This window comes from Adiantum capillus-veneris, chromosome 12 (genome assembly GCF_014529385.1).
Source record: "Adiantum capillus-veneris isolate H3 chromosome 12, ASM1452938v2, whole genome shotgun sequence".
Taxonomy (NCBI): domain Eukaryota; kingdom Viridiplantae; phylum Streptophyta; class Polypodiopsida; order Polypodiales; family Pteridaceae; genus Adiantum; species Adiantum capillus-veneris.
In genome coordinates, this window is record NC_140942.1 from 21,689,643 (window position 1) to 21,833,821 (window position 144,179).

Here is a 144,179-nt window from a genome sequence, read left to right on the forward strand (position 1 = left end):
TTGAAAAGGAGTTTATTTTGCTGTTGTGTATTGTTTTATTAATAAGGTATTGAAAGATACTTTGTCTTTTCTATTCATAAGGTGTTTTCTCTGTGATAAGGTGTTAGAATTAAGGTAGTAGATCCATAATGTTAGTTCTGTGTAAAGTACAATAAGTAGTTATGTTAGCTAATGAGTTACTGTAGTAGTGTATTAGTGTGTAACGATAGCTGTATTAGTTGTAAGTAGGTAGGTTAGGTATGTGTGTGCTCGCACGCACAGCATGGCCCACGACGACCTTATCCCAAAAAAAATAAAAAATAAAGATAGGATTGGGGTCGGGAATATCTCCCAGACCCAAGCCCAAGCTCACGCTCAGGCTCAGGCCTTAGTCCCCCTTTAAAATTACGTATTTTACTCTCACGTGTAGGTAAAAATTGACCTTTTCTAAAGCCAACGGAGCTTCGGGTAATCGAACGCTGTGTTGTAAAGCACACCACAACCCCCTGAGTGATACGCTTGTTTTGAGCTATCACACGCTCTAATCCAAAAATCGATCATTAAAAAACATCAGAAAACGAGTGAAAACGGATGCCTAAAAATCTAAGCGGTTAACCTTCGAGGTTATTCGCCGACGCTTGTAGGGTGCCAAAGACACATGCATCTGCGCTCTAGTCATGTGATAGAGGCTGAGCAACTATCAAGCATTTTGACTTACACGAGTTCTCAATATCCACCTACTTTAGGTTCCGGGCCCTCGGCGGGAACCCAAGGTAGTACCACTCAGGACCCTCATATAGCGTTTAGTGACTCTTCCTATGACTACAACTTCATGGAGGGTTACCCAATGCATAATCTAGATAGCTCAAGCCAAGACATGCATGCCATGAGTCCATGCTCCGGGCCGAGCATGCTTACCCGCTTGAAGGAAATCTTTAGTAGAGCCACTCGCTCCAAACATGGAGCTAATGATATAAATGAGGGGGGTGGGGAAGTAAGTTCCCAATTCATGACCAACATAGACCCCATGCTCTTAGAAAGTGTGCACGTGAATACTCCATTCACCGCACCCCCTGACTCTCTAGAGCCATTCCCCTCCGAGGTCATATTACCTGATGGTAGAAGCCTTGCCAAAGTGCAAGAGGTTGAGCAATATATCATTGCGGCTAGGGAAAAGGAAATTGAGAGATTACACAAGGCAGACCAACGAAGAGAGTTAAAAGCGAAAGCTCCTATGTCAATATCATTGCTAGTAGAGCAATCGAGTGCTCCTAAATTAGCGACCACTAAGGGTCAACCCATAGAGAGCAACATTCCATCTAGCTCAAAGGACACCCCTAGCACCTCAAGCCTAGATGGAGCGTTCTTAAATGAGAACTGGGAGTACGAACTACAAATAGAAACTCTAAACAACCTATACACAGGTCACACCTATCATGTGGGTTGGTTAGATGTCCTGCAATCCACAACGGGTGCTACTAGTGTGGAGGATCAACAACAAAGAGTTTGTGAGGTCATCCATAGGGTTATTGAGCTAGAGGATAGAACAAGGGTACCCATATGCCTTCAACGGGTCTCATGAGATTCTTGGATACAGGGAAGGCTATACAACCAACCTTATCACAAATGGAGATTCCCTCGGTAAGTCCGATGGATCCTCTATATGTTGTTTCGCCAGGGGTCTTAGTGCAATGTGAGCTCACAAGTGATAGCTTTACTTTTCCAAGTCTATCTCATCTTTCCCTTGATGATACCACGGCTACCATGCCTACCCCAATGATGGGCATTCCAAGAAACACGCCATGGACCTCATTTGTTAGTAAAGCACAGCTACATGGTAGCTCAATGCCTGCAACAGTACCTACAAGTGTGTACCAATCGTATACACCCATGGGTCTTTGTACTCGTGTAGTTCCTACCTATCCCATTTTTTGAACAACCTATGCTCCACAACCGTAACACCCAAGTTCTTATTTCCATGGGACCATACCGGCGCCTGCTATGCCTAGGGCCATAGATGGCCTATGGGAGACCATGTATATTTGCGTCCATTGACATTTTGGAAGCACAAGTGATGTTTGGAGGCCGTAAACATAGATGATGGAGAAGATGCATATGTGAAGTTAAAAATCGTAAAAATGTACTTTTGAATATGCTTTCTTGCTTGATCATGAGCTGCATCAATTTTACAACATGGATATGTTCAAGGTGCTTTTCTAGATGTCGCTCGATTTTGTATTAGCTCGGAAACACTTGCTTGGAGTTTGGGATTCTTCTTTGGCAACATATTGTCTACAAACATGCCTCACACATCTTCAATTGAAAGAATGCATCGTTTTAGTGTGATTACAACATATAATAAAGAGACTATTGTTGGTGTTTCTTCTGTTGATCATTCTTTGCTAGACCATACAACTCTAGTTATAACTTTGATCCTTAAGTGCTCGTAGAGTGGTATCGGTGGACCTCTTAAGGGTCTCTCAACAAGAAGAAATACCAAACATAAAATGCACGTATGTGTGAAATGTTATGTCTGTGGCTAAGAGAAGCCAAAAGGGAGAACATTACTATGAATTTTTATTTTTGTTGTTTGAAGAATTTTTATGTTGATGGCAGAAGTGCAAATGCCACATCTAAGCTTCCATTCTTTGTCCTTATGGAGTACATTTCTCCCCCTTGATGTGGAGGTTTAGGTCTGTATGGTGAAGTAGTAAGGGGCCATTGAAACTTGACAAGAAAAAGAATGAATTAAACTCATATTGGAATCACAATAGAACACTCGTTGGGTATTGAGACATGTCACCTCAGAGGTTACAAAAGTTATTGCTTGCTTGATTCTTGCAATGCATCTGCAATGTAGGTATCCACACAAAGAGCTTATAGAAACAAACACAATGGTGCCCTTGAGATTTTGATGCAAGAACCATGTGGTGTAGTGCAAAGAGAGTAAGTTCAAAATATGAGCAGACACATGAGAAGAACAACTTATTTTCTGGCATTATTCATAATAATGTCAATACCCAAAAACTTCACAAAGTTGCCTTTTATACCTAGCTCCGGGTTTTATGTTACAAGCCTGGATTTGCGGCAATATTATTGGGAATTACGTCTCATGCTCGTAACATTGATGTCTTTAGAATTACAAAATGATAGTGAGTATGGGTTTGGAAAAAAATATTACAATTAATTGGGATTACAAAGATAAAAATTATATTGGTACAAACTTGGCCCTCATTGTCAGTGGAATCTTCCAGCAATCCCCCCCTCCTATTTCATGTTGTCCTTGACATGAGTCAAAATTGAGGTAGTCATCAGATGAATGGTTGCCTTTCATGTAGCAATTTGCTTGCTCTTGTAATCCTTCTTGATATGCTCTTGCTAGCTCTTTGTCTTTAGGGGCAAAGGGTTTGATGGTGTCTGTTTGGTGAAGTTCCATTGCATGGTAACTCACAAACCTTGCCCGATTGTCATTAAATTCTGGTCCAAAGAGAGTGGTATTCATTGTAAAAAATCATGTTTATAATCCTTCATCAAAGGTGTTCATGAAGTAGGATGGCATGAACATTAGGCATGCAAAGAAGCCATGTAGAATCTGCTTGTCTAGCTACTTATTGAGGTCATATAATAGACCCCTATTTCCTCTAAAAAACAATAACCATGTAGTTTTTGAATTCCAAGTTTTATGGTATATTGTGATACATGCCACCATCATTCCACACATTCTCCTTAGCATCTGACAAGATAGCTCATGAAGTCTTTCATGCTGCTTGACTATTGCTGTAAGAGTATTGAGCATGTACCATGTAGTTTTTGAACTCCAGGTTTTGTGGTACATTGTGATACATGCCTCCATCATTCTGCACATTTTCCTTAGCATCTAACAAGATAGCTCATGAAGTCTTTCATACTACTTGACTACTGCTGTGAGAGTATTGAGCATGTACTTCTCATCTAGTCTCTAGTCTCTAGTCTCTAGTCTCTAGTCTCTAGTCTCTAGTCTCTAGTCTCTAGTCTCTAGTCTCTAGTCTCTAGTCCCTAGTCTCTAATCTCATCTAGTCTCTAGTCTCTAGTCTCTAGTCTCTAGTCCCTAGCAGAGCTGGGTAGTTTAGCCAGTTGCGGTGTCATCTTTGTAGTGTTTAATGTTGAATCCATGTCTAGACACGGAGCACTAGGCAAAAAGTGACATCTTTTTTAAGAGGAGTTGGTGGCAGCCCTCATCATGCGAATTCTCCACTCTAGATGCTTTTCAATCCATGCCATTCTCCATTTTGGTTGCCGCTGGCATGGTTGAGCTTCGGAAATTTCTTGTTCAATGGTGGATTTCCTGCAAAGACATTCATATCTTACCACAGGAAGTGGGAGTGAGCGACTGTACCATTCTTCATTGATTGTTGTTGGCTTCATGAATTGAAAATTAGCTAAATGGAGGATTCTAGTGTTGCTATGGTGGCATCTTAGTGCATCCATTCTTAAGTTCTGATGGCTCTGTCTAGCTCTAAAATTTGGCACTTGTATCAAAAGGTGTAGCTCCGGTGTATGCCAATTGGGTCAGCCGAGGATTGGCCTTGATCTTGTCGACTATGCATCGTTGGGCCATCAATTTCTCTTCTACACTCACTAATTGAATTTCAAGTATTTCCAAATGGTTCTCTAGAGTGTCTACTTGTTTGAAAACACCTATGAAGATTGATTGTAGATCCTCTATTACTCCTTTTTGTGTGTCTATGGCTCTTTGAACTACTAATAACTCTTCATAAGCATTGGCCAATTTCTATTGTTGTGGTAACAGTTGGGCCTTTGATTCCCGTGCTTCTTGTCTTGCTATCTGAGACTCTATAATGATTTATTCCTAATCATTTTAATTCTTTGAGTGTTGGCATAGGATTCAATTAACTCACCTTATAGAGCAAGGATATGATGTGGGTATGCTCTTGCACTGCAGCAGTGTACATATCCACATCTACTCTTTGCAAGGATTGATAGTATGGATCTATCATGCTCCATTATCAAGCTGGCGTGCTTGGTATGGGGATAGGTCGCCTTAGTTCTTATTGCATTGTAGGAGATTCTAAGGCTTTGGGAAACTATCATGGTCCTTTGGTTCTTCTTGAGCCTCTTGAGCTTGAGATACTTTAGGCTGAGATTCCTCTGCTTGTGTGGTTTCATGTGAGCTTTCATTGGGTAATTTTGCCTCTCAGCCAGCGTGACTAGGAATGTGAGCTTTTAGTGTAGCTATTTGCCTTTGGTCTCTCCTCAATATTTTTGGCCTGTTTTGCCACCTTGGTTTCTTCTGCCTATTTTTTTCGCTCCACCTGAGCCCATATCTCTTCCAATTTTTAATTAGTAATTCGCGCGGCTATCGAATTCTTTGTGCATATATTTTGTGGAATCCACTTTTTGGCAAAGTCTCCTTTATCCACTCTTTTCTTTTTGAATTCTTTGGCCAATCTATCTATTGTGGCTTGTTTCTAAGCCTTCTCCTCTTTACTAGGTTTGTTGGTTGTCATTGGTTGTTTGCCTTTCCTATCCGCAAGCTCTTCTTTTGTAGACTGAAATTCTTGCAATTTCCTCTTTGATCTGGTGTGAGCTTTAGTCTGAGTGGGGCCCACCTTTGTTGTTCTCTCATCAGTTTCCTCTTCTTGATACTTGACCTTGCTGTTCTGAGAGAGAGCCTTTGGAAAATCTTGGGTAGCACCAAGTGCCTAATAAGCTATCCTTGTTAGTACCTCTGGAGATGATAAGTAGGTTAGCTTTGCATGATTTTTCTTTTCGGTGATCAACTCAAGGATGTATTGGGCGTGGTTGATTGTCACTTGTGTGCTCTATTGGTAAGCCTAGGTGTAATCTATAGTGACTATGTGGTTTGGTGTTGTGTAGCGGCCTGGTCTATTGTCATCTATATGGAGAAATTTCATGAACATGCAAGTGGGTAGTTATGCTTCTCAACATGTCAAGTCGGTGAATTTCACCACTGCTCCCTTCTTTGTGAATACTTCCATCTCTAGTTCTTTCTTTCCCTTCATTCTTGCACCTTTCTCATATAGAAATGATGCTTTAGAGATCAACTCTAAGGTGATTTTACTTGAATAATTCCATTCTCCAATGTTGAAATTTCAGTCGTGCCATCCTTTGTAATGCTGGTATAGAACTCATGAGATCTCTGAATGTCAATTCTACAAGGTGGCAGTTGGAATTAGTTTAAGAGGTCCATCTCTTCTAGACATTATTCAATGGGCATCTTCCTTTCTAGATTGTAAGCTTCACAAGCTATCATGGGTAGCATTATCATATTGCTCTTGGCGTCTCTATAGATTGCATGCATCATAAATAGTGGCACCTTCTAGCTCCAATATTTCCTTACCTATGTATGTTAATGCTTCCTTGATTCCTTGAGGATAGTGAACTCCAAGATTTGTTCCAGACTCTTTTTGTGACACCACCTCTTCTCATTTCCGTTGGCACCAATATTCATAGCTCTGTGAACAATTGTCGCATTTCAAAGAATGGTTAGAGTCAAGAGTGGTGTTTTCTCATTTCTAGGCATGTGAGGAGCTTGTTAGTTAGGAACCCTATTTAAAACACTTGTATGAACCATGTAGAACTTCAACATATTCAAAAAAATTATGTCTCATGCAAAATTAAGAAAAAAATGCTTTTTTTTGTTGTGATCCAGGTTTCTAGCATTTGCTTCGAGCTTTTTGGGTCCTATGTGACATAGATGTGATATCTTTTTAAAACTTTGACTAGATAGGGGTGATCAAAGGACTCATACCAACAATTGACTGGGGTACGGTCAAATTCATTTTGGGGTTACTCGTTGCATTTTGTGTTCCATAATTGGATTTTGATTCCATAAAACTTGGTAGGCTCCTTTCCCTTGGTGTTTAGAGCTACTTACCCATTTGTAGTCTGAAGTTGAACTATTGGGCAAGAGGTAAGCCAATTTTTAGTCTCCTCACCAAGTGGAAAGTTGAAAAGGGTGAGATGTCTACCTCAAATGGATGTCAAACATTTCGGGTAGGGTTTAATGACTTAGATTGTCATATGGGTATCTTCAAAGCTCAAGTTGATGTCAAACTAGCACTTCAAAAGAGAAAATTGTGATTTTCTCCTTGACTTCCACATCTAAACTCTGATTGAAGTGAAACTTGATCAGTCCATTTTACTTGATGATTTGAGGTTGCCGATTCCATTACACTTTAGTTTGGACTACCCACACTAACTTAGGACTAGTTTTTGACTCTGACACTGTGAAAATTCCATTTTTGTGGAATGTGTGGACTCCTTTTTCATGGGGGATATTTTTACATATGGTATTTATTCTAGATTGGACATTGGTGACACTTTCATAGCCTATGTTACTCAGAGTTGCAGAGTGAGAAGAAAAAACATAATTTTTCTTTACTTCGTAAAAGAAAAACTTTTCTCAAACATTCAAAGATTCAAACATGGTACTGCATCCCTTTGAAGCATTTCTATGGTGCTACTTCATCAATTAGGTAGTCGCATTGACTATGGGACCATTTTTCCATCTAAAAGAAATCTCTGACTCTAAGATTTAGTCACCAGCTATTGGGGGGCACAATATACATTGTTGGCTTGGGGGGGTCACTAGAAGATTTGTGTGAGATCTCTCTCCCAATCTGACATTCCCTTACTAATTTATGTAGAAACGATAATTTCTTGAGTACAAAATTTTTTTGCTGACAAAACCCATTAAGACAACGGAATCATCATTATTATTGTCCAAAGGAGCTAGCTTGGTTGTTTGAGCATTCATCCTTGGGGACCAGGTCATCGGTTCTAATGCGGCCAAGTGACCCGCTTGCACTCACGGATGTACTTTGTCACCTCGCATGGGAGTTGTGCGATTTGCCAAAAAAAGATAGTACCATTATTGAATCTCCTTCACAAAAGTGTGTTGCCCTAATGGTTTGAAGCCATTGGTCAACTTTGGCATCATTCTGGCCACGTGGAAAAAATGCTTTTATTTTTCACTACAGAGGACTTTCAGGGTTGCCAAAATGAAATTCAAGGCTAGGGGCATGTTAAAAGACTCAAGGGAAATATACCCATAGAGTTTTGTCATTATTAGGTGCTTCAACCAACTGTAAACATTGTTTTTGCATGTTGGCCGACCTAGATCTATCCGAGTTTCCTATCTATTGATTTTGGCATGCATCAATGCCAAACCTTAGTATACCCCACATACCTTTGATACCTGGTGTTAAATCTCAAAGTGTGTAGAGCGTAGGGCTCCCAAAAACATTTCTCCAACATCTCTCTCTCTCTCTCTCTCTCTCTCTCTCTCTCTCTCTCTCTCTCTCTCTCTCTCTTATCTGTGTGTGTGTGTGTGTGTGTGTGTGTGTGTGTGTGTGTGAGAGAGAGAGAGAGAGAGAGAGAGAGAAATGAGACTTCTAATTGGGTCAAACTATACAACCATGGGCTCCCAAGTCAATTAGTTATCCTACCCTCATGTGTACGATCACTAGAGAGTCAAATGTTTTTGAAATTGTACAACGTATGATGCAAATCCATCTATTTTGTCAAATCAAGCCTTTTCAGCGTAAAAAGCAATTTTCGGAACTCATGCGAGTTGTATCATAACTTGGTCATTCTTGCCCCAAATTGACTTTTAAAAGTTCTTATCTCTTCCTAGAGTCTATGTACCCGTATTTGGTTTTTCTTGTAATTTTATTGCTTTATTGGATATTTATTGAGTTTTTGACCTTTTAATTTTTTTGAAGCCATTAGAAATATCTTTTAATTCAAAAGACCTAGGTTTAGTGTAATCCCACTTACAAATGGCGCAAGAAAACTCTACCTATATAGTGCAAGGAAATTCTAAAGAGAAGGAAATGCTAAAAGAAAAAGGTAATGGAGAAGGAATACACTCCACCACTTCTTTTATACGAAGATGAAATGTCTTTTGAATTTCCATTTTAATGGGCGTTTCATTTCCTATGACTTTTCACTTTCATGGGGCTTTCCATTTCCTATACTTACATGCGTTTGAAATGTTTTGAAAGAATTTTTAATTTTCTAAGATTGGGGAGACCCAATTCCTTCAAAAATCAATAAAAAACAATAGAAAATAGATAAAAATAGCAAAATTGACTAAAAAAGTCTAGAACATAGCTAGATAGTTAAAAAAAGTTGACTTCTAAAGAAAAGTCTTTATTTGCAAGTTTTTGACGGATTGCTCTACTTTTTATCATTATTTTTAGACAAAAGCATTATTATATACATATTTACACACACATAAGGGCTCATATTTGGCATTTTTCCCTTACTCTTAAATCTCCTCATCTCTCGGGGTAGCAAAATCAAAAATTGTGTCAAATTTGAGAAATCAAATGCGAATTATCACAAACGTCGATAGAACAATGCCCTTTTGTCTTTGACTATTAGGTCCGCATATAGCATGCCTCCCCCCTCCTAATGAGAGTACTCCTAGATGATGGTGTGTCATTAGCATTGTGTTGTGCATGGTCATCAAAGCAGTGCCTTATGCAAGGCCGTGTAAGGGGCCCTAGTATGCATACTCGATCAATGCGTGAAAAAAAGCAATGATGTGTGAAAGGTGGGTCTGAAGCAATTTGCTTAAGAACATTCGATGGTGAGGTTTAATTGCTCTTGCATAAGATGTTATACACCATGTATTAAGCATTGTAGTGCAATAGAACATTGACAAATTTCAAAGGGTTGTGTCCTTTATCTGTTTGTATTTGTTTTTGAGGTTTAGGCCGTGATACCATTGTAATGGGTGTTGACTTTGAAGAGTATTGTGGTGGATTTGAAACATCATTGTGGGTTTTGGCTTGGACTGAATCTCTTTCCTTTGGAATGCACTTTTGTTTTTTTTAATTGTGGCATTGTAATGGTCTTAGGTATCTACACTAGTGGGTATCTAAGTGTTCTTGGTTGTGAAATACAAGTAAGTCACATGACACTCAAATGTTCTCTTTTAGCTATGGGAAAAAAAGTTGTTGTATTTTTGGAGATAAGCCTTGTTGTCAAACTTTGGTAATCCACATGAAGTTTCCTTCGATTTGGGTAGTTCAATTAGGTTATCAAGGGAATCTAGGGTTTTTAGTACAAAGAAGTTATGGGGACATAGGAATCGTTTGATGTGTATTATGAGCTCCACATAACTAGTCCCATTGAATCCTGCATATGTTCTTTTCAACGATTGTAGGACCAACTCTCGCCTTTTTTGGTACAGATCCCAACTAATTGTATCAAAATGCACTATGAAATTGACTAGCATATAAATAGGTAACATGTTGGCTCCTAGTTTTGTAGAATTATATGGTCCAAACTTCTTCATCTTCCTTAATGCTTGTAATCTGATGAGTCCACATAATATTATGCATCTTGAATTTTCTTTTCTCTACTTCCTCTTTGTTGTCCACTCTTTGGCTTCTTCTTGTGCTAGTTGAATCTCAAGATAGTGCTTTTCTTTTTTCTTTTTGGCTGCATGTGCCCTTTCTAGTATCTCTCGAGTCAATGGAAAGTGATATTTCTTTAATCTGCATTCACTGATCCAATTGGGCAAAGTCTATCCATTTAATGTAGCAGGTTTAATGGATCCACTTGATGATACAGAATGAATCATGAATGGTCCCCTTCCTTGCTTTTTAAATTTATTTGTTTTTTGCTTAAGAGTGTAAACAAGCACATAATCCCTTGGAACAAAGTCTTTTGTGTTCACATGCTTGTCATGAAACTCTTTTGTGCAACGTTTTTGGGCTTATATCACGACGATTTTCTTTAGCCTAATTTCATCCAACTTCTCTAGGTCATCCAAATGGTCAGACAATTCATGCCCAATACATTCAAGTTTATTTGCTATACGCTAGGTTGGAATTCAAAACTCTATCGATAAAATTGCATTAAGTCCAAACACCATGTTATAAGGTGTAGCTCCTAGAAAATTCTTGTATGCAACTCTATAGGCCCAAATAAAAGAGTGAAAATTTTGATCCCAATCCGACCTATTGTCATTCACAATCACAATTTTGATAGAACCATGCACAAGGCTTTGTTGGTACCCTCAGCTTGACCATTATCCTGTGGGTGATACATAGCTAATTTTTTTGTGTATGACCGTGAAATCATTAAGTAAATCTCAATGACTTCATTAACAAAATGTGTCCCCTGATCACTAGCAATCTTGGTAGGCAAACCATACTATGTGAAAACATTCTCATACAAGAATTGTGCCATAGTGCATGCATCATTTTTGTGTGGCCTTGATACATTTGGTTAGGTAATCCATGGCTACTATAATATACTCTGCACGAGTCCTATAATTTGGCAGTGCTATGGGACCCAAAAAATATAGACCTCACTTGGCAAACATGCATGCTTCTATCATTGGTCTCATAGGCAACTCGTCCTTTTTGAGTTGAATTATCGTTCTGTGGCATTCATCCCACCACGTCACGTATGTGTCAACATCTAAAAAGAATGTTGACCGGAAAATTTTGTCATACATTATAACCTTAGCCGTTCTTTGGGTAGAAAAATGACCTCTCCCTTGTCTTGAATGTGATTCTTGCAAGATCGCCAAGCATTTGTTTTATGATGCACAAAGTCTGAGTTGATTATCTTTACACCACTTGTACAATTGGTTGAGAATCAATTCATATGATTGTGCTTCAGTTTTGATAGCTTGTATTCTAGTTATGGACATGTTCATAGGAAAAGGAACCTAGTTCAAACAATCCACAATGTACTTACTCCAATGAGGTGCCATGTTTACCTAAAACGATCTAGCATACTCCGTAGGGGATCTACCTATACATGATTTGTAATTCTTAACATACATGTGAGCATCAAATTTCATACTAGGCCAAAAAACTCCCATCATCATCAAACTTTGGTAGGTTTTGATTTTCCCATGATGAAAAAGCCCATTGTGAAATGTGCTTCCTTTAGGGTATAAAAGAATATCAGAGGCTTTGATACCAATCGTAAGATTCCATCCAAACCTCTATGATATAGTCGTCTGCCGTTGAGTAGTTGAAGAGGACTTCTTTGCTTGATCAATCTCTGGTCAGCTATCCTCTCTTGGTCTATCTCACTCCACATAGGTATCATTTCAATGTTAAAGAGATATGCATCTGGAAAATCATTTTCAACTCCTTTTGAGTTCTCTTTGTTCACTAGACGAGAAAGGTGATCAGCCCTTCGATAGGTTGTCTCATTCTTTACCACAACTGTGAAATCCAATTCAAGCAAGATGATAAACCATCTCACTATTTTTCTTGTGTGGCATGGCTTGTTAGCAAGATACAACAATGCTTAATGATCCACAAAGAAAATGAACCGATTGGCTAGGAGATAATGGATGGATTTTTTTACAGCACAAACCATTTCCAATCCTTCCCTTTTAGTGATTGTATAATTTTATTCAACATTGTTCAATTTTTGGCTAGCATAGCTTATAGGAAAGTCCATAGTTCCTTCTCTAGCTTGTGCTAGGATACATCCAATGGCAAAAGCAGAGGCATGAACATGTACATGAAATATCTTACTCCAATCTAGTGCTTTAAGGATTGGTGTTGATACCAATGCTTGCTTCAATTTTTGAAATGATTCCTCCAATCTTTTATCCAATCAAAGGTCACAATCAATCCATAAAGAGGTTTAGCACAATGACTGTGTACATGTAGATAAACTTCATGTAGTATCCACAATGTTCCATGAATGATTGAACCACTCTCATTGTCTTTGGGCATGGCATGTCCACAATCACCTTGATTTTATCCATATTTGTGGATATTCCATTGGAGGATATAATATGTCCTAAGATTTTATCGATATTTGTGGATATTCCATTGGAGGATGTAATATGTTCTAAGATTTTTCCCCGTCTAACCATGAAAGCATTTTTTTTTTAATTAAGACAAATTCAATAGGTGCAGCATTTCCCATACACTTTTTTTAGATGCTGTATATGGTCTTCCCTACTCGAGAAGTTCATCATTTAGTACCCTCCTATAAAACGTACATTCGCGGGGTATTAAAAAAATCCCTCTTTTAACATGTCTTAATGCATAAATGACCCCTTATTTTAGGATTTTTTTCCCAAAATTGAATATAAAACCCCCTTATTTCAATGCATCTTTGTTAAATTGCCTAAAATTCTTGTATTTTAAAACCCCTCCTTTTGAACTCGTAGTATATATTAACATGATTACATAGCGCACCCCCTAAGTTCCCGTAACATAGATCATCCATATAGATTTTTAAAAATATACGCAAGTATTCTCTAAAAGCACGAGCCATGAGCATTTGGAAGGTGATAGGTGCATTTGTTTACCCACAAGGAATTGTGCGATATGCAAAAATGTCCCACTCAGTAGTAAAGGCGATTTTGTGTTGATCCTTGGGTTTAATAGCCAATTGAGTATAACCTAAATATCCATCCAAAAAGCTATATGTGCACTTTTTGGCTACTCTTTCCAAGACATGGTCAGTAGTAGGAAGAGGGTAATTGTTGTGGATGGTAGTTGCGTTGACTTTTGTGAGATTGTACACTCTTAGCTTTCCATTCTTCTTAGGTACCACCACAATTGGGGACACCCAATTGTGTGTTCAATTTCGTATGAACTCAGTTTCCTTCAGGTTATCGATCTCTTTCTTGATTTCCTTGGCAAAATTTTCATCATAAGTATAAGGGCATCTTTTGCTTGTCTTAGCATCAAGCTTTAAAGGAATTGTATGCTAAAAAATGGCAGGATAAACTCCCTTCAAGTCCTTATAAGACTAGGCAAACACATCCTTGTACTCCTTGAGCGTCTAAATCAATAATTCCTCTTCATCTAGAGATAGATCCATAGAAATATAAGCAGGTTTGGGCTCTTCTTGCAACTTTGCTATTATTTTAGCATCCTCAGGTCCATCATAAAATTTCCTTGGTTCAGCCTTCTTCCTGATTGACTGCTCAACAATGATTTTATGATCCTAAAATGTGTACTTTTTATCATGGGATGGTACATTTATTCCATCCTTTTCTGACTCTTCCCCATTTTTGTTTTCACTTTCCATTTTTTTCAAGCACACCTCTTTCAACTTTTTTTTAGTTCACTATATTTCTTTTTTTTCTCATTTTCTATCCATTGAGGCTCGCTAGCAACATCCACCTTCTTCAGCATGACTTTGGAAGGTTTTGTCGTTTGTTTGTTTTTTTTTGTTTCAATTCACTTGGCAGAGGAGGTGTTGAGTGTTTTTCGATTACTTTGTCCTTTATGTAATTGAGAGCTCCCACCAATCGCAAGTAGGATTGTTTCGCATCGTTGCATGGCATCGGGTTGTTCCTTACCCCCTTTTTCTGCACTTGTTCTTGTAACGTTGTTTTCTTGGGGTTTTTGATTTGGGAAATCAAAGAACTTTTCAAATTTTGTTTTGGATCACTTTCGTAACCCTCCAATTTTTCATCATTTTCACTAAGGTCTAAACATTTTTTAGTATTAAAGGTGTCATAATAACATTTATTACTTATGTTAGCAGTGCATAGTGGACAACCTTCAATGATGCTATTTTAGCATATAGTGCTTATTTTTTGATAGACATATCAATTGTATATGCAATTTTGATGTATTTGCGGGCTCTACATGAGTTCTAGATTTTATATTTGATGCTATCATATGCCTAGGAACTGTAGAGATACACACAATTTTGTGCGTCTCATGGGTGGTTGGATATATTTTTTATGCCCTAGGTATAAAAGTGAAAACTAGTCATTTTTCACTTATCCTTTTGAGAGTAGAGCTTCAATGGAAAGCTTGTGAGGAAGGTGGAGATGGTGATGTGTGTAGTGGAGCTTCCTCTTATGCTTTCACTCCTTCGATGGCATGCAATTGAAAGTTGAGTACTCTTCTTCTTTTATCTCCATGTCAATTTCATTAATGGAAGCTTGTGAGGAAGGTGGAGATGGTGATGCGTGTAGTGGAGCTTCCTCTTATGCTGCCACTCCTTCAATGGCATACAATTGAAAGTTGAGTACCCTTCTTATTTTATCTCCATGTCAATTGCATTAATGGTGTGTGGTTAAGTGTTACTTAGTCTCTAATTATTGCTTCTCGCTCTCATTTCTCTTCTCCTTCTCTAGATCGGTGAGCTCCTTGAGCTTTTGATCTACGTGTGTGAGTGATTAATGAGTGTGTGCATCGTTGTCCTCTTGGTTTGTGAGATTAGAGTAGATTAGAGGGTAGACATTGAGTAGCACTCTATTAGCATTGCTTTCCCTTCTTCTTATCTCTCCATTAGGATCTTCTTCTTGCACATTCATTGACTCCACACCTCCATGCACTAGCCGGGTTTTGATCCATCAGCTTGACAATTATGTCGGCCGAATGAGCTATACTACGACCCGCCAATATTGGCACCATTGTCGAGGATTGATTGCCTAAGCTAGAGGAATCATTTGTGAGTAGAAGTGTCATTAACCATCAATTAAAGTAGTTTGGGTTTTAAGCTAGGTGTTGCTGATGGTGAATGGTTGAATGGTGACAAGATATTGGCTAAGATTTTGAGTGTATTTGTGTGTGCCTATGTGTAAGCAAAGTACACAAAGTTGAGTGAAATTGTATGGAAATTTTGATGCCAATTGATTGACTTGAAGTAATTGAATGTGTATGGCTAAGAAATTGATTATGGTGAATGGTTTTGAGTATGAACATTGCGATGCTACGCTGTCGAAATTGCTCTCTAAAATTACGTGTGTAAGTCTGTAAGTGTGTTAATTGTGCATAGTTACACACTTTGAAGTCAATTTGAATTATTGCAAATGAGATTTTGAAACCACTAATTTGATTGTGAGTGCTGGTCCATTATGCAAAATATTTTAATTAGACCACTAATAAGATGAATTTTTCGATCAAATTTGAGTAAAAAATGATCCAAAAAACGGTTTAAATTTGATATGCAAATTGAAATATTATTTACTGAATGGTATGATTACATTGATAGGTGCTAGAAATTGAGTATAATTGGTTGCATATTCATTAGATTTTTTGGGTAATTTTTTTGGCCATTTTCTTGTAACCTGTTTTAGGTTTTGTGCTAATTTATTGACTAAAATTGCTAGTTTTTATCCAAAAATGATGAGAAGGAAAAAAATTGATGTAAACTATTAATCCAGAGTGTGCATTGCAAATCTGTGAATTTTCTCTAATTTTTTTGCTATTTTTGGGCATTTTTTCATAAATTTTGAGTCTCTTTTACACTATTTTCTATTATATATATATATATATATATATATAATATTTTAAAAAACACGTCCTACAACACTCCCATCTATTTCCTTTCCTTTTTCTTTTTTTGGTAATTTTCTAATCCTTTTTCTAAAATTTTGCATATTTTTTGACTTATTTTTACGATGGCAGCCTATAGGTAAGTACTCTAGAAAGTCTATTTTTTATTACTTTCAATTGATCCATAACCAACATTTTACATTATTAATGTTTTTTTAAGTTGCCGACGTGCTCTGATTTACCTGCATTTGAGTGTGCTTGTAGTTGTTGATGGAATGTCAATAGATGAGAGGGAGACGATTGGAGAGGACATGCATGTATTGGAAGGCAAGAGGTGAGATGGATGGGCGTGGAAGGAAGGCCATGGCTCTTCTCAGTCTTCATCTTTCTACATGGGCATAGGTCCCTTTCCTTAGCACTCGGCCGATGCTCCACCAACCTCTATGTTACATGGGCAAGGAGGGCGAGAGAGAGGTCACATAGAGATTTTTGGAATGTATCTCCAATAAGAGAAATCATTCTTGAACAATTCTAGTGCTCATTTTCAGTGAAATTTGGTTTTCTTTTGAAAGCATGAGTTCCTAAACAATATCGTATCGAAGGTGCGATATCTTGATATTTAAAAGTGCAAGATATTCCCAATAGTGGCATTGCCTACTACAACATCTCAATTGTTTTCACAAATATGGAGCATGGGATCTTCTCTAGATGTAGTCTCTTCTTGGACCCCATCTACAGGAGGATGTGCACAACAATGGGATGTTCAAAGAAATTAGTTGCAAAGACTAAGTTTCACTCCATATAGGATCGCCTATGTTTGTATCTTGTCGGCTTGAACTTTGTGCCATCACGCTGGATGTTGACAAGGAGCTCTAGGTTATTTTTCTTGGATGCAAACACAGCATTTCTCTCTAGATGTAATCTGCTTTGCTTGTCCAAGCCTATTAAAGGACATGTTGTGCTTGGCAATGAGAAATGACTGCTAAATATACACACTCCATTCTTTCACTTTTCAAAGGTTGTTCCATAATTAGAATTTCCCTTACCTATTCCACGTTTTACAATCACATGTGGAAGAGGTCCTTTGTCTTCTAGCTACTGAAAGACCTTTCCAAGCCTTGCATAGAATTCCAAACCTTTTTGACAATCACATGCTCTAACAATGTCCAACAAAATATTCTTAAACCTTTTGTCCATGATATCAGGATATTCTCAAATCAAGAAAGGCCAATAAACACTTGACTGCTCTGACCAAATGTAATTCAAGATGAGCCTCCCCAATGAACCTACAAAGGTTTGTATCCTCAAGATTGTGCCTATGATTGGATCCATTAATGCCAAAGTATATATGTATTCTATGTATATATCACAAATGTCTATTGTTGTTATGAGGTAAAATGCATTCTACAACATATTATTTCAAGAAAAAAATCAAACACACAATTGAAATGCTTGTCTCTTGGAGAGACTCCAAAGTCTTTTGCCATCATTTGGAAATAAATGCAAAAGTTCCTCTATAGGCCTATTTTGCACTGCAAGCAGTAAGACTATTGGTAAAATAGCATTTGTTGGCATCAACTGGTGCTTTTGTATGTCTCTTAGGAATACACGGACTTGTACAAAGTCTCCCATTAGGACATAACTTGCAGCCAAGGCATTCCACGATGTTGTATATCACACAACCAAGAAGACACATCCCAAAGATGATCTTGTGAAAGACTTTGTTAGGTTTTGAAAGTATACCACTCTTAGCATACATGTCCACCAAAGCATTGCCAAATACATCTCTTTTAAGGTTTGAATCACAATCTCATCTTGAATTTGATTACCTATGTCAGCATCTTGTATAATGCCAGATGCTAGAGAAATGCAAGCGTACTTGACCTCATGTGGTGTGGAGTCACAATAGAGACCAACCCCTTGTGCTGTGAGGTAGCCTTCCAAGTCAGCAAGGCTGGAGACTGTTTTTTCTTTTCTATTCTATCTTTTTTGTTCATTGCAAGATGAAAAATGAATAGGGGCTAGAATCACTTATGTTTTCATCTCAAAGCTTTGTGGAAATATTGTCAAGAGAAAGTTGTGGTCTATTCCTATCAGATATACAAAGTGATATCTCCTTGCCAGGTCCTTCAATTACAATTATAGGAAGAGGTGTCCAACAAAGCCAGGCTCTAGATTGTTTTGGTTGCATGCATTGAAAATGCATCTTCCCCAAGTGCAATCAATTTTGCCAATATACTCAATGCATATTCTTGATGAGCCTTTTGTACACATGCTGGGGGCCCTTGGAGGAGCATGTTGTGTTTGGCTTTGCATTAAGTGATATGTATACCAAATCGGAAGCTGTTATGAAAGCATGAAAACTTCTTGATGAGCTTTTTACTTGAAATATTGTCTCTTGACATATGTTGATTATCTTGACATGGACATGGCATGGAATGTTTATGATGTTTTCACCAAATGTGAATTCAAGGCCTTTCTCTAGATGCCATCACATATGCTTGCAACTTGAAAGCCTGTGACCTTATGTAGGACCTTTACATGGGTGAGAGAATCATGATGCAATTTTAAATAACATGCTATTAGAGAAACATGCTATGCTTTGTAATAGGCTGATCAATATGTATGTCAAATCTAGTGTCTCAATAACACAAAATATAATTATAAGCTTTTTGTTCACATGTGGGGCTGTTAGAGAAACATGTTGATGAGCTTGGCAGCATCATGATCAATATGCATAGCAAATCTGGTGCAATTAAAAAATCCCATAAACTTCTTGATTAGCTTTCTCTTTGAATTTTGTCTCTTGGAACACATTGATTGCAAAATATGCCCAACATCGTTGTGCCAAGGAAGCTCTGATTTGTTTTTACAAGAGACAAAGAAAGGCCTTTCTCAATATGCAATCATGTAGGCTTGAAACTTGAAAGGTTTGTAGCCTTACATAAGACTTTGAAATAGGTGAAAGAATTTACAATGAGATTGCTCGTTACGGTCTACTTGAATATATATGGTTCCTAGATTGGTAAGCTCTAATATTAGGGAAGGGGTGTTGGTGAAACTATCGGAATAGGAAGTTGAAGATGCACTGAAGACATGAACTAGCCTCCAATCTAAGGGACACTTAAAATTTGATATGTCTTGACTCCGATAAAGTCCTCTGACATGCCACATGCATATACAAGGCCTATGGCCTTATATAAGACCTTTGTATGGGTCAAAGAATACATGCATGATGTGATTTTTAATCAGGTGTTTTTAAAGAAACATGCTATGCTTAGCAATGGGTTGGTCAATATGTATGGTGCCTCAAGAATACAAAAAGTTATCGATGAGATTTTTGTTGGTATGTGGTGTTGTTAAGAAACATGTTGCATTTAGCAATGTCTTGGATGATATGTACACCAAATTTGGTGCCATTTACATGATTTTTAGACTATTTTCTTGTTTAATTTACCTGATTTTCCATATGTACCCAAACTTGGTGCTGGGAAAGAAATTTAGCAGAGTTGAGTAGCTGCCAGTCTTTATGAGTTCCTCATGAAGATGAAAGCTATAATAGCCAAAACAGGTGCAAAAGGAGCAACCTTATCGGACTACAAAACAAAATTTGACTTCTTCAAGAAATTCATGCAAATAGGCCCGTTGTTCTCCATATTTATGAGCTATTACATCCTCCTTGGGTCTCTTCACATGCAGTTTTGAGTTCAAAACTCCATTTTTTTCTCCTTTACTTTCCATCCATACATTATCACAATGTTCTTTACGTGCATCAAATCTTTTGCAGTCACTTCAGGTTTTTTTGTATTTGGTTGTTATGAGCTATACGCTTCTCATATGCCATACACAATCCACCATAAGAGACACACATGAAATTGGTACCATCTCAAAATAGCTCACAACCAATAAAGGATCTCCTCAAAGGCATATCAACTCACTCGACTTGCTCCAAATAAAGAACTCTAGTGCATGTATAACGGACAAGCAACTCGCGGGGTCTTGAATCCAACGCAAACACACAGCTGAACTCAAAACATTGTCAACGCTTGAACTTAAGAGAGACACACGGAGTGGCAGAGTTCCATTGTTAGAAATTTAGATGGTCTGGCTCGTAAGACAAGTGCTCCTTTTGGCACAAGCGCATAAGAAAATCAGTGACACCAGTTCACTAAAGTGCACACAACCTGCATCCATCACCCCAACCCATGTTTCCCATCAGATCCAAATTATGTATTCTCAATCCTACAACTTATTGCCTCAATGTTTTGGTATACATAACACATACATACTTGGAAATTCTTGCATCAAATGTTATGACTTTCTGACGCGTTGGTGCAAGCAAAGTTGGTTCGAGCTAGAAGCGGTGTTATAGGAGGCTATGAATGCCTATAGGTTCATGGCCAAATGTTAGAGCTGGTATGTAAGACCTGGGCAAGCAAAGGCCAATGGAAATGCATGTTTAATGTGGCTTTCTGGGCCAAGAAGGCTCGAAGGAAGGTCCAAATGGGGTGACAAGTCCAAGTGCCCAAAGTGCTAGAATAGTGCCCGAGAATGTAGTGCTTGAGACGTTCTAGATGCCGGTCTAGTCAATCACAACTATAGGGAGAAAGTTATGGAGTTTCAAAGTTGGAAGGTGTTGCAGATCCCTGTCGGATCGGGCGAGTGCGGATAAGTGGTCAGAGCTGATCTGGACGGGTGGACATGAAGAGCGTAAGTTTTGATGCATACTAGTCTTTCTGGATTGTCGATCGCAATTTGGATGTGCAAGTTATGGGCCGATGACCATTTGTCGGGGCCAGTTTTGACATGGTTTGACCTTCTCAATGGGCGTGCCATTTGAAGATTTCTTATACTCGCCAGGGTTTTGGAAAAGCATGCAACATGGAAATTAGCCGATATTTGCGGCCCACTGATCAGAGTCGTGGACACTGGGATACGTCCAAGCCAAGCTGACAGACGGGAGGCGAATCAGGTTTTTTCCAGCATTATGGATCTATGTTTGAGGATGTGAGACGACTGAAATGTGGTAAGGTTCTTGAGATATGGAGTCAGCAAGCTGAAAATCAATATGGCAAGGCCGAAGAGGAACCTGATAAATACGTGTGGTTATGAGCATGGACGACGTGCAAAACGGATGCTTGAAAAGCCCTTTGTTGTGAATTCAAAAGGACTTAAGGGGGAAAGAAAAAAGTAAACTTCAAAGGTAAGGGGAAAAAAGGGGAGTTTAGTGAGAATTCAAAAAGAACAGTAGCGCTGCTAGGAAGGGTTTTTTTAGAAAGTTGGTGGGGAGAAGGAAAAAGAGGGGAGGCCAGCGGTTTTGAAAAAAGGGCCTTCTTCATGGTGGTGAAGAAAAGAGGGAAAAAAAGGAAAGGGAGGAGCTTCGTGTGCGTGGTGGTCAAAGCCGCGCAAGAGGCAAATTGCCAATCGTGAAGCAACCCAGAAGAGAGCAAAGCTGGGGAGAATTGCCAAGGTGCCTCTTTGCGTGGGCGAATAGAGGAGGCCAATAGCAGGCCTGTGGATTGAAACAATGTTTTTTCTTTGGGGGATAGCCATGACTATGCTATCTCGAAGGTTGTTATGCTCTTTGGATCAAGATTGCATCGTTTATTGTCCCACATGGTGTCAATTTCCCTTGCCCTTTTCTCTTTCTTTGCTCTCATTCGTGTCGCGCGGTATCGGTACTGTGGAAGTGTGTCCCAACCCGAACCGGCGGTGTCTCTGTGTGTGCAGAGAGAGAGAAAGAGTAAAAGGTGTCGTGTGTGTTGAGAGGATCGAAGTCATCCATAGTGGTGCGTACATGCAGGTGGGTGATCTTGTCAGCGATAGGTGCATTGTGAAATGTGCAAGCGAGGCCCTGCTAGGGTGAATGGTCATTTTCAAGGTGTTTTTGAGAGGACAAGGGTGTTGTGAATACCCTGAGCTATCTAAGGGCAGCTATTTGTATGTTGGGTGTGTTCCTCATTCCCCTTCTCCATCTTCTAGTGCCCCCACGGAGGAGCACACTGATTGTTCCTAGTTAGGTGAAGAGAAGCAGTTTTTGGTGTTGGTCGGCATGGCGTCTCAAAGCTATGGGACAATTTTTACTGGTGAAAAGAGTCCTGATGAGTGGATTGCAAACTTTGAGTTGTATATGCTATTATTGTGTATGCTGAACGAGGATAGACATTCCCGTTGGTGATGTACGACGAAGCGAAGGTATGGTACGAAGCTTTGGAAGGTGAGTCGAGACATGCTTGGCCGGCTCTACGGACGCGTTTCCTACATGATTTTTGCAAAAGAGGCGTCCCCAATCGAGATGGATTCCAAATTGAAGGTGCTCAAGCAAGAAGTAAGTGAAGAATTCAGTTTGTTTTTGGATCATTTTGAAGCGTGTTGGGCAGAGTTAGTAGCAGCCATGCAATTGGCTAAGGATGGGTGACTTCAAGCTGGATAAATTCAAGGCGTGCCTACATCCTAAAGTGAGGGAGAAAGTGGATTTTGAAAGCCCAAAAAACTACAACGGTGCAGTGGCCATTGCAAAAGCGAAGAGTAGGAAGATAAAAAAGAAGATTGAACAGGGCGTGTTGGGCTATGAAGCAGTGATCCCTACCCAAACCCAAGGTTTGAGAGATGTTGTTCATGAGGAGAACCATGCGAACCGAGGTGTAGCCATTGCGTTGTAGAATTGGGTGCAAACCGTGCAGGATTTGTTCGAGAAAATGCAGGAATTGCGGCTAAGTGTGATGTATAGAGAACAACCAAGAGGAGTAAGGGCCAAGGCATTGCCATTGCCGACAGGTGTTACAATCCCAGTGAAGAAGGACACTATGCACTAGATTTCCCTCATTTGCCGAGAGAAAGAGGTGGTATTTATTCGATGTTTGGCAGAGGTAGAGACCAAGCACAATTCATTGGCCCGAGAGAGAAGGTAGTCGAGAACCAGGTGCAGCCGGCTCCTTTGGATGGTGGTGAAGTCCCTAGGGTGAACATTATTGGAGTGGAATCCCAAGCGGCAAAGATAATGGTCTACAAGCGTCATCAGGAGGCTGCCAAAGGCTAAGGGAAATGTACATGCAGTGCAAAACATGGCATTGAGAGTGGGTAGCCCAGCAAATGTCCTTCCTCTAGTGGATGTGCTCATTGAAAAAAGGATGCGCGTTAAGGCCTATATAGATGGTGGAGCACAGGTTTGTGTCATGACAGAGGCTGCTATGAAGGAAATAGCTGTCAAAGCAGTAGCTAAATCAAATGTATGCGTGGGAATGTCTAACCTAACCATGCCAAATCCAGGTGTTTGTGTGTGGCTCAACATGTAAGAGTGAAGGTGGTGGGCATTGAGTTCCTAATCGATTTCTTCGTGATGAAAGCATGTGATAATGCTTATCCGATTATGTTGGGTAGGCCATGGCTACTTGTAATAGGGGCCAAGTAGGATTGGAGAGCAAGGTGTTCACCTTGCCTGACAATAAGAAAGGGAGACAAGTGGTGCTTGATTTGAAACCAAAGAGAGCCATTTTCACCCTATGGCAATGAAGGACGACGGAGATGAAACAACAAGCTACGAATACAAAACCAAAACTACTTATGATGAAGGCTACACTGATACTGAAGGAAGAGGGCAGCGAGGATGACATGTTAAAGATAGATGACGATTTGTTTGGAATCACTGTTGAAGGCTCTCATGCAGAGGGAGAGGTGCAACCACAGGTTCATGGCATAGGTGTGGAGGAGGTAATCGCTATTCTAAGCAGAGATTTGACCAAGCAAGAGAGAGAAGGCTATGTCAAGGTGTGTGCCTCTTTTTTGAATCTATTTGCAACGAAGTATGAGGATCTAGAAGGAGCAAAGGGTGCAGAGCACAAGATAGTCCTCAAAGAAGGGTGCAGACAAAAGGCGCAGAAGCAAGGAGATTAGGAGGATTCAAAAGGAGGCTCTTTGGCAGGAGATTAACCAACTATTAGATGCAGGTATCTGTTGAGATTGATGGTGCAATTAGCTCATGGGGGTTTGAAGAGAAAAATACACACACAGTAGAGAGAGAGAGAGAGAGAGAGAGAGAGAGAGAGAGAGAGAGAGAGAGAGACATTCAATACTCAATAACCTATATGTACAATACAATATCTTTACAGCATAGCATAGAACATATTATACATATGAGCCTTTTTATATAGGACCAAAAAGGCTATTCGGGTTGTGAGTCCTTGACTTTCATAGAGGTGTTGAGAATATCTAAGATGCTACAAAGGCTTATCTTCCACATAGGCATTGATAAACTAAGGGTGATTTCTCACACCAATTGTCACGTCATACGCCAAAGGCCACAAACCCAACAATCCTCCCCTTGGACTTTGGACTAGGACAATACATTGAAGATTGCACCTTAAACCTAAGCTCTGATACCAATTTTTGAGATTGATGGTGCAATTAGCTCATGGGGGTTTGAAGAGAAAAATCACCATAGCTACACACACACACACACACACTCAGATTCAATACTAAATAACCTATAATGTACAATACAATATCTTTACAACATAGCATAGAACATATCACACATAGAAGCCTTTTCATATAGAACCCAAAAGGCTATCCGGGTTGTGAGTCCTTGACTTTCGTAAAGGTGTTGATAATATCCAAGATACTACAAAGGCTTATCTTCCACATTGGCATTGATCAACTAAGGGTGGTTTCTCACACCAATTGTCAGTGCGTAGGCCAAAGGCCACAAACCCAACAATATCATAAACCCCGTGAAGGAGTCTGAGTTGGTTTCTCTGGTGATTATCACCCCTTTAAAAAATTGAAAAATGGAGGGTGTGCATCGATTACAAGCCATTGAATTCAGTGACCAAGAGAAACCACTACCCATTGTCGTTCCAAGATGAAATCTTAAATCAAGTGTCTGGTCATGAGAGGTACTCTATCATGGATAAATTTTGAGGGTTATTTCAAATAGGGATTGCTATAGAAGACCAGCTGAAGATGACGCTTATCTATCCATTGGGATGCTTTGCCTATCGCAGGATTTTGTTTGGTTTATTGAATGCCTGTGCCACCTCCAAGACTGGATGAATATGGTGTTTGGTCCCTACTTGGACAGGTTCGTTAGGGTTTTCATGGATAAAATTGGGTGCTATAGTTCAAGGATAGATCATCTGTCAAAGTTGCAGCTATGTTTTCGGAGACTTGAAAAAGAAGCGGAGTTCAGTTGAACCCTAAGAAGTGCAAGTTAGCACAACCTCAAGCGCAATTGCTAGGCCATGTGGTGTCACAAAATGGAATTGAGGCAGATCCAGAGAAGGTCAAGGTGCGAGTCTTGATGGAGCCTCCCTGTATTGTGCAAGGCTTGGCCTCCTTTGTACATAAGTTAAAGTATTTGTTGCACTTTTTCATGTTGTCGCAGTATGTGTATCCTCTCCAAAAGAGGGCTCAGCAAGTGCATGGCTTTGAGTGGAACGAAGAAGCTCAAGAAGCTTTTGATAGGGTGAAAAACATTCGTGTCAGCTGCTAACAGTGTGCCCTCCAAGCCAAGAGAATGATTTCTATGTGGCAATGATGATAGATATCGTGGCTATTGGAGCGGTGTTACTGCAAAATTTGGAAGGAGCTATAAGCCTATCTACTTTGAAAGCAAGGTGATACGTCCTGGAGAGGTGAGTTACAGTGGTGGATCATGGCATTGGTTTTTGCTTGCGGGAAGTTCAAAGTGCACCTCATTGTGTGTAGATTTTATGTGTTGACGGCTAACAATCTATTGCGTAAAGTGGTGTTACACTTGAAGCCAGGGAAGCAAATCATGAAGTGGGTGATAGAGTTGCAAGAACTCGAGTTCCAGTTCAAGATCGACCATGCAAGTCGATCCCATATGGTAGATATTTTGGTCAATAAGGTCGTTGATTTACCGATTTATCCAAGAGTGGTACGAGATGAAGCCAAAGAGGAGCCAGACTTGGTGGGAGCTTTTATCATGTGGTTTGATGGTGCGTATAGGAGGGTGATGCAAAAGGTAGGCAGAGGTGTGGTGATACACGATCCACACTGCAAGGTAATCTTCTCAAGAGCCTATGATTTGGAGGATGTCCATACTCACAATGAAGTGGAATATCTTGCTCTCCATCTAGGTTTGAAACAATGCATCACGTTCGGCATTTCCCGAATGGTGGTCAAAGGTGATGCATTACTGGTCATCAAGCAATTGTTAGGCCAATGGCAGGTAAAGCGTGATTCCTTAAATCATTGGTTCTTTGCCATCAAAAGGCATACTAGCTAGCAAGAAGCAAGGTGCATGTACATATCGCAGGCATATATGTGGCCATGTGGCCCCAACCACATACACATGTAGGGAGCCATTGAAGGAGGTGAAAGATTTTTTGAGTATAGGGCAGTGTCCTCAAGGTTTGTCCAAATTATAGAGGAGGAGGATAGTTCAAAAAGCTCGCAAATTTACATTAGTAGGTGAAGACCTAATGACCTACGGCAGATATGGGGTGTTTAGGAGAGTGCTCTATAAAGAAGAGATTAGCTTGGTGTTGGAGCAATGTCATGAGGAGAGCGGACACCAAGGGAAAGATCAAGTATTGTTTCAAGTGTTGAGAGAGGGTTTTTGGTGGCCTTCAGTAGTGAAGGATGTGCACTATTGGTGCAAGACTTGCCATGAATGTGAGACTATGGGAGAGAGGCGTTTGGTAGTTGAGTCGCAAGGGGCGCTTACAGACCACACATGGAAACCCAAATTATCTCGACTAACCAGTAACACCACTTTTGCTTCTTCATCATCATGTTGCTCATCCTCCTCATCCTCATATGCTCCCAGCTTGTCCACAAATTTCTAGCTTCGTTACTCTTGAACACTTGGTTTACCTTCACTTGAAACCACATGAGCATAATTCTTCATGTTTTTGCGCTCATTACCTGGGTCCTCACAATCTGAGTCTCATTTCCCAAATGATTCGTCATCTGACTCACTTGCATCACTCTCATAATATCTACTTTGAACCAAACCAACAAAATGCATTAGCATGTCATTCATCTTTTTTATCTCCTTCTTCAAAACCACTTGCTTTTATACCAAGCTTGATACCCAATGTTCCATAAGGTTACTATCCTTCAAGGTGCAAACATAGGTGACTATACCTAAAGACAAGCTAGCCTTCCCTTTGCAATCGATGATGAAAACATCATAGAGCTTGCTTTCCACAACCATGTTGGGAACATGATGCAATGAATGCATTCCAACACAGTCCGGATAGAAAGCTCATGAAAAATAATTTGTGCATTCATAAAAGCACCATAGTTACGTATATATTGACCAATGCATTGTACGTTCCTTGGCACAGCCATGTTGGGCATCTCTTGCAATCAACGCATTGTGAGAGATGACACTTTGAACAAAAAGCTCATCAATAGGTTTTTGTGCTCTTGCAGGGCCACAACATTTGGCGTACATATCAAATAACATGTTGCCAAGAACAAAATGTTTTTCCAACAACGGCTTACTAGCAATCTCATCATGAATTCTCTCGCGTCTCGAGTAAGGCCACATGCGTTCACGGTGCAAGCGTAGGAGAAAGGCCTTACCTTTGCATGAAAACAGCTAAGAGCATGCTTGTCATAGCCATGTTTGGCATATCCTATAAGATGAATGCACTTCAAAATGGCATTTTTGGCATAAGTCTCATTGAGAACTTTTTGTGGTGTTTTCATACGTAGGCATATCATGCAATCGATGCATTTCAAGCGGCACAAAATGCTGATAAGGAAGTCTTTTTACTTGTATACAACCATCACATTTCACATAGATATCGATCAATGCATTTCTAAGCATCACATGTTTCTTCACTAGCAATATCATCACCTGTGAAGGTATTGCATAAGGTCCAAGAATAGTTTATTGTATGTGGAGAAAGGTCTTACCTTTGCATCCACTAAAAACAATTAAGAGCTTGCTTGGCACAGCCATATTGGACACATGCTGCAATGAACGCGTTCCAAACATGCTTCTTTGGACAAAAAACTCATCAAGAAATTTTTGTGGTGTTTTCATACCTAGACATATCCTGCAATCAATGCATTCCAAGAGACAATATTTCAATAGATAGCTCATATACATATCGATCAACGTACTGCCACGCACAATGTGTTTTTTGGATAGACACTGACTAGCAATCTCATTGTGAATTCTCTCGCACATGTGAAGGTCTTGCATATTTAGGCAATGAATGGTCTTTAAGGTGCAGGCATAAGTGATTGCAAGTGGAGAAATGCCTTAGCCGCGGCCTTTGCATCCGATGGAAATGGTTAAATATTTGCTGGCCTATTTTGAAAAACGAAAATTTTTATATCTTCGTAAGGGCTTGACATAGCACAAGAAATTTTTGATGAGCTCTCTATTTTGAAATGTGAAACACAAAACCAAAAAAAGAAAGAAAAACAAAGCAATTAAAAAAAATACACACACACACACAAAGTTTCAATCACACCCACCCACCCACCGCATGTGTGTTTTTCACACTCACACACACACACCGCACGTGCATATGCAACACACCCTTACACACAAACACATTAAAAAAAGGATTCGTTCTCCCTCTTGTCTTTGCAACACGCCAAAAGGCTCCTTTCTTCCCGCGCTCCTCACTACTAGCATACGACATCACATCTCCTTCTCCTCCTGTATCAGTTGCACGCCATCGCCAGATCCTCACATTTTGCTATGTCACGCAGATCCAACTGACTTTTTTTATGTTTTATTTTCACATGATGTCAATTCAATTTAAATTTCATTTGATGTCATATCATTTTCATTTCCATTTGCATTTTATTTTAGTTGGTTTGAATTTCATGTTGTTTTAGTTTCATTTAATTTAGTGCAATCTTCATTTCATTTATTTTTCTTCAAAATAACCAAGGAGAAAAAATTATTTAAATATCAAATAAAAAATCCAAAAAAAAGAGATGAGGATTTAAAGACCATAAAGTGTTTGCTTGGTTGCCTGAAAATAAAAAGATTTTTTACTCTATCCTTGTCCATTTTGCATTGGGGGGTACAAATCTAAGAGACAAAATGAACAAAATAACTTTGCAAAGGACGGTTCAATTCTTCCATGGCAAGAGGATGGAGACGAAGCATTGGACAGTTTTGATGTCGAAGATGAAGGCACGGAATGGGAAGCATCTGTTTTGAGATGCCCCATGCTCAATGCCCCAAATCGTGCAATGAAAGAAAAGACTAGGAATCGAATCTTTCAATTTTCTCTATCTAATGTACATTTTTGTACATTATACGTATTCATGCGCATTTTCAATAGGCTATTGAAGCTCCACATTGACTATGCTTTCACAATGAAGCCATTGCCAAAGTCCCAGAAGGCGATCAAAAGGGTGAAGGCACTTCTCGATTCCCTTGGCTGTCACGGTGAAGATGTGTCAATTTTTACTGCAAAGAACACATGGGAGGCCCATGAGATAGCCCCTAACAAGTGCCAATGAGTGGACAACAAGCTAGACACTTCTTGAAGAAAGAAACACAAGAAAACCCATGCCGACATGACGATCAAAATAGATCCAACCACACAGCAGGTAACCTTTGGGAACGCTGGAAGAATATATGCAAAGCTACTATTGACAATGACTCGAATGGCGAGCTTGTAAACAAGCACAAGCTTGGGCAACTTTTGATAAAATGGTCAAGCTTATGGGCCTTGCCAACACAGTAGAGGAGCAACGCCAATCATTTCAAGAAGCATTGGCAGACTTCACCAAGGTCTTTACCCTTGATTGGGGTGAAAATAACATCATAAAATTGTAAGGGAAGTGCACAAATTGAGTCATCAAGAGCACAACAACAAGTGGAAAATGTCACAAGGCCCCGCCAAGCATGAAGCATGGTGCCAACGTAGGGTCCAACAAGGGTCGAGGTGGATTTAGTGCCAATAACTACACGCCAACACACGGTACAACAAGTGTCGGGGTGGATTCAACGCTAATAACTACTCTTCATTTTTTATTAAAGTTTGGGGGCACCCATTTAAAAAATAATAGCTTTTAAAAGAAACTTATAGTGTGAAAGGGTCTTTCTAAAGTGGACCGTTTCAAAATGGGCCCCTATAAATATTAGATCCACTCAATTGTCACTTTGGTTTTTCTCCACAAGTTAGCTGCGAAGTGTACAAATAAACCACCAAAGATCATCCCCTGCTAAAAAAAACTCTCGAAGGTTGCAAGAAGCTATCATGGCTTAAAAACACAAGAAAATGCCAGTGAGCATTTGCCGTCCTTTGCACTCATCAAGCTTTGGGCAAGGTAGTCAGGGAGAGGGCTCATTGCAGGCTCATGAGAGCGGCAGAAACAAGAGTGACAATCACAGCAAAAACAAGCACAAGGAACCATCTCAACCACTTAGATCTCCTTTGTGGATGTAGCATAGGAGATCGCAAGGCACCTAGATCCGTGCATGTGGGGGGATAGTCACTGCATATTTGATGATGTGCTCCTCCATAAATGCTAAAATCTCTGCAAATGCATCCATGTTGTGGCGTGAAGGTCAGGGAGACAAGTGAAAAAGGTGTGAAGATCCAACATTCCCTTGTAGTCAGTGTCCTCAAGGAAGAGAGTGAAGCATGATAAAGGGGTGGATGTGGGCATAGAAGCAGAGGCTATGGATGCATCCATATCTGGTTCAAAGTATCGATAGGAAGTGGAAGAGCTCAAGGGTTGCAAAAGTGCAAAGTGAGAATGAGTTAGGAAGCCCCTAAGTTTTATAATTGCAGTAATTTTTTAAAAAAGGCACTTTTTTCAAATATAGCTATTAAAAAAACATTTTTTTTAAATGTGGCAGTCAAATCACACTATAAAAATGGACTTTCGCCTCATTGTGATACGTAGATTCAAATAATACGTAAAAATGCTACTGAAACAAATTGTACCCAAGAGTGCTATTGTTAAATGAAAAATTATGTTCAAAGTCCAAAATTTACGAAAGCTAAGTAAATTGATCATAGAAGGGCTTTTTCCAAAAATGTAAGAGATCCAAAGTTATAATAGCGATAGCATAGTTCTATCCATGCCGCAATAATCCTGGACCTTCATTTTGATTCAAAGTTATAATAGCGATAGCATAGTTCTATCCATGCCGCAATCATCCTGGACCTTCATTTTGTCTTCCTTCTCTTTCCAATTTGCAAACATTCAGCAAAAAATGAAGCAATGAACGTCAAACATTGATGGACTAAAACTTTGGTAAAAGAATCCCCACCACCTTGTGACCTTGGAGATGAACTTGAGTTTATTGAAGATCCTCAAAGCCCATTATGGCTAGACTAAGTTGCATTATACGTAAAGATTAAACGTATTATACACATGTAATGGCCGTATAATATGTTTGACCCAAAAAAATGTCGTATGACACATCACTGAAATCGGCCTCCCGTATTATCTTTGCACTTCGATCGAAGTAAACTTTGATCAAAGGATTCCTAGTATATAAAACGCCACTGCGTGCTCTCCTAGCACCATTTGACACAAACAAATATTATTACACGGGATATAAATTAATGTTTACGGTTTTAATTTGCTCAAATTCAGACTATAGGATTATACGGCCGATTATATGTCTCATTCAGTATTATTCGTGAATACAATGTATAATATCATATATCACATATAATTTTCATTATATGATCATATTAATGCAACCCAGTGGCTAAATGTTCTCGCACATTGTTGAGAGTCCAATGCTTGCTCACTTGGAAAACTTCCAAAGCATCATTGGGCATCCTCACTATAATGTCAAAGCTTGCAATAGCTCTGCCTACACACTGTAAGGGAGTCCACACTCCAAGCTTACATATCAAACGATCATAGTGAAATCGTATATAGAAGGAGATGCGGGATTTTGAATAGCACATCCCAATACCTGATGCTTCAACCTTACAATGGTACCTATCTTCGAGGTAGGTCTTCAGTGAGCTCAACGAAGCGAGCTTTTAAAAAAAAAACAGTCGTTCCTACTTCCCCTTCCTCCTCTCGCCGCCACCTCCTCTCTCCATCTACTCCTGTAACTACCTTCCCTTCCTCCATCTTGTCCTCCAGCAAGCCCCCCTCCCTTCCTCAAGGTCATCCACTCACTTCTTCCTCTTTGTATTCCTATCACTCTATACCCTTGTCCCCCCCGCCACCCCCCCCTTCTCTCTCTCTCTCTCTCTCTCTCTCTCTCTCTCCTTGGCCACCCCTATCTCCTCCCCCCCCCCCATCTCTCTTTCTCCGCTCCCACCTCCCCTCACCTTGTGTGTGTGTGTGTGTGTGTGTGTGTGTGTGTGTGTGTGTGTGTGTCCACCCCCTATCACCCCACTCCCCTTGTCTTCCCCCCCTCTCTCTCCCTGCCCCCACCTCTTCCCTCTCTCTCTCTCTCTCTCTCTCTCTCTCTCTCTCTCTCTCTCTCTCCATCCATACCCCCCCTTGACATGGATAGATTACCCCCTTTCCAAGTATTTACTAGACGCACCCTCCTTGTGTGTCACACACACCAAGATCACTCAGTTCATCAGACAGGACTTGATTTAGCTAGACACTAGGAGGACATGGATACAACGTATACATGTGTTTGGCACAAAGATGGCTTTCTACAAAGAGCATCTCCTTGAGCTTACAGAGGATGGGTTTGTGACCAGACCAGCCTACATGAGCACTCATCTATCCCATGGATTACAATATGTTATTAAACATATGCGCACATTATCACATCAATTAGAGATTGTGACTGGAAGATTTAGAGGAGTACCATCAGAGGCTATAGGGTTGAGAGAGACTAAGATGTGTGTGTGTGTGTGTGAGAGAGAGAGAGAGAGAGGGAAGATATAGAGGGAGGGAAATAGAGAGAGAGAGAGATAATGGGGGGAGCGCCTACATGAACACTCATCTATCCCGTGGATTAGGATTTGTTATTGGACAAATGCGCACATCATCACATCAATTAGAGATTGAGGCTAACAAATTTAAAGGAGTACCAACAGAGGCTAGGGTTGAGAGAGAGCGAGGTGTGTGTGTGCGTGTGTGTGTGTGTGTGTGTGTGTGTGTGTGTGTGTGTGTGTGTGTGTGTGTGTGTGTGTGTGTGTGTGAGAGAGAGAGAGAGAGAGAGAAAGAGAGGGAAGATATGGAGGGAGGACAAGAGAGAGAAAGAGAGAGAGAGAGGGGCGTCCGGGGGGGGGGGGTTGCCTTCTTCTTTTTTTGACTTTCTAAAAGAAACCCTTAGTGTTGTGTTGGGTTAGGGAGACTTTCGTTGTTTTCAGTGCATGATGGAGATTTACCTTTCATTTCAGATCCTAACATGTCTTTACTTTTCTTGCATTCTATTGTTTTAGAATCATAAAGTGAAACTTTACCTTGCATAATTTTAGTAAATTTCACACACACACACACACACACGTATGTTGTTTTTTTTGCATTCTATTGTTTTAGAATGCTAAAGTGAAGCTTCACCTTGCATAATTCTAATAGATTCTATACACACACACACACATGTTCTTTTTATTTCATCTTTCATTTCATAACTTCACATATCTTTACATTTCTTGCATTTTATAGCTTGATTCCAGTCAGTGTTAACGTTCGAGAAAGTCTCTTTTATTAAGCGGTTGTTGTTGATTGAGTTTTCTCCTCACAAAGAAGAAAACCGGAAATACTAACAAAAATTTTGAGATTTGCAAAATTTTTGGACAACTTTCTCACATATTTCATCGGTTTTTCTTCCGTTTACCATCATTAGGAGAAATATGGACCTTGCATGGGCCTTGTAAGGAATCCTAATTTTTAGGGATTAAGGCTAATGTTGTGTAAGGTTAAGGGGACAAGGGCATTCAAGAAGCTAATTTTGAGTAGGCTTTTCTAGCTTTTTTTTAGACACATGTAGGAGATGGACCTAGGAGGTCACCTTCTCTCTCTAGCTTTTTGAAAGTGAAGGGAGTAAAGAGGTGTGGCCACATCAGCCTCAGTGAGGCATATTGTGAGGAGTAAAGAGGTGTACGCAGTAAAAAATAATACTGTAAAATTGAATACAACTACTGACTCCTGTGATAGTCTACATGTGAGTGCAGCAATAGTTCTTGGCACGCATTTGCAGTGCCTTTTGGGGAGAGATTCGAGAAGGTTTTGGTGGCGGGCAAAGGTGCCAGCACATTCAATATTCCCATAGCCTGTCCAATATCCTCCACTGTAAGTGTAATTCCATTTAGCTTTGGAAAAGTAAGAAAGAGGGCACTTAGCTTGGCACTGGAGATTGTGCAGGACAAATCGGCCTGAGCCAAGTTTTGGAGACCCAAGAGTATCATTTGCTACTGAGAGAACACATCTTTGAGTGCCGGGTTTGGCGCCTCTAAATGATAGATCATTAGTAAGGGTACCTTCGAGATGACACCAGAAGGGCAAGGCACCTGGAGAGTGGTGACCTTGCCAGTTGTGACTGATTGGAGTGAATCTTCCTCAGAAGATTCTCCTGAAAGTTGCTCTGAACTAGGAGTATAGTCTGATTTATTGTCAGAGCTATCCCCAGAGGAGGCAGAGGATCTTCCTGGACTGTAGGTGCTAGTCTCAATTCCTAGTACGAACCATCTTGATAAAATATACCCTAGGATCTGCAGCTGATGAATTCTTCAAAACTTGTAGTCTTAAGTCCTCACTGTAGCAAGAGCAAGGTCGAGATCAAGCTGCCGTCATCAAGGAGCACGGAGAGATAGGAACGCCGGAGAGAGAGACGAACGCCTGGAGATGGAGGAGGAACGCCTGGCGATGGCCAGAGATGTTGGCGATGAAAGCTGACCGAAGAGAGAACCAGCGCTTGATTTTATCTAAGTTATTTGGTTTTTTCTTTTTGCTTTCCGTTGGGCAATGCTTTTCGCAAGGAAAAATTAAAGCATTTTAAGTATGCTTTAACGTGTTATTTGGCTTACATATAGGCGGTGGAAGCCACGGGCGAGGGCAGCGGGGAAAGGCGAGGGCTTGATGGCCCGGCCCGGAGGGCGAGGGCGAGGGCGATGGGAGGGGAAGAGGGAGAGGGCGAGGAGAGATGGCAAGGCCGAGGGTGAGGGGAGGGGCGAGGGCGAGGAGAGAGGGGGAGGGGAGGCGGAGAGGCGACGGCGAGGGGAGGGGCGAAGCCGAGGGCGAGCAGAGAGGGGGAGGGGAGGCCGAGAGGCGAGGGCGAGGGAGAGGAGATAGGGGGGGGCGAGAGGTGAGGGCGAGGAAAGGGGCAAGGGCGAGGGGCGAGGGGAGAGGGCGAGAGGAGAGGGTAAGGGCGAGGGGTGAGGGGAGGGGCAAGGGCGAGGGCCGAGGGCAAGGGCGAAGGGATGTTTCAAGGCGAGGTCACATGGATTTTTTTAAGGCAATTAGAAGCGAAGTGAGTGAGTGAGAGGACATCAGAAGCACCAAACAGGCAAAGGGACTAGCAAAGCAAGAGCAGGGAAGATTCACGGAATGCCGAAATCATCTAACCCCTCTGAAAGAATCCGTAATAGATAAAAACGCGAAGTAAAATTGCTAATGAGCATGGTACCTTCATAAATACCCAATTCAAGAACACTAAGGCTTATATGCATAGCAAAAGGAAGTTAGTGTCACTTAAGACGCTATAGATCAACAGAATTTTGTGGTTTGTAAAAAGGCATCAGTCAGGTTGAGGTAGTGAGTAGGTTAAGCCCAAGACTAGAATCATTCTTACCGAGCAGAAGAGGGGTTACATAAGATACAGACAGAGAGTGAAGGAGAGGTTTTCCCTATTCTAGAATCAAGCCCATTGAACGTAACAGAGTCAAGAGAAGGAGAGCTATATAAGGAGAGGGTATATGAGATAGGATGAAAAAGAAACAGCAGAAAGAGAGAAATGTCGAAGATAGTGATCCAGAAAGATATTTAAGGGTTCAAGAGTCGACGAAGATCAACACTTGATTTTAGACCGTTGATCGTCAGCTTAAGCATGATAGCATTTGATCCTCGATCCATTGACTAAAGGCAACGGAACTCCTTCAAGGGTGGCTAATTGTACAGCCCCTTGGGGTAGAAGCTCCATCACCTTATATGGTCCTTGCCATGCTTGGACCAACTTCTTTGCTTTTTTCAGATACTTAGCTTGATAAAGTAGCACCAGTGCTCCTTGCGTTATTTACAGCTTTCTAAGATGAAGATCATGCCAGGCTTTGCGACGAAGCTACTCTGCTTTCAAAGCCAGAGAAGCCAAACTTCGGCTTTCATCCAGAAGGAAAAGACGAGAGACAGATGCCGACCCCAAATCTCCATTGGCACGCAGACTGCCGACTCGCGGAGATCATGAGTTGAATTCGAAGGGTGCTATCGCTTCCGGACCGAAAGCTAATTGAAATGGGGTGTGATTGGTTGTGGCTTTGAAAGAATTTCGGTATGCCCAAAGGGTGCCGTGGATAGCTTGAGCCCAAGTCAAAGGATGAAGATGACATGCTTTCCACAGAAGTGCTATCAGAACCTTCTTAGTGCTCTCGGCCTACCCGTTTGCTCTAGGGTAATAGGAACAAGATTTTCGGTAAAAAATCTTGTAGTTAGCAAGCAAGGTTGAAATCGTTTCATTCACAAAGTGACTACCCCTATCACTGGTGATTTCCAAGGGACATCCAAACCTGCACAAAATATTTTCGTAGAGAAACTTGGCTACCGTAGTGCCAGTGCAATCCGTTGTTGCTAGTACTTCTGCCAACTTTGTTGCATAATCTGTAGCGACTAGGAGATACTTCCGATTTCCTAGTTGGGTAGAGGGAGTAATTGGACCTACAAAATCAATGCCCCATCTCTCAAAGGGCTGCCATGCCATAGAGACCTGCAAAGGACGGTTTGACTGCTTGCTTGGTTTAGGGCCACAGCGCTGACACACATCACATACTTTTACATAGGCAATTGTATCCCGAAAAACATAGGGCCACCATAAGCCACACTGGAGAATCTTCTGGGCTGTAATATGACCAAGGTAATGGCCACCAGTGGGACCACTGTGGGCATACTTCAAAATATACTCGACTTCATGAGGAGAGACACACCGCCTCAGAACACCATCCTATCCTGACTTGTATAACTGGTTCCCAATCAGAGTGAATGGCCTAGACTTCAACAAAAATCGTCTCTTCTGCAGTGGAGAAGCGTTCTCTAGGTACACGCCAGTAGAAAGCAGATGCAAAACATCGCCGTACCATTCCGAAATGGTATCCACCTTAAAGAGACTGCTATCTGGAAAGTCGTCAGCAACCCCCGTTGCTTCTTCACCCGTGTGAATGCGAGAGAGGTGGTCGGCAAGGACATGATGTTTTCCGGGCCTGAGTACCACTTTGAAATCAAACTCTTGAAATAAGAGTAGCCATCGCCATACACGACCTGAAACTTGCGGCTTGTTGAGCAGATAGCGCAGGGCATGGTGATCAGTAATAACTGTGAAGTGGACCCCTAATAAATAATGCCCAAATTTTTGCAGAGCATACTCAATAGCCAAACCTTCCCTTTCTGTGGTGCTATAGTTGCGCTCTGCCTTGGTGAGTAGACGAATTGCATAGTGAACAGGGTGATCCAAGTTGTACTCCTTACTAGGCTGAGTCAGCACATTCCCCCACAGCCAATTGACTGGCATCAGTATGCACATGAAAAGGAAGAGACCAATTTGGAGCCACTAGGATAGGCGCTTTAGTGAGGCATTTTTTGAGGTATGCAAAAGCTTCAACCTCTGCATTCGACCATTAAAAGGGAACACTAGCACTGGTTAGGCGGGTTAGGGGTTGAGCCACCTTGTCATACATGCCTATAAACCGGCGATGATAGCATGTATAGCCTACAAAGCTCTGCACCCCTTTTGGGCTGATGGGAGGTGGTAACTTTAAGATTGCCACAATTTTCTCTGGGTAAAGCGCTAAACCTTTAGTAGACACCACATGGCCTAAAAGTGTGCCCTCAGTGACCAAAAAATGCATTTGTTAGGATTTAGCTTTAGGCGTGCTTCTCTGCACCTGAGGAAGACAGCAAAGAGCTGAGCGAGGTGTTCCTCTAGATTTTCCACTAGGATTGAACATTGAGCACCTGAGAAGGTCGAAAAATCGTCCATGAAGATACGAAGATGATCCGTAAACAAAGAAAAAAAGATGAGATATAACGTCCGATTGAAAGAAGGTGGAGCGTTTGTCAACCCAAAAGACATTTTAGTGTATATAAAAATACCCCAGGGAGTCACAAAGGCCGTTTTCAGCTGATCACCTGGATGGATGCCCAACTGATTGTATCCACTAAAGCCATCCATGAAACTGTACAATACATGCCCTGCTACATCTTCAAGCACACGCTCAGTGAAAGGTGTGGGGAAACCATCTGGGATAGTTACCTTATTCAGACCGCGGTAATCTACACACACATGGATTTTATTGGACTGTTTCTTATTAGCTATCACCATGGGTGATAACAACTCAGAGTGCTCCACAGGTACAATGATCCTTGCCTCTTGCATTTTCTCTAGCTTTGACTAGACCGCCTCAGCATACTTCGGGTTGAGCTTTTCAGCTCGGCCTCTTACAGGCTTAGCCCCTTCAACCAGAGGTATAGTGTGGACACCCAATTCTGGTGGGATCCCCTCCAAATCCTTGTAGGACCAGGCAAAAACATCTTTAAAGAGTATATAAAAGAGACTACCCGATTGAGTAACGCAGGATGCTCCCATAACCAAGATGTTAAGAGTACATGCTGAGGGTTGTCAGGATCTCTCAGGTTGACTTCTTTGACCAGGTCAGGGGGTGTAGCTGGAGAGGGTGCTTCACAAGATGAGAAGTGAGCTGCCTCTTGGAGCTTCGAGACATCATGCGCTGGTGTTTGATCGATTGGAAACTCCGCATACTCTTCTTGTAACCATCCTAGTGGAAGCTCCTCGAAGGGTAAATCTTCAGACATAGACATAACAGAGTGCTTTTGAAGAGGCAGGGCGTCCGACCTGGGAGATGTTAGAGGAAGGGGGGCATCTTTGGCGAGTTCATGCAGAGGAGATTTCTTCCCCCTTCGGTGATGTGCTATAGGTTCCCCGAGGTCGATGGCTTCCATCAGAGGTTCATTTGAATCATGAGAATCAGAGGCTAACACACTTACTTCTTCGACTGGTCCACTGTCTGCTATAGGACTATTGTCTACTGTAGGACTTGGGACATTGGTGTCCGCCTGAGGAGCTGGGAGAGAGTGTTATCGGCACAGGTGAGTTTTGAATAGAGACCACACAGCATGGCATCGCGGTGGTAGCTTCCAACCACTGCAGCAGGTCTTCGTCAAACCCGTCAGGTGGGATGGGCTGCTCAGGGTCGGGGTTGAACTGTACTGACAATGAGCTGTGATGTGCCACTGGATCCATCCCTCCTTCGAGCCGAATTGGTTGCATGGGGGCGCCAGGAGTATGTATCTACATGGCGTCGTTTCCCCAATCATGAAGTGCCTTAGTATGCCGCAACCATAGTCTACCAATCAGCAAAGGAAATCCTCCCTCCACCTGAGGAAGATTGACCACCACAAAATCCAAGCTAAATGTGAAGTCTTGTACCCTCACAGGGACCTTCTCTACTATGCCCACAGGGTAGACTGTCCTCTGGTCTCCCAATGTAACAGTGAATGGAGCAGGGCGGGTAGGTTGCAGACCTAAGGTCGACATAGTAAATTCTGGCATTAGATTGATCCCAGATCCACCATCCACTATGACGCCTGAGAATTGATGCCCAAGAATAGATACAATGAGACGAGGACTTTTGTAGTCGGTGAGGGGAGCAACTGGATATGAAATCATGTAGGACTCCAAGGGCTGTACAGGTAGGTGCCCGCCACTAGGCCCTGTACCAGGGTACAGAGACTGAATTACTGAGACGGTGTCACTTCTAAGGGTTGCATCTAGCCGGAGCATCTCGTAAAGGGACACTTGTTGAAAGGTGTTCTTCAAGATTGCTTCCGCTGTGGGCTTAGCTCCTACAGTCAGGACCTCCTCGGAAACTTTGACTTGTTGCAAGTCAACCACTGCTGCCAGGAAGGCTCCATCAATGTCCGAAACAATAGAGATTGGCCTATTCTTTTCACCACTTAAAGGCTCGACAGTTTGATCAGGTTGCCGAAGTGATGGACGACATGGTCCTATTGGCAAGCTTAAACCCAGGGCTGCTCTTTGTGTTCGAGTGAGTACGCGAGCGGGCTCTGCCACTTGTTGCGGTCGAACTGTATGAGTAGCAGGTGCTGGCTGAGAGGTGGTGTTCACTGTGATTAGATTGATCTTTGGGAATGTGAACTCTTGTTGGTTTTGAGTCGGGCCTGAAGATGAGGATTCCCTTCGCTTGGGACAATCCTTACTGTAGTGGTCCTTAGACTCTGGACAACGTCTGTAAGGAGGAGACCCTTCAGGTAAAGGACATTTACTTTGGTAATGCCCATATTCACCGCATCTGTAGCATAGGATTGGCCGATTAGACGGACAAAACAGGGAACGAGGTGGTTGCTGCTCTTGTTGTTGCATGGAGTTGGAGGCTGAGGTGTAGAAGCTTTGGGGAACTGAAGGAGTACTAGCATGATAAAAGCTGGGGGGATGCGAATTTGTTGTGCATACCTTGCTGCATAGGAGGTGTTGTCAACAGAGGTGGCAACAGGTTTTAATGGCCATAGGGTGAGACCATGTTGGATGCAAGCGCTAGCCCTTGTTGGAGAGAAGGACCTAGACTTTGTTGTATTTGCCGCAATCCCTTGATATAGTAACAATCCTTGTCTTCGTGCCTAGATTTTTCGCAGAAGTGGCAATAAGTCTGAAGGGGACAGTCCTGTGGAGGATGTCCTGGAGAGTGACAAGAGTTGCACCATACCATAGCTTTAGTCTCCTGCTGAGACCAAAGCTCTTCTAGCTCTCTCTTGATTTGATTCAAAGCCTCAAGATGCGGTGGTTTCTCCCGTCTAAGAGAGATTGATTTCTCTTCTTGGAGAGTGCGTTGTAGTTTGAGGACTTCAAGTTCTCTACGCAAAGAAGTCAATGGATCAGCAAGACTACTTTCCGGGAACACAGAGGGAGTCTCTATGTGAGGGGAGTTGTTGAACAGCTTCCTAGCCCCCTCTATCCTAGTAGTAGCAGCGATGAATTCCTCTAGAGTGGCATCGGGTCGGAGGCTCTCTCGAAGTTTTTGCTGAGAGGTTTTGGGGAGCGCCTTCTCCACCCACTTCTTAACCATGAATTCATCGGGTTGCTGGGGAAGCTTGGCAACCAGAGACTTGCGTTTAGTCATAAGCTCTACAAAAGTCTCCTCTAGCTGGAGCACCATGTTGGCCAACTCATCCAACACTTTCTCTTGGTAGTCACCTGGCTTGAAAGCTGCACAGAACTGTTGTCTTAAGGCTGCCCAAGTTGCAAAATGGTTCTCTGCAAACAGGCTGTACCATTTGTCTGCTAAGCCGTCCAAGGTGGATGGAAAGAGTACCAAATAAGCATCTTCTCTGTTAAGACCACGACCCCTACAGAGAGATACGAACCTCCTTGCATGGTCGTCAGCATCTTCTGAAGAGAGTCCTTTGAAGGTGGGGAACTTGATGATTACCTTGGCCAACACACTAGCCAACGCCTCCATGGCCCCTTGCTGAGCCTATTGCTCAATAGCCAGCTATAGCATAATAGGAGAGAGCTTTACTGGAGAAGGTGATCTGGAAGATGTGGAACCGGATGAAGGAATGGGGGATGTCGTATGTGGAGGTATGGGTGATGAGGTTAATGAACTTCTACTAGGTACCAAAGGTCGTCTTCTGTTATAGTACTTCAGAGGGCTCAGTAGTGCGCTTTGACGCTCGATTGACCGCCTTGTATGTGTCATGCAGTGACCACCAATCCAACCAAGCTTTGGGCAAGAAGACCCTTAATTGTGGGCTGAACAACACAAGTCTAGACCAGGACAAGTGAGGATAGTGACTAGACCATCTGCAAGTAAGGATAGTGACTAGACCACCTGGTCCAGGACCAGTGACTAGACCACCTAGCTGGACCAGGATGAGGAGGACTCGACCAGGACTAGCACGGACTAGACCATGACCCAGGACGAGGACGAGGACGAGGACTGTGTAGCACGGATAATGTGTCGTGCTCTCTACAGTGGGTGGTCCTCGGTGCAATCTGCGTGACAATCTCACTCAAACAAACTGAACAGAAAGGACACAATAGCCATCAACAGAGCTCACAAAGACACAACAGCAGACAAGAACATATGACTCGACTATCTCAAAGACTGATACAGACTCTGGCGTGGCAGCACACTCAGCTCCAGCCCAGGACTCACAAGCACAATGGGGGTGTCGAGGCTCAGATGTTCGGGGATGGTGAAGCAGTGCTCTGTGCATAAACTCACTCTAGACGACTACGTACAAGATAATCCAACTGGCCCAAAACGACTACTCATATGTACAACCATAAAGAGCCACCAACGGCTCATAAATGTCCAGTCAACTAAGTCTATCTCCAAACTGAGTGGTGGTGGTGACCTGGCCACGATGTCCACTAGACCATCGTCGGTACCCTGCCACGTGTCACTCCCAGCCCAGAGGGTCCATCCAGTGTGAACCAGACCAACTGTAACTAACTGTTCAACTGTCTGTCTGTCCTGTGAAGTGACACTGTAGCCCTACTACAGGTTGTCCACCACAAGACCGCTCACCGACTCGGTGAGAGGAAGACTGAAATTGTGAAAGAAAACTACTAGTATATACAATGGTGAGCCCTTGAATCTGTCATCCAAGAGATAGAGTGGTGGCCACTGTTGCATCCAAAGTATCAGCTTTTGGAGGTGGAGCCATCAAATCGATTGTGGGGCCCTGCTGTATGTGAGCTCTCCTGTCAGTAAGTGTGCTTCCTAGGAAATGACCAGCCACCTGCTGCTGGGCAGATGGTAGCATATGTCCTGTGGTGTACTGAGGACGTCGAGTAACATAGCCATGGCGATGCGCTCCAACAACTCCGTCACAACAAGTCATATTTTGCATCTGAGGCAATGGTGACGATTGAAACCCCTGAGGAGGATACTGTTGTTGTTGATTGTAGTACTGAACGGGAACTGGAGTTTGTGAGTAAAGTCCCATAAACTGTTGAGAAGGACCCGTTGTTGCATGTTGTGTACCTGCTCCAATCGACCCATATCCCATACCCATCATCGTAGGTTGTGTTGTCCTATTTTCATGTAAGAGCAATTCTCTAAATCCTTGTACTTGATTTTGAAGGTCACTAATCACTTGAGACTTTAACTTCAGGGCGTGTTGGAGTGCGAAAATAGTGGCATCCCTATCGACGATGGCGCTCTCAGCAATCTTCAGAGCTTCCTCCATAGCTGCGTAAGTAGCTGCATGACGCTGCTAAACGCTCTGCTCCAAGCTCAATGGTGGCAATGGCTTGCCTAGACTCCTGCAATATATCCTCAGATAGCCGAAAAAATGATGTAGAGTCCAACCCTGTGGAAGGTCATGTAACAGTGTCAGGGTGAAGAGAGCTGGCAAGTGGTACAGCTGGTGGGACTCATTAGGACAAATATGAACCCTCTAGGGGCCCTTTGGGATTAAGGTTAATTAGAGGCCAGCCAATGAGAAGAGGGTAGTGGACACACTCTATGCCCTCAAAAATGTAGGGGACAAAGTAGTCTTACACTTTTTAAATGGGCTCTTACCTAGTGAGAAGGTGGGGTGCGGGGGGGGGTACGGGGGGGGGTGGGCCATATGGAACCTCCAACTTCCCTCTTTTTTGATCCGGTTTTGAAAAAATCCCAAAAATTTGAAATTTTTCAAAAATTTCAAAACTCAAATTTCATCTTCTAAAAACCCTCCTAAAACTATTTTATGGTCAAAAAAGCATTTTTTTATCTCAAAAAGTCAAAACGTGCATCCAAAAACCCTAAAATTCAAAATTTTAAAAAAACTTTTAAAAAATATTTTTTTGCTATCCAGAGCTCCCCCAAAATTAGTTATTAGACAAAAAGGGATTTTCTCTCTCTAGAACCCCTTTTCCAACCCCTCCTTGGTTGCAACCATCACACTCATCCTCTACTCCAACACTCTCTCTCTTTACACCATCTCCATTGCTACAGCAAGGAAGCTCCTCTCTCCTCCCCTACCACCTTCCATTGCCACACCAAGCAAGGCTTATCCACCTTCTCCTCCCAGTGCCACACCAAGCAAAGCTTATCCACCTTCTCCTCCCAGTGCCACACTAAGCAAGGGTTGTCCACCTTCTCCTCCCATTGCCACAAGGGTTGACCATTTTCTCATATCACTTTATCACACCTACATTGTAGCAACAAGCAAGGTTCTTCTCCTCCTCCTAGTTTGCTTTGCTCAACCATGGCCAACTCTACTTCGCAAAGGCGACCAAAGGATGAGGTCACAGCACTTGCATGCCACAACACTAGAGGTGTACATGATGAGTGGGTGCCACAAGAGTTCACCAAAGGTGCTTGGGTATACATGCAACCATCTGCTGTTGGCCCTCATCGTGTGCGGAATCGTGCAAACTTGGATCTTCATTGGAAAGGAAAGCTCCTTGGCTTCAAGAACCGCAAAGACAAGGGGACCATAGCCATTGTGCAACATGTTTTCTCAATGTCAACCATGCACTTGCAACAACCACCTCGATTTCCAACACATTGTAAGTACATGTTTTGAGAATACAAAGCTAGGTGTGAAATCACAGTGTAATGTTATTATGGATTCATACTTAACATTTGTCATGCATTTATAGTCATATTTCCATCCACGTTGGTGGAGGAGCAGCCACTACATAGTCTCTCCGGCACATTCAATGCTATACATGCGGATATTGGAGCAATAATGTTCCCGCATCTTTGCCCAACCAAACTAGTTCAAAGAAGGATTTTCTTCTATTCTCACTCCTATATTGTCCCTACTTCTACACAAGCATTTGGAACGCTTGAACCCATCAAAGTAACTTCCTTATTAAGTATGGAGTGGCCGGTCCCAGATTTGTGGTCGGTAGCATCTTTCAAGCAAAAGATGATAATGGATGTTCAAAACTCTTTGAAATACTCTAAAGCTTCTAGGTCTGTGGGCTTGAGCTGGTGTTTGCCTATTCATTGTTTTGTGCACATTTTTAAAGAGTTTGGATTTGTGGAGACTACCACAATGCTTGTATGTAAAGATGCGCAATACGAGGAATTAGGAAGGCTTTTAGAAGAGGACTGGGGTTTTGTGGAGGGCATGCACAACGGGGACCGGTACCATTGTAAGGTTGGAGCTTCAGGTATTGGAATGCGCTATTTGAAATCTCGCACCTCCTTGTACATACGATTTCACTATGATCGTTGGATGTGCAAGCTTGGAGTGTGGACTCCCTTACAGAGTGTAGACGGCGCTATTGCAAGCTTTGACATTGCAGTGAAGATGCCCAACGATGCTTTGGAGGCAGTCCAAGCGAACAAGCATTGGACTCTCAGTAATGTTCGAGAACATTTGGTTATTATGGGTTTTGAGGCCCTTCAACAAGCACAATTTCGTTTACAAGGTCACAAGGTGAGAATCCTTCCACCACATTTTCAATACATCATGGTTTGTCGATCATTAGATGCTTATTGTTATGAATGTCCGCAGATTGGGAAGAGAATGGAAGACAAATTGAAGGTCGAGGAGGACTGGGGGATAGATGGAACTATGCTATCGATCTTATAACTTTGTAACTCTTGCAATTTTCATATTGATCCCCGCTGTAATCAACATGATTTGCTTCGGCAAATCATGCCTTTGAATATAATTTTTTGCATTGGGATGACAAATCATTTTTTGGTGAAAGTGCCTTTTTTTTTTAATGTCTTAAAAAAAGGGTACATTATAAAAGGGGGGCCACCTAACTCATTCACTATTTTCACTTTTGCAACTCCTGAGCTCCTCCACTCTCTATCCACACCCCAGGCTAAACATGGATGCTGCCACAGCCTCTACATCTGTACCCACATCCACCCCTTTGTCACGCTTCATCCTCTTCCTCGAGGACACCAAATACAAAGGGAAGTTGGACCTCCACACCTTTTTTACTCGTCTCCCCGACCTTGACGCCACAGTTGCCCTTCACATGGATGCATTTGAGGAGATTTATGTGTTCATGGAGGAGCACATCATAAAATATTCTGTATCTATCCCCCCACATACAGGGATCTGGGTGCCTTGCGATCTTTTGCGCTATATACACAAAGGTGATCGTCCATTCGCCAAGCGGTTGCAACGATTCCAAGAAATTGCAACCAATGCAGGCCATTACTTGGACGAGCAAGCCCCTGGGGTGTCAGCGCTCAAGAAGCGCAAGTTGGGGGTGGAGTACCTTTCTCGGCTCGCAACATTTATCTTCTTGGTGAGCGAGGAACCTGATTTGGAGGAGCTCCGCTTACCACACCTTCAAGTTGGGTCCTTTATCAAGGACACCAAGGAGCAGCAGGTTATCCCCATGAACCCTGCAGCGGAAGGAAAAGCACACCAGCTGGAGTACCCTAGGGGTCTTGAGGAAGTGGTTGAGAAATCCATAGTTGCGGCTGGCCCTAGTGACACTCCAGTGTCACTACCACTGACGGATGTGGCTATCCCAGAGGTAGAAATTAGCCGCTTCTCCTCAGTGTTAGTGGATAGGAAGGAGTTTGTGTTCCTGCATGATTTGGAAAAAGCATTTGGCCTGCGCATGGATGAATGCTTGAGCGTGCTATGCAACAGCAGCAAATGTCCCTTAGACAATACGCCAGATGCCCTAGAAAGCAAGCTCTTGCCAGATGGGGACTCTGTTGCTGACACTATTGCAGTTGTATGTGCGGAGGTCCTGGCAGCAGAGCAGTTGCACGTGGCTAATGAAGATTTCCAAGCCATGCAAGCCAAGGTTGAGGCTGCTAGGATGCCTATGCCATTATGCAACCTCCCATCTGATGATCCAAAGCTTGTATCTGTGGTGCATGGGACCATTGACTTGGATGCAAAGGGCAACAGGGAGGAGGATGACAAGGAGCAGGAGGTAAACTGTACCTAATTTTCATGTTACTATTTTATCCTTCGTTGTCTTTTTTCTCAACCTTCATCGGTTTATGACAGGATGTTGTGGAGGTTGATGATTTTGCAGCAAGGACGGGTGGCAAGCGGACGGGCTTTGGACCTCAAGCTTCCCTTGCGCATTACCTCGGACAACTCCCCCTGGCGATGTGGCCATTATCCATAATGAATTTACTCCCCAAGCCCATTTTATGACTTGGTCTTTAAAAGCTTTGAGCAAGTTTTTGTGTTTGAGTACCATTGCTCAAACTGCGCATCAAGTGTTCCTAGTGCGTAGATCCCTTGTATGCATAGCGTTTGGCACTGGCTTTCGTGGTAAAGTACTTGCCCAGATAGGGATACATGCTTCCATTGGCTCAACTGACCCAAATGACATAGCGTAGTCCCTCTTGACTGGGGAGTTGCCTTACGCGCAAAATAGGCGCCAGGAAATGGTCAAAAAAATTCTGAACTCCTCAGATACATGATGTAAAATCACCGTGCTAGAAGGAATAAAAAATATTTGAAATTGTCTCTCTATAATGCAAATTCTTTTCAATCTGATTTGTCAATCTTGAAAATTGTTTCAATTGGTGATATGAATTGTTTTTTGACTTTGTTCTTTCAAGGTATGTAATTGAAGTCAAATTGAGTATAATTGTGATTTTTAAGTACCCTAGGGGGTTAGATAAGCCTATAAGCTGCAAAAAATGCCTGGCCACAAGGGCGCGCAAATGGCCCATCCATCAGTTTTGGATGGGCCATTTGCGCGCCCTTGTGGCCAGGCATTTTTTGTAGCTTACAGGCTAATCTAACCCCCTAGGGTACTTAAAAAGCACAAATTTATTACAATGGATTGGTTTTGCAGCATTCATTTAAATGCAACCTTTTTATGGCAATTCCAGTATATGTTCACACTCAAGGACACTAGAAAAGCTCAAATCAATTATGAAATGAAGTTTCCAGCAAACTATCACTTGCTTTAGTTCTACCTACTACACCCTTGCACCAAAAAGTCAAATTACATTGGACACTTGGTTTCCCAATATGTTATTTGTTTTGATATCTTATAAGGAATTCAAAGCTTGAAATGACCAAAAAAAAGGTGTCCATAAGGATCCATATAAAATATTGATGCAAAACCAATCCATTGCAATAAATTTGTGCTTTTTAAGTACCCTAGGGGGTAGATTGGCCTATAAGGGGCTAAAAAAGGCCTGGCCACAAGGGCGCGCAAATGGCCTATCCATCAGTTTTGGATGGGCCATTTGCGCGCCCTTGTGGCCAGGCATTTTTTTGCCCCTTATAGGCCAATCTACCCCCTACGGTACTTAAAAAGCACAAATTTATTGCAATGGATTGGTTTTGCATCATTCATTTAAATGCAACCTTTTTATGGCAATTCCAATATATGTTCACACTCAAGGACACTTGAAAAGCTCAAATCAATTATAAATTGAAGTTTCCAGCAAACTATCACTTGCTCTACCTACTACACCCTTGCACCAAAAAGTCAAATTACATTGGCCACTTGGTTTCACAATATGTTATTAGTTTTGATATCCTATAAGGAATTCAAAGCTTGAAATGACCAAAAAAAGGTGTCCATAAGGATCCATATAAAATATTGATGCAAAACCAATAGGTTTTAGTAAATTTGGTTATTTTAAGTACCCTTGGGGGTAGATAAGGCTACAAGGGGCAAAAAAAGGCCTGGCCACAAGGGCGCGCAAATGGCCCATCCATCAGTTTTGGATGGGCCATTTGCGCGCCCTTGTGGCCAGGCCTTTTTTTGCCCCTTGTAGGCTTATCTACCCCTAAGGTTACTTAAAATGCACAAATTTACTGAAATTGACTACAATTACATACAGAACTTGAAATTACAAAGATAATAGACAGAGTAGACACAACTGTTGATCATATTGTCATTGGAAAGTCAAATCATTACAAAGATAAGGGTGTGCAATACAAAAAGAGGGGTAACTTCGGCTAATGCTCGAAGTCTCGTCGCAATCGTCGTGCAAGCTGCATATCTTTTGGCTGTATTGTCACTCGCTTTGCATGAATGGCACAAAGGTTGGTATCTTCCAACACTGAAATGATGTGGGCCTCTGCAGCTTCTTGAATAGCCTCTAGCGCTATTGCTTGCATTCTATACTGATTTCCATAGCTTTGAAGCACTTCCTTCACAGTGCGAGCAAAGGGGACGCGTCGAATCAAGAGCTCCGTCGTCTTCTGGTAGTGGCGGATTTCTGCAAATGCCCTTGCTATTTTTCGGCGTCGTTGCGGTTGTCTTGGGGGCACTTGCACATTTGCTGGCGGGCGGCGTGAAGGCTTCTTGAAAAACTTAGACTTGCGTCTATTTACATGCTTAGGGGCTGGTTCTGCAGCCTGTTCTGATTCTTCCTCTTCCCTTGGTTGCCGATCTTGTCGTGTGGGGAGAGCTCCCTTCCCTTGAGGCAATGTCTTCCCCCCAACGGCCACCCGGTGTGTGCGCGGTATGTTTTCTCGCAGCCATGGGGGCTCACTCTCTGATTCGGTGTCTGTATTGACCACCCGAGTCCTGGATGGTCTTGCTTGTGATTGGGGACGCGACGGCTGCTCCCTATCGGACTCTGATGTTTGCTGGCCCTCTGCTTCTCTCTAGCGCTGGGCACGTTGCTTCATTCTCTTTCTAGGTGTTATATCTTGAGGAGGTGGAGATTCAACAGTCCTTGATGACTCTCGTGCCCTACCACCATGCCCACTACCAGAAGAGTTCCTGGAACGGCCAGGTGTTCGTGGCCGTTTTCTTGTGCCTTTAAGCCATGACGGCTTCTCACATCCTTGGAGGGTGTTTTTGTTGGCAGGCGGATGCTCTTTCGCGGTTTGTTTGGTGTGCGCCATTTCGTTGGTAAGAGCTCACCTGTTCTTAAGAAATGAGTGATTTATGAGAGCATGCAATATTTATAAGGGCCCATTTAAAAAGGGCCCTGTTCACACTAATTTTTTTAAAAGAAGTATTATTTTTTAAATAAACATGTCGCTAAGAGTTGGACCCTGCGTTCACGTTTAGTGACTCGCGCAGTATCCACTTTGATCCTTGTCGCACTTTGCATCGCCGCCATGCAGCATGCTTGGTGGGACCTTGCGACATTTTCCACTTGTTGCTATGCTCTTGACGACTCCATTTGCGCACTTCAATAGCAATCTTGGATTGTCGCGCACGCTCCATTGTGAGCTTACGAGCAAATGTTGTGCGAAAAAACCAGTTGAACATCTCCTCCAAATAATTAGATTGCACCATTCCACCACCATGTCGAGTATTTTTGAAGTACACTCCCCTTGCTCGATAATGGGACTTCTCCATGCCTTGAGTGCTAAAAATTTCAAGCGATCCATACTTGTGCATAAAAAATGCACCATGCGCAAACAAAATATGCTGTTCACATGAGCAAACGATCCACATTAGTAAATAAAAACAATCCCTTGTAATGAATACACCATGAATGACTTACCATGTAATGTGTGATGTTATTTTCACCCCAAGAAAGGGTGAAGACCTTGGTAAAATCCGCCAAAGCTTCTTGAAATGATTGCCGTTGTTCTTCTGTTGTGCTGTTAAGGCTCATAAGCTTGACCATTTTATCAAAATGGGCCCAAACTTGCTTGCGCTTGTTTGCAAGCTCGCCATTTGAATCATTGTCAGTAGTAGCTTTGCATAACTCCTTCCAAAGCTCCCAAAGGTTACCTGCCTGCTGGTTGAAGCTGCTTTGAGCATCATATCGACTTGGCTTTCCTTGGGAAACTTTCTTCAAAAAGTGTGTAGCTTTTTGTCCACTCATTGATACTTGTTGAGCAATTTCATGGGCCTCCCCTGTGTTCTTTGTAGCAACTATAGACACATTTCCACCATGACAGTCAATGGAATTCAAGAGTACCTCCACTCTTTCGATCGCTTCCTGGGACTTTTCCAACGGTTTCATTGTGAAAGCATAGTCAATGTGGAGCTTCAATAGCCTATCAAAAATACGCATGAATGCGTGTAATGTACAAAAATGTACATTCGATAGAGAAAATCAAAAGATTGGATTCCAAGTGTGGTCCTTTTGATCACGGTCTGGGGCATTGAGCATGGGACATCTCAAAATAGACGCTTCCCATTCTCTACCTTCATCTCCGACATCATGACAATCTAACCCTTGTTCTCCATGCCCTTGCCATGGAAGCATGTAACTGGCCTTTGCAGTGCTCTTATGTGATTTTTGTCCATTAGGTTTGTACCCTCGAGTGCAAAATGGACAAGGCATGAGAGAAGAAGCCCCTTGTTTGCATCCAAGCAAACACTTTATGGTCTTCAAATCCCCACCTAAGTGCCACTCCACATCATAACTACCAAAGCCCTCAATCTCCAACTTCTGACCTGCAATTTGGGAGTGTATTACTTCTGTGATCCATGGAGTTCTCTCAAAAATCCACGAAAGTACTCCATTGGTCTCTTTGGACACCTCAATAGCACCCAACCACCAAATGTCTTTCTCTGATTGCACGCTAAAAGATAGGGTGGGATATGGCTCGACTGAATCCCTTCGCTTGGTTTGCAGAAGGGCCTCGTTCATTAGAGTGACACTTAGCCTCTCTAACCTTCGGCCTTTCACTATTTGACACTCATCGAGTTTCAGCACAAAAGCGACTTTTGTGCCAAGCACTACAAAATAAATAGTGCTAAGACCTTAAACTTCAGCTTCTATGAAAAGAGTAATACCAAAGAAAAAAGTAAAGTGTGTCACCTTCTTCAGGTAACTCGTAAAATCTAAGCATGGCTTCTTGAAGCCTTCTAAGATCCACGAAAATATAGTTCCACATTGTGTAAGGAAAGCCCTTATTCGAAGGTCTTATGGATTGTTTCTTACCTTTTCCCCTTGTCTTTGTTGCGCACGAAGCATAAAGGGAAGTTGGCATTGTGTCCTCAATGTGTAGGTATGTCCCAATGCGGGAGAACACATCTTCGTTTGTGGCCTTCTTTACGAACTTGACCTTGTGAGGAACGGGAAATAGGTTTTCCACAATGCCATGTTCTTTGAGGGCATCCTTTAGGAGTTGAAAAATAGCATGATAGGCTTTGGTGCTGATTCCAGCCTCATCACAAGCTTGTTGAACGTCATCATCATTAACCACATTTCTTAATTTACGCATAAGGTCCTTTGTGACTGCATCCTTAATGTGCTTACCTCCAGGTGATTGTAAGATAGAAATAACGTCCTCGGTATTGAGACAACTAGTGAGAAGGTTGACTCGATTATCTTGGCTTGTTCCACCGCATGCCTCCTGGATGAAGTTTCTAGCAACAAATAAACATAAATGTTAGAAAATAGTGTGAAGTAAGAATGCAGCATGCAAGTAAAGACCAAATCACCTTGTGGCTGTAACTCGTCGTTTGCGTGCTCCTCCGGAATGTGCAAGAGTTTCAATGGATGAATACGGGCGTTTGCGTTCCCTTGCACCAAGGGGTGTTTCTTTCAAGTATGTGATGGTGTTGGTAAGCTTCTGGATGTGGGACTCTTTTTCTTGCATTTGTTGTTCAAGACTTTTAACTACCCTCTCCGAAGAGGCAACACTCTCTTGTAATGCCGTCGTCTTGAGGTGAGGAGCTTGACATTCGTGCATCCACATATGCAAAGAAGCACTTGCACCCATACACAGCCGCTTGCAATAGCCTAACAAGCCTGCTTCTCCCCTCCCAAGAAATTGAAGAAATGTGGAAAGGCTATTAAACGGTGGATGGAAGCGGCTTATAGGATCGTAAGGGTACAAATGGCCATCCACCCAAATGTCAACATTGGTCTCACAAGCGGTGCGACGTTCCTGTGATGACCTTTGATCACCTTCACTAGTGGTCTTCGATGCAAATGCCGTGGGTAAGCGAATATGTATGCTTTTGGTGTGCGGAGTACGTGGTGGTGGAAGCAAACCATTTATGATGTCCGTGAGCACCATGGAAGCTGTTGCGTGAGGAAGCAAATGATGAAAAGATAGAGGGGGAAGGGTAGAGAGGCCGAGCAGGATGGGAGGAGAGAAGGAGGGAGGGAGGGGAGGGAGAGATTGGGGAGGAGAAGGAAGGTAGGGGCAGAGAGGGAGAGAGGAGGGAGGAGGATGAGAGAACAAAATGTTTATTACTTTTTGGGAGAAAAGATTTTTGAAAAAATGGACTTTCTAAGCTTGTGGGTTAAAAAATGGGTCAAAAAATGATTTTTGGATATGTATATATGTTGGGAGGGAGTTTTAAGTAAAAAACAAATAAAAATGAAAATTTTTTTAAAAAGTCAAATTTTGACTCTTTTTGACCCACGGAATTGCTGATGTGGACACACCCCTATGCTTCCTTCACTTTAAAAAAGACTAGAGAGAGAAAGCAACCTTTTAGGTCCACATCCTACATTTGTCTTAAAAAAAGGCTAGAAAAGCCTACTCAAAACTACCTTCTTCAATGCCTTTGCCCCCTAAACCCCACACAACATTAGCCTTAATCCCTAAAAATTAGGATTCCTTACAAGGCCCATGCAAGGTTCATATTTCTCCTAATGTGCTCGTGGTGGACTGGGCGCATGCCTCTCTATAGGAGTAGAGATGGTGGGAGTGGATGCAGCAGGACTAGGCATAGGAGAAGAAGAAACTGCCACTGGGACGTGGGAGCTAGTCACTGTGGTAGGGGTAAAAATAGCAACAGTAGAGACAGAAACACACACTGTAGAAGCCACAGTTGTGACATACATAGTGTGATCTGCACCACCTGAACTTACCATCGAATCAGTAGCGATCGTATGCGAGGAACGTCGAACAGGTTGCTTCACTCGAAGCTGTTGGCTTTCCGAAACTAGCAGGGAGAGTAAAGACTGCATTGTATCCTTCGCCACTTTTGCCTTTATTTTCTTCCTCTTGGTAACTGTAGGGTCAGCCTGAATGCTTACAGATTTTCTTTTTCCTTTTGAGCGTTCTTGTGGATCTTCAATATTTATGACCCATGCCAAAAGAGGTGCTGCAAAACATTTGAAACTTAACTGCACAGATTGCACTTGGGCCCGAAATCTTTGAGCCCTAGATTGCAATGAGGTGAAGAATCTGGTGGAATCCACAAGGTATGGTGTGGATTAAACAGTAGAGGCCGTCGCAGTGGGAGAAGATAGTGGGAAGATCACTTTTTTCTTTTTCTTCTTTGGCTTCTCTAGCGAGAAAGTAATACCTGAAGATTGCCAGAATCCGTTTGTTCCTTTCATAGTTTGGGTGATCCGAACTGAGCAGTTCTTGACATGCTTGAATTGTGGCATCCTTGGACAACTTAGAAAGAGTGTGTGTAGCCAGCTTCACAGATGGAAAGCTAGTCATTCCCATGGCATGGCCAAGCCTCTCAGCTGTCAACTTGTGGCCCCTTACTTTGGGAAAATCCTTTAACATTTGATGTATCATTTCCACAAGAACAGTGTTAGGTAGATTGGCATCAGCCAATGCTGTGAGACCTAGAGTGTGCAGCTGAGCATTGGAAAATACCTCGCTCAGAGATGGTCTAGGCTGTTGTAAATAAAAATCCAAAGAGAATGCGGTGCGATTTTTGGATGTTGCCGGCCTCTTGATTATATGACTCATGATTGGCGGACAGTCTACCTTGTGGGCATAGTAGAGAAGTTGCCTCTGATGGTACAAGACTTCACATTTAGCTTGGATTTTGTGGTGGCTGTTTCCCTTTCTTTTGAGTTGTTCTTGTATGGTCCTCTTGATCACTCGAAGCATCTGACTTGGAGTGTGCTTCTGACTCAGAGGGAGAGTCTGCTTTGTAGCTTTCATCACTTGGATCGCTGGAACTTACGTCATCCAAGCCGTGGCTACTGCTAGCTGACATCTCTTCACTCTTTGATTCCTCTGATTCCTCAGCCACAACTTTCTTCTTTCGCAACAATTCTTTTTTGCTGCTACCACCTTCACCTTCTGCTGTCTGTTTCTTGCTACCTCCTGCCATAGTGAGTACAATTGAAAGAGTTTGTCAGGTACGAGATCCCGACAGTAGAAAGAGGTTGATGTAGGGAGCAATATATTCTATAGACACGTTTCTGAGTATAATGGTTTTTGGTACGTTTCTGAGATTTGTGGTACGTTTTTGAGCCAAAGGGAATAAGGCGAGGGGTGGGGTAGAAAGGTAAACGAAATAAGGCGATGGGTGGGTAGAAAGCCAACGGAAAGAAGCGAGATGGTGGATAGGCGAGAGAGGGTGGATAGGTGCGAAGGGTAGAGAGGTAGGGGCTAGGTACAGAAAGGTAAAGGCTAGGGGGTGGTTATGGGCGAGGGCGTGGGTAGAGGGTAGGGACGAGGGAGAGAGTGAGCGAGGGAGGGGAGGGTAGGGTAGGGTAGGGGCGAGGGAGGGTAGGGTATGGGCGAGGATAGAGGGTAGGGGCGAGGGAGGGTAGGTTAGGGACGAGGGGGTGGGTAGAGGGTAGGGGCGAGGGTGGGTAGGGTAGGGGCGAGAGAGGGTGGTTAGAGGGTAGGGGCGAGGGTGGGTAGGGTAGGGGCGAGGGGTGTAGGGTAGGGGCGAGGGGGATGGTTAGAGGGTAGGGGCGAGGGTGGGTAGGGTAGGGGCGAGAGGAGGTGGTTAGAGGGTAGGGGCGAGGGGGGTAGGGTAGGGGCGAGGGTGGGTAGGGTAGGGGCGAGGGGTGTAGGGTAGGGGCGAGGGGGATAAGGGGAGGGTAGGGACGAGGGTTTAAGGGGAGGGTAGTTCGAGAATAGGAGGGTATGGACGAAGGAAGTAAGGCGAGGGGTTAGAGTAGGGTAGGGTCGAGGGGGTGAGGGAGAGTAGGGCGTTGGGGGTTGAGTAGATTGTAGGGGCGAGAGGTTGGATAGAGGGATAGGGTCCAAGGAGAGAGTAAGGGTCCTGCAGATAACCGAGAAGAGAAGGACGCAGTGGGCAGATACAAAGAGAAGACAAGTTTAGGTTCGCAAGCAAGCTTTAGAGCAGAAAAGTACAGAACTCTAACGGCCCCTTCCTGCTGCTAGAATACTAGCTGCACTGCTAATGGGACCAAAGGTTTTCTGCTGCTAATGGGATTAAAAGTTTTTTGACATAAACTCTGCCATATTCTTCACATAGACATTATTGCATTGTGAGCCTCATCAAGTTTTTGATTACATATTGTTCCCTGTCTCAATCGCCATCTAAGCAGATACCACTTGTTCAAACTGAACAAAACCACGACTTTTGGAGACTCCCGAACTGGAAAGACCTTAGTACTTAACGCCAAATAACACTGAGGATAGAAACAATTAGAGGAGGAGTGATTGGACTGTAGAAGTTCACGACAATACCCAATTACCAAGACTTAGTGTAGAAAAGATATCTTAGAAGAAAGGCGGAAACTTACAGACATACATTGCAGACTGAGACAGTAACAGAACACCCGTTCTGATGGAAAGATAGTGGGGAGGAGAGAGATGGGACATAGAACCTACAGATGGCGGAATAGTTGCAGACCCTTTACTCAGAGGAGTAATAGCACTTGATTCTGGAGCCATTTACCAGTGGCAAAGGAATGCCTTCCAAAGTGACTAACCGGACAGCCCCCTGTGGCAAAATCTCTTGTACTCTGAAGGGCCCTTGCCAGGCTGGGATCAACTTCTTAGCTTTCTTCAGATACTTAGCTTGATAGAGTAGCACCAGCGAGCCCTGCATTATTTTTGGCCTTCGGAGATGGCGATCATCCCACTCTTTGGGACTAATCTGCTCGGCTTGGAGAGCATGTGAAGCTAATCTCCTGCTTTCTTCTAACATTGAGAGTCGCGAGAGGTTTGTTGAAGCACTCCCAGCTGTGACACGAACGCTTCCCACTCTTGCTGAACCTGAGTTGAACTCATATGGTGCAATTGCCTCTAAGCCAAAAGCTAGCTGGAATGGGGTGTAGTTAGTGGTTGCCTTGAAGGAGGTGCGATAAGCCCAAATTGTGCGGAGGATAGCCTGAGCCCAAGAGGTTGGATGCAGATGACAAGCTTTCTTAAGAAGCGCGATTAGCACTTTGTTAGTGCTTTCAGCCTGCCCATTCGCTCTAGGATAGTAAGAGCAAGATTTGCGATGAAAAATCTTGTAATTCGTGAGGAGAGTGGAGATCAAGTCGTTGACAAAATGACCTCCTCGATTACTCGTGACTTCCAGAGGGCACCCAAACCTGCAAAAAATATTTTCATACAAAAATTTTGCGACAGTGGCGGCTGTGCAGGCGATGGTAGCCACCACTTCGGCCCATTTCGTTGCATAATCCGTTGCTACCAAGAGATACTTACGATTGCCTGGTTTAGCAGATGGAGTAACTGGACCAACAAAGTCCAAACCCCATCTCTCAAAGGGCAACCACGCCATAGATACCTGGAGAGGGCGATTTGATTGCTTGCTAGGCTTAGGCGCACATCGCTCGCGGACATCACAAATCTTTACATGAGCAATAGCATCTCGAAATATATAGGGCCACCACAAGCCCGTCTGTAAGATTTTTTGTGTCGTGATGTGACCTGGATAATGGCCACCAGTAGGACCACTGTGTGCATCCTCTGGAATGTGGTCTACCTCAGGAGGGGAGACGCACCTTCGTAGCACACCATCTGGCCCTGATTTATAGAGCTGTCCACCAATCAAAGAGAACGGTCTAGATTTCAGCAAGAGTCTTCTTTTTTGCAAGGGAGAAGCATTCTCAGGATATAGGCCAGTAGAGAGCAGATGTAACACATCTCCATACCATTCTGGGGTTGTGTCCACCTTAAAAAGATGACTGTCAGGAAAATCATCATCAACCCCAGTATTTGGCTCACCTGTGTGTATGCGAGAGAGATGGTCGGCCATGACGTGCCGCTTGCCTGGACTAAGAACTACTTCGAAGTCGAACTCCTGGAATATGAGTAGCCATCTCCACACTCGTCCTGCAACTTGGGGTTTATTTAGAAGATAGAGTAGCGCATGATGATCTGTGATGATAGTGAAGTGAACCCCTATCAAGTAATGGTAAAGAATACACCATGGCAAAACCTTCCCTTTCTGTGGTGTTGTAGTTGCGCTCTGCTTTGGTGAGCACGCGACTGGCATAGTGAACAGGGCAATCCAGGTTGTACTCTTTACTAGGCTGAGTCAGCACAGCCCCCACAGCCAGATGACTGGCATCCGTATGCACATGAAAAGGAAGAGACCAATCTGGAGCCACTAAAATAGGTGCTTCAGTGAGACGCTTTTTGAGGTATTCAAATGCTTCAGCCTCAGGTTTTGACCATTGAAAGGGTATTGTAGCACTAGTCAGTCGGGTCAATGGTTGAGCCACTTGTGCATACATCCGTATAAACCTACGATGATATCCTGTGTGGCCTACAAAGCTCTGAACACCTTTCAGATTGATAGGAGGTGGTAACTTCAAGTTTGCCACGATCTTCTCTGGGTCTGGTGCTAAACCTTTGGCAGACACCACATGGCCTAGAAGTGTGCCTTGAGTGACCAAAAAGTGACATTTGTTAGGGTTGAGTTTTAGTCGTGCCTCTCTGCACCTGACGAAGACAGCAGAGAGCTCAGCCAGGTGTTCCTCTAAATTTTCCACTGGGGTTGAACATTGAGCACCTGAGAAGGTCGAAAAATCGTCCGTGAAGATGCGAAGATGATTCGTAAGCAGAGGACAAAAGATGAGATACACCGCTCGATTGAAAGAAGGTGGAGCGTTTTTCAACCCAAAAGACATTCTAGTGTAGATAAAAATACCCTAGGGAGTCACAAAGGCCGTTTTCAGCTGATCACCTGGATGGATGCCCAACTGATTGTATCCACTAAACCCATCCATGAAACTGTACAATACATACCCTGCTACATCTTTGAGCACACGCTCAGTGAAAGGTGTTGGGAAACCATCTGGGATAGTTACCTTATTCAGAGCACGGTAATCTACGCACAAACGGATTTTGTTGGACTGCTTCTTAGGCACTATCACCATGGGTGATAACCACTCAGAGTGCTCCACAGGTACAATGATCCCTGCCTCTTGCATTTATTCCAACTCTGACTTGACCGCCTCAGCATACTTCGGGTTGAGCTTGTAAGCTCGGCCTCTTACAGGCTTTGCCCCATCAACCAGAGGTATAGTGTGGACACCCAATTCTGGTGGGATCCCCTCCAAATCCTTGTAGGACCAAGCAAAAACATCTTTAAAAGAGTGTATGAAAGAGACTACCTGATTGAGTAATGCGGGATGCTCCCATAACCAAGCTGCCAAGAGGACGTGCTGGGGGTTGTCAGGGTCGCCCAAGTTAACCTTTTTGGCAGGTTCAGGAGGTGTAATTGTGGAGGGTACTTCAGAAGTTGAAACATGAGCTGCCTCTTGGAGCTTTGAGACTTCATGTGCTGGCGTTTGATCGATTGGAAACTCCGCATACTCTTCTTGTAACCATCCAAGCGGAAGCTCATCAAAAGGTAAATCTTCAGACACAGGCATAACCGGGTGCTTTAGAGTGGGCGGGGCATCCGACCTGGGAGATGTTAGAGGAAGGGGGTAATCATTGGCGAGTTCATGCAGAGGAGATTTTTCCCCCCTTCGGTGATGTGTGATAGGTTCCCCAAGGCCGAGGGTTTCCATAGGAGGATCATCTGAATCTTGAGAATTTGGGGCTGACCCACTTACTGCTTGGACTGGTCCACTGTCTGCTGTATGACTACTGTCTACTGTAGGATTTGTGACATCTGTGTCCGCCTGAGGAGTTGGAAGAGAGAGTGTTACCGGCACATGTGAGTTTTGAATAGAGACCATATAGCATGGCATCGAGGCGGTAGCTTCCAACCACTGTAGCAGGTCGTCGTCATACCCGTCACGGGGGTTGGGCTGCTCAGGGTCGGGGTTGGACTGTACTGACAATGAGCAGTGATGAACCACTCGATCCATACCTCCTTCGAGCCGAATTGGTTGCATGGTGGAGCCAGGAGTATGTATCCACATGGCGCCGTTGCCCCAATCATGAAGTGCCTTAGTATGCCTCAACCATGGTCGACCAATCAGCAAAGGAAATCCTCCCTCCATCTGAGGAAGACTGACCACCACAAAATCCAAGCTATATGTGCAGTCTTGTATCATCAGAGGAACCTTCTCTACTATGCCCACAGGGTAGACTGTCCTCTGGTCTACCAATGTAACAGTGAATGGAGCAGGGCGGGTAGACTGCAGGCCTAAGGCCAACATAGTAAATTCTGGCATCAGATTGATCCCAAATCCACCATCCACTATGACGCCCGAGAATTGATGTCCAAGAATAGACACAGTGAGACGAGGAAATGTAAACTCCTGTTGGCTTGTGCTTGCAAATGTGGACGCTCGTTGTTTTGGGCAATCCTTACTATAGTGATCCTTAGCTTCAGGGCAATGTCGGCAAGGAGGGGACCCTTCTGGTAAGGGACATTTGCTCTGATAGTGTCCATACTCCCCGCACCTGTAGCACAAAATTGGCCTATTTGAGGGGCGAGGTGGTCTCTGCCCTTGCTGCATGGGACCGGAGGCTGACGTATAGAAGCTTTGGGGAACTGAAGGAGTACTAGCATGATAAAAGCTGGGAGATGCAAAGTTATTGTGCATACCTTGTTGCATAGGAGGTGTTGTCAGCAGAGGTGGCAACGGGTTTTGATGGCCATAGGGTGAGACCATGTTCGATGCAGGTGCTAGCCCTTGTTGGAGAGAAGGACCTAGACTTTGTTGTATTTTCCGCAACCCTTTGATATAGTAGCAATCCTTGTCTTCATGCCCAGATTTTTCGCAGAAGTGGCAATAAGCCCGAAGGGGACAGTCCTGTGGAGGATGCCCTAGAGAGCGACACGAGCTGCACCATACCATAGCCTTAGTCTCTTGTTGAGACCGAAGCTCTTCTAGCTCTCTCTTGATTTGATCCAAAGCCTCAAGATGTGGGGGTTTCTCCTGGCGAAGAGAGATATTTTTCTCCTCTTGAAGAGCACGTTGTAGTTTTAGGGCTTCAAGTTCTCTCCGTAAAGAAGTCAATGGATCAGCAGGACTTTCCGGAAACACAGAGGAGGTCTCTATGTAAGAGGAGTTGTTGAACAGCTTCCTAGCCCCCTCTATCCTAGTAGCAGCTGCGATGAACTCCTCCAAAGTGGCGTCGGGCCGGAGACTCTCTCGGAGTTTTTGTTGAGAAGTTTTGGGAAGCGCCTTCTCCACCCACTTCTTCACCATGAATTCACCGGGTTGCTGAGGAAGCTTAGCAACCAGAGACTTGGTCTTAGTCATAAGCTCTGCAAAAGTCTCCTCTGGCTGGAGCACCATGTTGGCTAACTCATCCAACACCTTCTTCTGGTAGTCACCGGGCCTGAAAGCTGCACAGAATTGTTGCCTTAAGGCTGCCCAAGTTGCAAAATGGTTCTCTGCAAACTGGCTGTACCATTTGTCTGCTAAGCCATCCAAGGTGGATGGAAAGAGTACCAAGTAGGCATCTTCCCTGTTAAGACCACGACCCCTACAGAGAGATACAAATCTCCTTGCATGGTCGTCAGCATCTTCTGAAGAGAGTCCTTTGAATGTAGGGAACTTGATGTTTACCTTAGCCAAAACGCTAGCCAACGGCTCCATGGCCCCTTACTGAGCCTGTAGCTCAGTAGCCCGTAACAGAATAGGAGAGAGCTTTACTGGAGAAGGAGATCTCGAAGATGTGGAAGCGGATGAAGGAATGGGTGATGTATGTGGAGGGATACGTGATGAGGTTGATGGACTTCTACTCTGTACCAAAGGTCGTCTTCTGTTATAGTACTTCAGAGGGCTCAGTAGTGCGCTTTGACGCTCGACAGACCGCCTTGTATGTGTCATGCAATGACAACCAATCCCACCAACCTTCGGGCAAGAAAACCTTGAACTGGCTGAAGACTGGTCTAGACTCTACTAGACCAGGCAAGTGACTAGACCAGGCTGGACCAGGGACGAGGAGGACTAGACCAAGGTCGAGGAGGTCTAGACAGGGACGAGGACAGGTTGGACAAGGGCAAGAGAAGACTAGACCAGTTGGACCAGGCAAGAGGGGAACAGTTGGACCAGGCTATTGGAGAACACTGCAAGGCAAGGTCGGCGAAGCTAGGCAAGGTAGGCGAAGCTAGATGGACCAGGCGAGAGGGGAACAGTTGGACCAGGCTATAGGAGAACAATGCAAGGCAAGGTCGGCGAAGCTAGGCAAGGTAGGCGAAGCTAGATAATCCTAACCAGCTTCAAGATTTGCACCTCACAGAGTGAGATTTCTGTTGAGGTCCCACAGTGATCGCCAAAATGGGAGCACCTGTAGCGCGGATAATGTGTCGTGCTCTCTACAGTGGGTGGTCCTCGGTGCAATCTGCATGACAATCTCACTCAAACAAACTGAACAGAAAGGAAACAATAGCCATCAACAGAGCTCACAAAGACACAACAACAGACCAGAACATATGACTCGACTATCTCAAAGACTGATACAGACTCTGGCGTGGCAGCACACTCGGCTCCATCCAGGACTCACAGGTACAATGGGGGTGTCGAGGCTCAGATGTGAAGGGATGGTGAAGCAGTGCTCTGTGCATAGACTCACTCTAGACGACTACTTACAAGATAATCCAACTGGCCCAAAACGACTACTCATATGTACAACCATAAAGAGCCACCAACGGCTCATAAATGTCCAGTCAGCTAAGTCTATCTCCAAACTGAGTGGTGGTGGTGACCTGGCCACGATGTCCACTAGACCACCATCGGTACCCTGCCACGTGTCACTCCCAGCCCAGAGGGTCCGTCCAGTGTGAACCAGACCAACTGTAACTAACTGTCCAACTGTCTGTCTGTCCTGTGAAGTGACACTATAGCCCTGCTACAAACTGGTTGGACCAGGGCGAGAGAGGACCAGACCAGCAGACTATCTACACAATGCAAGCAAGTGGGCGAAGCTAGGTAACAACCAACTAGGTTCACGATTTGTATCTCAACAAAGAGTGAGACTTCATTTGAGGTCCCACCGTGATCGCCAAAATGAGAGCACCTGTAGCGCGGATAATGTGTCGTGCTCTATACAGTGGGTGGTCCTCAGTGCAATGTGCGTGACAATCCCACTCAAACAGACTGACAAGAAAGGAAACAATAGACATCAACTGAGCTCACAAAGACACAATAGCAGACCAGAACATATGACTGGACTATCTCAAAGAACTGATACAGACTCTGGCGTGGCAGCACGCTCAGCTCTAGCCCACGACTCACAAGTACAATGGGGGTGTCGAGGCTCAGATGTGCCGAGATGGTGAAGACGTGCTCTGTGTATAGACTCGCTCTAGACGACTACGTAAAAGATAATCCTAACCAAACCGCTACTACTCATATATACAAACATAAAGAGCCACCAACGGCTCATAAATGACAGCACCTAAGTCTATCTCCACTGGGTGGCGGTGGTGACCTGGCCACAATGTCCACTAAACCGCCGTATCTTGCCACGTGTCACTGCCCAGCGAGTCCGTCTAGTGTGAACCGACCAGACCAAAGACCAACTGTAAAGTCCAAACTGTACTAACTGTCCTGTGAAAGTGACACTGTAGCCTGCTACACAAGGCCCAAACCATGATAAGCCTTGCTTAAGACAAGCTGGCCTTGCTTCACGAAAATCCCTTGCTATGCTTTCTTGGATTGTCAAAATGAGAATGTTGAATTTAAACTGCTTACCGGCATTCAAAAGTCTTGCAAATTCAATTTCCAACGAAAAGCTGAAGAAATTTCAGCTTTGAGCATGGCTCTTAATTTCCCTACCTTGTTTTGAGAGCTGCGAGCTGTTGAAAATGGCCAAAATTTTAGAACATATGGGATATTGCTAAATTCCCATGTATGGGATATTTTTAGTGCCTTTTTTGTGTTCATGTGCAGGACGCCTCTTTTTGGCCCTATTTTTGCCTTGCTTTACTAAAGACACGCGTTCGGCTAGGAGAATAGCCGCTTTTGGGCGAGCTATTCTGGGAGACGGCCTCTATTGTCGGGACGGCTGTGTGATTGTGATTGTGATTGTGATTGAGAGTGTGATCATGACTGTGATTGAGAGTGTGCATGAGACTAGGATTGTGATTGAGAGTGAGACGTGATTGAGAGACTGTGTCACTCCTCCAGAATTCATGTCTACTTGCAAAGGAAGGATCATGCAGAGAGTCCCGAAGGAGTTGAGGGGAGCACGTAGAGCACGCTCTCTTTGCTGAATCTCTCTACTGAGAGAACATGCCGTCTCCCTACACAAGTGACTGGACTCCATGAAGCAAGATGCTAACAACTGTAGGTGAGGCGATAGAAGGTGCCTCCTTTGACCAAAGTTGTTGTAACTGCTGGTGTAGGTCCTACTCTGAAAGAACTCTCTCTGAGATCCGAGTACCTCTTCTTGGGGCCGAAGGACCCCAGTAAAGATATAAAGCGAAATAGGGAAATGATCTGACAAAACAGTACCGGCCCAAATCGAGATGGCACCACCCCTCGATGTTGTACATGCACCAACATAAAATCTACCCACATGCTCCAATAGTCTAGCTGGGCCCCCTCAATCCCCATTAGTAGCAAAGATATCCCTGACAGGAACCAAACGCCCGAATGTGCCAAGCATCCGCAAAGTGTGTTGCTAAAAGAAATCGCTCACATGCCTGTTGCTCCACGGGTGAAATCGATGATAATACTAGCTTGTGTGCAAACACCAATCCGCATCACACCACCAATAACCCCAAGTGTCAACAGGAGGCACAAAGGCAGTCAACGAAGAACAAAGACAAGCACAATCACATGGCCATTAGGAGCATAGACCGAAAGGAATCCCACCAAAGTCTCATCAAACTGGATCGCCACATACATTGCTATGCCCGCTACTAGAGTCCCATGGTGTTTCGCTGAAGCACGCAAGCGTGGGCCAACGGAAATGCATACGCCACAACTGCGAGACAAGTGTCCACTTGCTAGTTCGCAAAAGGTCTGAGAACCAGCTTTCATGATATTCCCAAAAGGTGCAGCAATTTTATGTTCCTGAATGAGCAAGACATCCACCTTGCCAACAACTTGTCCCTGCAAGTCCCCTCTCAAAAGCATCCTTCTAGACCCTCTCAATCTAGATGTCTGCAACCCATTGGTGTTCCAAGTCATCACATGTATAACCAGAGCATAAACAAACATCAGAAGAACTTGAAGCACCCCAAAAGCATACATCTCCAACCATGTAAGGAATGTCTCTCCAAGACTTGTCTACACAGGGGACAAAGACCATAAGGTACGTGGGCTAGGAAGAAGACACAATATGTATGCATAGTACCACTGTAAACCATCATGTACGGCACAGACTCTGCATAAGACTGTGTGAGTACTATGCCACAGCATGCATACCATTGCGTGTATCCAAAAGGCCCATAACCCAAGAATACACCTGTCACCACAGCCTGTGTACAAGCAAAAAGAGCCATTTGTTCTAAGTAATATCTGAGCATACATCAACCTGTAAGCATACTGCAAGCTGTCAAGTTTCTTGACAGAGGCAAAAAAGTCCAAAGCTGGAGCACCTAGGGGTAAAAGTGGGACACGCCTGTCCTGGTGGAAATCTATAACTCAGTGTACCATGTGCGTTGCATGACCTGGCGGCAGATAGTACACGGAAAACCTCCTTTTGCCCCCATACGAGTAAGTATGGAAGCAAAGGTGAACTACTAGGAATATAGAGCCCCATCGGTTCCAGCTATGTCTGGGTACAAACTGGTGAATCTGATACCATGTCTGGGTACAAAAAAAGAGATACGAAAATGAATCTAGAAGTGCTACTGGTATTAGATTCACTATTTTGTAACAGAGTGGTCTCATAGGTCACTTTGGCCTTTTGAAGACGTTATTATAACATTTCATTTCTCTCTCTCTCTCTCTCTCTCTCTCTCTCTCTCTCTCTCTCTCTCTCTCTCTCTCTCTCTCTCTCTCTCTCTCTGAGCACGACCTGAGGCAAAGCAAAGCCGGCAGCGCGACCTGAGGCAGTTGGTGTGCACCTGCGAGGCAGCCACCTACACGAGCTCAAGGGCTGTTGAAGGTGTGCACATCAATCAGCCTGCGCAGCAGAGGGGCTGAAGAGTGCAGAATGCGCAGAGTCACAGAGTAGAACAGCGCGAAGGTGAAGGGGAGGCAAGCGAGGCCTGCACGCAAAGCAGGGAGAAGTGCAGGAAATTGATGCGCGCAACCCAGGAAGCGACAGGCAGAAGCAAGCAGGGGGAAGGAGGAGTGTGAGCGGACGAAGCAGAAGTGGGGGAAAGGGGAGCACGCAGGAAAGGAGCAGGCAGGGGACTACGGCTGAAGGAGCAACTCTCTCTGAGGATGGACCAACCAGATGAGTTGGATGATACAAGTAGCTTCGTCACCCCACAAAAAATGCAAGCGACTTTCAAGCGGAGGAATAGAGAAAGTATACTCTCGCCAGGTTCTTTACGGGCAGGGAAAACCGTCAGAGTCAAGGATGATGTATTAATGGAAAGAATTCAAGTAATGATTAAATCAGAGCTCAGCTTTATGAGAGATGATATTAGGAAAGAGATGTATGCAAATGCGGATAACTATAAGAATTCTATGTATGCAGATATGAGGAAAGAATTGGATGAAGCGATGCTTGGTAAACATGATGAGATGTACGCATCCTTGAAAGGGGAGATGCAGAATTTAGTATGGGCAGAAGTGAATGTTATGGAATGTATTATGCAGAAAAAATTAGATGAGGCAATTGCAAGCTTTGATGCCTGGAAAAAAAATGTGGAAAAGTGCATAAAGGAAAAGGATGCAGTGATTGAAGAGCTTAAAGGGGAGCTTGCACCTTGCAAGATTATGCCCAAAATGGAGAGGGAAAATCAGCCTTCCATGTTGAAGGAGCTTGAGGAAATTAAGGAGCAAGTGGAAACTTTGCGCAAAGGGGAAGAGCAAAATTCGAAAGCGGCCGGAGCACCTTTTTAAAACACAAGAGAAAGTTGACGAAGCAGAAAAATGGATTGCGGGTGCAAAGAAAGGGAAGGCCCAGATGCTAGAAGCCGTACAGACTTCTACCATCATCAATATGACCATTGAAGAGGAACAGAAGAGGAAGAATAGAGCCCTGCATGTGCGTATTACAGGTATCAAAGACACTGGAAATGTAGAGGATGAAGTGAAGGAACTCTTGCAACGCATGGGCATCCCGGAACCTACGCATACAGGTGCTTGGAGAGTAGGAAAGAAGGGAATTGATGGAAAGGGAAATGTCAAAGAGAAAGCACTTATTTTGCGATTCCCAACTATGGAATCAAGGAAGGAATTCCTAAAGAAGAGACCAGCACTTAAGAACACAGGGATATTTATGGGGGATGACCTTACTTTGGCGCAAATAACACATATGCAAGAGTTGATGTCAGAGATTAAGGCAGCAAGGGAGAAAGGAAAAATTGCATTTTATAGAGGAGGGAAAGTAGTGGTTTTGGAAAAGCACACAGCATGACGGTGCGAGACCTATGGGACCACACTCCGGATGGCGGCATGGAATTGTAATGGATCTTATAGGTTGGATGTGAGAGCTTTTGAGGATAGCTTCAGAGATAGAGACATTGTTTTTTACTCAGAAACGCATTTGATGTCTAGGCAGTTGATGCCACGTGTGACTGGTTATTTATGGGAAACAGCTTGTAGACCAGATGCTAGATCCTAGCACGGGAGCCGAGGTTCAGGAGGTGTAGCTGTCTTATTCAAGGAGGAATTGCAGCCACTATTACAGATAGTTCGGAGAGATGACCAGGCGAGATACATGTGGGTGAGACTAAGAGCTGAGACAAGCAGATTCTTATATATTGCTATATGTTACTTTCCCCCTAGTACTTCAGTCTATGCCTCACCCAGAGGACAATCTCCTTTCTCTATACTTGATGATGACATATGGGAGTTTTCTAGAGATGAAGATATCATTCTCCTGGGAGACTTTAATGCCAAGACCGCCAACTCCCAAACGGTATTCTATGATACCTCAGAGGAGATACTCAGAGAAGTGGATATTTCGGAGATGGGGCTTGACAGACACTCAACAGATAGGGAGCATACAGAGTATGGGAGATATCTCATGGAGATGACGGCTATCCATGGTTTGGCCATACTTAATGGAATAGAGATTTTTCCTTCTTCCGGGGGATTTACATGTTTTCCGCACAGACATGGGGCTAGTACAGTGGATGATGTCATGACTTCACCGAGCTTCATTTCACCGAGCTTCATTTCTAGTATTCAGGATTTTAGTGTGGGATCTAGACCTGTTGGAATAGCAGTGGACCATGCTCTTTTGACTTTTTCAGTCTCCTTCCAGTACAGTGCTTCTCAGACACCACAAAGGATTGCACACACACGATATGCTTTTACACCAGAGACCGACTCGGTGTATGTAGAGGAGATTTACAGACGGATGTGGGCAGCCGAGCCAATTTATATTGTGGAGGAGATTACTACTCTATTGACTGAGATCTTGCATGGGGCAGCAACAGAGGCATACCCACATACTCGACCAAATCAGAGAAGACGTTCTGGGAGCATACCTCAAAATAGTTGGTATGATGATGAGTGCAGAGAGATGAGAGCTCAGATTCAGCGCGAGCTTGTACTTGGGGTGATCACATATAAACAGTCTCGGATTGCTCTTTGGTGTCTAGTATGACGAAAGAAGCGGGCCTTTTTAGCCCAGTTGGAACGTGATTTGTATCAACTCTTTTTGAGTCAAGATTCAGGGGAGGCCTGACGTTTCTTCCATGAGCACTCCCGCCCTCTAGTGATTACTTCTCCCGAAATTTGGGGTCAGTATGCAGCATCATTATATACAATACCGGGGCAACCGCCTCTACCAGACCCCCCAGAGCCATGCCCAGACACCAGTACCTTCTTTACCACTGAGATGGTGTAGAAGGCCATTGACAGGATGAAGACTAGGAGACCATATGATCATGATGGTTTGGTGGCAGAGCACTTGATACATGCTAGAGATTTATTGTCAGAGGTTCTTGAGCGGTTGTTTAACCGGGTCATGTGTGAGGGACTGCCCAGGTCTTGGAGTTTATCTACTATTGTACCTCTCTTTAAAGCAGGGGATCCCAAGGTACCAGGGAATTACCGTACTATTATGGTAGGGCACACATTAGCACGGTTGTATACGTCCATCCTGGAGCAGCAACTGAGTAAATGGGCAGAAAATGAGGGCATACGAGCAGCAGGACAGGCTGGATTTAGGAGGGGTTTCTCCACCTTGGACCATATTCTTACACTCACAGCCATTATTGAGGAGGGTAGGGCACATGGGAGACGGATGTATTGTTGCTTTGTGGATTTCCGCAAAGCATTCGACACAGTACCGAGAGCCACATTGATGCGCAGGTTACAGGAGTTGAGAGTGCCCACAGAGATCATTTGGGGGATCATGGCTTTATACGGCTCAGTGATTGGTCACGTACGCACTCCTGAGGGGATTTCTGACATTGTGCATTCCACTATTGGTGTGAAGCAGGGGTGTCCTCTGTCCCCTACACTATTTGGTATGTATGTAGATGAGGTTTCTGACTACATTGACAGAGAAGGCGACAGAGATGCTCAGCTAGCACGGACATGGATCCCCTTGTTACTATATGCTGATGATATTGTGTTGATATCAAAGTCACCAGAGGGCATGCAGAGACAGTTGGATGCATTAGACAGCTTTGCGGAGGATAGTAGATTGTCTATGAACCTTGGTAAAACCAAGGTTATGGTGTTTAACACTACTCCGCAGTGGGTCAGGAGATCGGCACCTACACTCGTATATGGTCAGGACACTGTGGAATACACAGATGCATATACATATCTTGGGGTGGTATTCTCGGGACCGAGGTTTGCTCTGAGGAGAGCAGCAGAGACTAGACTGTCTAGAGCATATGCAGCACTGGGAGGGCTAGAGAGGATGTGTTCGCGGGTTCAGTTTCAGGAACCACGAACAAAGCTATGGCTTTTTGATACTTTGGTTACTTCAGCTATGCTTTATGGGATACAGGTGTGGGGACCATCTGTGGATCATGACAGGTGGAGGAACATGGAGAGGCCCTTGGTATCTATGATCTCTCGAATGATTAGAGCCAAGTCCTCCGTACCACATGCGATTATTCGAGCAGAGCTAGCAGCCCCTCCTATAGAGATTGAGGCTATTACCAGATCCGTGTCCTTTTTGCACAGCCTATGGGATACACGTGGCGGCAGATACGCTAGATTGGCTCTGGAGTCTTCTAGACAGTTAGCGACGCAGGGAGACACATCATGCATAGTTACAGGGGACGGGGGGGACGGGCCCTAGGGCCGGGGAACGGCCGTAACCGGGCCGGGAACGGCTGGGAACGCCGAGGGACGGACGGAAAACAGGCCGGACGGGCGGGTCGCAGGGGGGACGGACCGGGGACGGCCGGGGCCGGGGGTCGGACGGACCGGACGAGGACGGCAGGGGTCGGATTCAAAAAAGTGACCGTTTTTGACCGTTTGCAACGGCTCTGTGCAGCCCCAACTGCCATATTTTTTAAGCCTTGGCCCTTGGGAGGCTATAAAAGGCTCCCTTGGGCCTCTTAATACTCATAGTCTCAATGCTCAATGCTCATTCCATTTCCCTCAAGCTCAAGGCTCAAGCTCATTCCATTTCCCTCAAGCTCAAGGCTCAAGTTTGAACTTTGAAGCTCTCCTCTCCCTCTTCTACCCACTTTGAAGCTCTCCTTTACTCTCTCTCCACACAAGCTCTCCTCTAACCCTTCTAACTTCTAAGCTCTACTCTCGAGAGTCTCTCCACCATCATGTCATCTCAAGCCAACTCCACTTCTCAAGCCGCTTCTTCTCGAAGGAGGCCCGCCGTGCAAACGTGGTCGTGGTGGGATGAAGTCGACTTTAGCTCGCGTGGCCAAGGTGGCGGTGCAAGACCATGGACGTGCAAGCTATGTCCATACAAGAGATCGGGTGGTTCAAACAAAGTGCGAGCCCATCTTCTTCATGAACCCGGTCACGAGGTGAAGTTTTGCCCTCATGTAGCTCCCGAGAAGAGGTTGGATCTTCTTGAGAAACTCACGGTGTATGAGGTTGCGGAAGCGGCCAAGAGGGGCCGTTTTGTTGCCGTTGATCCCTCCGCCACGGCGACACCGCGAGAGCAAAGGGAAGCCAACCTTGACGACATCTCTCGAACCTTCAAGAGCCATGGATCTACACCGTCCTCTTCCCTTCCGCATCGCCAAACCACTCTCAACGAAAATTGGAATCCTAAATTGAAGGAAGAGGTAGATAGGTCGGTTGCCCGATTCTTCTTCCACGACCACATTGCCTTCCATGCTTCGCGGTGAGTTTCCCTTGGCATATGCACATTGCAATCTTCCATTTTGTATTCATAATGGGTTATAATTTCTCGACTCTCCATACTAACGCAACATGCTCTATTTTGTGTGGATAGGTCTCCATACTTTCGAACCATGGTTACGAAAATAGGGGAATATGGCTCCTCTTATGTGCCACCTTCATCGGAGAGGCTTCGCACCACCCTTCTTGACAAAGAGAAGCTTGCCGTGGAGCAAGCGGCCCAAGCAACAAAGGATTTGTGGGAGACCAATGGCGTCTCTCTTCTTGTAGATGGATGGAGCGACACCCGCAAGCGGTCCATCCACGGGGTGGTGGCCTACTCTCGGGGGGAGATGTACTTTGTGGAGTCACATGATGCATCCGATAGTGGCAAGGCCGCCGAGATGCTTGCTGCGGAGTGGACAAGCACCATAGAGATCACCGGCCCGGAGAATGTCCTTTGTATGGTTGCAGATGGAGAGGCGTCAAATAGGGCAGCCGGAGCTATCATTGAGGGCATGTATCCCAGCATCCATGTCACATTTTGCATGGCGCATTGCCTCAATAACCTCCTCAAGGACATAGGGAACTTGTCATGGATTTCACCCACCATTGGTGACGCCTCTCGAATTGTCTCCTTTGTGCTCAACCATCAAAAAGTGCGCCATGAATTCTCAAAGAGGAGCCAGTTGTCTTTGCTCAAATATTCAGAGACAAGATTTGCATTCAATTGGCTTATGCTAGGCCGCTTGTCTACATGTGGCGGAGCCTTAAGGGGCCTCTTTCTCAGTGATGAGTTCCAGGCCATGAAGGAGTCTACATCAGCAGTAGGATTGAAATGCCGAGAATGGGCCGACGACGCCGCTTGGTGGGAGGAGGTGAAGACTCTTGACGCCATGGTCAAGCCTATTCTACACCTACTTCGAGTGGTGGATGGCTTGCAGCCATGCATTGGCAAAGTCTACGAAGCCATGGATCGGATGATAGAGGCACTTGAGAAGCTTGTGCCTGACCCTATTCAGTATGCGGAGATTCATGGCTTGTGTGAATCGAGGTGGAATGGATACTACTCTCCACTTCATGCGGTAGCTTATGTGCTTGACCCTGAGTTTCAAGGAAGGCGTCAAGAGACCGACAAGGAGGTGAGCAAAGGATGGCGGCTTGCATTGGAGCGCCTTGAGCCTAGCAGTGACATTAGGCGCAAGATTAGAGACGAGCTACTCAACTACAGGCAAAAGAAGGGCTCCTATGGATGTGTAGATGCACAGCTTGATCGCAACAAGATTGGCTCGGTTTTGTGGTGGGAGGACTATGGAGGAGATGGCCCACATTTGCAGCGCTTGGCTGTTCGTGTCCTTAGCCAAGCATGTACCACTAGTTGCTTGGAGCAACTATGGAGTGTGTACAGCCACATTGCCTCTAAGAAGAGGAATCGCCTTGGCGTTCAGAGGGCCAATGATTTGGTGTTTGTGAGCGCTAACTTGCGCATGCTTGCCAAGAGCATCACACACAAGGCAGATCCTTTCACTGAGTGGGAGATGGCACCAGAGAATCCATCTATGGCCGATACTCTTTTGGAGGAGCTAGAGGAGGATTTCGAACCTCAATGCGAGCCTCCCGAGCCGGAGCCCTCATACGTTGCTGACGACCTCGACTACGACGACGATGTGGAGATTCAGCAGGCGAGCACTTCTTGAGTTTGATGATCATTGATCACTCGACTCTCGAGTCTAGACTCTTGAGTCTACGACTCTACCTACTACATAGCCCTTTGTACTTTTTGTTATCCTTGAGGCCTCAAGCTTGTCCTAAGTCCTTTAGGCTTTTTGACTCTTGAGCCCTTGTGGCATGCACTTCTCATTTTGTATCCATCGATCATCGATATTTTATTAGCACATTTCAGCCTATATGACTCGTGTTCTTTGGTCTATTTAGTGTAAATTTATGGTCAAAGTGATGCTCTATGTGTGTGGCATGTGTGTAGGTCAAAAAATGCCAAAAAAACTCTCTTTTTTTTTTTGCCGTTCCGACCCCCGTCCCCGTTTCCTGACTTTTGCCGTCCCGACCCCGTTCCCGACCCCATTCCCGACCCCGACCCGCCGTCCCATGTAACTATGACATCATGTTGGTATGCGCAGATGACCTCTTGGTTTCAGCGGCATGGTTTCAGCCTAGATAGATTGCCTCCTTTTCAGTATTCCCTGGATGCACCTTCACTACCAGTCACACGGACGGAGATCACTAGACTTACTCGTCAGGATCTTATACAGTTGGACACCAGGAGGACATGGGTAGAGCCAGTGCAGGAGTTGGGCACGAAGATGGCTTTCTACAAGGATCATCTTCTCCAACTCTCGGGAGATGGGTTTGTGATTCGTCCGAGCTACATGGACACTCATCTGTCTCATAGTTTGCGATGCGCTATAGGTCAAATCCGCACATCCTCGCACCATTTGGAGATTGAGACGGGCAGATTCAGAGGGATACCACCGGAGAGCAGGATATGTAAATTATGCGGTACAGAGCTAGAGACAGAGTTACATTACATATGCCACTGCACTGTGTATTATGAGATACAAGGGCACTTCCATTGCTTATTCAGGGAGGGCTTTGGACCCCTAGATAGAGTCATGAAGTATGAGGATCAGAGATGCCTTGGCTTATATCTACTTGAGCTACAGCGGCATTGGGATAGTCTCTTGAGGAAACATGGGACACGACAGTCACAAAGACCGATCACAGATTTCTTTGGATCGGGAAAGCCAGGAGAGCAGCCACCAGCGCAGAGTTGTGTCCGCATGCATACCAGAGGCACCCTCATTGACAAGGCGATTGAGCTTGGGAGATCGAGGCGACCACGACCGAGACATAGGAGCACACTCCATCGACGGAGACTTCAGCAGAGGATCAAGGACATCCTAGCACGACATCCGGAGTGTCATTGAGAACTTACTCTACACTTCATTTTCACTGTCACTACTCACTTCTCACTTTTATTTTTTGCATTCAGTACCTTTGTACTTTTGTATTCAGACATTGTACTAGTTTCACCACTTTGTATCAGCTGGTCTCATAGGTCATTTTGGCCTTTTGAAGACGTTAATATATCATATCATATCATATCTCTCTCTCGCGTGCGTGCGTATGGTAAGTGTCATGGATATGGCCCTTGACAACAGAAGGTCTAAACAGCTTCGAGAGTAGTGTCAGATCAGTCGCCAACACTTTTTTGTATTATTTTTTTAAAAAATAATCATACTTAAGAGAATTTCTATGTTCCATGGAAACAATTTCAGATATAACAATCAAAGTTTTAGGCCACAAGGACCAACAATATGTTAGAACTACCAACAAAAAGACATATAGCCCCTTATTGCCCTAATGCTCGTCAACAAGCAGTTCGGGGGGGGGGGGGGGGGGGGGGGATTGAGTGGTGGAGACAGAGGGCAAAGGGGGGAAAAGATGGGATGGAACAAGTGTAGGGGGTGGACAAAGAGTAGAGGGAGAGAAGGGCTCGAAAAGAAAAGAGGGGATTGAATGTACCAAAGAATAGGGGATCACTCTATCGAACGCGCTCGCTGCTCTTGTTCTCCCCCCCCGCCCCCTGCTCGCCATTGCGCCCCCTTGCTCGCCTTCGCCTTCCCACCCTACTTGCTCACCACCCGCTATCTGCCCCCTGCCCATTGCCCAACCTTGCCCTGCTCGCTACCCACCCACCTGCCCTGCCCGCTGCCTGCCCGCTACCCCGCCCACGTGCACATAGCCCCTAGTCCATCTCCTCGCCCTCTTCAATCCTGCTTGACTGGTCTCGACAACACCCTCGACGTGCTTGGGTCCAGCAGGAGGTCTCCGTTCGCCGACACCTCTTCGCCCTTCCTTCACAGCAGCAGACACAGATGGAGGCTCAAAGGGACTCCAATGAAGTCCCCTCGCCCGACCCCGTTGAGCCCACCATTCCACTTGCTCTGTCACCGACAAAGCAAGCGAGCCTAGCCGTAGAGGTGGAACGCCTTCAGGCGACTTCCATCATCTGCAAGATTCTCGGTAGCTGACCTAGCATAGGAGAGCTGCGTGATCTTCTCCAGGCCCACCTTCTCGCAGAGGTGGGCAAGATCTTGGATGTTCAATTCCTCGGACACGGCTACTATCAGATAGAGTTCGAGACTTCCGAGATGGCATCCAAGGTCATCGCAATGAGCCCCTTGGCCATCCGAGCAATTCGTGCCCACTTTCGATAGTGGAGGCATGGTTTTGATCCAGTTACAGATGTTCTCGTAGAGGAGGCAGACCTTCCCATCTCCGTCTGCTTTCCTGGTTTGAGGAGGGAGTGAAACCGGCCTGTACAATCCAAAAAGGGCGGTAGACTTTACTTCAAACCTTGATTTAGCTTTCACCCATTATTAGTCGTCTATTCTACCTGTACTTTCAAGACACAACAAAGGGGAGAGAGATACAGGCTGCTAGATTGCACCTGTATGAGTAGACCGACACCAGATTGGCCCCTAACTTAGGCGCCCCTTTCGGTATTTCTTTATTGTTTAAAAGAGGGAATAAACGCGGTGGTTCCCTACAAGCTGCCCCGCACAAACTTGGCTGAATTTCAACTGTTCCGGCCCGATTTCGGCAGCATAACTATACTAGGACCCTTCACAGTCAGTATTCCCACGCATTAAATGACTTTCCCGACGCATACGGGCACTTTGCAAAACCTGGCGAGAATCTGCAGCACGCTGAATTCTCTGTTTTCAGCCCAAAAATGCGCCAGATCACCTGTACAGCGGTCCCCTCGCGTCCCCGAACCTCCTGGAGGTATTAGGGACCGTTTAGGGCCAAAACCCTAAACCTGCAAAAATACACAGCAGGCTGTAATTTACTGTTTCGGGCTCCGTTTCGCGTGCTGGTCGCATCCGTAGCAAGTCCTCGAGCTCCCGCACCTGTAGGGCTACTTGCCCTTTGAATCGGACGAGATTTCTGGCGTGAAACCTCTCCGAATCCACCTGTACCTGCGGGGGATTAGCCGCTAGCTAATCCAGTACCTGTGCAAGAGGCTCTTGCCTCGGCAATCGCGCATGAACCCACACAACTGTACATTGGTCAATTGAAAAGCCCACTAGAGGGCCATAACATACTGCCATAGGGGAGAGAGAGGACAGTGCGTAGCGTGCAGGGCATCACTCCTGGCACCGCACTGTACATAGGAGGGAAAGGAAGCACTCCATAGCTCTTAACCTGTGACAAACTCTGCAAATGAGCCTCTTTTTCCTTCAAATTCAGCGCCACTTCTCCATGCATGAGGAAAGTGCACCAGAAATGTGCCACCTGGCGCATTTACAAGCATTTTCCCGTTTCGGGGTTGCTGCCTAAAAATCTCCCAACCGGTTGCCCAGTTGACTTCACGGCAGATTAAGAAAATGTTCTCCTTGTCATTCCGGAGGTAATGACGCAAACACATTTTCAGGTCCCAAAATAGCAGTTCCCTAAATTTTAGGAGATGCCGCCATTGTATCTTTCTAAGTCATCTGACCCCCTTTGTACACTGCAGCCACACCCATAACTGAAATGTAGCCTCAGTAGCAAAGGATTCCACTTTGGCTAGTCAATGACCCCACTTTGGCTAACCATAGTCTTTGTCCAACCTTAGTGCTCTCTCTTGCCCTCAGGCCTCGACTCCCTCTGGACAGTTCCACACTAGCTACGCAATGCAGGGCAGTTAGATTTCCCGAGGGGTGTTTCCAAAAAGTGAAAGTAAATAGATAATAAGAAAAAAATCAACAAAAAGGATAGATAGTAGTCACACGCTGGTGACAGGGAGTACTTGCCACTCTTGTCCAGGATAGGCTCAGAGATTGGGACTATCCTAGAGACACCTTGCACGGCAGTCTCTGTAGCTGCCAAGGCGGCCGGCATTCCCTCGGTACGTGTTCTGGTGAGGGACACCCACACCCTCCCGAAGGTCACCTACTGCCTCGGGTGAGTGGGGGTTGGTTCCAATAGAGCATGGAGTATCCGGGCCTCTTGAATCAGTGTTTCATTTGTCGATAGATGGGCCATCTTGCGAAGGCCTGTCCACGGAGGAGACCCCAACTTGCACCACAGGTCCAGCCCCAACCCTCGAGGGCTGGCCAGTAGCAGTAGACAGAGTCACAGAGTACGTAGGCAGAGCCACCCTCCGAGTCTGGGGCTCAAGCAGAGGAGGGTTGGCAATCGTCGACAGGGGCCACCGCGCCATCCTGGCACTCAGAGTGGTCCCCAGGCTCCTGCCCAGCAGCAATGGGTTCCCACAATGAACCGTTTCGACCCTCTTCACCAAGACAAGGTCCTCCACCTCCTCCCCCCGAGTTCCCCCCCTCTTTGCCTCCCCCCCCCCCCCCCCCACCTTCTCCCTCTGCCTCTCCATCTCGCCCTCCTCCCTCTACTGCTCCCCCTCGCCCCCCTCTCCCTCGAGCCCCCCTGCTCCCGCTTTTCCTCCCGCTCCATCCCCGCAGCCGTCCCAGGGGACAGGGCCTTCCTCGGCTGCACTTTTGCCACGAGTCGCTTGGCGAGAGAGCGACAGCCTTTCTTGCAAACCCCCTCTTCTAGTGCAGACATCCCCCTTTACAGCAGTTCCTCATGGTCTGACGAGCTTCGACATTCGTCATCGGTGGGATTTCTTTGCCTACGACATTACACGGTTTCTCGATGACTCCTCACCAGACCTTGAGGCAAGCTGCTTCAGAGTTCATGTACATTTCCTTGCAGCTAGGGAGATAGATGCCTTGGACTCAGCGGTTGGCTTCTCTTTTTCCCTATGCGGCAGGGACCAAGCTGAGTGGACTTTAGACTCAATGTTGGAGTGTCTACAGACACAGGCCCTAGAGTTCTCTCATCACATGGGAGACCTAGGGGTTACAGGCCTGCTTCAGACTCTGTGGCCGTTGGCCAAGTTTTTTGTGACACCTCCAGACTCAGCAGGATATAGACACTTGTGGTTCACTTCTTTGCTAACACGCAGAGCCCGCCATGTTATGTACACATACATGAGGACTCCTGGACAGAGGAGGTTGCTTTGCGCACGGCTCGTTCTACTTGGGCTTGGGCTAGACACTCTTTGCAGTCACGCCTATCTCGGGGACGCTCGGATGCGGATTACTCCCCATCCAAGCCTGCCTCGAAGATAGCACAGTTAGCTGTTGTTGCAACATCAGTTCTCTCTCGCTCCTCATGAGATCGTTCCATGGAACGTGCATGGATTAGGTGGGCCCCAGTTTCAGTGTCAGAGGGGCCAACTGCGTCAGGAGCTTCAGCGATGCCTTGTGGGAGGAAAGATTGACCTTCTTATGCTACAGGAGCATCATCTGTGTGAGAGCCGCATTAGACGTTGTAGTCAGCTTTTGCGTGGACGATACGAGACTTTTTGGTCAGTTGCATTTGGACCTGGAGGCATCCAGGGCGGGGTATGTATGACTATTGCGGATTCTTTGCAGTAGGCCATTGTGGGCATACGGATTATTCTGCCAGGCAAGGCTTAGTGGATCACTATGCACGTTGAGGGTTGCCTCGTGGGCTTCCTGAATATCTATGCGCCCAATGTGGCGAGTGTACATGCAGAGTTTTAATCTCAGATTGTTCAGTCTCTACCACAGGCAGAGCAATGGTGCATTGGGGATGACTTCAACATGTTGGAGGTCCCCTCTAACAGGATTGGAGGTAGCCATACTACTGTGCATGGAGTTGAGTTGGCAGCTTGGGAGAGGTTTTGTATGAATCTGCGGGTTTCAGATGTGTGGCAGTCCCCAGACAGCCTAGCCTTCTCTCGTTCGGACCGCAGAGTGGGAGGAGTGAATCTATCTCGAATAGATCGCTTCTACACTAGTGACCACTGGACAGTTTGCATTCTGGTTGGGACTTCCTTTTCGGTCCATGCACCAGTGATCCTCACAATGAAAGATATGCAGAGGAGAGAGAGCACAATGCTACGTATCCTTGAGAGGGTCTTACTGGACTCTGCGCTCAGAGAGCGAGTGGTGGCTCTTTGGACAGAGAGCTTAGACATGCAGGACTCTCCTACTGACAAAGTGGCCTCAGGACTTGCTCAGCTTAGTCGACTCTCTCTTCAAGAGTCTTCGACTCGCCTGGCTACAGCGAGAGAGGAGGAGCAACATCTCCGACGAGGCGTTGCTTCCTTGCAAAGGATGCAGGAGCAGCATCCAGCTAGTCCTTGGTTGGAGGAGCAGTTACAACAGGCTCGTCAGCACAGAGGAGAGGCGCCATGAGTTTGCTTTCCATCGGCAGGCATCTCTGTGGACCCAGGGGGGTGACAGAGTGACAGGCGCTTTCTTTAAGGCACTAGGACCCTGACATACGCATGCCAAGGTCATCCAGTTGAGGAGGCCCGACGGGTGAGTTGCGTCAGAGCCGGAGGACATGCGTGCAGTTGCTACTGCCTTTTACCGTGATCTACTGTCTGCAGAGCATCAGTCAGAGCGTCAGGATGCATGCAGAGAGCAAGTGTGGGCACAGATTCCTTGTCTTGTGACTGAGGAGATGTGCCAGAGGCTTAAGCTGCCGCTTCAGATTAAGGAGCTACACACGGCCCTTAGAGCACTTGCCCGTGGTAGCTGTCCAGGTGAGACCCCCAGCTTTTTCTTGGAGTATTGGGACTTGCTTGGCTCAGATCTCTGCAGCACTTTTCAGTACATCCGACGCACAGGAGAGATGCCTGACAGCATGAGTGAGGGCCTGATTTACCTCATTCCCAAGGAGGGTGGCTCCTTGGATGAGATTCGACAGTGGTGGCCCATCACCATCCTCAACTCATCCTACAAAATTCTTGCCAAGGCTGTGAGTTTGAGGGTCCAGCCACTTCTAGAGAGCATTATACATGGGACACAGACAGGTTTTGTCAACGAGCGTAGTATCCTTGACAACATCTTTACTTTTTGGAAGGCTTTTGCCCTAGCGCGGCTCCATGGTGAGGAGCTGGTGATACTTCTTGATTTTGAGAAGGCCTACGATAGAGTTGACTGGGACTTTTTGGAGGGCACTCTACGCACGATGGGCTTCTCAGATGCTTGGATCAGAGGTGTGTCAGCTCTGTAAAGACGGGCACACAGTCAAGTACTTTTGTCAGGAGGTAGAGGTGATCGTTTCATGCTCACACGTTCGGTCAGACAAGGCTGCCCTCTTGCCCCCTTCCTCTTTCTATTCTATGCTGAGGCGATGAGCAGATTCTTGGTTTCACAGCAGGTTGGTTTACGTGGCTTAGCGCTCCCTATTCAAGGAGATGAGCTATTGGATGCTGAGTTCACAGACGACTCAGCCTTGTACTTGGATGGTCAGGAGGCCAACCTTCACAGGTGTGAGCAGGCTCTTGAGACTTGCTGAGGTTAGACAAGTGAGGGTGGATAAGTGTTCACATCCTTGAAATGCAACCTCTCTTGTTGTTGTGCATCAGGCGCACTGATCAACTAGAGAAAGATAGTGGCTTTCTCGGTTGGTAGTGCTCCTATGCCTGATTAGATGCCAGGTGAGGGTTTCAGATGGGGGAAAGGTGAGGGTTTCAGATGGATTCCCCCAGGGACTGCAGTTCGATACTTGGGCTGTCAGGTTGGCTTGGACTTGTCTCCCGAGCAGCAGATTGCTCCCCTCCTATTGTCCATCAGGAGGATGTTGTTACATTGGAGCTCCGCACGACTTTCTCTGTTTGGCAGAGTCGTAGTGGCCAACCAGGTTTTATTGGCTATTATGTGGTACATCACTTCTCGTTGGATCTTTTCAAGTTCTTGCATCACCCAGGTGGAGAGGCTGATCAGGAACTTCGTTTGGTCAGGGCGGAACACTCAGATAGCCTGCGCCAAAGTGGCATGGCAGGTCATCATTCTTCCTTGTTCTCAGGGAGAATTGGGGATTATAGACCCAGCACAGCAGAGCAAAGCCCTTCTAGGGAAGTTTATCGTTAGAGGACTTCTTCCAGGGGAGGAGTCCTGGAAGGATTTTTTGCTTCAACGGCTTAGTGCGAGAGTGCCTCAGGCTGGAGGCCCTTGGCGACCTTCAACTAGATGGATTTTCACAGAGATGCACAGAGTTGGCTTGAGAAGGAGACGAGAGGACCGCTTCATTGTGAGTCTGCTCCGATCCTGGGAGCAGCTGCAGAGAGGCCTGGAGCAACGCTAGCCTACTTGCACGGAGGAGCGCCTGAGACAGCCCCTTGTTTGGAACCCCCATGGTTAGCACTCAAAGAGGCCACTTGGTTGGTAGTAGGCCTCATGTTTCCTGGGGTCCCATGGCAGAGGGTCCACCACGCACTTTAGGTGACTGGCTATAGTTCTCAGGCTTGTTAGAGGAGCTTCAAGGCATCCACCTACAGGGCATGAGAGGGGTGCAGAGCATGTGTCAGGACATCACAGACGCAGTACCAACTGAGTGGCTCACACCTCTCGAGTCAGCAGCACCCAGATGGATGGGGGCCTTCACGCAACTAGAGGTTCTCATCGCAGTTTGGGCTTGCTGAGAGACTGTACCCTCCCTGTTCTTTGAGCTACAAGGTGAGGGTCGCTTACACAGAGTTTCAGTAGAGGCCCCACACATAGCAGAGTGTTGTTTTCAGAGGATCCGAGTTGTGGGCATCTTTCGGAGGACTTGCATCATTGATCCTGACCCTGCAGCTCTTGAGACTGGCCACTGGAGGCTGCGGGCCTGGGAGTGTTGTCCACTGGCACGAGTGCAGTGGGATCCTGGAGAGTGGTTTTGAAGGGACCCTTTCTCCTCGGTCGACCATCTAGGTGTCCCTTTCTTTCAATACACTGTTCGACTGGGACGTACATACTGGCAGCGCGGAGATAGGCTCGTCTTGCTGTAGCAACTCATTGGCAGAAGGAGGGTCTTACAGTTGAGTTCTTGGCAGCTTTTTGGGAGAGGTTGTGGGACTCCATACAACCGCGGCAAGTCACTTTGTTCCAGTGGCTGGTTGCACATCGAGCTACAGCAGTTGGGAGCTGGCTTGTACATAGTGGTCTCTAGGTAGCATGTGCAGCTTGTGACCATCTTGTGGAGAGTCAACGCCACTATCTTTGGGACTGCCCTTTGGCACAACAGGTTTGGCTTCGTATTCTTTGGCTGATGCCAGCTTTTTCCACATCACGGCAATACACTGGGGGGGCAGCTGCTTGATTGACTCTCATGGGCCCGGCACTTCAGTTTGAGCTATCCTCCACCAGCAGGATGATAGTGATGCATGGGGGTCGACCTACACTCCAGCCTGCTATAGAGCTTACTCCACAAGAGTTGTGCAGTGAGAGAGAGGAGTGTTGGGAGCTCATCTGCGGCCTGACATTCTAGTTCATCTGGCGGGCCCGCTGCTTCCGCATCTCTGAGGCTCGCTCTGTACCACCAGCAGAGACTGTTCGAGATCTTTGGCTAGAGTTGATCCATACTCTCAGAGGACAGTTTGAGAGACTCCAGGGCAACTCCGACCACATACGGGAGCGTAGAGAGGCTTTCGTTCAACTCTGGCGTCCTGGACCTTTCTTCACCATGGTCCAGGGTGTGCTCAGATGGCACTACCGCCCACCTGTGTGGCTTTTCCCTCCTCCCACCTCTTGATTTAGCCTCATGTACATATGTTGTTTTCTCATTGGGAGAGTTTCCCCCCTCATGATTGTTGTAGCCCTCTCTTGTAGAGGTGGTTGTAGCCCTATGAGCAGTTTCATTAACTAAATAGAAGGATCTTTTTTCGGAAAAAAAAATGTACCAAAGGAGGCACAAAAAATGTTTGGGTATCCACCCTCAAAACTATATAGTGCTTGACCTGCAATATCCTATGAAAACCTTTATGTGCAGGAGGTTAAAACTAAGGGCTTTAAAGTCCACACAGACTCTGCGTAGAAATGCTTCTTCGAGGCAATCGCCATTGGAGATAGCCACTCAGAGTGCTTGATCAGAACAACAATGAAGGCTCCCTCCTCCTCTAGCTCTTGCTTAATTGCAATTGAATAGCAGTCTTGTGCCCACCCCTAATAGGATAATTGGTGTTAATCTTGTAAACCTACACACACAGCAGTCTTGTGCCCACCCCTAATAGGATAATATGGACTCCTGGCTCTGGTGGCATCGCTACTATATCAGAGTAGGCCCAAAAACACACATCCTTGAAGGATTGCATAAACGAAATTAACTGATCAAAAAGTAGCGATATCCCATAGCCAAGTAGCTAATAGAAAAAGCTTGGGATCCTTCGGTGCGTCCAAATTGGCCTCCTCCACCGGACGTGTAAATGAGCACTGGGTGCGTACTCCGTGCCATTGACAATACCTTTAATGAAGAGGGACAAATCAGGAGCTGGTGTGAGACCAATGTGAAATCTTCATATATCTTCTGCAGCCATTGATGGTAGCTCACATGCAGAGAGGATCGATCACCATGGCAATGATAAGAGACTGGCTCCGTCAGTTGTAAGGCCCAACAGAGAGGGTGTCTATAATAGAAGATTCAAATAAACATGAAGGCTCATGGTAAGTGGCCACTGGTCTAAGCTCCACCACTACTATGAGAGGACTCTCTGAAGGCTATCAGCTGAAAGGGGTTGCTGGTGCTGAGGCAAGGAGGGAAGGATTTGTCCTTGAGAGGCACATGGACAAGGAAGCAACGCACCAGAGGGAGTGGGGGTAGAAGATGGGATCATCATCTGGCTGAAGTGAGTAAGGTTCTCCGATTGGGTTCTTGTGATCCCTTTTTGTGCATAGTTGTGGCCATATGTGGACACTCATCAAGGTTATGTGAGTGGATTAGAGGAAGATTGAATCCTATGAGTTTATCCTCGACAAATCACATTTTCTTATCGTTTTTTCTCTCGTTGTTTTGTCAAATTGAGTGCATCCATGACACTTTTCAATGGGGATAGCTATCATGGCATGTCTAGCAGTGTAGAGGGTGGCTAGTCGAGGGTGATTTGTGCCAAAGGTAGAGAAATGAGTGAGAGGAGATAAGCTCAAATCATTTTGAGTGAAATATTTGATGTTATAGCGGCCACCCCCTAAATCCATTACAACATTTGTCGCACAAATAACTCTAAGAAAATCTATATTTAGAAAACTACACTCCAGAGGACTAAGACCGCATAGCCCTCTCATACAGGCTAAGCAGCTAACTTATTCCTTCAGTGGCCTATAGGGTTAGCATCAACCTGTGATAGAGAAAGAAAACTGGGTTCTGATTTACCTAATCTCATCATTCACAAACTACCTTCAAAACAGAAAAAAAGTACAAGCATGTAGATCCTATTTTTAGATACCTCTCATCCAATCTTTGGAAGTTCCAACCCTTGATGGGCATCTTTTGTAGGTTGAGCATTCTCAACTGGAGTAATGCTTTGAATATCACCATCTACCTGCACAAGTAGAAAAAAAAAATGTAGTACAAACAGGTATATGATAGACACAGAAAATTATATACGTTAAACAAATAATAATAACAAATTATATGAAAGTTTCTTCCGAGTTATTTATTAAACTAACAATCACTGCCCAAATCAAAAATCAGAAAGCTTGAACATCTTTGTTATGGTCATTTTGTACGTTGACTGAAACTTCTATTCTACATAATTGAAAAATGTGGAAGACATATCCCCATTTAGACACTTCAAAATTATGGACCTCCACCTATCACATATTACTCATAATCTCACAACGGGAAACCAATTGAAACAATAAACATGAGATAAGAAGTGTGACTACAATGTATCATTCAACTCTTTTTCAGCTACACCTCATTCCTGTTCTGTTTCCTGTGTGACTACAGAGACTGTTAGGCTTCCCCTTATGTGTAAGAATGTGCCTATGATGCGTCATATGACTTTCCATTCGCTACATTAGAGCGCCTCTCATTCTCTCGTGCACTCCCTCATCATTGCAGAACAAGATTTATCCACAGATTGTCGATGACTGTTTGATCTTCAATTTGCTGATGCCCACCCAGTCCTTCGTGCTTGCTCCTCCTCTTCTAAACCCCTTCCAAAGTGCAACAAAAAAAGGGTTTAACATGCAGATTTCACATTCAATACTTTATGGATAAGTTAGAAAGTTTGTTGATCATTGTCCTCAAACCCCAAGTAGCCTTCAGTATTATGAAAAGGGGACTGGTCAGAAGATCATTGGAAAACTTCTATCATAGAAGTTTCCCAAAGGCTGGGCTCAGACGGGACGGTCTCAGATGAAAGCAAAAGGGAGCTCGTATTGCATGGCCTGCAGCCATTGGACAAAATGAGATTTTACAATTCTGGACCCACCAACAAAATTGGCTACCCCCCCAACACCAGGCAGCAATTGCGCTTTGCCGCCTCCTCTGCAGCCTGGATTTAGGTTCCTGCAATCAGTAGCAAGTTCACTCAAGTAGTATCAGTGTTTTTTTCGTACCCGTGTGGTTGCCCAGCTATACTTCCATACTCGTCCGAGTACGGAAACGTACGGAAAGTGATTCCATACCCGGCAAAAAATTTGGGGCAAAATTTTTTCGCATGCAGTTTTTTGGCCATGCGAGTTGGGCTGCTGACTCTGTTATGCAGGCATTGCAGCACATCAGCGAGCTGCGAATTAGTGGCCAGCCCATCCTCTCGCCCTCTCTTGCTCACCTTCCCCAAGCCCACGAGCTAGCCTCTAAATTCTAATTTCTGAGTTTTCTATGGTTTTGTGTTTCTGTACAAAGTTTTAAACATGGTGGTATAGTATGTAGGCTTTTAAGCATCCAATGTAGTAGGCTATTTGACGTGTGGAATTTCCGGGTAGTCTGATCCGTACTTCCGTACCCGTGTGCGTCCGACGTGTGGTTCGTATGGAAAAACTATGAGTAGTATTGGCCGCGAAAATGAAAGCCAAGACGTCAACTATCATTGTGTGAACTGCACTTGTCTGAACCCACCATAAGAGCCAGTTTGCAATTATAACACAATTGAAAAACTAAATAGATAATTCATAAGAATTCCAAGTTCATAAACCTGAGGAGTGGAAGTTCCTAACCTCTGAAATGGCGATCCTCTACACAAGCACAAACATGTTCATTCAGTACAAACTTCACCAAATACCAGCTAAAACTTAAAAAATCTGTGATAACATATAAATCAAGCACTTGTACACCATTAACACTCCACACTTCGAGATATGGCCCAAACAACTACTTAAAAGTGCATATTTCACCAATAACTTCCTTCAACACGTCCAAACAAGTATGGGTCATGAAGGTAATATGTCCAGCCAACACATCCAAGGATTTAAGGCCAATCACCTGAAGTCTGTAAGTTAAATTGATTGTTGACCAAAGGCGCCTGCAACAAATTTAAGGATCATTCAACATGCCCTCTCTCTCTCTCTCTCTCTCTCTCTCTCTCTCTCTCTCTCTCTCTCTCTCTCTCTCTCTCTCTCAGCCCACGCAACCCCACCCCTCGCGCTCTCTCTGCCCACGCTACTGCAATTCATAAGCAAAAGGCTTACGCAGTCCCCCTCCTGCCCACGCTGTTGCAAGGCTTACGCATCCTGCCCATGCTGCTGAAATTCGTAAGTAAAAAGGCTCACGCAGACCCCTCTTTTTGCCCACACTGCTGCAGTTCGTAAGAATAAAGGCTTACGCAAAACATTAAAGCAGTAAAGCTTACGCAATAAATTACACCAGTAGGTGGACTTGCGTAGCAACAAACGACAGGGAGGCGGAACCTACAGTAAAGCACCAGGGACAGCAAGGATAAGGTCGTAGCACTCAAACAGCAGCAGCAGGCTCTCTCTCTCTCTCTCTCTCTCTCTCTCTCTCTCTGTGTCTGTCTGCTCGCGCGCTCCCCTGCTGCTGCTGCTCGCGCAAGCGCCCTGATGTGACGCTACTCGCCCTCGCGCCCTGCTTGCTGCCCGCGCTGTGCCGCTGCTCACTGCCCTCCCCTACGCTGCCTCTGCAACCCCGCCCCCCCTCGCTCCGCCTGCAGCCCCGCCACCGCGCCGCTCATAAGGTCCCCCCCCTCTCCTGTTCGTAAGGTGCCCCTCCCCCCTTTCTTCTACGCATAGAATGTCCCCCCCTTCTTCTACGCGTAGGGTGTTCCCCCCCCCCTTTTCTTTTACACGTAGGATGTCCCTCCTCTTCTTCTACGCGTAGGAGGTCAAAAAAAATTTATTATTTTTTTTTTCAAATCCACCGCCTTGTAACTTTCAGGTCTCATAGGTCACTATGGCCTTTTGAAGACGTTAATTCTCTCTCTCTCTCTCTCTCTCTCTCTCTCTCTCGTTGTCCCCCCCGGCCCCCCCCAACAACGCTGCTCCTACTGCTGCTCCACTGCAACACCACCCACCTGTAGCTGCTGCTTCAGAGGTCGACCCACACACCTAATCGAGCATTCCGAAGAGCCCGGCAGGAAATTGAAAACAAATAGATAGTGCAATATTAGGAATTTTACAGGGAATTACAAGAAACTCAAAAACTGCAGACCTCGTTTCTGGCAGCGACCAAGCATGAGGAAGCAGAATGATAAACACGGTCCTTTAGAGGATGCAATTCAAAAATGCAAAGAAGAAATGACAGAAACTGTTAACAAGATCAACCGCAACCTGCTAGACACAATTAAAATGCTCAAAGATCGTGTGTTTGCCCAAGAAAGCAAGATCACTGCAATGGGAGATCGTGTGACGGCCCAAGATGAAGAGATTGTGTCACTCAAGAAGGCGCTCGCAGAGGCACAATCACGAAACACACTTGAAGAGGGAGAACTGCAACCCTTAGTAATAGAAGAACTAAACTCAATCAAAGAGCAAGTGCGAGCCATCAAGGGGAAGAGCAGCACAAAGAGATGATGACTTTCTGGGTGGACGTTATTACAAAGACTCAGCAGAAGGCAGATGAAGCCCAGAAATGGATTGAGGTAGCCAGGAAAGGGAAAAGCAAGGAAACAACGTCGACACCCACCATTATCAACTTGACCCTAGAAGAGGAGCAAAGACGACCTGTGCGCTCTCTACATGTGAGAATTTGCGGTTTTACAGACAAAGATAATGTAGACGAAGAGGTAAAAGAACTCATGGCTTTGATGGGGTTCATGAGCCGATGCACTCAAGAGCTTGGAGAGTGGGCAACAAGAAGAAAAATGGGAGCAATGGGGAAACCTCGAAAGAAAGGGCACTCATCCTCCGTTTTCCCTCCATGGAAGCAAAGAAAGACTTTCTGAAGAAAAGGCAAACTCTTAGAAAAACGGGTATCTTTCTCGGGGATGACCTTACCCTCTCACAGATCGCTCATATGCAGGAGGTAATGCCAGAGATTAGAGCAGCAAGGGAAAAAGGCAAGATTGCCTTTTACCAAGATGGAAGAGTGGTGATATTGGAGCAACGCTCCACATGACGGTGTAAGGCCTATGGGACTGCACTCAAAGTTGCTACCTGGAATTGTAATGGATCTATGCGTCTTGATGTAGGTGCTTTTGAGGAGAGTTTTTCCGGGAGAGACATCATCTTCTACTCTGAGACGTATCAGACCCCTGGGCAATCTATGCCTCACATTAGTGGATACAGATGGGAGACAGCCTGTAGACAGGAGACACGATCGGAGCACAGAGGGCAGGGCTCGGGAGGAGTGGCAGTGTTATTCAGGGAGGAGCTGCAGCCATTGATACATATAGCTCGCAGGGATGATCAAGCTAGGTACATGTGGGTGAGATTGAGAGCAGAGACAAGCAGATATCTTTACATTGCTATTTGCTACTTTCCCCCAAGTACGTCAGTATATGCACCACCTAAAGGACAATGCCCCTTCTCTATCTTGGATGATGACATATGGGAGTTCTCTAGAGACGGTGACATTATCATTCTAGGGGACTTCAATGCTAGGACTACCCATCATCAGACAGTGTTTTATGATACCTCAGAGGAGATGCTGAGAGAGTTGGATGTGGTGGAGACAGGCCTATCTAGACGATCGCAGGATGGGGAATATACTGAATATGGACGGCACTTGATAGACATGGGGACTGCACATGGATTGGCCATCTTGAATGGCCTACAGAGATTCCCTACTGCGGGAGGTTTCACATGCTTTCCACACAGACACGGAGCCAGCACAGTGGATTATGTCATGGCACAGCCGAGCCTCATCTCTAGTATCCACGATCTCACTGTTGGGCATAGACCTGTTGGGGTGGCAGTGGATCATGCTCTTATGTCGTTGACCATCTCTTTCCAGTTCAGTGTAGCACACAGGCCACGGGCAGCTGCTCCTACTCGCTACACCTTCACGCGGGAGACGGACTTTGTATACATAGATGGGATATACAGACGCTTGTGCACTGAGGAGCCAGGACGACCTCTGGAGGAGCTTACTACTATACTGACACAGACTTTACACGATGCAGCAGCACAGGGATACCCACACACTCAGCTTGAGCAGAGACGCCGTTCTGAGAGCATGCCCCAGAACAGCTGGTATGATGCGGAATGCCGCGAGACTAGAGCTAGACTTCAGAGGGAGGTGCTTTTGGGAGACATCACTCACAGGCAGTCATCACAGATTGACTTCCGACGCCTAGTGCGGCGGAAGAAAAGGGCATTTTGGCTTGACTAGAGCAGGATCTTTACTAGCTATTCTTGAGTCAGGACTCACGTGAGGTGTGGCGGCTCTTTCATGAGCGATCCCCCCCACCTGCCATTACCTCTACAGAGACTTGGGGCCAGTATGCATCATCTTTGTACACAGTTTCTGGACAGCCGCCCCTCCCCGACCCCCCCGATCCATGCCCACACACATGGGCTTTTTTCACCGCTGAGATGGTGAGGAAGGCCATTGACAGGATGAGGACTGGGAGAGCATATGATCATGATGGCTTAGTGGCTGAGCATTTCAGATCTACTAGAAGAGCTTGTAGTAGTTATGTTTAATCGTGCCATGTGTGAGGGCTTACCTCATACTTGGAGGCTTTCTACGATTGTACCCATCTTCAAGTCAGGAGACCCTATGGAGCCTGGGAATTATCGCACTATCATGATTGGACACACACTGTCACGATTGTACGCATCCATTCTTGAGCAGCAGTTGAGTAGATGGGCAAAGAGGGAAGGGATACGTGCAGCTGGGCAGGTAGGCTTTAGGAGAGACTTTTCTACTGTTGACCATATCTTGACACTCAGAGCCATCATTGAGGAGGGCAGATCACATGGGAGACGGACCTATTGTAGCTTTGTGGACTTCCGCAAAGCATTTGACACAGTACCCAGAGCTAGATTGATGCGCAGATTAGAGGAGATGGGAGTACCCACAGAGCTCATTTGGGGGATCATGGCATTGTACAAGTCAGTAGTGGGGCATGTACGCACCCCAGAGGGCTTGTCCGCACCGGTTCACTCCACTATTGGTGTGAAGCAAGGCTGCCTGCTCTCTCCTACTCTATTTGGTATGTATGTGGATGAGGTTGCTGACTACATTGAGAGAGATGGTGATAGTGGTGCACAGCTGGCAGGGACATGGATTCCACTATTGCTCTATGATGATGATATTGTGTTGATCTCCAACTCTCTAGAGGGGATGCAACGTCACTTGGATGCTCTGCATAGATTTTCCCACGAAAGTGGTTTGTCTGTCAACCTTAGTAAAACCAAGGTCATGGTATTTAATACCACCCCACAGTGGATCATGAGGTCAGCGCCCGCATTCACATACGGCCAGGAGACAGTGGAGTACACAGATGCTTACACTTACGTTGGAGTGGTTTTTAGTGGACCAGCATTTTCACTGAGGAGAGCAGCTGAGACTAGATTGACCAGAGCCCATGCAGCATTGGGCAGTTTGGAGAGGATGTGTTCACAGGTTCAGTTTCAGGAGCCTCGGACGAAGCTTTGGCTATTTGACACTTTAGTGGCGTCTGCATTGCTCTATGGAGCTGAGATATGGGGGCCTTCTTTGGATCATCACGGGAGGACAGGTCGCACTGATGGGTGGGGGGACATGGAGAAGCCTTTGGTCTCTATGATCTCATGGCTAATTAGAGCCAAGGCTTCAGTACCACGTGCCATTATCTGAGCAGAGCTTGCTGCCCCCCCACTAGTAGTCGAGGCGCTTACCAGATCTGTCTCCTTCATACACCGCATGTGGGAGCTTCCCAGAGACAGATATGCCCGCCTTGCACTTGAGTCCTCTCGACAGTTAGCCATGCAGGGAGATACAGCATGTTGGTATGGTGAAATGACATCATGGTTTCACGCACATGGGTTCAGCATAGACAGATTGCCCCCCTTCCAGTAGTCGAGGCGCTTACCAGATCTGTCTCCTTCATACACCGCATGTGGGAGCTTCCCAAAGACAGATATGCCCGCCTTGCACTTGAGTCCTCTCGACAGTTAGCCATGCAGGGAGATACATCATGCTGGTATGGTGAAATGACATCATGGTTTCAGGCACATGGGTTCAGCATAGACATATTACCCCCCTTACAGTACTCATTAGAGGAACCCTCTCTGACTCTTACACAGTCCGAGATCACCAGGCTCATCCGACAAGACCTGGCTCAGCTAGACATCAAGAAGACATGGATACAACCAGTGCAGGAGCTGGGCACGAAGATGGCTTTCTACAGAGAGCATCTTCTCCAGCTTACAGAGGACGGTTTATTGGCGAGGCCCAGATACATGGACACTCACTTGTCTCATGGGATACGATGTGCCATTGGCCAGATACGCACATCTTCACACCAGCTACGGATCGAGACTGGGAGATACAATGGAGTACCAGCAGAGGCCACGACATGCCCCCTGTGTGACATGGAGCTAGAGACAGAGTTGCACTACACATGCCACTGCCCTGTCTACTACGAGATACTGTAGCCTGCTACTACAGTGTCACTTTCACACGACAGTAGTTTACAGTTGGGCTTTAGTCAGTTGGTCTTTGGTTGGTCGGCTCACACTTGGGCAGAGACACGTGGCAGGGTGGTCTAGTGGACATCGTGGCCAGGTCACCACCGCCACCCAGTGGGGATAGACTTAGATGATGTTCTTTATGAGCAGTTGGTGGCTCTTGATGATTGTACATATGAGTAGACGTTTTGGGCCAGTGGCATTATCTTTGTACGTAGTCGTCTAGAGTGGGTCTTTTTACACAGAGCACGTCTGCACCATCCCAGCACATATGAGCCTCGACACCCCCATTGTACCTGTGAGTCCTGGGCTGGAGCTGTGTGTGCTACCACGCCAGAGTCTGTATCAGTCTTTGAGAATAGTCGAGTCATATGTTTTGGTCTGCTGTTGTGTCTTTGTGAGCTCAGTATGAGATTCAGTTGAGTGAGATTGTCACGCACATTGCACTGAGGACCACCCACTGTAGAGAGCATGACACATTATCCGTGCAACAGGTGCTCTCATTTTGGCAATCACGGTGGGACCTCAAAGGAAGTCTCACTCTTGTGGGAATAGAATCGTGAAGCTAATCGGTTGTTACCTGGCTCTGCACACTTGCTTACACTGTGTAGATAGTCTACAAGTCTGGTCCTCTCTTGCCCTGGTCCAAGTCCTGGTCCTTGTCCTAGTCCTCGCCCCTAGTCCTTGGTCTTTGGTCCTGGTCTAGTCCTCGCCCTGGTCCAGCCCTCCTCGTCCTGCCAGCTAGGTGGTCTAGTCACTGGTCCTGGACCAGGTGGTCTAGTCACTATCCTCACTTGTTCTGTGTTAGACCTGTGCTTTTCACTGTTCACTGCATGACACATACAAGGCGGTCACTTGAGCGTCAAAGCGCACTACTGAGCCCTCTGAAGCACTATAACAGAAGACGCCCGGTGGTATCTAGTAGAAGTCCATTAAACTCATCAACCTTACCTCCACATATGCCATCCCCCATTCCTTCATCCGGTTCCACATCTTCCAGATCACCTTCTCCAGTAAAGCCCTCTCCTATTCTGCTACAACAAGGGGCCATGGAGTCGTTGGCTAGCGTGTTGGCCAAGGTAAACATCAAGTTCCCCACCTTCAAAGGACTCTCCTCGGAAGATGCGGACGACCATGCACGGAGGTTCGTATCTCTCTGTAGAGGACGTGGTCTTAACAGGGAAGATGCTTATCTGGTACTTTTTCCATCCACCTTGGACGGCTTAGCAGACAAATGGTACAGCCAATTTGCAGAGAATCATTTTGCAACTTGGGCAGACTTAAGACAACAGTCCTGTGTAGCTTTCAAGCCAGGCGACTACCAAGAAAAAGTGTTGGATGAGTTGGCCAACATGGTGCTCCAGCCAGAGGAAACTTTTACGGAGCTTATGACCAAAACCAAGTCTCTGGTTGCCAAGCTTCCCCAGCAACTCGGTGAATTCATGGTTAAGAAGTGGGTGGAGAAGGCGCTTCCAAAAACCTCTCAGCAAAAACTCCGGGAGAGCCTCCGACCTGACGCCACTATGGAGGAATTCATCGCAGCTGCTACTAGAATAGAGGGGGCTAGGAAGCTGTTCAACAACTCTCCTCACATAGATACTCCCTCTATGTTCTCTGAAGGATGTCCTGCTGATCCTTTGACTTCTTTGCGCAGGGAACTCGAAGCCCTCAAACTACAACGCGCCCTCCAAGAAGAGAAATCAATCTCTTTGAGACAAGAGAAACCATCGCACCTGGAGGCTTTCGATCAAATCAAGAGAGAACTAGAAGAGCTTCGGTCTCAGCAGGAGACCAAAGCTATGGTATGGTGCAGCTCTTGTCGCTCTCCTGGACATCCTTCACATGACTGTCCACTTCGGGCTTATTGCCACTTCTGCGAAAAATCTGGGCACGAAGATAAGGATTGTTACTATATCAAAGGATTGCGGCAAATACAACAAAATCTAGGTCCTTCTCTCCAACAAGGGCTAGCACCTGCATCCAACATGGTCTCACCCTACGGCCATCAAAACCCGTTGCCTCCTCTGCTGACAACACCCCCTATGCAACAAGGTATGCACAACAACTTTGCACCCCACAGCTTTTATCATGCCAGTACTCCCTCAGTTCCCCAAAGTTTCTACACCTCAGCCTCCAGCACCATGCAACAACAAGAGCAGCGACCACCTCGTCCCCCGTTTCGTCCGTCTAATCGGCCAATCCTATGCTACAGATGCGGTGAATATGGGCATTACCAAAGTAAGTGTCCTTTACCTGAAGGGTCTCCTCCTTGCAGACATTGTCCGGAGTCTAAGGACCACTACAGTAAAGATTGTCCCAAACAAAGGGCATCCTCATCTTCAGGCCCAAATCAAAATCAACAAGAGTTTACATTCCCGAAAATCAATCTAATCACAGTGAACACCACCCCTCAGCCAGCACCTGCTACACATACAATTCAGCCACAACAAGCAGCAGAGCCTACTGGGGTGCTCACTCGAGCACAAAGAGCAGCCCTGGGTTTAAGTTTGCCAACTGGACCATCCGGTCCAACACTTCAACAACCTGTTCAAAATGTCGCACCCGTAAATGGTGCAAAGAATAGGCCAATCTCTCTATGCTTTCGGACATTGATGGAGCCTTGCTCGCAGCAGTAGCTGACTTGCAACACGTCAAAGTTTCTGAGGAGGCCCAGGTTGTAGAAGCTAGGCCCACTGCGGAAGCAATCTTGAAGAACACCTTTCAGCAAGTATCTCTTTATGAGATGCTTCGGCTAGATGCAACTCTTAGAAGTGACACCCTCTCAATAATTCAATCTTTGTACCCTGGTACAGGGCCTAGTGGCGGGAACCTACCTATGCAGCCCCTGGAGTCCTACATGATTTCATATCCAGCTGCTCCCCTCACCGACTATAAAAGTCCACGTCTTACTGTATCTATTCTTGGGCAGTCATTCTCAGGCGTCATAGTGGATGGTGGGTCTGGAATCAATCTGATGCCTGAATTTACCATGTCAGCCTTAGGTCTACAGCCTACTCGCCCTGCTCCATTCACTGTTACATTGGCAGACCAGAGGACAGTCTATCCTGTGGGCATAGTAGAGAAGGTGCCTTTGAAGGTATAAGACTTCACATTTAGGTTGGATTTTGTGGTGGTCAGTCTTCCTCAGGTGGAGGGAGGATTTCCCTTACTGATTGGTAGACCATGGTTGCGGCATACTAAGGCACTTCATGATTGGGGAAACGACGCCATGTGGATACACACTCCCGGCTCCCAAATGCAACCAATCCGGCTTGAAGGAGGGATGGATCCAATGGCTCAGCACAGCTCATTGACAATACAGTACAACCCCGACCCTGAGCAGCCCATCCCACCTAACGGGTCTGACGAGGACCTGCTACAGTGGTTGAAAGCTACCACTTCGATGCCATGCTACATGGTCTCTACTCAAAACTTACCTGTGCCGCCAGTAACACTCTCTCTTCAAAATCCTCAGGAGGACACTAATGTCCAAAGTCCTACAACAGACAGTACAACAGTCGAAGAAGTAAGTGTGTCAGCCCCAAATTCTCATGCGTCGAATGACTCGCCGATGGAAGCCCTCGGTCTTCGGGAACCTATAACACATCACCGAAGGGGGAAGAAATCTCCTCTGCATGCACTCGCCAAAGATTTCCCCCTTCCTCGAGCATCTCTCAAGTCGAACCCCCCTTCAAAAGCACTCTATCATGTCGTCTGCATCTGAAGATTTACCCTTCGAGGAGCTCCCACAGGGATGGTTACAAGAAGAGTATGCAGAGTTTCCAATTGATCAAACACCTGCACATGATGTCTTGAAGCTCCAAGAGGCAGCTCACCTCTCATCTTCAGAAGCACCCTCTCCAGCTACACCCCCAGACCCGGTCAGAGAAGTCAACCTGGAAGATCCTGACAACCCTCAGCACGTACTATTAGCAGCTTGGTTATGGGAGCATCCCGCATTACTCAATCAGGTAGTCTCTTTCATACACTCTTTTAAAGATGTTTTTGCTTAGTCCTACAAGGATTTAGAGGGGATTCCACCAGAATTGGGTGTCCACACTATACCTCTGGTTGAAGGGGCTAAGCCTGTAAGAGGCCGAGCTTACAAGCTCAACCCGAAGTATGCTGAGGCAGTCAAGGCAGAGTTAGAAAAAATGCAAGAGGCAGGGATCATAGTACCTGTGGAGCACTCTGAGTGGTTATCACCTATGGTGATAGCGCCTAAGAAGAAATCCAACAAAATCCGTGTGTGTGTCGATTATCGTGCTTTGAATAAGGTAACTATCCCAGATGGTTTCCCAACACCTTTCACTGAGCGTGTGCTCGAAGATGTAGCAGGGCATGTATTGTACAGTTTCATGGATGGGTTTAGTGGATAAAATCAGTTGGGCATCCATCCAGGTGATCAGCTGAAAACGGCCTTTGTGACTCCCTGGGGTATTTTTATATACACTCGAATGTCTTTTGGGTTGAAAAATGCCCCACCTTCTTTCAATAGGGCGGTATATCTCATCTTTTTTCCTCTGCTTACGGATCATCTTCGCATCTTCATGGACGATTTTTCGACCTTCTTAGGTGCTCAATGTTCAACCCCAGTGGAAAACCTAGAGGAACACCTCGCTCAGCTCTCTGCTGTCTTCCTCATGTGCAGAGAGGCACGCCTAAAGCTAAATCCTAACAAATGTCATTTTTTGGTTACTAAAGGCACACTTCTAGGCCATGTGGTATCTGCTAAAGGTTTAGCCCCTAACCCAGAGAAGATTGTGGCAATCTTAAAGTTACCACCTCCCATGAACCCAAAAGGGGTACAAAGCTTTGTAGGCCACACAGGGTATCATCGCAGGTTTATACGCATGTATACATAGGTGGCTCAACCCCTGACCCGCCTAACCAGTGCTTCTATTCCCTTTCAATGGTCAAAGACAGAAGCTGAAGCTTTTGCATACCTTAAAAAATGCCTCACTGAAGCGCCTATCTTAGTAGCTTGCAAATGTTGAATTCATACATGTTTTTGTTACAAGGTGACCTCTTAATATGCTAGTTGAGTGGTGTTGTTTGCAAGAATGGCTCAAGGAGCTGGCATAATATGAAGCTTTTACGATGGCACAAAGCTCTCCTCAATGGCAACGTGGCTCCCACTACACTAAAAATCATTATGCTAACATGGAGAGATCCCTAGTAGGACAATGCAACATCTTTTCATCAGCAACAACACACCCTTTTCTAACATGAGGGCACTCCTACCAAGGATATTTTTATGTGATAGGTCACCCCATACCATGCCATATCATGGAATGGATGTAAGAACTATGACCGCACTACTCCTTGGAAGTTGTTCACAAATGTATGTTTATCAAAGTTAATGAGAAGAAATTTGGACTTTTTTGTTTGTTAATGTGAAAGAGCACTCTAGGTCTACCATATTTTAGATTGTTTGATAAGTTAAATAAGATTTGTAGTCATTTAAAGTGTAAATTTGTTTTTGTTTGGTAAGATTGTACATGAGAAGACATGATAAAGTAGAAGAGATCTTGACGGAATAAACCTCGATACCACATCTCTCCTTAAACCCTTTGATTTCTATCGTTGTGGGAAGTTCAAGGGAAGTCTATTTTCAAATTTTTAGTCATAACTTTTTTTGAAAGAAATTTTGGTTATTTTAAAGTTTGTACAGAGTTTAGGAGTTCATTCTGATTATTTTCCTTCAGTTTCAAATTTTGACCGAGGGCACTTCTTGGAAGCCACTTTTGAAGGTGTTAGGGTGGGATTTTGGGAAAGTTTTATATGTAGGAAATACAGTCCTTAACACAATAAAAAACATTGGTTCTTTGAGTATTTTCAGATTCCATGGTTTTAATGCTTGTTGGAGCCCGTAGATTAAGGAAAAAGTAAGAAATGTCTGTTTTACATTAGTTTTTAAGAGATTGTCAATTTGCACGTTGTTTTTTAGAGAATCCGAGCAAGGTATGTTTTTTTTTGCATCAAAGTCTACAAGTTCAACACTAAAAAAAAATTTTAAAAAAAAAGTGGCCACAAGGGCGTGCGAAATGGCCATCCGGGACTTTTGGATGGCCATTTTGCGCGTCCTTGTGGCCACTCTTGTTGAGGGCCCTGTAAGCTTTTCCATGGCAAAAATTTACAAAATTATTGTGTATAAGTATGAGATAAGGCTGTAAATTAGATGTACAGAGAGCAAGAGCTCACCCCCTGGGGCCTTTGAAGGTGTTAGAGCAAGATTTTGAGAAAGTATTGTATGTAGGAAATACAGTCCTTAACACAATAAAAAACATTAGTTTTTCTGAGTATTTTCAGATTCCATGGTTTTAATGTTCGTTGGAGCCCGCAGATTAAGAAAAAAGTAAGAAATGTCTGCTTTACATTAGTTTTTAAGAGATTGTCAACTTGCACGTTGTTTTTTAGAGAATCCAAACAAGGTATGTTTTTTTTTGCATCAAAATCTACAAGTTCAACACTTATAAATAATAATAAAAAATAATAATAATAAAAAAGTGGCCACAAGGGCGCGCGAAATGGCCATCCGGGACTTTTGGATGGCCATTTTCCGCGCCCTTGTGGCCACTCTTGTTGAGAGCCCTGGGAGTCTTTACATGAGAAAATTTGTAACACTATTGTTATAAGTATGAGAAAAGGATGTAAGATAGATGTACAGAGAGCAAGAGCTCCCCCCTTGGGGTCTTATACTGACAAATAGGAGCTTTTTTAATGCATGGCCATGAGATAGAGGTGTAGCGTTTGATGTAATCAGAGCACCCCCCCCCCGGTCCCTTTTTCTATGTGTTCAAAGGTCTGGAACATTCACTATGTAAAATTGTCCTATATCATGTGCGTTCACCAGAATGGATTAAAAGTACCCCTTATAGACCTTATCTACACATGTTTCTGTAACTTTACAAGAATACAAAATCCCTTATGTTGAACACGTGTGCTATGTTACATATACTTTAGTGAACTCCCCAGGTCAAAGGCCTCACAAATCTTGTGCACTAAACATTCACACTAGAAATTGACCAAACAAGGAGCCAATTTTTACTTCCTTGTGTCCATCTCGTGTTCTTGGGAATGTTTTGGTTAAGCCATTTCTTTGGTATTTGAAACCATATGTGACCCCTATTGTTATAGTATCCAACCAAAGGTTTCTTGATTAGCAGTTTACATAGGCTCGATGGATACATATCTTCTATGTTAATAATACATGTATCTATAATTTATGTTACACTTTCTCTATCCAAATGAGCTACATAGTAAAAATCAGATCCACAATTTAACAGTTAAGTTCACAAGGTAATAGCTATTGGTATCATCTTTAGCAATACCAAAGAAATAGCTACCAGTAGCTCATGAATAGGGATATTTAAGAAGATTTGATACCAAAAACTTGTCACCACTACTCAAAAAGGTGGAAACTCAAAGGCTTTACAATATATGTATGACGAAACATGAGTCAATAATAAGTCACCCTTATACATCGACACCTTCATCTCAAGTTGTCATTTCTCTAAGTCAAGCTTGGCATAGGCATAGTATGGAAACAATAACATGTTGGAAAGTAGGAATTTAGCTTTCTCAACTTGTGAAACGTTGTTAATGATATATATTCAGCATCCCCAAATGAGGACATCTTGACAAAGGTTATGATCCACTTTAATAAGAATAACCATTAATGATTAAACTGAAATCAAAATATTGCTTGAATTTCTGATTAAGACTTGAGACTTGAAACATCTTACAGGCAAATAAAAATATCCATAAAGTTCAACAATAATTCTCAAATCTGTATGAAACTATAGTAATCTAAATTAAATACTCTCACTCAATGCGACGCCATTTAACAAAAAAACACATTTATATTGCATTTATAGAAGAATCCAGCCTCATAAAAATAATTACAAACGGAGACAATGTTGTTGTTATTAGGCTTCTCTTACAAGTATTTGTCTTCCTCATCTAGAGATTCATATACACTTGAGTATTTGTGTGTCTATGACACTAGGGAAGATAGTAGTACTATATGGATGGCTTTTCTAAGAGCTCCTAGAGAGTACCTATTGGTTCAAGATTCTACAAAAATTCTACTATTCTTATCAAAATCCTTTAACATCGTAGTGAAAGGTTCCTCATGGAACAAAAATAGAGTGATTTCCATCTCTACACATGTTTGCTTGCTCATGTCCTCTGAAAAGAAGTTGACTCTGTAAGTAAACAACAGATTATGTGAGCACAAAGTTATAAAGTAGAAAATGATAATCTAATGACAAATATACAAAGAATAAATTATAAGAAAAATCTTTGATGACTCTCTATAGATAACACAACTTACTTGCATTGTGAGACTCAATCACATGCTACACAACTATAGATGACGCGCCAAAGCCATCAACAAAATAGCACCACCCAGTGTTATGAGGTATGAAGCCTAAACATTGAAAGCCATAAAGAGTTTTATTCTCTCCAGCATGATAAACTTTAAGATGAAGATGATGTTAAGCTCTGAATGTAAGCTACAAGGATAGTTTTCTTACCATTTTATCTTTATGTTGGAGATCAACCCTTGCAAAGCCCACACACTATTCACACCTCCTATTGTTGTGGTATTCAAGTCATGTGAGCTCATATTTTTTCCATCTTCGGGAGTAGAGGTTTCCATGTAGTGTGAGTGAATAGAATTAGAAGGAGTAGAATCTTGTTTCATGGTGTAATGGAGGTGAGAGAAGGAAGAGGAGCTAGCTTGGTGTGAAACTATGTGGTGGCCAAGGGGAAGAGATGGGGGAGGAGCTTGCTTGGTGCTACAATGGAGGTGGGAGAAAGCTAGTAGAGAGATATTGTTACACTATAGGGGGGGTGCATGTGGTTGTTGTAGCAATGGAGAGCTTAGAAAAGAGTTTGTAGAGAGAGAAAATCACTTTTTAGCTATAGAATAGGTTTGGAAAGACTTTGGAGGGTGGAAAATGATGTTTTGAACTTTTTTGAAAAAATTCAAATTTTTGTATTTTTTAGTGCACGTTTTTTACTTTTGGAGGTCAAAAATACTTTTTTGACCATGAAATAAGTTTGGAGACCTTTTAAAGAGGGAAGATTTGAAATTTGAAATTTCTTGAAAATTTGAATTTTTTAGTGTATTTTTAAATCCGGACCAAAAAGTGGGGGAAAAAAATGTCAAAGTGGTCCCCCCCCCCCCCCCTTTCCCCTAGCCACCTCCCTTACCTTCTCACTAGGTAAGAGGCCATAAAGAGGTGTAAGGCTACCTTGTCCCCTTACTTTTTTGAGGGTATAGAGTGTGTCCACCACCCTTTCCTATTGGCTGGCCTCTAATTAACCTTAATCCCAAAGGGTCCCTAGAGGGTTCGTATTTTTCCTAATGTGGTTTGCAGCTAGCTAGTTTCGATTTTCAATCGGCTCAAGACTAAGCTGAGGCAACCCTTTCCCAAACATTGATACTAGTTTAATTCAACCTAACAATTTTATCACTTTCTTATTGTTTTCGAAAGCCGTCGTGACCCTTTCACTTGTTTCTTTAAAAGAGGGAAAGAGTGGGGGGGAAGGGGATGCCTTAGGAAAAAAAGAAAAAAACAAGCCCAAGCATATATCATATGTCGCTAGTGCTCTGGGCTTGGTTTTTTTTTCTTTTTTTCCTAAGGCACCCCATTCCCTCCACTCTTTTCCTCTTTTAAAGAAAAAAAAAGGCAATCCCCCCTCCCCCCCCCGAATCTCTCTCTCTCTCTCTCTCTCTCTCTCTCTCTCTCTCTTCGCCACACCACGCTCTCTCTCAATCCTAGCCTCTGTTGGTACTCCTCTAAATCTGTCAGCCTCAATCTCTAACTGATGTGATGATGTGCACATATGTCTAATAACACATCGTAATCCATGGGATAGATGAGTGTTCATCTAGGCGGGTCTGGTCACAAAACCATCCTCTATAAGCTCAAGGAGATGCTCTTTGTAGAAAGCCCTCTTTGTGCTAAGAACAACCATAGGCTGTATCCATGTCCTCCTAGTGTCTAACTGAATCAAGTCCTCTCTGATGAGCTGAGTGACCTCGGTCCGTGTGAGAGAGAAGGAGGGTGTGTCTAGTGAACACATGGAAAGGGGGTAATCTATCCACAAGAGAGAGAGAGAGAGAGAGAGAGAGAGAGAGAGAGAGAGAGAGGAGGCAAAGAGAGAGAGGGATGATATGGAGGGAGAGAAAGAAGAAGAAGAAGAAGAGGCGGAGGAGGGTTTTAACATCGTAGGAAACCATCCCAAGAGACCTCAACGACGGGAGTTGAACTCAAGACTTGTTGTTCAAGAGGGAAATGGTATAACCAATCTACCACACTTGGATGATAGAAAGGTTATACCATTTTTCTCTTTTTATTAACACACATCCACACACACACCTGAGAAGAAGAGGATTTTAACATCATAGGAAACTATCCCAAGAGACCTCAAAGATACAAGAGTTGAACTCAAGACCTGTTATTCAAGAGGGAAATGCTATAACCAATCTACCACACTTGGACGATAGAAAGGTTATACCGTTTTTCTCTTTTTGTTAGTGCACGCACACACACACACACCTGAGAGAGAGAGAGAGAGAGAGAGAGAGAGAGAGAGAGAGAGAGAGAGAGAGAGGGGATGGGTTAAACGGATCATGAGAGGGAGAGAGGGGGAGGGGGGGGAGAGAGAGAAGGGAAGGGGCCAACTCTCTGTGTGTGTGTGTGTGTGTGTAAGAGAGAGAGAGAGAGAGAGAGAGAGAGAGAGAGAGAGAGAGGCGGGGAAGGGGAGGGGCCGATAGATAGAGAAGGGGTGAGGGGAGAAAGAGAGAGAGGGGGGGGGGGGGGGTGAGGTTAGGGGCACACACACACACACAGAAGGAGGAGGAGGAGGACTCCACTGGAGAGAGGGGCAGCAATGGGCTATGGTTGTAGGATTAGGGGCGACACATGGTGGTAGTAAGCTAGCACCTGTAACCATCAGTGGTGGGCTAAGTTGGTGGTGGCAGTGGGTGTTAAGGGGTGGCAATGGGTGGTAGTGGTGGTGGTATGAAAAAAAAAAGCTTGTTCCGTGGAGCTCGCTCCATAACTATCCCCCCTATCTCCATTGTGTATGCCCTCCACAAAACCCCACTTCTCTTGTAAAAGCCTCCTTAAATTGTCATAATGCCCATCTTTACATGCTAGCATTGTGGTTGTCTTTGCAAATGCAAACTCTTTAAAGGTATGCACAAAACAATGCATTGAGCAGCAATAATTGCAGCCTGTCTAGTCTTGTTTTTTTCTAGAAAGTGACTCTTGCAAGAGCAATGTGCATAACGCATCAAACTTGACAACTTCATGATTTCCTTGGGATATAAGTCTCCAAGTACTAGCAAAAGTCTTTAAAGGTATGCACAAAACAATGCATTGAGCCCCAATAACTGCACATTGTCTAGTCTTGGTTTTTCTAGAAAGTGACTCTTGCAATAGCAATGTGCTTAACACATCAAACTTGACAAATTCAAGATTTCCTTGCGTCATAAGTCTCCAAGTACTAGCAAAAGTCTGGTAAGAATGTGGAAAGGCATCAAGAACACTCTGCACAAGGGAACTGTAAAAAATGACTTCGCCCGCAAAAATAAGTTGCTCATTGATATCCTTGACACCAGCAAGGAGAGTGTCCATATCATCTTCCTCATGCATAATCTTCGACTCTAGCTCTTTACCTCGGAGAGTCCACTATGTAAAAGTTGCATATATCACGTGTGAACAAGAGGTATATAAATAATCCCTTATATGTACACTTTTAAGTATTATATGGACCCCTTATGTGTGCATTTTTGTAAAAAAACTAGTCCTTATGTATGAAAATTTTCACTTTCATAATTAAAAAGCCTCTTATGTAAGTACATTTTTTGGTAAATGTACCTAATTATGAATCGCTTATTTTGTTCGCACGTGCTATCTTACATATTTCCTAGTGGACGCCCCGGACTCTTTATGCAGCAATGCAATTTTTGCCTCATTGCGACTTGCATAAAGGCCAGCTAGAATATCCCAAGCCTATTTTACAGATTTTTTTGAACAAATGTGAGGAGTAATAGTGTTCTTCATAGACAACGCAATCAATGCATGAGCCTACGCATCTTTTACATGCCAACGAGCTTGCTTAGCCATAGGCACAAAACAGCTCTGGCAATATGAACCCTACCACCAAAACCTACAACATCCTCAACATCGCCTACATCCTCAGAACCAGGACGTAAATCAATGCCCTGCACAATGTTCCAAATGCCCTTTGACACTAGGACATGTTGCATCATATTGACCCATGTAGGGTAATTGTACCCATCCAATCTGTTCTTAGCAACAAACATCTTGGACAAATATGTGTTGTTGTCGGCCATGGCGAATGCCTGCACTTGATGTGAAAACTGCCCGAAAAGAGGAGAAAATTAGCGGAAACAATATGGTGCATATAGCACAAACCATAGAAGAATGTAAGGGACCTGTTATGCAGAAAATGACACTTTCAAAATTTTTGCACAAAATGATGAAATTGCCGGTGCAGTACTACCTATAGTGAAAATGGAGGCCAAAATGAGCCCGAATAAAAAATTTGAGTAGAAAAGTAAACGCTCGCCAAAGCTCACAAAAATCGAAGAAAGTGAGTAAGCATGTGTTGGAGCTACTAGCGACTAAGCCCGGAAGGACGCAACTTGCTCTGATACCAGTTTTTGGAATTAAGGCTGCAAGAAAATACACACAGCTTGGAGAAGACAAAGAAAGCTCAAGGCACACAACAGAGAGTGTTTTGCATAGTGTGCGATGGAAAGGTAAGATAGCCCTAGAGTGATGGGCGTACATACAATGCACGGGGGGGAAAACCTCCTACTGAAGGAAAAAATGCCCCGACATTCCTAAGTATGTTCACACAAATCACTACCACATGTATACGGTAACAACATATGCACAGGGAGTTTTGAGTTCAAGACTTTTAGGATAGATCTTTGAGATCTCTCTTAGTGAATGAAAAGAGGAAACTATAAATCCTTGAGTGCGATAGATTGCTTATCATAGTTCGCTCTTAAAATCCAGCTCAATTAAAGACTTGTCAAGTTAGCGCTTTGAGATCTTTGAATGTGTTCCTATGACATTAAAAGTTCTCTCTCTCCCTCTCTCTCTCTCTCTCTCTCTCTCTCTTTACAACTTCAAGTGGATCTTTAAAGTCTATCAAAACTCTTTTTTTATTGTGAGTTGGATTTTTTGCTTCTCTCTCTCTCTCTCTCTCTCTCACCACGTATACCCTCTTTTTCTAATATTGAGGATGTATGTGGTGGGTTTGAAAAGTTGGCCACTCGCAAAGCGGGAGATCTTCAAGGTATCAAGCAGGAGATGATCAAATAGATGGGAGATTTTACCCATGAGTGGATGTGTGATATGTTCAACCTTGCACTTCAACATGGTATGCCTTATGATTGGAGTACTAATTGGGTCAAACCTTTGCATAATGGAGGGGATGCAAAGAATGTAAACAATTACCAGACTATAGTGATTGGGTCTCTTATGGAAAAGTTTGTTTAGGTGCATAATTGAGATGAAATTGAGTGATTGGACTGAAGAGAATGACAAATGTGCAAAAGGGCAAGCGGGTTTTTGTCAATGCCTCAGCACCATTGATCATCTTGTCACTCTTTGTGTTCTCATGGAGGAAAGTCGGTTGAAAGGCAAGCGATTGTATTGTTGTTTTTTGGACTTTAAGAAAGCCTTTGATATGATTCCACGTAACAATTTGTGGAGAAGGATGGAAGAACTCTAGGTGCTAAGTGAGTTTATGCTTGCGGTTCCCAAATCTATGAGAAGGCGATACATCAATTGCGCATGGGAAGAGGAATTTCAAAAACATTTATAAGCACTATTGGGGTTAAACAAGGATGTCCGTTGTCACCAACTCTCTTGGTCTATGCATCGATCAATTGGAACAAATGGTACTTGACTTTCTGCAAGAAGAAGGCATTGAAGAGGTCACTTATATCTGCAATGCGGTAATCATGCTTTTGTTGTATGCGGATGATGTAGTGCTTTTAGCACACACTTTAGAAGATGCACAAAAGATTATGCTTGTCCTTGAGAACTTTTGATTGCAAAGTGGGCTAATTGTGAATGAATCCAAAACAAAGGTTATGATTGTGAAAATCAACCATAAGGAGAAGCCATGCATTGTGTACAACCATGAGACACTTGAAGTTGTTGAGAGCTTTAAGTACCTTGGCCTTGAGGTTCCGTCCAATCACAAGTGACATGAATGTGCTATGCCTCATTTTCAAGTGGGAAAGAGAGCATATTATGCATTTGAGAACATTTGTAATACGAGAAACATCAAGACTTGTTGGATTCTCATACCTTTTTGATGCATTGGTGACACCGGTTCTTCTTTATGGAGTTAAAGTGTGGGGCGGGAGCATCTCAAAGTCTACTTGGAAAGAGTTTGAGAATGTCCAAAAGCGTTTTCTTTCAAACTTTCTCAAATCTTAGACACAAACACCATATATGATCCTGCTTCTTGAGTTAGGATCTCTTCCAATTGAGGTTATGGGCATGGAAAGTGTTGTGGAGTACATGATAAAGATGCGTCAAAACCCCTCACATCGACTTCCTACAATTGCATGGGAAGCAAGCAAAAAAGTTCAAAAGACGCATAAAAGCAAGATCTTGAGCACACGATGGATGCAAGACATAAAGAAGTGGTTTGGGGATGGGATGCATTACACTTGCTACATGATGCTTCAATTGACTCCCAAGTGAATGAAGCTTTTCTACAACTGTGGTAATTGATCCTTGTTGGGTAATGATAAGATTTCTTCTTCAGTACAAATATGATCAATTGCATGGCCTTGATACCTTTATGTGGAAGAAATATTCAAGATAAGGCAATGCATATTCAAGACCTCTCTCTCTCTCTCTCTCTCTTTTAGTGTACCCCTTATTACTTTCAAAATTACTATGATTTTTCTTTTTTTGGCAAGGCATATTCAGGACCTCTCTCTCTCTCTCTCTCTCTCTCTCTCTCTCAGTGTACCCCTTATTACTTTCAAAATTACTTTGATTAATATTTTTTGGCAAGGCATATTCAGGACCTCTCTCTCTCTCTCTCTCTCTCTCTCTCTCTCTCTCTCTCTCTCTCTCTCTTTTAGTGTACTCTATGTAAATTTCAAAATTCCTTTGATTAGTTTTTTTTTTTGCAAGGCATATTCAAGTCCCCCCCCCCCCCCCCCCCCCCCCCTCTCTCTCTCTCTCTCTCTCTCTCTCTCTCTCTCTCTCTCTCTCTCATGTACCTTTCCATTTTGGGGCTATTTGAGACTGATGTTTGCAAAAAACTGGGATTTAGTGTATTTTTCACCACCTATGATTCCAAAATTTTGGATAGATTCCAAGCTTGCCTTTAAAGAAAACCAGCACAATTTTGCAAGTTTTAGTATAAATACAAACAATTCTTCAAGACTTAAAAGAGCTTTTAATGTGCCCCTTATTTAGTTTAAAATTACTTCAATTAGGATTTTTTTGGCAAGCCTTATTTGAGACACCTCTCTCTCTCTCTCTCTCTCTCTCTCTCTCTCTCTCATATCCTTCCATTCTGGGGCTATTTACACCAGTGTTGGCAAAAACCTCGGCTTTAGTGTAATTTTTAACGGCTAAAATTGCAAAGTCCTAGCTAGATTCCAAGTTTTCCTTGAAGAAAACCGATAAAATTTTTCAAGTTAGCATAAATACAAACAACTCTTCAAATTTTGACCTAAAAACCAAAAGAATTTTAATTGTGCCCTTATTTATTCTGAAAAATGTTTGATTATAAAAAATGTTTTTGGAAAGCCCTATTTGAGACCTCTCTCTCTCTCTTTCTCTCTAACACTAACACACACACACACACACACACACACACACTTGGTCACAACATCTCAACATTTGACCTTGATAGCATCTGGGGGGCCCTAATTGTGTCTTGAATCACTATATCTGGCTACAAATATGGCATCCAACCAGTTACACTCAAACTAGATTTGAGTTGTTGTCTTATGGGAGTTTTACCTTATGCTTTACATAATAATTACTGCTATCTTTTGCTATGGAGAACACTATGGCTAAGAGAAGCTATCTACTATGTTGTTTTGGTAGCGTGGTATCTCTAAAAACCTAACCCTATGGGAACAGCTCCTTGTGGAAATAATCCTACCCTATATTGTGTCTGTATGGCGTCTCCCAACTTAAACCATTGGGATGAATCCTATGCAGTATCTGTCGCCACCGATCCTCTTCCCCTTCTGATGATGATTGGCGGCCCGGAGAAGCTTGTAGATCTGCTTTTTCATAAAATCTCCTCCTCTTTAGAGCCCGCTCACGATATCAATGAAGATTGCGTGCTATGAAGGGCTTGCAGCATGTGGCCTTACCTAGCTTGCTGTGACGACTACTATCATACTTCTCTGACCCCTATAATAAGGTGAGGGGCTCTCTTCCCTTCACTTAGATTTGGTCTCCCTTGGCTTGTTGGAGAAAATTTAGGGAGTACTCCTGCTCACAGGTTATATAATTTTGAAACTCAAAATCTCAAATGCTTAATTCCTTGCTCTGTTGGGTGATTATAATAGGTTTTTTAACCTTAGGATAACCTTGTTACTGATATTTGCACATCAATAGAGGGTTTTTTTGCTTCTTGCTTGGTATTGATTACATACATACACACTCTAATTTTTGCTGCTTTACTAAAAAGTGGCATCAATTCTAACAGACGTATGGTTACTGATCTGGTTGTTTTACTACCTAAATGTGTTATATTATAGTAATATGGGGAAACTGTTCTAACTGTGCTGATCATTGGTTTCTGGGATGTTATGTGATAGTTCATATTCCTTCAGTAAGTATTCCGGTGGGTTATGTGGTGTTCATAATCTGACAACAAATTACATTGGGATTTTTTGGGAAAAGATTTCGATTTTCAAGTTTTTACAAAACCATAAGAATTGTTTTACTGAGGGGATCTGAGCTTGGAAGTTGTAGGTTCTTAACTAATACATACACTTTGCAGAAAAAGTCATGATTATCTATTGTTGTCTGGATTAATCTCTCTTTGCTTTGACTTACTTACATCCTAGTGTTGATCATTGGTTAACCTTTTCGGAACGTGGATATCTCGCTTGGTTCAAATTTTTTTTACTACAGCTCGCTGTTTGGGGGAACACTGCCATAAATTTTTTGTAAACTTATGCATACATGCATAGTCTAGGTTTGATGCTTGGCATATAATCGATGGATACTAATTTGTTTTTTGGTGCTTCACTGCCAAATTATGACCTGGTCTCTGGGTTAGATCTTACTCTCATGAACTAGCTATATTTGGGTATGGTTGGAGATGACTGGATCTGGCTCGGGTTCTGACTAGTATATCCTAGGCTCTAGCTTATACTGCTCTGGGATGTTTTTTAGCAAGATCTTTCCCTCTTTGCTAATCTTGTTGGACTTTGTCATGCTGGCCTTGACATGCAGCTTACTGCTAATTACTAGGAGTATGGTTTGGCTTTATACATAATCTGGTTTATATTCTTTAAAGAGAATTGGCTTAAAACATGATCTGGTCTTATTACTGATCTAGTAAGTACTGATTTTGTGCTTTATCACTTGTGTATGGTATGCTATTATGATATGAGGAAGGCTATTTGCATTGAGAAAAACACTGACCTTCAACTTAATACTTAGATTGTTGGCTTAGATTTGGTAATTTTTTCAAAAACCATATTCACTACATCTGGTTGGAATTTTTCTGGCCAATTATGGCTTAAATCTGGATAATTGTACTTCGGGCTTGCTCACTAAAGCTTGAGTAAAAATCTATCTAAAAACTTTTGTTGTTATACCTTATTGATGGATCATTGTGGCACTGATTAAGGGATGACTTGAAAGTATTTTTTACCATAAGAAATGAGCTCCTTTTTTTGTGGCTCTGGCTGATACTTCCCAGGCAGATTAATCCCTCCGCTATTTTAATACCAAAGAAAATGTCTTTATGGTACTCAAATGGGTGCTGATAGGTGAGCAAGCTTGTTGCAAATTAAAAGATTACTCATTTTACTCAGGTTCTTGATGGTTGACCTAAACCGAGGTTTTTTTCATACAATGTTTAAGCTAAAGAAATACATAGGATGATATGGAGTAGTCGACTTACTCTCACATTAAATGATTATTATAAAGAAGAACCTTTATAACATATGAAGCAATTCTGGTAGGATTGCTTTGTATAGGACAATAGCTAGTTTAATAATTGTTAAGTTTGACATGGATAACAATTGATAAAGAATATGATTATTATAAAGAAGAACCTTTATAACATATGAAGCAATTCTGGTAGGATTGCTTTGTATAGGACAATAGCTAGTCTAATAATTGTTAAGTTTGACATGGATAACAATTGATAGGTTCTTTGAAGCCTACCATACGTAGCCAAGTCTAACATATCTGTTGTCTTGACTATATGGATGCAGGTGAAGATTCTATTTTTGCTTAAAAAGGTTTAGCTTGCTGCAGTCCGACTTTGAAAATACTTGATTATTCAATTGGGATAGTTCTAATACCTTTGTACAAACTCATTTGGAATGATACTTCATTCTTATTATGTTGTACAATTATGAATCAAAGACTGAGTTGTTTCTGTACTTATCTTTGCCTAGACATCTTTAGCCAATCATCTTGTTCATTGGTGTGTATTTATTATAATTAAAACTGCTACACACACACACACACACACACACACACACATACACATACACAACTCGCAAACTCATGTTGCCCACATGAAGCACATGTGAGCTAGTGGTATTCAACATAAGGTTTAAACTCAAAATTGTCCAATGCAAGGAAGCATCCAGAGTTTGGCATTTCTCTAAGCTATTTAAAACAAAGTATAGATATCTTTCTTCAAATTGGAATGCTATGTTTAGCTATGTGTAGGAAAAAAAAGGAGGATTTATTTACGGCCTTCAAAAGGCAAAGTACAACTTAGATGGCTTTCAAAAGGAAAGTAGAGTCATCCTTTCATTGACAAGTAGAGGGTTTTTTTTGCCTTCAAATTTTTAAGATACATTATGTATAGTATAGAAGATACCTTGATGGATTCAAGCTTCACATAACCCTGTGTAGAAGTAGGTACAATATAAAAGAGAGAATAGAAGAAAATTCTTCTTTGAACCAATTTGGATAGGCAAAGGTGCGTGAGAATTGTTGCTCCAATATCCGCTTATATAGCATTGGATGTGCCAAAGAAGCTATGAATTTGTTGCTCCTCCATCAATGTAGATGAAAATATGACTGCAAAATCAAGCCAAAATATAATTATAAAGCAAAAAAACATTCCATTATGACTTCACAACCAACTTTTTATTCTCCAAACATGTACTTACATACAATTACATACTTCAATAGAGCTGGTTGTTGCAATTACATACTTGACATTGGGAAAACATGTTGCACAATGGCTACAGTCCCTTTATCCTTGCGGTTCTTGAAGCCAAGGAGCTTTCCTTTCCAACGATGATTCAAGTTTGCAGGATTTCAAACACGATGAGGGATAATAGAAGATGGCTGCATGTATACCAAATCACCTTTTGTGAACTCTTGTGGCACCCACTCACCATCTATACATCTTGTGATGTGGCATGCAAGTGCTATGACCCCATCCTTTGGTCTTCTTTGTGAAGTTGAACATGACATGGGTGACTAAAGTAAATAAGGAGGAGGAGGAGGACCTTGCTTGTTTCTACAATGCATGTGGGAGAAAGAGAATGAGTTTTCTTGGTGTGCCAATGGGAGGTGGTAGCGGTAGAGAAGGGGATGAGCGTGGTTGGTACCACAATGGAGATAGGAGAAGGTGGATGACCCTTGCTTGGTGTGGCAATGGGAGGTGGGAGGGGAGGAGAGAGGAGCTTCCTTGCAACTCAAATGGAGATGACAGCCACAAAGAGATAGTGTTGGAGTAGAGGGTAGTGTGATGGTTGCAACCAAGGAGAGCTTGAAAAAAGGGTTCTAGAGAGAGAAATCCACCTTTTAGGTATGGAATAGTTTTGAGGGGGCTTTGGAGAGTAGAAAATGATGTTTCAAATTTTTTTGAATTTTAGGGTTTTTTGGTGCACGGTTTGACTTTTGGAGGTCAAAAAATGCTTTTTTGATCATAAAGTAGGTTTAGGGGAGTTTTAGGAAGATAAGATTTGATTTATAAAATTTTAAAAATTATCACTTTTTTGGTGTTTTTTCAAAACTGTGTCAAAAAGGAGGGAAACTTGGAGGTTCCAAGTGCGCCCCCCCTTCTCACTAGGTAAGAGGCCATTAAGAAGTGTAAGACTACTTTGTCCCCTTAGTATTTTGAGGGCAAAGAGTGTGGCCACCACCCTCTTCCTATTGGCTCACCTCTAATTAAACTTAATCCCAAAGGGCCCCTGGAGGCTTCATATTTTTCCTAATGGCTTCCTAGCCGCCTGTTCCGCATATCTGCAATCAAAACACTCAAAGAGAGGGCATCTCTGGACAGAGACATCTTCTTGAGCACTGTTTGTGCTTTCTAAAGTAGACGACATTTGGCAGACATGTCAACCAAGGAATTCCCAAGCACGATGTTTTCTTTCAATAACCCCTGAGTAACAATATAATCGTGAACTCGTTTGCCTATATCAATGTCGTGTGTAGCGTAACATGTTTTAAAGAGGAAAGCATAGGTGCTTTGGATCGGCACTAAAAATAGCCCAAAGCTTCCTTGTCCCATCCCTGTTTTGTGTATCCCGCAATTAGTGCATTCCAAGAGTTGACATTCTAGACAGAAAGCTTCGCAAGCATTTTTTGTGATTTTTGAAGTGCACCACACTTGGCATACATGTCGACCAAGACAGTGCCAAGCACGACGTTTTCTTTCAACAACCCGTTGCTAACATTATCATCGTGAATTATTTTGCCCATATCAGTGTCTTGTGTAGTGCCACATGCCTTCAAGATGCAAGTGTAGGTAATTGCATCTAGAGAGATTCCCTCACTCTGCATCCTCTGAAAGCCCATAGCTTCCTGGTTGTACCCTTGTTTGGGCATATCAAACAATTTGAACACTCCAAGAGAGGGCATCCCAGACAGGCAACTCCTCAATCACTTTCTGGGCTTTCTAAAGTAGATGACATTCGGCTAGTGATGCACTCCATTTTGTTCAGAACCTAATGTGATACACTTCCTCACTCTCTCCCTTTCGCTGTTTCCAATGTGCTACCTCTGTCCCCAAAGTGCCTCTTGCTGTCTGCATATCTCTATAAGCATCTTTGCTCCTTTGCATGTGATTCTTGAGTCATGACTATACATGACATGTGGATTGGTACTTAGAAATGTTTTTTTGGCAAGCTGAAGAGCTAGCTATCAATGCACTCCCTATCTGTCTCTCTTTGTCTCTCTTGATCGCTGATGCTCTTTCTCCTTTGCTCACTCGCACCACCATGTCCATCACCCCCCCATCGTCCGGAGGATAGGTCACACACACATTTCTCTAACTAAGGCATCCTTAAGGTAAGTAAGGCTTGCTTGTATAGTCATGTTTCCCACGATAAGATATGCCACGTCAAAATACCCCAACACCCTCTCTCTCTCTCTCTCTTTTATATATATATATATATATATATTCTCTTTATATATATATATGTGTGTGTGTGTGTGTGTGTTTTGGTGGGGGGTTTTTTTGGGTTTTTTTTTTTTTTTGGGGGGGGGGGGGGGGAGGAGATAGAGGAGAGAGTTTGAAACTTTTTATGCACACAATCACACAACAAACATAATACACATCGGAATAAAGGTTGAAAAGTTGCTTCTTTTCCACTACTCAATATGATAAGAAGGTCTACAAAACATAAGTGAGAAAATGCAGCAACAAGCAAATGGAGGGAGAATGTGACATACGTTAATTAATTTCTGGCGAAGATTTCGTCAAGCCGTTAACTTTTAGAATAGAAGCTGATGCACACTCGCGGTCCTCCATGCCCACCTTTCTGTGCACCTTGTCTCGCCGCGACTGATGTCGCTCATCCCATCCACCTACCCTCCTCGTCCCCACGCTGATTCTAATGCTCCGCGTCTGACCTCGCAAGACCATTGGGCTCTCTGTGCGCTCGACAGCAGTACCTTGTCCTGCAGCGGCCTTGCCTCTATCTCACAAGACCATTGGGCACTCTCTCTGCCCTCGACATAGCACGCACCATCACTCGCAGGACTGTGCACACCCAACACAGCTGCGACACACAATCGCTGGCAGTGCAGTCATCGCCATGCCACTGACGACCGAACAGTGTGTGTGTGTGTGTGTGTGTGTGTGTGTGTGTGTGAGCCTCTTAGACACAGGAGAGACAGAGAGAGACAGACCTCCAACGCACGCGATGGCTCAGTGGGGCAGACTAGACAAAACAAAAAAAAAACGCGCACCGCCCTCCCTCCGCACTCCACCACCTGCTCCTCACGTCTCCATTTCTCTCTCTTATGCTCTCTCCTCCACGTGCCCCATCTCGCTTTTTTTGCTTGGTAGACCTGAGAGGATCCCCGCACATTCGATTTAATGTGTCTTGTTGCCAAGATTGCGACCACATACTAGGTGGGTTGGAAAACTTTGCATCGTTCATTTTTGAAAGTTGCACTAGAATGGAAAGGAATAATTGTTTTGCATCTCAAAAAAATTCTAAAGTGTAGCAACATATTCTATGGAAACTTTGGCACGATTTTTCCACAGATCTCGCATGATCCCTAACTTGGCTACGTAACTCTCCTATAAAATTGAACATCATGAGCACACAAAGGGAAAGAAGAGAAGCCACTTTTAAAGTTGTGGGCAAGGCCTAGATCTAGCACAACACAACAAAGTAACCCCACATCTCTATCTTGAGAGTGGAAAGTGATGGGTGGATGTAGATGTGATAGCCCATCAAGCATTCTCAATGGAAGGAGACCTAAGCCTTCCATTGACCATTAAGTTGGTTGCGGTAAATACAAAGAGCTTAATGAAAGAGAACGTAAAACTCCAATTGTGAGAGCCATTGGAAGCCACAGAGAGCTTGATGAAGTTAGTGATGCCTTCTAGAGAGGCAATATGGTGCACTAACCATTCCCATTAATCATGGGCGAATATCGGCGGGGGCCGGGAGCCCTGATTATGGGAATGGTCTATGCACGACCATTCCCGGCCATCAATGGTCGTGAGAGAGGGGTGCCAACACACTTCCTGCAACGGGTGACAGTCAGACAAATGACAAATTCTATGTGCTGATGTGGTAGCTGCAGAGCCAATCTCAATAAGCAAGCAGGTTGCATTCCACCTTTTCATATGGGAAGCAATCATTGGTTTGCATGGCTTATATTACTACTGATGATGCAGCGTGCATCCGATGGCTGCAAGGCCGAGTTTTTCAGGAGAAACACCAGTAGATTGACGGCTCAAAGAGCTCTCCCCACGACCTTTACGGACAAATAGAAGGTGAGGGCTTTGGCATACGTGGTTGTGGCTACCATGTAGAGCTTGGTGGCACTCCTAGGGGTTGATGGAGATAATGGGATGTAGGGAGAAAATGATTGCAATATCTCATAAAGTGCTTAGAGTTGGATTTGTATGGAGCAATGACAAGCATGATTGTAGCAACCATGGAGAGCTTGATCATGGAAATGAGGAGTGGGCTATATAGAGGGAAAGAGTAAATGCAATGGTTTGACAGAATTATTAGAGGAGTAGAGTGGGTTTGGAAAGAGACATGGTCATTGCAACCATGGATAGAGAATAATGTAGACTAGAGATGAATTGATACCCTAGAAGCTAGCGCTCCCTCCTAACCACCTCTAATCCATTCCAATCCACCGCCGCCCCCCCCCCCCCCCCCCCCCCCCCCCAAAAAAAATAAAATAAAATTGCATTACATTGATTTATGGGGAACAAAAGGACTGTCCCTAATTTTAAAAAAAAACATTCACTTTAGAAAGTTTTTGTATACATCTATCTGTATATGTATATGTATATGTATATATATAGAAACACGCTCTCATTTATTTCTTGATTTATTCATTCATGCAAAATGCACTTAGATATGAATGCGTACTATGCATGCACACATACACTCATATAAAACATGCCTTATTTAGTCATATATCTCACACTCATAAACCTTAATAATGGTCAACCTCCGAAAATATAAAACTTGTGTGAGAAATAATTTTGTGGGTCTATGTCATCCTGACTCTCATTTTTTCAAAATTTATGCTATGACTGTGATGGCAATGCATTTCAAAAATCATTTCTTGGGCTACCCCAAACAATTCCCATTAAAAATTGGGATAAAGGGAAACTATTTCTTTTCTCAAACCAATATAATAATGCTCGACCATAAATCGACACTGGCCACGAGATTTGAGTAGGTTGCTCTTCAGAGGATTTGGCGCGGACTTGCAAAAAACATTAGACATTTGGGATTTTTTAACAATTGAGAGCAAGCACTTGTGACTAATATAGACATTTCTGTAGATATATAACATGACTTTTTAAGCACATTTTGTAGCTCTACAATACTCTACATATCTACATTCCTCACAAGACTCACTACTCACTACCTGAAATGAGAAAGAAATTTCTTATTTAAGTCCTCAAAGAGATTGCCCTTTCGCTGAAACGCACTTACACTCTTTGGTCTAGAGCGTTTGAACTAAATCAAACACACCCCATAAGAAACAACAATAATTTGCTTAGCTTCCAAGAAGCTTCAAACACATTAACACATGCATGGAGGAGCATATCATTCATGAAAAGTACTGAGGAAGAGGGCTTTCCTCTTATCTTTCAAATTACTAGTATAGCTTACATTGATTTTGCCTCATCATCACTCTAAATATTTTAATTTGTAATTAGAGAGGTTAATCAAAAGTGCAAGTCTAAAAGAATGAGAGCTAACCAAAGCCTCTTTGAGATGCCTTAATTCAAAATCTTGATGAAGATTAAGGCTATAAGTACAGTCTGTAAGGATGAGAGCTAATATAACCGTAGTCTTTGAGAAGCCTTAATTCAAAAATCTTGATGAAGATTAAGGCTAATGTGTGTGCATTGGTTACTCGAAACTTTCTTCATATCATCGATAGCTACATGAGAATTATAGAGTAAGTGAGTCAGGCCCTTGCCTTCTTTCTTCGGGAAAGAGGGATGGGATATCAAAGGGGTTAGTGACGGTCGAGGTGCAAGTATGGTGAGGGCAATTATTTGAGTTAGGTTTAGGTTGTGGAAGAAGCGAGGGGTGAAGGAACGGTACCACGCCTGCACTTGGGATGATGACATGGGACAAAAGCTTGGAAAGCTCAGCATCACAACCGATGGCCAGATGGATGTGGCGGTTGCTTATTTTATGCTTCCCGTTCGCTTGAGCCACGTTTCCAGCTAGGTATAACACCTGCACACATATACAATAAGTTTTAGACAAATTCTCATTATAATTCCCACATTGCAAGACTACAACAGCATCATGAGATGTTGCTAGGGAGGGAGGGCATGCCTAGCTAGGTGCGGTTGGGGGTAGGGGACGGCACTCCCCTACCCCCAACCGCACATAGCTACGCATGCGCTCCCTCCCAAGAAATAGCTCATGATGTTGAACCCTATAGTGGAAAGTCATGAAAAAAGAGCTCCTTTCTCACATTGGAAAATGTCAGAAACTTGTTGAGACACACTACAAACTAGTTAGCTCTCTCTCTCTCTCTCTCCCTCACACACACACACACACACAGCATGGCACTACGTCACACCTTAATGCGCAGGTGGGTTCAGGCGTGAGCTTCAGGGCTCCAAGAAGAGTCCCCCCCCCCCCCCCCCCTTTCCCCCCCTCCTCTCTCTCTCTCTCTCTCTCTCTCTCTCTCTCTCTCTGTGTAGTTGGAGAAGTACCTCGCTGGCAAGGTACTGGAGCGCTCCAGCAAGGAAGAGAGGGGCGCCCCACCCGATACGCGGCGCGTAGTTGCCATGGCGCAGATGCCTGGCCAGCCTGCCCACCGGAAACAGCAGCCCCGCTCTCTGGCTCTGGCTTCTTCGTATCGTCACCTTCGCCTTCCCCCTCCCTCCTCCTCCTCCCGCTGCAGCATACTCCCTCGCCGACTCCATAGCCTACTACTCCGCTTACCACCTTACTTGCTCGGCCCCATTCTATTTCTCCTATTTATAACGTACCCCTTCATAGAGTTGTGACATCAGCACACAACCCATTGTGACACTAAAAAGAGGTAGTGGGGCCCTCCATCTATCATAATGCCTCCATAGAAGCAACAGGCGCGCCGCGCCCTATACAAGAAGCATCCGGTAAGAGGGGACCTCCACGGGAGGGAAAGACTGTTTTTGAGTCCCCCCGCCCTTCGCCCCGCCACAAAATAAAAACAGAAAACCTCAAAGAGGCAAAGTTAGCATTATCCCCTCTCTCCTTCTGCTTCAGCGTGAGAAAATTCCAATCGCTACAGTCCCATGATCTCCCATCATGTCTTATCTAACCATTACCCCCTCCCATGGAGGCCCCCTCTATATTTAAACAAGTGCATGCCCTATTAGGGTTTGACTCATTGAAATTGCAAAATTCCAGCAAGACTTCAAGCTTGTCTTGAAGAAAATCGGCTAAAATTTGTAGGTTGGTGTAAATAGCGACAAATGCTTCAAGTTTTGACCTAGAAATTGAAAGAGTTTGAAGTGTGCCCATATTTTCTTTGCTTAGGAAAAATGGTTTTGGCAAGCTGCAGTGATGAGGCATTCGGATGGTGTGGCACCCCCCATTGAAACTCTAGGAGCTTTCCTCACATATCCAGGAGTTGATCATGGGGCTATTGTTCTTTAGATCAAGGGTCCTCCATAAGCGCCTCTAGACGGCCAAGGAAAGGGATGGCTAAGAATCATTGATGACTCAAGCCATTGATCCCTCTTAACTTTGAGGGTGTGATTTAATGATGAAGCAAAGCACACCTTTTTCTTTACATCCCTCCAAGAGTGACTAGGACGGAGCTAGCTCCTAATTTTAGGTCATGAGAAAAACAAGGCACAATAACTGAATATCTATATTGTATATAATGGAGCTTAAAATTTTCAAGAAATGAGAGGGTGTCCAAGTGTCACTCATGGAAAAGCACACATTGTGTGTGTGTGTGTGTGTGTGTGTGTGAGAGAGAGAGAGAGAGAGAGAGAGAGAGAGAGAGAGAGATTAGGAAAGAACTGGACTCATTTTTGTGCCTTTTAGCTCTAATGAGAGAATGCTCCTTAGCCAATAGGAAGAAGGCTAACATTCCGTAGAAAAATCTCAACTGCTAAGCTTAGGCAACCCTTCTCCAAACACTGCTTGCAAGGAGTCATCATATTGCATAGCTTATTTTTTTCAAAACAAAAATACACACACATACACAGAACATTTAACGTCACCAAAATAAATAATTGAGTAACAAATACTAAAGAGAGAGAAAGAGAGAGAGAGAGAGAGAGAGAGAGAGAGAGAGAGAGAGAGAGAAGAAGGAGAAGTACACAAGAGACCTAAAAAATATAGGTGATGAGTCTTGATTCTTGAACGCAAGTGTCTCCTTGCTTGCATACTTTCTCAAGGAGGGAGATGGGCATGAGATCTTTAATATCATAGAAAAAATCACAAAGACCTCAAAGTTTTTTCTTTTTTTGGGTGGGGGAGAGAGAGAGAGAGAGAGAGAGAGAGAGAGAGAGAGAGAGAGAGAGTCATCCTTAAAGGTTAGATTGACCCATGGGACCAAATGTAACATGCAACATGCTGAAGACAATGGATGTAATGGTGGCTAAATAAAAATTGAATCCATGGAGAGGTTTTGGGAGAGAAAGAAATGTAGGCCACGGTCTAGGCTAAAATGCTAGTAAAAAAGTTGATGTGATCAAAATTTGAGCACTCAAGCAAGGCATGATTCTCATACTCTCAAATTTTTAAGGGACATGATGTGTATACAAAAGACGCACTCCTACACTGCCTCAATGTCCGGTCTCACAATAGGCTCAAGCATGTAAATGGTCGAATACAATTGTCTCTCAAAGAAGAACATGCTTTTGTATTATGGGAATAGAGGGAGAGACAGATCAATGACATGCAAGATTTCAAGTCGCAACATAATTTTACACAATGTCGTTCATTTTAGCATAATGACCAAAACTCTTTCAAAAATAAACAATTGAGCCACCTTATTTTTCTTTCATTTCTATCACATTTTAATGTGAAAATGGTGTGAAAATATACATCAACAAATAGTATGCAGCTTATCGTACTAAGATTATTAGGTGATGATGTGCACAATTGCCATATTTGTGCAATTGAGCCACCTTATTTTTCTTTCATTTCTATCACATTTTAATGTGAAAATGGTGTGAAAATATACATCAACAAATAGTATGCAGCTTATCGTACTAAGATTATTAGGTGATGATGTGCACAATTGCCATATTTGTGCACAAAAGATAGATAGAGATGCAAGCAAGTGAAGCATCTAGAGAGAAACATGGATAGATGGAAGGGTCAATCACACTCTTGATATTAAAACAAAGCCAACTCATCTCTTTGAAACTTGAAGCTCTCTTGGTACATTGGGAACTATGAGACCTAATTTTTTCAATGCTCCATTCTTAGACATGAAAAGTTTTATGATTACACAGTGTAGCAGTTATGGGCCTTCATCTTTCAAAACTTGCTGACTTATCCAATTTGTACTTCTGGACTTGGTTGCACTTTTGCCGACCCTAGGTAGACCAAGGGAAGATTTCCTTCCTACTATATAGGAGGTTATGATGTGCTCTATTACCATGCCTTGCTCGCAAGAAAGATACAAGGATAGAAGCAAGTAAGAGAGTGGAACAGATACATTGAATCCAGATGTGTTTCCATTGTTGAAACCAATCCTAGAATAGACTCCATTTTCAGGTTAAGTTTTATTCTTACATTGACTTGTCTTAGCTTTCATCTCTTCACACCATGTTAGGGCCAAAGCATGTATTGGTGGTACCAAAAAGGGGTGTCTTGGACAGTCCTTCGATTGCACTTTATAAGCCCCATCTAGAATAAACTAACAATTTATATATCAATGGATAGATTTTTCCATGTAGAATCTAAAACTATAAACTATAGTTTTGATTTTTTATGCAAAAAATTTGCCGTCCCCACTTCTTTTAAGGGTACTACCAAAAAGGGCAAAAAGTGGTACCACCTATACATGCTTTCACCCGCTAACGTGTCTGATATATATAATAAAGCTTGGTAACATTGCTAAACCAAGATATACCAAAAGGAGGACTCTCTCTCTCTCTCTCTCTCCCTCCAATAGAAGCAGAGTACTCCTAAGTTTGTTGAACAAGGGCTAGCACCTCATGAAAACTAACGTCTATGAGAAGCTCTCAAGCTTTGGCATCAAACAATTCTTTGCAAAATCTTACATGTATTCATGTTTGTTAGAATCTTTTAAGAGGTTGTGCCAAGCATTAGTTTTAGAAATGCAATAGACTATACATGTAGGAAGACAATATTGATAGTGCTCCACTTGGAAGACCTGAGAAGATAGCCCTATAAAAAGAGAGGCGATTTTTCTTTGGTTGCAGCAATGCACGGGTCACATACTAGTCTAAACTATCTCTCCTAGCATAGGAGAGAAAGAAGGTACTAGTTACTGGGGTATTTTCAAGGGGACCCTTTTCTCTCCTCACTTGCAAGTACTTCCATGAAAAAATGCCATCGAACAAAGTGCATTCAACTCTTGAGGACACTATCCTTTTTTTTTATATATAGCAAAACTCACAATTGTGAGTGGATTATATTGAGCAGCCGAAAAAATTACAAGGTTTTGTCATGCTCATGTTAAGCCATGACAACATCCAAGCTATAAGGGCAGCCACTCCCACCGATGGCCAAGGTTTGCCCCGGGTATTCCGTCAGCTTACAACAAGGCACAAGTAGTCCTAGACCAGTCCTCTGAGTGATGCTTGCGTCCAAGTGCCCATATTAGCACTTTGCTTTCCTGTATAATTTCTGCGAAGCTTGCCACCTCAAATCCTCCTTCAAACACACGGCGGTTCCTTGTTTGCCATACATTATGAAAGAAGAAGTATCTGACAATCAGAGTGCTGATGAGGAGTGCAAGACTACCTGAGTTTTTACCTCCAAAGCATAGGTCAGTCTTGAAAAATCTAATTTTCCATGTTCTCTAGACCCACTTGCATACTTTCCCTGCGAGGGCGAGGTTGGGCTTGAGTTCTTGAGGACACTATCCTATTAAAACACACTTTGTTCATGGTCTCTCCTAGATTTGAACCCTTCCTCACACAAACACTTTATCACTAGCTAAAGACCCCATTCGCATAGGATTAGAGAACAATATCACTGCAATTGCTAAGCTTTCGTTTGGAAGCAGCTTTTTTGACATTTCATTCTTTTTGTGCCAAGCAAAGTCTAGCTACACACATTGCCAACACTATTCAGCATGTTCTTCCCAAGTTTGTTTGAAATTTGGTAGGCTGGGGCATGACTTCTATTCTTCACGTAGAGGCTTTGAGGTACCCACTTCACATAAAATAGAGTTTATTTGATGTGCCAAGACTCCACACAATTTCTCCGACTTTAAATCAAATACAAAAGAGTTGGAGAAGGCCTTCAAGTTTGACTTCAAGTCTTCAAGACGACATGCTAGTTTATCCCAACTCTCATGCATATGAATCATCTCTAAGCACAATGGTGCAAATGCTCTCTCTCTCTCTCTCTCTCTCTCTCTCTCTCTCACACACACACACACACACACACACACACAAGCCTCTCCATTACATAAGTATCTTAGCCTCCCTTACATAAGTATCTTAGCCATCTTATAATGTTACAAACACTTCCTCGTACGTGCCGTGAGTCCATCCTTTACATCATAGTTTTATAATTGAAGTGTTAAGTGTATATTACTTATCTCAAATTTGTCATCATACGATGTTATGCAAGAAAGTAGCTTCTTATCATGAATTTCCAAAAGCAAGGCTTTAGTTTACAACACTCAGACATACCCTAGGTGTAGAGGTCTCTTCTTCAACTCGGGCGGTATTGCACGAGCCAAGCATGGGTGGGCTCTCCGGGGGAGGTAGGTGGGCTATGCGCCACTGGTGCATCCACACATGGTGGTGCTTCTTCATCGGGAGGAGGGATCAATATGCAAAGGATTGGGGTTGGTGGGTCTACCCTTTGGCATGTGCCATCCTCCCTTTGTAGTTTCATCGACCTTTCATTTTTTGCACTCGTGGTGGAGGCCACCCCACCAGGGCATGCATGGGCTGAAATGGTGGCTAGCCCTTGTGTTCAACTCAACGGTAGGATCCGCAAGGGTGGCATACTTGCTACTCTTGGTTACATCGTCATGTCCTCTCCTTGATGGTGCAAGGCTCCCCTCTAAAAGCCTGGATCAAGGTCGTATGAAGGTGCTCGGCTTTAGATTCTCCCTTTGTACAGCTATTATTCTATAATAATCGACTCTTGCTTGGTATTTGCTTTGTATGTTTTGCTCAGATGCATCTTGAGGGAGGTGTTTGTTGGGGGTAGTAGCCTTGTTGATATGTATGGCAACTTCAGAATGTATTTTGATGTTTTTGTGTTTGAACTCGTTTGCATATGATGTTGTACTTGCTATGATGATCCTAGATGTCATGGCTTGTGTCATGAGCATGGCTTGATCTATAATTTTTTGGGTTTTAATTTATTTCTCACTCACTATTTGTGAGTTTTGCAAAAAAAAAATCATAATGGAGATCTCGTATAACCAAAATTTGAAATTTGAAAGGAATAATTCACATGAATCGATAAGTCCTCAAATCAAGCCCATATATTACTAGTATTGATGACAATCATTTGTGGTAGCTAATTGTTTCAAAGTGTTCTTATAAAAATAAAGATCATAAGGGCTATGGCTAAGAGCAGCTAAAAGTAAGCCTAAGGTTGTATCAGTGTCAAGGGACCCATTAATAAGAGAGAGTGTTATCACGATTGTAGAGTTTGGTTGGGTGTGGAGCTTGAGATACAACTCACCTACTCTGTGGAGGACTATGGAGAAGAGGAACATGGCTCCCCTCTTTCCGTTGGTCTTTCATTGATATGAGAGCTAGCACATATTGTCAATCAAACAATGTACAAAAGAACTCACAGAGTTCGGTTTAGCTAGTGTGTAGCAAGGTTTATGAAAGTTCCTCTGACTCTTGTCACTGAGTGTTTCAAGTTACTTGCACACAAAAGTACCTCGCGTACTTGACAGATGTCACATTTATTGACATCACTATATGAGACATATTCCACATGAGGAGAATATGACTTGCACCGGTGCTTTTTCCTTAGTTATGTGTCCCAACAAAGTCTCTATTTTAGGCTTGAATGTGTTCTACAAGTGTCTACAAACCTTTTGAGTTGTTATCCATGTCCTGAATAAGTTCACCTACTAAATTCGTAGTCTCGGACCAGCATTGTGTATTAAGTTAGTTTAAGTGTTTGTTGTAAGCAGAACATCAATTGTGAGTATAAACCTTATAATAATTATTGTAATGAAACCTAAATCCAACACAATTGAAGTTTTTCAATTCTCAAAGCTAAGACCATACATATTTGAGCGTAAGTCAACCTAAATTTTGTTAGCTAATCAAGACAATAGGTATAGAAAAGTAGAATCCCACTCCTTTTACATAATAAATAGTACTAGGAATCCAATATCCACAAAACCCTATTTTCTGCTCAAGGATAGGCCAACAACCAACTAATATAAAGAGTAGTGGTGATCCATAGGAGGATGCCAAACACCTTGCAAACATCTCCCTTCTATAGCCAATGGGCTAACAAGTATGTACTTCTCACGATCTTAGTGACCACAAAATTCTAATTAAAACTTTCAAATACCAGATATCATGAACGGATCATGGCCCGCCTATCAACCATCAAACAAGAGTTTGTTAGTATCCCATGCACCAGGACTTCAAAGCATCAAGATTGTACTCGCACTAGAATTAGCATTATAGAATTTAGAGCATCAATCAATCCAAACTATTTCAGCTATGTGAGAAAGTAGAAATTAAAAGCCTCAATTCCAACTATATGATTATTAAAAGAAAAACTAATATATATAACTAGTGGTAAAGAACAGGATACCAACCACAAGTGCAATTGTCTCACTTTTGTATCGTGTGATTCAATAGGTTGAGCCAGTGAGTAAAATAGATCAAATTGGAGCTCAAGAAAGTCAAAGCCTGAAAAAAAACTATTAAGGCTATGAAAATATTATCCAGAGACGTCTCAATGTCCTATAAGTTGGGATAAGCTTCACTTCTATGGTAAGAAAATAGCTAGGCACAACTATGTGATAGTGAAGTCAAAACAATTAACACACAAGTATACATTGAATTCTACCAATTATTCAACCATAGCAACAATAGATAGAATTGAATTTGACGAGTATGCTCCATTCATGCATTTGGTACTCATCAATGAGCTAAATTGGCCTATGTTTTTGAAGCATGATACCGAGGTGCAATTGTTTTAAACGTGCAATCCATATATTTACAAAAGAAGTTAAAGCCTTCATTCCCAAATGTGTTAAATCAAGTCTATAAAGTTCCGAGTATGTTAAATTATGTGCAATATTGGATTTGTCACTTGCTACATCTTTTTAAGAAAACCAAAATTTCAATGACTCTTTATTGTACAAAAATTGCATGGATAGCTAGCAAGGCACGTTTACGATAGAAGATATGCACTCGATGTGTGTGTGTGTGTGGGGGGGGGTTGGGTGTGGGTGTCGGTGCTTTATGTCTAACACACCCCTGTGATACAAGATCATTACAAGCTTAAATTTGTGAATCTAAAAAAATAAACTATATACAAGTGCACCAAACTTTGTCATCCGGACAATGACAAATGTGATGTAACTATGTCTTTGGCTCTACTCCCATAATGTTGTTTTAACTGAGTGAAGGATACAACCAAAAACGAGTCAAATGAGAGTTACTCAAGGGCTAATGGAGTTACTGAGTAAAGGATAGCCTACTTATTTTGGACAACCAAAAATGAGTCAAATGAAATACTAGTGAAAGGAATGTAATGCCAATATAGTGAAAATTTTGGCTTTTTTTTTTTAAAGATACTAGCTAAAATTTTATGTTTACGACCCTTATAGACCTCTCTAATTACATTGTCGATGTAATCTGCGAATTATGGATAATAGGACATTGTACGTCCATCCAATATATGACAAATTTCACAAGGTTCATTTCTACTGACAAGGAAAGCAATATTTCATAATGTCCTCTTTTATGTTAACCACCTAGTCTGAATGATGAGGCCACTAGCATAACATGTCACTTGTTAGAAACTTTCTGTAGAATAATAACCACAAAATCATCTTTTGGCACAATTATCACTTCTCGATCAATACTTCGTGCTCGCAATAGTGTCAACTCTTGCTGATATCAAAAGAAAATTGATCATAAATTGTTAGCCTTGTCACACACATAAAATACATGTTGGCTGTTAAGCAACACCTCAATTAACAACTCACCGAAGCGTCTATAGAATGTAACATATGTTTTGCCTTAGCTGCAAGGGGACCTAAGAAGACTGCATGCTAAGCATTCAAAAGAGTCTAACCCAGTTAGCAATGTTTATCATGACCACATTTGTTCAAAAAATACAAGACAAAAAGAAAAATAAATATCTGGCAAAGCATCTGCCTTATGTAGCATACAACGAGATTTTAACAGAACCAAACACGGAAGCAAAATACCTTCATTGTCGTTGGAGCATCCATTGTGCTCTTAATAGGAATCCCCATGGATGACATAATCATAGTCCCGAGGACACCTACATCATCCCATAAGTCACAAGATTAGCACCTAAGGGGACTCAGCCTGGCTCCAACACTAAGCAAAAAGCTATCGATTGTTGGAAGTATTCTATAACCACAATGCAAAAATTATTGATTACACCTACATTTATGAATTCACATGAAGGCCATATGTCACAGACCATGTACGGCATACCTTTATGAGAACCCACCCTCTTGAATGTCTCCTCCACCTCATACTGCAAAAGAGAACAAATCAATGACAATAAACAAAGTACTCTAAAAAGAAACCATCCAGTCATCAGCCAACAGATAAGACCTACAGAGAGACCTAGCATCACAGAACTATTTTGCACCCCAACCTAAATTGCTCTTTCCGTTTCATCAAGCACGTGACAAGGTGTTTTTGCTCCTAATTTGAGGTTCCTGTTCGACGGGACTGCGCGAAATTTAGCTTGAAGCCGAGCACCCAAGTGATTCAAAGAAAAGCCCACCTTCACACCAGCAGTTCCATTATGCATATTATTAACTAAATACTAAAGACAGTCCCTCACCATCGTCATCAATGCTAAAATGCAAGCAGGTGCGTGCGCGCGCGCAATGGGCATAGAAGGGTGCATATCGAGTTTCTGACATTTTTAACTACAGTCCGTTTTCTAAAGAACTCAAGTGCCCAACACTAGACCATCCAAGACTATCTATCTTTGCAGAAAGTTTGTTCAAAATGCATGGATTAGTGGTTCCACTACTAATGCAACTATTGTTGAGTCTTCTGTGAAAGGAGACTGTGATGCTGATGCTGATGTTGATGCAGAATGGGCTTTTCGTGCAGAGTGTACATATAATCCTACTACCCATGATGCATGCATGCCAGTTGCTCCAGATTCACATGTGTGGGATTTTGACAGTAGTGCTACAAAGCACATTACCTCACATCGTGATTTGTTCACCTCTCTTGAGTCTGTCCCTCATGGGAATTCAGTTACTTGTGCCAACAATGACTCTTATCCGGTTCAGGGAGTTGGAAAGATTGTGCTTACTGCTACAAATGGCAGTTCTTTCACGCTTTGTTGATTCACTTTATGTACCTGGGATCACGAAGAACCTTTTATCTGTATCTGCACTTGCTAGACTTGGTCTTGTAGTCAAATTTGTGGATGACAGATGTACAATACATGATCTCAGTTTTGGTGATGAAATTGTTGCATCTGGCATTTTATGCCGCGGGCTCTATAAACTCACTTTGTATGACAAGTGTGGGCAGAATTTTGCAAATGCAGTTCTGGATTCAAAGGCTATTTCAGATGCAAGACTTTGGCATGCACGTTTTGGTCATCTAAATTTTGTCAACTTGCTGCGTTTGCAGAAATCTGATATGGTTGCTTCTATGCCGTCTCCGAAGCACCTGTGAAACATGTCTGGAAGGCTGTATTTTGGGTAAGATGCAACGTTCTAAGTTTCCAAAGGATGGTTCAGTTAGGGCCACATGCAGGTTGCAGCTTGTGCATAATGATGTTTGTGGGCCCATGCAAACTCCATCCTTGGGCAATTACCTTTACTTCGTGACTTTTATTGATGATTACTCCAGCCATGCATGGGTATATCCGCTTAAAGGGAAGTCCGAAGTATTTACGTGCTTCAAACAATTTTTGGCTATGGCTGAAAATGTCTTGAAATGTACTATGGGCACCTTCTGTTCTGATCGGGGGGGGGGGGAGTATATGTCTTATGAATTTAATGCATTTATGGCTAGTGTCGTGGGATAAAACACCAACGTACAGTGCCTTATACGCCTCCGCAAAAATGGTGTTGCTGAGAGGAAAAACAGGTCACTTTCGGAAATGGCACTAGAGACTCAACGACATTGTCTGTTGGACTGCCCCATGGCACAACAGGTTTGGCTTCGGATCCTGCCACTGATGCCTGCGCTCTCTTCAGCCAGACAGTACACTAGCCACTTGGGGTGTTGCTGCCTGGTCCACACTCATTGGGCCCAGCACTTCGTTTCGAGATGGCTTCAGTCAGCAGGATGATTGTGATACAGAGTACACTTCAGCCTGCACAGAGCTCATCCCTCGAGAGTGGAGTAGTGATAGAGAGTATTGTTGGGAGCTCATATGCGGCCTAACATTGTGGTGCCTTTAGAGAGTCTGAAACCGGCCTGTTCAATCCAAAAAGGGCGGTAGACTTTACTTCAAACCTTGATTTAGCTTTCACCCATTATTAGTCGTCTATTTTACCTGTACTTTCAAGACACAACAAAGGGGAGAGGGATGCAGGCTGCTAGATTGCACCTGTATGAGTAGACGGACACCAGATTGGCCCCTAACTTAGGCGCCCCTTTCGGTATTTCTTTATTGTTAAAAAGAGGGAATAAACGTTGAGGTTCCCTACAAGCTGCCCCGCACAAACTCGGCTGAATTTCCACTGTTCCAGCCCGATTTCGGCAACATAACTGTACTAGAACCCTTCACAGTCAGTATTCCCACGCATTAAATGACTTTCCCGACGCATACGGGCACTTTGCAAAACCTAGCGAGAATCTACAGCACGCTGAATTCTCTGTTTTCAGCCCTGAAAATGCGCCAGATCACCTGTACAACGGTCCCCTTGCGTCCCCGAACCTCCTGGGGGTATTAGGGTCCGTTTAGGGCCAAAACCCTAAACCTGCAAAAATACACAGCAGGCTGTAATTTACTGTTTCGGGCTCCGTTTCGCGTGCCGGTCGCATCCGTAGCAAGTCCTCGAGCTCCCGCACCTGTAGGGCTACTTGCCCTTTGAATCGGACGAGATTTCTGGCGTGAAACCTCTCCGAATTCACCTGTACCTGCGGGGGGATTAGCAGCTAGCTAATCCAGTACCTGTACAAGAGGCTCTTGCCTCGGCAATCGCGCATGAACCCACACAACTGTACATTGGTCAAATGAAGAGCCCACTAGAGGGGCATAACATACTGCCAAAGGGGAGAGAGAGGGCAGTGCGTAGCGTGCAAGGCATCACTCCTGGCACCGCACTGTGCATAAGAGGGAAAGCAAGCACTCCATAGCTCTTAACCTGTGACAAAAGCTGCAAATGAGCCTCTCCCAGCTTAAAATTCAGCGCCAACTCTCTCTTGCATTAGAAACTGCACCGGAATGTGCCACTTGGCACATTTACAAGCATTTTCCCGTTTCGGGGTTGCCGTCTAAAAATCTCCCAGCCGGTTGCCCAGTTGACTTCACGGCAGAGTAAGAAAATGTTCCCTTTGTCATTCCGGAGGTAATGACGCCAACACATTTTCAGGTCCCAAAATAGCAATTCCCTAAATTTTAGGAGATGCTGCCATTGTATCTTTCTAGGTCATCCGACCCTCTTTGTACATTGTGGCCACATCCAGAACTGAAATGTAGCCTCTGTAGCAAAGGATTCCACTTTGGCTAGTCAATGGCCCCACTTGGCTAACCATAGTCCTTGTCCAATCTTAGTGCTCTCTTGCCCTCAGGCTTGGACTCCCTCTGGACAATTCCACACTAGCTATGCAATGCAGGGCAGTTAGATTTCCCGAGGGGTGTTTCCAAAAAGTGAAAGTAAATAGATAATAAGAAAGAAATCAAGAAAAAGGATAGATAGTAGTCACACGCTGGTGACATACCCCCCTCTTGAAATCTCAAACGTCCTCGTTTGCATCTATGTCGTACATGCTTACTGTCAACACTGATGTATTCAACACGTGTCGACACATATACGACACATACATGCTCATTGTCAACCCTGGTGTATTCAACACCTCGTCGACTCATGTATTGCCTGCGTGTGAACCCTGTCCCAATGACATAGTGGTAGCTGCGCACTCTGCCATTGCTTTGAGTCACTAACTTTCCAATGACAAAATGGTAGCTGCACATTTTGCCGCTGTCTTATAGTACACGTTGGATCCCATAACACTTTTGAGCATACCCAAACCGACAGTTTAAGAATGCAGTTACACATGTACTCTTCAATAGAAGCAATCACTGTATCCTTGACAAACTGACAAGAAACACTCACTTCTATAGCACTAACCAAACTTTTGGACATTCCATAAGAGCAATTGCCAAACTGACAATCTGTACAGCTCTAACATTCATGTAACAGGTATTTCATTTGAGCTCACTTTAAATACCATGTACATCATTTGTTTCAGAAGCCATTGTCACACTGACAATCCATTTAGCTTTGAAACTGAAGGGGTCAAGGTAGGTTGCAAATCGAAGGCTTCCAGGTAAAGTGATAACACAGTTGGTGACTCTGCAAGTTCACCTTCTTCCATCCACTTAGCATCCATTGGTGGATAGTTTCTGAACTTTACTAAGTAACGCCTAGCAACCTTGCCTTTCACTTTCCTTTCTTTGTGTGCCAAAATCTGTTCAGGGACCAAGATCTCGTCAAGTTCCTCGACTTCCGGCTGATCTTCAGTTGGCATATCTTCTGGCACATCACCCACATAGGGTCTGAGAAGACTCACATGAAACGCATTGTGAATCTTCCAACTGTCAGGCAATTTCAGCCTATATGCAACATCACTGATTATGTCGCACACTTGAAAAGGGCCATAGTAATGCATGCTGAGCTTTGGAAACAGTCTTTCCTTGCCCTTCATCTTCTTTAACCTTGCCTTTTCAAAGCGTAAAAGCACCCAATCACCAAGTGAATATACCACTTCACGACGGTGACGATCAGCTGCTTTCTTTTGCTTTGCCTGAGTCTTTTCTAAGGCCACTTTGACCTTCTTGTACATTTCATCCATGTCCTGAACATATTTATCTGCTTCAAATATCTTGTCCTTTGTATGCAGTATGGGAGGAACTTTCTTGCCACCTTCAACTATCTCAAAGGGTGCCTTGCCAGTTGATGAATGCACTGTATTATTCTATGCATACTCCACCAATGGCAAATACTGCTCCCACTTTCCTTTATGCTCTGACACATAGCACTTCAGCAGATCTAGGACAGTAGAATTTGCCTCTTCGGACTGCCCATCTGTTTGAGGATGAAATGGCGAAGAGAATTTGAGCGTGGTGCCCATATTCTCAAACAAGCCTCTCCAGAACAAACTTGTCATGCGTGGATCACGGTCGCTAACAATCGACTGTGGCATGCCATGATACTTGAAAATATTGCTCATAAACAAACGTGCCATCTGATCTGGCTTTATCTTCTTCCTGACAGGAATAAAATGAGCCTGTTTGCTGAATCTGCAAATAATGGTCCAAATACCATCGTTTCCTGTCTGCGTTCTCGGAAGATCAAAGATAAAATCCATAGCAATACTTTCCCATGGTTTATCTGGAATAGGTAGTGGTTGCAATAACCCTGGTGCCTTTTGCCTGTCAAACTTGACCTTTTGGCATATTAGGCATTCTCGCACAAAGGCATCCACAACCCTTCTCAATGTAGGCCAATAGAAGAATGTCTCAACCGCTTTAACTGTAGCATCGATACCACGATGCCCTGCATACGGTGGGACATGACTCTCTTCCATAACTTTGCGTCGCAATGGCTTTGTGACACACAATCTGCCATGCATCATCATGAACCCGTCTTTAAGAAGATAGTGTTCATGACGTTGTCCATCCATTAGTTGCTGAAGACCCTTGCAAAATCTTCATCATTTGCATACTGTTCTCTCATATCATCAAGTTCATGATGATAAGGAATCGACACAGCTGAAATTTGTGGCTTCCTTGACAAGGCATCAGCCACAACGTTCTTCTTGCCTTCCACATGCACAATCTGAAAATGGAACATGGACAAGATATTTGCCCATCGCATATGCTTCTCAGATAACTTTGTTTGTGTCAAGAAGTATCGCAAGGTCTGATGATCCGTTTGGACAACGAAATCTGCACCTAGCAGGTAGTGTTTCCAACTTAAGAGGGCATGAATCACAGCCAGTAACTCTTTCTCATAGACCTGCATGGTCATCTCTGGCCCTTGCAAAATTCTGCTCTCATAGGCTACTACCCTGCCATCTTGCATTAGCACTGCACCAATGCTACTACCACAGGCGTCACACTGGACCACAAATGACTTCCTAAGATCTGGCAACACAATGACTGGATCCGAAGTCATCTTTTCCTTTAAGAGATTAAAAGCTGAAATCTCTTTCTGTGTCCATCTAAAGGTGATTGCCTTCTTTTGAAGAGCATGTAAAGGTGAAGCAATCTCAGCGAAATTTCGGATAAACCTTCTGTAATAGGAGCATAGTCCCAAAAAGCTTCGGACATCATGCACCGTCTTCAAATTTGGCCATGACTTGATCGCTTCAACTTTTGCAGGATCCATTCTGACACCATCCTTTGAGACAATGTGTCCCAGAAAGTGAATCTCTTCCAAAAAAAACTCACTTTTCTTTGCATTGATGAGCAACCTATGACTGCGTAGCTCGTTGAACACAATGGCCAAGTGATGCCTATGCTCCTCTTCATTCTTTGAGTAGACTATCATGTCATCAAAGAATGTACCAACAAACTGCTGGTGTGGACGGAAAATTCTGTCCATCATCCTATTGAACGTAGCAGGAGCATTTGTGAGACCAAAGGGCATCACTAAAAATTCGTAAAGGCCAAACGTTGTTCTAAAAGCAGTCTTGTGCACATCCTCTGATCTAATGCGGATCTGATGGTACCCACTCTTTAGATCTATCCTGCTAAACATAGCTGCTGCTTCTAATTTATCCATAATATCATCAATTCTAGGTATAGGGAACCTATTCTTGATGGTATTCTTGTTCACTGCACGGTAGTCGATGCACATATGCCATGAGCCATCCTTTTTCTGTACCAACAACACTGGAGAACAGAATGGAGATGAACTGGGCTGAATCAGCCCCTTTTGTAACAGCTCCTGTACTTGGCCCATTATCTCTTTCTGCGGAGCCGGACTAACCCTGTACGGAGGCTTATTTGGTGGGCTACTGCCTGGCACCAAATCTATCGCATGGTCCTCGGGTCTCTCTGGCGGTGATTGAGACGGTAATGAATCGGAAAAACAGTCACTATACTGTTGTAAAAACATTGACCTTTCTTTATCTAACACAGATAAATTTGATTCATCACAATCTGACACTTCACGTGCAAAAACCAAGTACGCAGAAAGATGCTTTTTCATTACCGAAGTAATAGCAGAAGCTGATACAGTAGGAATAGACTCCCCTTTAAGCTTTACATCCAGAATGTGAGTCTTTCCCCTGCTTTGTACAGTGATCTTTTTGTTGTAGGCATCCATGATTCCTTGTACACGAAACAACCAAGGAATACCTAACAACACATCACATCCGTCCAGTGGCATGATGTAAAATTCTTCAGCATCTACATAGGACTGGATATGTAGACGCAACTTTCCAATGATGGGTGTCACAGCCTCTGTATGGCCAGGACATGCCAAACCTGCCTCTGCTGTATACCCCATCTCTTCAGGTCTGATTCCCAACTTTGAAGCCAATTCTGGGGAAATAAAGTTGGCTTTGGCACCTGGATCAAAGAAGATAAGCACTGTTTGATCCCTGACCTTTCCCCATGCTCTGCAAAGCTCACTTGCATCTAAATTTGGCTTGTCGCCCACCATATCTGGCACTAGACCAGCCATGGGCTTCTTTCCTTTCCTGTCCTCCTTGTCTTCAGAATCAGCTGGCCTTTTCTTTGTAGGACAGTTGTAAGCAATGTGGCCAGGCTGCTCACATATAAAGCATTTGTTTTCTGTCCTCAGGACTTTCTTTTGCTCTTCTGACTTGCGAGGAAAACGTCTTTTCCATTTCTTTGCTGGTCCTTTTTCTGATTCAGCTGTAGCTTTGTTTTTCCCTGCGTTGGCTGACTCCTGAGTCCCTTTAGGAGCCTCATTGGGAACGTGCTTCTTGGCTGAATTTTTCTTGCCTGATCCTGCCTTGACGCCAGTGTTAAATTCACAATCTTCTCCCTTGAGCAAACCATTGCCAGTGTTTGCTACCTCGATGAGCTGCGTCAAAGTAGTGACTTTTGTCTTCGTACAGTACTTTCTCAATCCTTTAGGTAGGCCACAACAGTATTTTTCAATCTGTTCTGTCAATGGCACAAACCTATAGGAAGTTACTGAAGTAGAGCTTTCCAAAACTTCCGATTGTAATCATCCATATTTCTGCAAGTGGCAGCATTTAGTTGGTGCCATTCTGTCATGACATCTGCTTCAAAGTCATCAGATAACCATGCTGCTGCAAAAATCTGCTTGAAGTAAATCCATGTGGACGGAGCTTGCCCTTGAAGCAATAAAGTTGTCCACCATTGTCCCGCATTCCCTGTAAAGAAAGTGGCTGCCTTGCGGACCTTTGAAGCCTCTGTAAAATTTCCCCCTGCATAGGCCTTGTCAAACTGCTGGAGGAATGAAAGAGTCTTCTTCCTGTCATCAAACCCTGTAAAGGTCGTGAAAGACACACCTTTGCCACCTTCTTTGTATGGAGTTGGCCTCTCCAGCGACGTTAAATTGTCATATGGAAGTGACTGAAACATGGGAACACTATTAGGGTTCATCTGTGTTCCTTGGCCGCTATTAACTTGACCTAGAAACGCCATATTTGGCTGCTGATTTGTAATTCCAGCCATACCAAAATTTGCCTGTGGCATCCCAAATTGGCCCTGAGTGCTCTGAAACCCTGGTTGCATACCCATGACACTGTACATGGGGTTAGGCATCATCGTTTGAGCACCCCCAAACACTGTTCCTGGCATGTAAAACTGATTTCCAGGTGCATGACCAGCCATGCTCTGGAATACCGATCCACCTCCAAAATAGCCAGGGTGTACTGAAGGTGGTGGGAAGACCTGTTGCATAGCCTGTAGGTTGCTTCCCTGCCCATTAGAACCAGCTATAGACTGCTGAAAGGTGGCGGGCTGAACTGGTACAGCCTGAAAGACTAGCATCTCAGCCACCTGTTCTTGCACCTTAGGGATAGGTTGTGGAGACTGCATGTTCTCCGTCAAGTGTACAGGTGTTTCCATTGACTGTGCGGTATGAATCACCTGTGCTCGAGCCTTAACAGGGTTTTGAATATGATCCAGTGACCCAACTTGCTGAGATGGAACAGGAGGTTGCAGAAAGGCTAAAAACCTCGGATTCTGCATTACTTGTGTGAACATAGCCACAGCAGTAGCTAACTGGGTCCTGAATATATCATCATCTGTCTGTGGTGGTCTTGAGGACTCACCCACTTCATGTGTCTGTTGACCCTATGAAGAGGAAACCTCTTCAGTCACATCATCTGGTCTGTCAGCCATAATTGCAATTCCCTGTGTCTTCAAGCCCAAAACTGACCAAGGCTCACTTCTATGGGAAAAAGTGATTTAATCCCGTCGATGGAACCATGAAACCGGCCTGTTCAATCCAAAAAGGGCGGTAGACTTTACTTCAAACCTTGATTTAGCTTTCACCCATTATTAGTCGTCTATTTTACCTGTACTTTTAAGACACAACAACGGGGAGAGGGATACAGGCTGCTAGATTGCACCTGTATGAGTAGACGGACACCAGATTGGCCCCTAACTTAGGCGCCCCTTTCGGTATTTCTTTATTGTTAAAAAGAGGGAATAAACGTTGAGGTTCCCTACAAGCTGCCCCGCACAAACTCGGCTGAATTTCCACTGTTCCAGCCCGATTTTGGCAGCATAACTGTACTAGAACCCTTCACAGTCAGTATTCCCACGCATTAAATGACTTTCCCGACGCATACGGGCACTTTGCAAAACCTGGCGAGAATCTGCAGCACGCTGAATTCTCTGTTTTCAGCCCTGAAAATGCGCCAGATCACCTGTACAGCGGTCCCCTTGCGTCCCCGAACCTCCTGGGGGTATTAGGGTCCGTTTAGGGCCAAAACCCTAAACCTGCAAAAATACACAGCAGGCTGTAATTTACTGTTTCGGGCTCCGTTTCGCGTGCCGGTCGCATCCGTAGCAAGTCCTCGAGCTCCCGCACCTGTAGGGCTACTTGCCCTTTGAATCGGACGAGATTTCTGGCGTGAAACCTCTCCGAATTCACCTGTACCTGCGGGGGGATTAGCCGCTAGCTAATCCAGTACCTGTACAAGAGGCTCTTGCCTCGGCAATCGCACATGAACCCACACAACTGTACATTGGTCAAATGAAGAGCCCACTAGAGGGGCATAACATACTGCCAAAGGGGAGAGAGAGGGCAGTGCGTAGCGTGCAGGGCATCACTCCTGGCACCGCACTGTGCATAAGAGGGAAAGCAAGCACTCCATAGCTCTTAACCTGTGACAAAAGCTGCAAATGAGCCTCTCCCAGCTTAAAATTCAGCGCCAACTCTCTCTTGCATTAGAAACTGCACCGGAATGTGCCACTTGGCACGTTTACAAGCATTTTCCCGTTTCGGGGTTGCCGTCTAAAAATCTCCCAGCCGGTTGCCCAGTTGACTTCACGGCAGAGTAAGAAAATGTTCCCTTTGTCATTCCGGAGGTAATGACGCCAACACATTTTCAGGTCCCAAAATAGCAATTCCCTAAATTTTAGGAGATGCTGCCATTGTATCTTTCTAGGTCATCCGACCTACTTTGTACATTGTGGCCACATCCAGAACTGAAATGTAGCCTCTGTAGCAAAGGATTCCACTTTGGCTAGTCAATGGCCCCACTTGGCTAACCATAGTCCTTGTACAACCTTAGTGCTCTCTTGCCCTCAGGCTTGGACTCCCTCTGGACAATTCCACACTAGCTATGCAATGCAGGGCAGTTAGATTTCCCGAGGGGTGTTTCCAAAAAGTGAAAGTAAATAGATAATAAGAAAGAAATCGAGAAAAAGGATAGATAGTAGTCACACGCTGGTGACAGAGTCCGTTGCTTTTCGCATCTTTCGAGGCTCGACCTATCCCACCAGTGGAGACTATTCGCAACATTTGGCTGGAGCTGGTCCACACTCTCAAGGCGCCTTCAGGGAAGCTCTGACCGGTGGACAATACAAAGCTGACGTAGCATGGCCGAACCACAGCCCCCGCAAAATACGGCACAGAACCCGGAAATGGCGAAAAGGATGACACGTGGCAGCATGTACGGATCTCCGCGTTCTACGGCGTCAATTGCGGAAGCTTGCGCCAGCTTTTGGTCATTGCTTTTTCTACGCAATCCAGCCAGGGAGAGAGAAAGTTCTTGCTATTAAAATAGGAGAAAGGGGGAGAGAAAAGAGCCTTTGCTTTATTTTGATTTTCAGCTTTTGAAAGAAGCTTTTGGGGCTCTGCTTTTGGCATCCCTTGTACTCTTTAAATAAGTGGGTAGGCCACTCACAACTCAGAGCATCTGGACGCAGAGTCTGAGTGTGAGCGCGTACCCGCACTCTTGTACTTTGAACACAGATTAATACATAAAGAAATACCGAAAGGGACACCAGTCTTTGGGGCCAATATCTCTAGGCACGGAACTCCATCAGGCCAATGTCGAATAAAATTGTGAACTGTGAACTGTTTTGAAGTGGTTATTTGGTGCTGTCGCGGTAGATTCTTGACTTGGAGTGTCCAAGTCCGTTACAACTGACCACCAGTGTGGTTGTTTCCCCACCTATCTCCTAATTTAGCCATCTTGTATATATCTTGTTTTTTCATTGGGAGAGTCTCCCTCCATTCTGATGTAGCCCTCTGTTGCAGGGGCAGTTTGTAGCCCATTGGGTAGTTTTATAAACTAATGGAAGGATCTTTTTTCTGCAAAAAAAAAAAAAAAAGAACGCCAGCACTTCTTTCCCTTGTCTGGAGGTTCTTTTTCTTCCAATTTATGCATACAACCATCAGCCAGGGCAAGCCTCATCTTTGTATTAGCACATAGTAATACTACTTCCCGTGTTGTGTGCCCTTGAGCTTGGCTTGAATCGTGAGGCATTTTCAAGAGACTCTAAAATCCAGCAACACAAACCTAAGGAGAAAGATAATGGCTTGAATATTGAGGCACTTTGAAAATCCTTGTTAAGTAGAAAAATTTGAGAAACTTCGTTACGTATATGGATCTTGGCATTGCACTTGCATCGCCCACCAAGTTGTTCCCCTTTCCTACCTCATGACGATGTTCTCCATCACATATCTGTTTTTATTGGCGTCGGTCTTGTGCAAAGTCATGCTTAGAGCTTTCTCTCCAAGTGATATATTCTCATGTAGAGCACAGTACATATCTTTCCTGTTGGTCATTGCGCCCTTGCTCATATGGCAGCCCATTTTCCACACATAGGCAAACCAATCATGTCCTCGACAATCTATGCATTTGGATGCTAAGTGACTTTCTTTTCTACTAAAGATTATAACATACGCAGGAAAAGCCCGAGTTCACATTTAACGGAAAGTGCAGGCTATATACTCATAACAGTTATCCACAAGACAAAAGGGAAAGCATGTGTTGGCTATATGCATTGAAATGAGCAAGAAAATGCTTCAAGGCTTTTACATAATTAAGCAAGCAAGAAAGGAAGAGAATGTATATGCACCTTGCGTTTAAAGAGCTTGGCTGATGCGAGGAGTCGATCAGCTTCTCGCTGAGCTTCATCAGGATCCTCCATTAGCTACATACAATCCACAGCCAGTTGCAATATATTAATTGCCTAACCTTGTTAACGCTTTCATTATATGATCACCATCAATTAAACCTTGAACGACTCCTCTACAACCGAAAACCATAACTGCTTCCCTGAGAGAGAGAGAGAGAGAGAGAGAGAGAGAGAGAGAGATTGGAGAGGGGGTGGGGGGGGGGGGGGGGGGAGGGGGAAAGGGAAAGAAGGGGGGGGGGGGGGGGGGGGGGGGGGGCAAATGAACGTTGAACCTCGTGTTGGCAAAATCTTTTCTCAAACCGCAAGCCCGTGGCGATGGCGATCTGCTTCGACTGCTCGTTATCATTTCAATTATGGGAAAATTATCAAAATACCCCTCTAATTTGTGAAAATTCCCAAAACACCCCTCAAATTTCATTGTATCTATTTTCGTTGAATTGTTCAAGATTTTTTAATCTTTATTCCGATTTAACAATTGAGATCCGTTTATGAGTGCTTCCCATAATTTATTACAAATTACCGAACAAAAACAAAGGCAATTATGTCTAAAAGTAATGAAGCAATTCATCTTCAAAACCTATATAACCAACCCAAATTCTACTTTTAGCATCTTGTATAGATAGACAATCAGTCTTCTTATGAAAAGCTACAACCTTTTTTCTTTTTTAGAAACATTTAATCTCACAACCAAGGGGTATTTTGGAAATTTTAGAAAATTGAAGGGCATTTTGGGAATTTTTGAAATTTGAGGAGTATTTGAGAATTTCCACAAATTAGAGGGGTATTTTGGTAATTTTCCCTTCAATTATTGTATACTAGTGGTTCTGACCAGCCTACCAGCTGGTGCATCCGTTATGGGTTCAAGAGAGATAGGAAGACAGAGAGACATCTCGAGACAAATGCTTGCTTGTGACTTGTGATACGACATGCAAGTATGACTCCATGCCTAGAGCTTATTTGCTCTAGTTGTCTATGACGTCTTGTGCTCTAACAACCCCAAAGGACATGACTGCATGTGTACTCATTTCAATTCTTGCATAATCTCGCATGCCTTCAAGATGCAACCACATGCATTCACATTTGGAGGGACGCCTTTACTTTGCATCCAATGACAAAATTGTAGAGCTTATTTACTCTGCTGATGTTAAAATAGTCCCCAAAGAAAAAGCTCTTCAGGCACTCGTTCTGTCGTCAAATGTACATTGACATACATGTCGATCAACGTATTGTTGAGCATGGAGATATCTTTTAAGAACCCCTAACTAACAATCTCATGATGGCCCATGTCAATGTCTTGCATGATGCCATATCTCTACATCAATTTGATAGAAGTGCCAAGCACTATACCGGTTTCAAGCAACCTTTTCCCTCCCTTTGCACAGAATATACACATGAATTTTCTCCCTTTGCTACTAGTTTCTAGCAACCTTTTCTTAAAAGGAAGTTGATGAATTTCTCCCTCTTTTGATATTATCCTCATTCCAAGAGAGGATCTTCATCATGTGTGATAGACAATCGGTCTTCTTATTAAAAGGCAATTATGTCTAAAAGTAATAAGCAATTCATCTCCACAGCCTACAAAACCAACTCAAATTCTAGTTTTAGCATCGTGTATGATAGACAATCAGTCTTCTTATGAAAAGCTACAAAAATTTTATTTTTGGAGAAATCTACTCTCACAACCAAGGGTATTTTGGGAATTCATGAAAAATTATTGGGGGTGTTTTATAATTTCCACAAATTAGAGGGGTATTTTGGTAATTTACCCTAAATTATAATAGCTAGAAATTTTTTACGTGTTGAATGTTCGGTTCATCCCTCCATCACCCACGTGGCACTTTCCACGAACCCCTTTCTCCATTATTATAGTTAGAGCCTAGGTGACCATAAAACACACCGTTATTCCTTAGTTCTTAGGCGGCTCTATTTGGAAGGAAACTAGAATTGTACGTATTCTACAACTATCACAAATAAATGAATCGCAGTCACATGGTTCTCTTTTGCAGGTCAACTAGTTGTCATTGTCCTCAGCACTATTTACCAAGGGTCTTCAATGAAGGCCAAGTGGTGGGATCTGTGGCTGGGAAGTGGGGCGGGAGGGGCAAGAGGATCTAGGCCGTCCACGTTATCCTTAAAAACGTAAACTCGGTCCAAATTCGTAAACTCGAATGTCAATGCTTATGTGGCATGGGGGATCAGGTGTGTGTGTGTGTGTGTGTGTGTGGGGGGGGGGGGGGGGGGGGGGGGGGGGGGGGGGGGGGTGGAGCCATGTATTTTCAATTATTGGGGCAAGGGAAGAAGGGCACACGAGGTTTCCTAAGGAAGGGCGCATCTGAGAAATCTGGGAAAGGAGGGGCCGCCTAAAAGCTTCATACAATCCGCACACCGCAAGGCAAGCCTACACACAATGAAGTTGGATGCCCATTGGAGCCATGTTGAAGTGCTTTCATTCTGCTCTATTCAATTGTTATGGTGATTCTTCATTCAATGTCCTCTGGCTATTACCCCCTTGATTTGATGATGCCTCTAGTCACAGGTAGTTTTTGGTTGCCTCTAGCAATTAATGTGGCCATTGCATGTACGCATATTGTGGTGATGCTCGGAAATCCATGTCTTTTGTGGGTGATTTTGACATTAGCAGGCTTGCATGTATGCATAGTGATATACTCAACACCCTTGTAACATGTGGTTTTTTTTATACCTCTTGTTGTAAATGTCCCTCTCTTTTGTGTGTGATTCATACCGACAAACCTACATGTTGCATCAATCCCGATGTCATTGGCTATGAATGTCTCCATCCTTTTGTGAGGGCCACCGGCCCTTGTTGGAAATAGGGTTGCAAAGAAACACACGCAGCTTGGAGAAGACGAAGGAATCTCAAGGCACACAACTGAGAGTGTATTACTTAGTGTGCAATGGAAAGATAAGATAGCCCTAGAGTGATGGGCTTATATACAACGCACCGAGAGAGGGGGGGGGGGGGGGGGGGGACTCTTAGTGAGGGAAAAACTTTCTTGGCGGTCCTAAGTATGTTCACACACATCACGACAACATGTATATGGTAACAAATCCCCCCTGGGAGTGATGCGGTGAACTAGAGATGGCACACAAAGTATAGGGAAGTGTCATGCCCTGAGGACAAGATCAGCCCACAAAGGGGAGTAAGCCCAAATCTTTGCGAAAAGCTTCGAACTTCTCATGAGACAATGCCTTTGTGAAAAGATCTGCAAGGTTGTCTTGTGTTGGCACATAAGCCAAGATGATCTCTCCTGCTCAGAGCCTCTCCCTGACATAGTGGTAATGCACCTCAATGTGCTTTGTGTCAACATGAAAAATTGGGTTCCTCGCAACTGCCAATGCCCTTTGACTATCAATGTAGATGATGTTGGCAGTGTCCTTTCCAACACCCAAATCAGTCATAAGGTGTCTCAGCCATACGCACTCACCCGTAGCTGTGAAGATTGCCATGTAATCTCAGCCTCACAACTAGAAGTGGCCACACTAGGTTCCTTCTTGCTCAACCATGAGATACATGAGTTGTCGAGCTTGAAATAAAAACTACTTGTGGACACTCATGTGTCAAAACAATCAGCCCAATCTGGCACCGAAAAAGAATGTAAATCTAGCGGCAATGATCCCCCCTTGGGATAAAACAATCCAAGATGTAAAGTGCCACTCAAGTAGCAAAAAAACCTCTTGACACTTTGCCAATGCTTAGACCCTGGGCTATGCATAAATCTGCTGACCTGTGAGATTGCAAACTGAATATCTGGCCTTGTATTGCATACATAAATAAGGCATTTAACAACACTTTGGTAAAGAGTGACATCGACATCATGAAGACTCAATTTCAAACATGTTTCCATGGGCATGGCAATAGGTTTGCAATCCTCAAGTCCAAACTTACATAGCAATGTCTTTATGTAACTTGTCTGACACAAGGCAATACCACCATCACACTGCTTAAATTGTATGCCCAAGTAATGATGCAACAACCCCAGATCTTTCATCTTGAAAGTAGCATTCAAACCAACCTTAAATTCATGTGCCTCATTCGAACCAGTGATCAGCAAATCATCCACATATAGAACAATGATGAGAAGTGCATCACCCTCACGCTTTACATCATACAAAGTGCTTTTTGTTGGACTATTACGAAAGCCTTGTTTGACCAAACGAATGTCAACTTGCTCACACCAAGCACAAGGAGATTGCTTCAACGCATACAAAGCTTTCTTAATTTGCACACTTTATCCTCTTGTCCTTTCTTGACAAAACCGTGAGGCTGCATTACATAAACTTCCTCAAATATGTCACCATTCAAGAAAGCGGTAACTGTAGA

At 43.9% G+C, this 144,179-nt stretch overlaps 4 protein-coding genes across 33 annotated transcripts; 1 reads left to right on the plus strand and 3 right to left on the minus strand.

Annotated features, from left to right (window-relative positions):
* Positions 1–18,263: 18,263 nt before the first annotated feature.
* LOC147445442 (uncharacterized) lies at positions 18,264–87,597 on the minus strand. 30 transcript variants are annotated; one of them, XM_086524964.1, is made up of 6 exons: positions 87,293–87,597; positions 87,070–87,176; positions 86,864–86,903; positions 86,599–86,616; positions 84,879–84,974; positions 20,160–20,428 (listed from the first exon to the last, which is right to left on the minus strand). In XM_086524964.1, exons 2-5 carry the CDS (start codon positions 87,117–87,119, stop codon positions 84,882–84,884), a joined length of 201 nt encoding a protein of 66 aa, XP_086381090.1. In that variant the 5' UTR covers positions 87,120–87,176; positions 87,293–87,597; the 3' UTR covers positions 20,160–20,428; positions 84,879–84,881. The 30 variants fall into 30 exon arrangements, 19 of the variants coding, with proteins under 19 accessions (XP_086381083.1, XP_086381094.1, XP_086381090.1 ...); XR_015189778.1 differs by lacking the exons at positions 20,160–20,428; positions 87,070–87,176 and adding an exon at positions 18,264–18,587 and having other exon boundaries at positions 86,577–86,616; positions 87,231–87,597; XM_086524957.1 differs by lacking the exon at positions 20,160–20,428 and adding an exon at positions 18,264–18,587 and having other exon boundaries at positions 87,070–87,597.
* A 6,242-nt stretch (positions 87,598–93,839) lies between these two features.
* Positions 93,840–95,312, plus strand: LOC147445443 (uncharacterized). Its single transcript, XM_086524587.1, has 3 exons — positions 93,840–94,439; positions 95,036–95,179; positions 95,265–95,312. Exons 1-3 carry the CDS (start codon positions 93,840–93,842, stop codon positions 95,310–95,312), a joined length of 792 nt encoding a protein of 263 aa, XP_086380713.1.
* Positions 95,313–117,412: 22,100 nt separating this feature from the next.
* LOC147445444 (histone H2A.2-like) lies at positions 117,413–118,599 on the minus strand. Its single transcript, XM_086526027.1, has 2 exons — positions 118,387–118,599; positions 117,413–117,898 (listed from the first exon to the last, which is right to left on the minus strand). The coding sequence occupies exons 1-2, from the start codon at positions 118,597–118,599 to the stop codon at positions 117,605–117,607; spliced, it is 507 nt and encodes a 168-aa protein (XP_086382153.1). The 3' UTR covers positions 117,413–117,604.
* A 7,932-nt stretch (positions 118,600–126,531) lies between these two features.
* On the minus strand, positions 126,532–140,212 carry LOC147445445 (uncharacterized). Its single transcript, XM_086526028.1, has 6 exons — positions 140,110–140,212; positions 139,778–139,852; positions 127,516–127,558; positions 127,260–127,336; positions 127,035–127,100; positions 126,532–126,939 (listed from the first exon to the last, which is right to left on the minus strand). Exons 2-6 carry the CDS (start codon positions 139,847–139,849, stop codon positions 126,835–126,837), a joined length of 363 nt encoding a protein of 120 aa, XP_086382154.1. The 5' UTR covers positions 139,850–139,852; positions 140,110–140,212; the 3' UTR covers positions 126,532–126,834.
* Positions 140,213–144,179: the final 3,967 nt, after the last annotated feature.

Bases quoted from the DNA above. Each gene is read 5' to 3' on its own strand.
- LOC147445443 (XM_086524587.1), top strand. From the start codon at position 93,840: ATGACCAAAACCAAGTCTCTGGTTGCCAAGCTTCCCCAGCAACTCGGT. The intron at 94,440-95,035 runs GTCTCACCCTAC...TGCAAAGAATAG, and splicing joins TAGCACCTGCATCCAACATG to GCCAATCTCTCTATGCTTTC. The intron at 95,180-95,264 runs GTATCTCTTTAT...ACCCTGGTACAG, and splicing joins TGAAGAACACCTTTCAGCAA to GGCCTAGTGGCGGGAACCTA.
- LOC147445445 (XM_086526028.1), bottom strand. From the start codon at position 139,849: ATGGAGGATCCTGATGAAGCTCAGCGAGAAGCTGATCGACTCCTCGCA. The intron at 127,559-139,777 runs GTGCATATACAT...TCTCTTTTGCAG, and splicing joins CCAAGCTCTTTAAACGCAAG to TATGAGGTGGAGGAGACATT. The intron at 127,101-127,259 runs GTATTTTGCTTC...TTGAATGCTTAG, and splicing joins ATGCTCCAACGACAATGAAG to CATGCAGTCTTCTTAGGTCC.
- LOC147445444 (XM_086526027.1), bottom strand. From the start codon at position 118,599: ATGGAGTCGGCGAGGGAGTATGCTGCAGCGGGAGGAGGAGGAGGGAGG. The intron at 117,899-118,386 runs GTACTTCTCCAA...ATATGTGTGCAG, and splicing joins TCCAGTACCTTGCCAGCGAG to GTGTTATACCTAGCTGGAAA.
- LOC147445442 (XM_086524957.1), bottom strand. From the start codon at position 87,119: ATGGGCAGGATGCGTAAGCCTTGCAACAGCGTGGGCAGGAGGGGGACT. The intron at 86,904-87,069 runs GTAAGCCTTTTG...AATTTGTTGCAG, and splicing joins GTGGGCAGGAGGGGGACTGC to GCGCCTTTGGTCAACAATCA.